The sequence below is a fragment of the Dromaius novaehollandiae genome, chromosome 14, assembly GCF_036370855.1.
Source record: "Dromaius novaehollandiae isolate bDroNov1 chromosome 14, bDroNov1.hap1, whole genome shotgun sequence".
NCBI lineage: Eukaryota > Metazoa > Chordata > Aves > Casuariiformes > Dromaiidae > Dromaius > Dromaius novaehollandiae.
In genome coordinates this window covers 23940046-24074938 of record NC_088111.1, presented here as the reverse complement: position 1 = coordinate 24074938, position 134893 = coordinate 23940046, and positions in this window count along the sequence as shown.

The window sequence follows — 134893 nt, the reverse complement described above, 5'->3', positions numbered from 1 at the left end:
CTCCAAGTGCCTTTTTTTGCAATGTAGGGGCTTCGGAGTGCCTTTTTTTGTGGTGCAGGGGCCTCCAAGTGCCTTTATTTCCAGTGTACAGGCCTGCAAGTGCCTCTTTTTCCAGTGCAGGAGCCTCCGAGTGCCTTTTTTGGTGGTGCAGGGCCCTCCGAGTGCCTTGTTTCACATTGTAGCAGCCCCCGAGTGCCTTTTATTTTGCTGTATAGGCCACTGAGTGCCTTTTCTTGTGGTTCAGGGGCCTCCGAGTGCTGTTATTTTGGGGTGTGTGGTCCTCCATGTACCTTTTTTTTGCGGTGTAGTGGCCCCGAGTGCCTTTTCTTGTGGTGCAGGGGCCTCCGAGTGCCTTCTTTAGTGGTGCAGGTCCCTCCGAGTTCCTTTCTTTCTGGTGCAGGGGCCTCCGAGTGCCTTTTTTTGCATTGTAGCAGCCCCCAAGTGCCTTTTTTTGTGCTGTAGGGGCCTCCGAGTGCCTTTTTTTGTGGTGTAGGGGCAGCCGAGTGCCTTTTTTTGTGGTGTGGTGCTCCAAGTGCCTTTCTTTTGTGCTGTAGGGGCCTCTGAGTGCATTTTTTTTTGCGGTGCACTGGCCTCCAAGTGCCCTGTTTTTCAGTGCACTGGCCTCCGAGTGCCTTTTTTTGCGGTGCAGGGGCTACTGAGTGCCTTTTTTTGCAGTGTAGTAGCCTCCAAGTGCCTTTTTTTGCGGTGAAGGGCCCTCCGAGTGCCTTTTTTTGCAGTGTAGGGGCCTCCGAGTGCCTTCTTTTGTGGTGCAGGGGCCTCCGAGTGCCTTTATATCCGGTGTACAGGCCTGCAAGTGCCTCTTTTTCCAGTGCAGGAGCCTCCGAGTGCTTTTTTTTGTGGTGCAGGGCCCTCTGAGTGCCTTTTGTCGCGTTGTAGCAGCCTCCGAGTGCCTTTTTTTGCATTTTAGCAGCCACCAAGTGCCTTTTTTTGTGCTGTAGGGGCCACTGAGTACCTTATCTTTTTCCAGTGTAGGGGCAGCCGAGTGCCTTTATTTGTGGTGTGGTCCTCCGAGTGCCTTTCTTTTGTGGTGTCGAGGCCTCTGGGTGCATTTTCTTTTTGCAGTGTGGAGGCCTCCGAGTGCCTTTTTTTGCGGTGTGGAGGCCTCCGAGTGCCTTTTTTTGCGGTGTGGAGGCCTCTGAGTGCCTTTTTTTGCAATGCAGGGGCTACTGAGTGCCTTTTTTTGCTGTGCATGGGCCTCAGGGTGCATTTCTTTGCAGTGTAGTAGCCTCCAAGTGCCTTTTTTTGCAATGTGGGGGCCACCGAGTGCCTTTCTTGGTGGTGTAGGGGCCTCTGAGTGCCTTCTTTTGTGGTGCAGGAGCCTCCGAGTGCTTTTTTTGGTGGTGCTGGGCCCTCTGAGTGCCTTGTTTCACGTTGTAGCAGCCCCCGAGTGCCTTTTATTGTGCTGTAGGGTCCACCGAGTGCCTTTTCTTGTGGTTCAGAGGCCACCGAGTGCCTTTTCTTGTGGTTCAGGGGCCTCTGAGTGCCTTTTTTCACATTGTAGCAGGCCCCGAGTGCGTTTTTTTGTGCTGTAGGAGCCACCGAGTGCCTTTTCTTGTGGTTCAGTGGCCTCTGAGTGCCTTTTTTCACATTGTAGCAGCCCCCGAGTGCCTTTTTTTGTGCTGTAGGAGCCACCGAGTGCCTTTTCTTGTGGTTCAGCGGCCTCCGAGTGCCATTTTTTGCATTGTAGCAGCCCCCAAGTGCCTTTTTTTGTGCTGTAGGGGCCTCCGAGTGCCTTTTTTTCCAGTGTAGGGGCAGCCGAGTGCCTTTCTCTGCGGTGTAGCGGCCTCCAAGTGCCTTTTTTTCTGGTGTACAGGCCTGCAATGCCTCTTTTTCCAGTGCAGGAGCCTCTGAGTGCTTCTTTTGGTGGTGCCGGGCCCTCCAAGTGCCTTGTTTCACATTGTAGTCCCCCCCGAGTGCCTTTTTTTGCAGTGTAGGGGCCACTGAGTGCCTTTTTCTGGGGTGTAGAGGCCTCCGAGTGCCTGTTTTTCCAGTGTAAGGGCAGCTGAGTGCCTTTTTTTGTGCTGCAGGGCCCTCTGAGTGCCTTTCTTTCTGGTGCAGGGGCATCGGAGTGCCTGTTTTCGCATTGTAGCAGCCCCCGAGTGCCTTTTTTTGTGGTGTTGGGGCCACCGAGTGCCTTTTTTTGCCGTGCATGGTCCTCCGAGTGCCTTTTTTGCAGTGTATTAGCCTCCAAGTGCCTTTTTTTGTGATGCAGTGGCCCCCGAGTGCCTTTTCTTGTGGTTCACTGTTCTCCGGGTGCCTGTTTTTGTGGTGCAGGGGCTTCCGAGTGCCTTTGTTTGAGGTGCACTGCTGTCTGAGTGCCTTTTTTTTGCAGTGAAGGGGCATCTAAGTGCCTTTTTTTCCGGCCTAGCGGCCTCCAAGTGCCTATTTTTGCGATGCAGGCTCCCAAAGTGCCTTTTTTTCCAGTATAGTGTCCTCCATGTGCATATTTTTGCAGTGCATCGCCTCCTAGTGCCCTTTTTTCCCAGTGCTCATGCCTCCAAGTGCCTTTTTTTCTGTTATGGTCCTTCAACGTTCTGTGATATCACTTTACCCTCTGCCTGAAATGATATTGTCAGGTCCACCACTGCTGGATGAGATAGTCATGTCACTTCTGCCTCACGGCCTGGTAGGCCAGTCAGGCCCATCAGTCCTTGCTCTGCTTGTGAGGTTGCTTCTGCCTCTGTGCTTGAGAGGCCAGTGGCAGGGCCATGCCTCCTGACTGGGCTTGTGAGGATACTTGTGTCTCCATGCCAAAAAGGGCAGTGGCAGGCCCATGGTTGCTGGTTGTGTCTTATGATGTCACTTTGACCTGCATGCCATTGCATGCATGGCATGCATGGGCATGCACTGCCACGCCCATGGCTGCTGGTCTGCTTGGGTGTTCCCTTCTTTCTCCGTGCTTGATGCGCCATGGCAGGCCCAGAGCTGCTGGCTGTGCTTGTGAGGTCACAGCAGCCTCCGTGCCTGATAGGCCAGTGGGAGGCCAATGGCTGCTTGGCTGTGCTTGTGAGGTCACAGCAGCGTCAGGACCTGATAGGCCAGTGGGAGGCCAATGGCTGCTGGCTGTGCTTGTGAGGTCACAGCAGCCTCAGTGCCTCATAGGCCAGTGGGAGGCCAATGGCTGTTGGCTGTGCTTCTGAGGTAACAGCAGCCTCCGTGCCTGATAGGCCAGTAGCAGGCCCCTGTCTGCTGGCTGTGCTTGTCAGGTCACAGCAGCCTCAGTGCCTCATAGGCCAGTGGGAGGCCAATGGCTGCTGGCTGTGCTTGTGAGGTCACAGCAGCCTCAGTGCCTCATAGACCAGTGGCAGGCCTCTGGGTGCTGGCTGTTTTTGTGAGGTGACAGCAGCCTCAGTGGCTCATCGGCTGGTTGGATGCCATGGCTGCTGGCTGCTGGCTGTGCTTGTGAGGTCACAGCAGTCCTGTTGCCTCATAGGCCAGTTCGAGGCCAATGACTGCTGGGTGGGCTTGTGTGGTCAGAGAAGCCTCAGTGCCCTATAGGGCAGTGGCAGGCCCGTAGCTGCTGGGTGGGCTTGTGAGATCACAGCAGCCTCCATGCCCTTTAGGGCAGTGGCAGGCCCCTGACTGTTTACTGTGCCTCTGAGTTGACAGCAGCATCAGCACCTGATCGGGAAGTTGGAGGCCAATGGCTGCTCTCTGTGCTTGTCAGGTCACAGCAGCCTCAGTGCCTCATAGGCCAGTGGCAGACCCACAGCTGCTGGCTGTGCTTGTGAGGTCACAGCAGCCTCAGTGTCTTATAGGGCAGTGGCAGGCCCCTGGCTGCTGGCCGCGTTTTGAGGTCACATTTGTCTCTGTACCTCATAGGCCAGTGGCAGGCCCATAGCTGCTGGGTGTGCTTGTGAGGTCACAGTAGCCTCCGTGCCTCATAGGCCAGTGGAGGCCCGTAGCGGCTGGCTGTGCTTGTCAGGTCACAGCAGCCTCAGTGCCACACAGGGCAGTGGCAGGCTCCTGGCTGCTGGCTGCATTTGTGAGGTCACAGCAGCCTCAGTGCCTCATAGGCCAGTGGCAGGCTCATGGCTGCTGGCTGTGCTTGTGAAGTAACAGCAGCCACCGTGCCTCCTAGGCCAGTGGCAGGCTCATGGCTGCTGGCTGTGCTTGTGAGGTCACAGCACCCTCAGTGCCTCAAAGGGCAGTGGCAGGCTTCTGGCTGCTGGCTGTGCTTGTGAGGTCATAGCACCCTCCGTGCCTCCTAGGCCAGTGGCAGACTAATGGCCGCTGGCTGTGCTTGTGCGGTCACAGCAGCCTCACTGCCTCATAGGGCGGTACCAGGCTCATGGCTGCTGGCTGTGCTTGTGAGGTCACAGCAGCCTCCGTGCCTCATAAGCCAGTGGCAGGCTCATGGCTGCTGGCTGTGCTTGTGAGGTCACAGCAGCCTCCGTGCTTCCTAGGCCAGTTGCAGGCTGATGGCTGCTTTCTGGGCTTCTGAAGTCAGAGCAACCTTAGTGTCTCATTGGTTACTGGCAAGCGCCCCCTGCTGCCTGTGCTTGTGAGGTCACATTAGCCTCAATGCGTCATAAGTGAGTGGCAAGCGCCCCCTGCTGCCTCTGCTTGTGAGGTCACAGCAGCCTCAGTGCCTCATAGGCCAGTGGCAGGCCCCTGGCTGCTGGCTGTGCTTGTGAGGACACAGCAGCCTCCGTTCCCTATAGGGCAGTGGCAGGCCCATAGCTGCTGGATGTGCTTGTAAGTTCACAGCAGTCCTATGTCCTGATAGGCCCGTGGAAGGCCTCTGTCTGCTGGCTGCCTTTTGAGGTCACATTTGTCCCTGTACCTTCTAGGGCAATGGCAGGCCTCTGGCTCCTCGCTGTGCTTGTGAGGTCACAGCAGCCTCCTTTTCCTGTAGGCCAGAGGGATGCCAATGGCTGCTTGGTGTGCTTTTGAGGTCACAGCAGCCTCTGTGCCTCATAGGCCAGTGGCAGGCCCCTGGCTGCTGGCTGTGCTTGTGAGGTCACAGCAGCCTCCTTTTCCTGTAGGCCAGTGGCAGACCCATAGCTGCTGTCTGTACTTAGGTCACAACACTCCTACAGCCTGATAGGCCAGAAGCAGGCCCCTGGCTGCTCACTGTGCTTGTGAGGTAACAGCAGCCTCCGTGCCTCATAGGCCAGTGGCAGACCCACAGCTGCTGGCTTTACTTGTTAGGTGAAATCAGCCTCAGTGTCTTATAGGGCAGTGGCAGGGCCCTGGCTGCTGGGTGCATTTTGAGGTCATATTTGTCTCTGTACCTCATAGGGCAGTGGCAGGCCCCTGGCTGCTGGCTGTCCTTTTGAGGTCACAGCAGTCTGAGTGACTGATAGGCCAGTGGCAGGCCTCTGGGTGCTGGCTGTTTTTGTGGGGTGACAGCAGCCTCAGTGCGTCGTAGGCCAGTGGGATGCCCTGGCTGCTGGCTGCTGGCTTTGCTTGTGAGGTCACAGCAGTCCTGTTGCCTGATAGGCCAGTGGGATGCCCATAGCTGCTGGCTGTGCTTGTCAGGTCATAACACTCCTACAGTCTGATAGGCCAGCAGCAGGCCCCTGGCTGCTGACTGTGCTTCTGAGGTCAGAGCAGCCTCAGTGCCTGATAGGCCCGTGGCAGGCCCCTGTCTGCTGGCTGCCTTTTGAGGTCACATTTGTCTCTGTACCTTATAGGGCAATGGTAGGCCTCTGGCTCCTCGCTGTGCTTGTGAGGTCACAGCAGCCTCCCTGCCCTCTAGGGCAGTGGCAGGCCCATAGCTGCTGGATGTGCTTGTCAGGTCACAACACTCCTACAGACTGGTAGGCCAGTGGCAGACCCATAGCTGCTGGCTTTGCTTGTGACGTCACAGCAGCCTCAGTGTCTTATAGGGCAGTAGCAGGCCCCTGGCTGCTGGCTGTGCTTGTGAGGTCACAGCAGCCTCCGTGCCCTTTATGGCAGTGGCAGGCCCCTGACTGTTTACTGTGCTTCTGAGTTGACAGCAGCGTCAGCTCCTCATCGGGCAGTGGGAGGCCAATGGCTGCTGGCTGTGCTTGTGAGGTCACATCAGCCTCCGTGCTGTATAGGCCAGTGGCAGGCCCTTGGCTGCTGTCTGTGCTTGTCAGGTCAAAGCAGTCCTACTGCCTGATAGGCTAGTGGCAGGCCCCTGGCTGCTGGCTGTGCTTGTGAGGTCACAGCAGCCTCCGTGCCTCATAGGCCAGTGGCAGGCCCATAGCTGCTGGCTGTGCTTTTCAGGTCACAGCAGTCCTGTTTCCTGATAGGCCCGTGGCATGCCTCTGTCTGCTGGCTGCCTTTTGAGGTCACATTTGTCTCTGTACCTTCTAGGGCAATGGCAGGCCTCTGGCTCCTCGCTGTGCTTGTGAGGTCACAGCAGCCTCCCTGCCCTATAGGGCAGTGGCAGGCCCATAGCTGCTGTCTGTGCTTGTGAGGTCACAGCAGCCTCAGTGCTTCACAGGCCAGTGGCAGGCCCCTGGCTGCTGGCTGTGCTTGTGAGGTTACAGAAGCCTCCCTGCCCTTGAGGGTGGTGGCAGGCCCATACCTGCTGGCTGTGCTTGTCAGGTCACAACACTCCTACAGCCTGATAGGCCAGTGGCAGACCCACAGCTGCTGGCTTTGCTTGTGACGTCACAGCAGCCTCAGTGTCTTATAGGGCAGTGGCAGGCCTCTGGCTCCTCGCTGTGCTTGTCAGGTCACAGCAGCCTCCGTGCCCTTTATGGCAGTGGCAGGCCCATGACAGTGTGCTGTGCTTGTGAGGTCAGAGCAGTGTCAGCGCCTCATTGGGCAGTGGAAGGCCAATGGCTGCTGGCTGTTTTCGTGAGGTAACATCAGCCTCCGTTCCCTATAGGCCAGTGGCAGGCCTCTGCGTGCTGGCTGCATTTTGAGGTCACCTTTGTCTCAGTGCCTCATCAGGCAGTGGGATGCCCATGGCTGCTGACTCTGCTTGTGAGCTCACAGAAGTACCAGTGCCTGACAGGCCACTGGCAGGCCCCTGGTGGCTTCCTGTCCTTGTGAGGTCACATGAGCCTCTGTGTCTGATAGGGCAGTGGAAGGTGTTGTAGAGGCCTCCAAGTGCCTTTTTTTGCGGTGCAGGGGCAGCCGAGTGCCCTTTTTTGCGGTGCAGGGGCCTCAGGGTGCATTTTTTTGCAGTGTAGCAGCCTCCAAGTGCCTTTTTTTGCAATGTAGGGGCTTCGGAGTGCCTTTTTTTGTGGTGCAGGGGCCTCCAAGTGCCTTTATTTCCAGTGTACAGGCCTGCAAGTGCCTCTTTTTCCAGCGCAGGAGCCTCCGAGTGCCTTTTTTGGTGGTGCAGGGCCCTCCGAGTGCCTTGTTTCACATTGTAGCAGCCCCCGAGTGCCTTTTATTTTGCTGTATAGGCCACTGAATGCCTTTTCTTGTGGTTCAGGGGCCTCCGAGTGCTGTTATTTTGGGGTGTGTGGTCCTCCATGTACCTTTTTTTTGCGGTGTAGTGGCCCCGAGTGCCTTTTCTTGTGGTGCAGGGGCCTCCGAGTGCCTTCTTTAGTGGTGCAGGGCCCTCCGAGTTCCTTTCTTTCTGGTGCAGGGGCCTCCGAGTGCCTTTTTTTGCATTGTAGCAGCCCCCAAGTGCCTTTTTTTGTGCTGTAGGGGCCTCCGAGTGCCTTTTTTTGTGGTGTAGGGGCAGCCGAGTGCCTTTTTTTGTGGTGTGGTGCTCCAAGTGCCTTTCTTTTGTGCTGTAGGGGCCTCTGAGTGCATTTTTTTTTGCGGTGCACTGGCCTCCAAGTGCCCTGTTTTTCAGTGCACTGGCCTCCGAGTGCCTTTTTTTGCGGTGCAGGGGCTACTGAGTGCCTTTTTTTGCAGTGTAGTAGCCTCCAAGTGCCTTTTTTTGCGGTGAAGGGCCCTCCGAGTGCCTTTTTTTGCAGTGTAGGGGCCTCCGAGTGCCTTCTTTTGTGGTGCAGGGGCCTCCGAGTGCCTTTATATCCGGTGTACAGGCCTGCAAGTGCCTCTTTTTCCAGTGCAGGAGCCTCCGAGTGCTTTTTTTTGTGGTGCAGGGCCCTCTGAGTGCCTTTTGTCGCGTTGTAGCAGCCTCCGAGTGCCTTTTTTTGCATTTTAGCAGCCACCAAGTGCCTTTTTTTGTGCTGTAGGGGCCACTGAGTACCTTATCTTTTTCCAGTGTAGGGGCAGCCGAGTGCCTTTTTTTGTGGTGTGGTCCTCCGAGTGCCTTTCTTTTGTGGTGTCGAGGCCTCTGGGTGCATTTTCTTTTTGCAGTGTGGAGGCCTCCGAGTGCCTTTTTTTGCGGTGTGGAGGCCTCTGAGTGCCTTTTTTTGCAATGCAGGGGCTACTGAGTGCCTTTTTTTGCTGTGCATGGGCCTCAGGGTGCATTTCTTTGCAGTGTAGTAGCCTCCAAGTGCCTTTTTTTGCAATGTGGGGGCCACCGAGTGCCTTTCTTGGTGGTGTAGGGGCCTCTGAGTGCCTTCTTTTGTGGTGCAGGAGCCTCCGAGTGCTTTTTTTGGTGGTGCTGGGCCCTCTGAGTGCCTTGTTTCACGTTGTAGCAGCCCCCGAGTGCCTTTTATTGTGCTGTAGGGTCCACCGAGTGCCTTTTCTTGTGGTTCAGAGGCCACCGAGTGCCTTTTCTTGTGGTTCAGGGGCCTCTGAGTGCCTTTTTTCACATTGTAGCAGGCCCCGAGTGCGTTTTTTTGTGCTGTAGGAGCCACCGAGTGCCTTTTCTTGTGGTTCAGTGGCCTCTGAGTGCCTTTTTTCACATTGTAGCAGCCCCCGAGTGCCTTTTTTTGTGCTGTAGGAGCCACCGAGTGCCTTTTCTTGTGGTTCAGCGGCCTCCGAGTGCCATTTTTTGCATTGTAGCAGCCCCCAAGTGCCTTTTTTTGTGCTGTAGGGGCCTCCGAGTGCCTTTTTTTCCAGCGTAGGGGCAGCCGAGTGCCTTTCTCTGCGGTGTAGCGGCCTCCAAGTGCCTTTTTTTCTGGTGTACAGGCTTGCAATGCCTCTTTTTCCAGTGCAGGAGCCTCTGAGTGCTTCTTTTGGTGGTGCCGGGCCCTCCAAGTGCCTTGTTTCACATTGTAGTCCCCCCCGAGTGCCTTTTTTTGCAGTGTAGGGGCCACTGAGTGCCTTTTTCTGGGGTGTAGAGGCCTCCGAGTGCCTGTTTTTCCAGTGTAAGGGCAGCTGAGTGCCTTTTTTTGTGCTGCAGGGCCCTCTGAGTGCCTTTCTTTCTGGTGCAGGGGCATCGGAGTGCCTGTTTTCGCATTGTAGCAGCCCCCGAGTGCCTTTTTTTGTGGTGTTGGGGCCACCGAGTGCCTTTTTTTGCCGTGCATGGTCCTCCGAGTGCCTTTTTTGCAGTGTATTAGCCTCCAAGTGCCTTTTTTTGTGATGCAGCGGCCTCCGAGTGCCTTTTCTTGTGGTTCACTGTTCTCCGGGTGCCTGTTTTTGTGGTGCAGGGGCTTCCGAGTGCCTTTGTTTGAGGTGCACTGCTGTCTGAGTGCCTTTTTTTTGCAGTGAAGGGGCATCTAAGTGCCTTTTTTTCCGGCCTAGCGGCCTCCAAGTGCCTATTTTTGCGATGCAGGCTCCCAAAGTGCCTTTTTTTCCAGTATAGTGTCCTCCATGTGCATATTTTTGCAGTGCATCGCCTCCTAGTGCCCTTTTTTCCCAGTGCTCATGCCTCCAAGTGCCTTTTTTTCTGTTATGGTCCTTCAACGTTCTGTGATATCACTTTACCCTCTGCCTGAAATGATATTGTCAGGTCCACCACTGCTGGATGAGATAGTCATGTCACTTCTGCCTCACGGCCTGGTAGGCCAGTCAGGCCCATCAGTCCTTGCTCTGCTTGTGAGGTTGCTTCTGCCTCTGTGCTTGATAGGCCAGTGGCAGGGCCATGCCTCCTGACTGGGCTTGTGAGGATACTTGTGTCTCCATGCCAAAAAGGGCAGTGGCAGGCCCATGGTTGCTGGTTGTGTCTTATGATGTCACTTTGACCTGCATGCCATTGCATGCATGGCATGCATGGGCATGCACTGCCACGCCCATGGCTGCTGGTCTGCTTGGGTGTTCCCTTCTTTCTCCGTGCTTGATGCGCCATGGCAGGCCCAGAGCTGCTGGCTGTGCTTGTGAGGTCACAGCAGCCTCAGTGCCTCATAGGCCAGTGGGAGGCCAATGGCTGTTGGCTGTGCTTCTGAGGTAACAGCAGCCTCCGTGCCTGATAGGCCAGTAGCAGGCCCCTGTCTGCTGGCTGTGCTTGTCAGGTCACAGCAGCCTCAGTGCCTCATAGGCCAGTGGGAGGCCAATGGCTGCTGGCTGTGCTTGTGAGGTCACAGCAGCCTCAGTGCCTCATAGACCAGTGGCAGGCCTCTGGGTGCTGGCTGTTTTTGTGAGGTGACAGCAGCCTCAGTGGCTCATCGGCTGGTTGGATGCCATGGCTGCTGGCTGCTGGCTGTGCTTGTGAGGTCACAGCAGTCCTGTTGCCTCATAGGCCAGTTCGAGGCCAATGACTGCTGGGTGGGCTTGTGTGGTCAGAGAAGCCTCAGTGCCCTATAGGGCAGTGGCAGGCCCGTAGCTGCTGGGTGGGCTTGTGAGATCACAGCAGCCTCCATGCCCTTTAGGGCAGTGGCAGGCCCCTGACTGTTTACTGTGCCTCTGAGTTGACAGCAGCATCAGCACCTGATCGGGAAGTTGGAGGCCAATGGCTGCTCTCTGTGCTTGTCAGGTCACAGCAGCCTCAGTGCCTCATAGGCCAGTGGCAGACCCACAGCTGCTGGCTGTGCTTGTGAGGTCACAGCAGCCTCAGTGTCTTATAGGGCAGTGGCAGGCCCCTGGCTGCTGGCCGCGTTTTGAGGTCACATTTGTCTCTGTACCTCATAGGCCAGTGGCAGGCCCATAGCTGCTGGGTGTGCTTGTGAGGTCACAGTAGCCTCCGTGCCTCATAGGCCAGTGGAGGCCCGTAGCGGCTGGCTGTGCTTGTCAGGTCACAGCAGCCTCAGTGCCACACAGGGCAGTGGCAGGCTCCTGGCTGCTGGCTGCATTTGTGAGGTCACAGCAGCCTCAGTGCCTCATAGGCCAGTGGCAGGCTCATGGCTGCTGGCTGTGCTTGTGAAGTAACAGCAGCCACCGTGCCTCCTAGGCCAGTGGCAGGCTCATGGCTGCTGGCTGTGCTTGTGAGGTCACAGCACCCTCAGTGCCTCAAAGGGCAGTGGCAGGCTTCTGGCTGCTGGCTGTGCTTGTGAGGTCACAGCACCCTCAGTGCCTCCTAGGCCAGTGGCAGACTAATGGCCGCTGGCTGTGCTTGTGCGGTCACAGCAGCCTCACTGCCTCATAGGGCGGTACCAGGCTCATGGCTGCTGGCTGTGCTTGTGAGGTCACAGCAGCCTCCGTGCCTCATAAGCCAGTGGCAGGCTCATGGCTGCTGGCTGTGCTTGTGAGGTCACAGCAGCCTCCGTGCTTCCTAGGCCAGTTGCAGGCTGATGGCTGCTTTCTGGGCTTCTGAAGTCAGAGCAACCTTAGTGTCTCATTGGTTACTGGCAAGCGCCCCCTGCTGCCTGTGCTTGTGAGGTCACATTAGCCTCAATGCGTCATAAGTGAGTGGCAAGCGCCCCCTGCTGCCTCTGCTTGTGAGGTCACAGCAGCCTCAGTGCCTCATAGGCCAGTGGCAGGCCCCTGGCTGCTGGCTGTGCTTGTGAGGACACAGCAGCCTCCGTTCCCTATAGGGCAGTGGCAGGCCCATAGCTGCTGGATGTGCTTGTAAGTTCACAGCAGTCCTATGTCCTGATAGGCCCGTGGAAGGCCTCTGTCTGCTGGCTGCCTTTTGAGGTCACATTTGTCCCTGTACCTTCTAGGGCAATGGCAGGCCTCTGGCTCCTCGCTGTGCTTGTGAGGTCACAGCAGCCTCCTTTTCCTGTAGGCCAGAGGGATGCCAATGGCTGCTTGGTGTGCTTTTGAGGTCACAGCAGCCTCTGTGCCTCATAGGCCAGTGGCAGGCCCCTGGCTGCTGGCTGTGCTTGTGAGGTCACAGCAGCCTTCTTTTCCTGTAGGCCAGTGGCAGACCCATAGCTGCTGTCTGTACTTAGGTCACAACACTCCTACAGCCTGATAGGCCAGAAGCAGGCCCCTGGCTGCTCACTGTGCTTGTGAGGTAACAGCAGCCTCCGTGCCTCATAGGCCAGTGGCAGACCCACAGCTGCTGGCTTTACTTGTTAGGTGAAATCAGCCTCAGTGTCTTATAGGGCAGTGGCAGGGCCCTGGCTGCTGGGTGCATTTTGAGGTCATATTTGTCTCTGTACCTCATAGGGCAGTGGCAGGCCCCTGGCTGCTGGCTGTCCTTTTGAGGTCACAGCAGTCTGAGTGACTGATAGGCCAGTGGCAGGCCTCTGGGTGCTGGCTGTTTTTGTGGGGTGACAGCAGCCTCAGTGCGTCGTAGGCCAGTGGGATGCCCTGGCTGCTGGCTGCTGGCTTTGCTTGTGAGGTCACAGCAGTCCTGTTGCCTGATAGGCCAGTGGGATGCCCATAGCTGCTGGATGTGCTTGTCAGGTCACAACACTCCTACAGACTGGTAGGCCAGTGGCAGACCCATAGCTGCTGGCTTTGCTTGTGACGTCACAGCAGCCTCAGTGTCTTATAGGGCAGTAGCAGGCCCCTGGCTGCTGGCTGTGCTTGTGAGGTCACAGCAGCCTCCGTGCCCTTTATGGCAGTGGCAGGCCCCTGACTGTTTACTGTGCTTCTGAGTTGACAGCAGCGTCAGCTCCTCATCGGGCAGTGGGAGGCCAATGGCTGCTGGCTGTGCTTGTGAGGTCACATCAGCCTCCGTGCTGTATAGGCCAGTGGCAGGCCCTTGGCTGCTGTCTGTGCTTGTCAGGTCAAAGCAGTCCTACTGCCTGATAGGCTAGTGGCAGGCCCCTGGCTGCTGGCTGTGCTTGTGGGGTCACAGCAGCCTCCGTGCCTCATAGGCCAGTGGCAGGCCCATAGCTGCTGGCTGTGCTTTTCAGGTCACAGCAGTCCTGTTTCCTGATAGGCCCGTGGCATGCCTCTGTCTGCTGGCTGCCTTTTGAGGTCACATTTGTCTCTGTACCTTCTAGGGCAATGGCAGGCCTCTGGCTCCTCGCTGTGCTTGTGAGGTCACAGCAGCCTCCCTGCCCTATAGGGCAGTGGCAGGCCCATAGCTGCTGTCTGTGCTTGTGAGGTCACAGCAGCCTCAGTGCTTCACAGGCCAGTGGCAGGCCCCTGGCTGCTGGCTGTGCTTGTGAGGTTACAGAAGCCTCCCTGCCCTTGAGGGTGGTGGCAGGCCCATACCTGCTGGCTGTGCTTGTCAGGTCACAACACTCCTACAGCCTGATAGGCCAGTGGCAGACCCACAGCTGCTGGCTTTGCTTGTGACGTCACAGCAGCCTCAGTGTCTTATAGGGCAGTGGCAGGCCTCTGGCTCCTCGCTGTGCTTGTCAGGTCACAGCAGCCTCCGTGCCCTTTATGGCAGTGGCAGGCCCATGACAGTGTGCTGTGCTTGTGAGGTCAGAGCAGTGTCAGCGCCTCATTGGGCAGTGGAAGGCCAATGGCTGCTGGCTGTTTTCGTGAGGTAACATCAGCCTCCGTTCCCTATAGGCCAGTGGCAGGCCTCTGCGTGCTGGCTGCATTTTGAGGTCACCTTTGTCTCAGTGCCTCATCAGGCAGTGGGATGCCCATGGCTGCTGACTCTGCTTGTGAGCTCACAGAAGTACCAGTGCCTGACAGGCCACTGGCAGGCCCCTGGTGGCTTCCTGTCCTTGTGAGGTCACATGAGCCTCTGTGTCTGATAGGGCAGTGGAAGGTGTTGTAGAGGCCTCCAAGTGCCTTTTTTTGCGGTGCAGGGGCAGCCGAGTGCCCTTTTTTGCGGTGCAGGGGCCTCAGGGTGCATTTTTTTGCAGTGTAGCAGCCTCCAAGTGCCTTTTTTTGCAATGTAGGGGCTTCGGAGTGCCTTTTTTTGTGGTGCAGGGGCCTCCAAGTGCCTTTATTTCCAGTGTACAGGCCTGCAAGTGCCTCTTTTTCCAGCGCAGGAGCCTCCGAGTGCCTTTTTTGGTGGTGCAGGGCCCTCCGAGTGCCTTGTTTCACATTGTAGCAGCCCCCGAGTGCCTTTTATTTTGCTGTATAGGCCACTGAATGCCTTTTCTTGTGGTTCAGGGGCCTCCGAGTGCTGTTATTTTGGGGGGTGTGGTCCTCCATGTACCTTTTTTTTGCGGTGTAGTGGCCCCGAGTGCCTTTTCTTGTGGTGCAGGGGCCTCCGAGTGCCTTCTTTAGTGGTTCAGGGCCATCCGAGTTCCTTTCTTTCTGGTGCAGGGGCCTCCGAGTGCCTTTTTTTGCATTGTAGCAGCCCCCAAGTGCCTTTTTTTGTGCTGTAGGGGCCTCCGAGTGCCTTTTTTTGTGGTGTAGGGGCAGCCGAGTGCCTTTTTTTGTGGTGTGGTGCTCCAAGTGCCTTTCTTTTGTGCTGTAGGGGCCTCTGAGTGCATTTTTTTTTGCGGTGCACTGGCCTCCAAGTGCCCTGTTTTTCAGTGCACTGGCCTCCGAGTGCCTTTTTTTGCGGTGCAGGGGCTACTGAGTGCCTTTTTTTGCAGTGTAGTAGCCTCCAAGTGCCTTTTTTTGCGGTGAAGGGCCCTCCGAGTGCCTTTTTTTGCAGTGTAGGGGCCTCCGAGTGCCTTCTTTTGTGGTGCAGGGGCCTCCGAGTGCCTTTATATCCGGTGTACAGGCCTGCAAGTGCCTCTTTTTCCAGTGCAGGAGCCTCCGAGTGCTTTTTTTTGTGGTGCAGGGCCCTCTGAGTGCCTTTTGTCGCGTTGTAGCAGCCTCCGAGTGCCTTTTTTTGCATTTTAGCAGCCACCAAGTGCCTTTTTTTGTGCTGTAGGGGCCACTGAGTACCTTATCTTTTTCCAGTGTAGGGGCAGCCGAGTGCCTTTTTTTGTGGTGTGGTCCTCCGAGTGCCTTTCTTTTGTGGTGTCGAGGCCTCTGGGTGCATTTTCTTTTTGCAGTGTGGAGGCCTCCGAGTGCCTTTTTTTGCGGTGTGGAGGCCTCTGAGTGCCTTTTTTTGCAATGCAGGGGCTACTGAGTGCCTTTTTTTGCTGTGCATGGGCCTCAGGGTGCATTTCTTTGCAGTGTAGTAGCCTCCAAGTGCCTTTTTTTGCAATGTGGGGGCCACCGAGTGCCTTTCTTGGTGGTGTAGGGGCCTCTGAGTGCCTTCTTTTGTGGTGCAGGAGCCTACGAGTGCTTTTTTTGGTGGTGCTGGGCCCTCTGAGTGCCTTGTTTCACGTTGTAGCAGCCCCCGAGTGCCTTTTATTGTGCTGTAGGGTCCACCGAGTGCCTTTTCTTGTGGTTCAGAGGCCACCGAGTGCCTTTTCTTGTGGTTCAGGGGCCTCTGAGTGCCTTTTTTCACATTGTAGCAGGCCCCGAGTGCGTTTTTTTGTGCTGTAGGAGCCACCGAGTGCCTTTTCTTGTGGTTCAGTGGCCTCTGAGTGCCTTTTTTCACATTGTAGCAGCCCCCGAGTGCCTTTTTTTGTGCTGTAGGAGCCACCGAGTGCCTTTTCTTGTGGTTCAGCGGCCTCCGAGTGCCTTTTTTTGCATTGTAGCAGCCCCCAAGTGCCTTTTTTTGTGCTGTAGGGGCCTCCGAGTGCCTTTTTTTCCAGCGTAGGGGCAGCCGAGTGCCTTTCTCTGCGGTGTAGCGGCCTCCAAGTGCCTTTTTTTCTGGTGTACAGGCCTGCAATGCCTCTTTTTCCAGTGCAGGAGCCTCTGAGTGCTTCTTTTGGTGGTGCCGGGCCCTCCAAGTGCCTTGTTTCACATTGTAGTCCCCCCCGAGTGCCTTTTTTTGCAGTGTAGGGGCCACTGAGTGCCTTTTTCTGGGGTGTAGAGGCCTCCGAGTGCCTGTTTTTCCAGTGTAAGGGCAGCTGAGTGCCTTTTTTTGTGCTGCAGGGCCCTCTGAGTGCCTTTCTTTCTGGTGCAGGGGCATCGGAGTGCCTGTTTTCGCATTGTAGCAGCCCCCGAGTGCCTTTTTTTGTGGTGTTGGGGCCACCGAGTGCCTTTTTTTGCCGTGCATGGTCCTCCGAGTGCCTTTTTTGCAGTGTATTAGCCTCCAAGTGCCTTTTTTTGTGATGCAGCGGCCTCCGAGTGCCTTTTCTTGTGGTTCACTGTTCTCCGGGTGCCTGTTTTTGTGGTGCAGGGGCTTCCGAGTGCCTTTGTTTGAGGTGCACTGCTGTCTGAGTGCCTTTTTTTTGCAGTGAAGGGGCATCTAAATGCCTTTTTTTCCGGCCTAGCGGCCTCCAAGTGCCTATTTTTGCGATGCAGGCTCCCAAAGTGCCTTTTTTTCCAGTATAGTGTCCTCCATGTGCATATTTTTGCAGTGCATCGCCTCCTAGTGCCCTTTTTTCCCAGTGCTCATGCCTCCAAGTGCCTTTTTTTCTGTTATGGTCCTTCAACGTTCTGTGATATCACTTTACCCTCTGCCTGAAATGATATTGTCAGGTCCACCACTGCTGGATGAGATAGTCATGTCACTTCTGCCTCACGGCCTGGTAGGCCAGTCAGGCCCATCAGTCCTTGCTCTGCTTGTGAGGTTGCTTCTGCCTCTGTGCTTGATAGGCCAGTGGCAGGGCCATGCCTCCTGACTGGGCTTGTGAGGATACTTGTGTCTCCATGCCAAAAAGGGCAGTGGCAGGCCCATGGTTGCTGGTTGTGTCTTATGATGTCACTTTGACCTGCATGCCATTGCATGCATGGCATGCATGGGCATGCACTGCCACGCCCATGGCTGCTGGTCTGCTTGGGTGTTCCCTTCTTTCTCCGTGCTTGATGCGCCATGGCAGGCCCAGAGCTGCTGGCTGTGCTTGTGAGGTCACAGCAGCCTCCGTGCCTGATAGGCCAGTGGGAGGCCAATGGCTGCTTGGCTGTGCTTGTGAGGTCACAGCAGCGTCAGGACCTGATAGGCCAGTGGGAGGCCAATGGCTGCTGGGTGGGCTTGTGAGGTCAGAGAAGCCTCAGTGCCTCATAGGCCAGTGGGAGGCCAATGGCTGTTGGCTGTGCTTCTGAGGTAACAGCAGCCTCCGTGCCTGATAGGCCAGTAGCAGGCCCCTGTCTGCTGGCTGTGCTTGTCAGGTCACAGCAGCCTCAGTGCCTCATAGGCCAGTGGCAGGCCAATGGCTGCTGGCTGTGCTTGTGAGGTCACAGCAGCCTCAGTGCCTCATAGACCAGTGGCAGGCCTCTGGGTGCTGGCTGTTTTTGTGAGGTGACAGCAGCCTCAGTGGCTCATCGGCTGGTTGGATGCCATGGCTGCTGGCTGCTGGCTGTGCTTGTGAGGTCACAGCAGTCCTGTTGCCTCATAGGCCAGTTCGAGGCCAATGACTGCTGGGTGGTCTTGTGTGGTCAGAGAAGCCTCAGTGCCCTATAGGGCAGTGGCAGGCCCGTAGCTGCTGGGTGGGCTTGTGAGATCACAGCAGCCTCCATGCCCTTTAGGGCAGTGGCAGGCCCCTGACTGTTTACTGTGCCTCTGAGTTGACAGCAGCATCAGCACCTGATCGGGAAGTTGGAGGCCAATGGCTGCTCTCTGTGCTTGTCAGGTCACAGCAGCCTCAGTGTCTTATAGGGCAGTGGCAGGCCCCTGGCTGCTGGCCGCGTTTTGAGGTCACATTTGTCTCTGTACCTCATAGGCCAGTGGCAGGCCCATAGCTGCTAGGTGTGCTTGTGAGGTCACAGTAGTCTCAATGCGTCATAAGTGAGTGGCAAGCGCCCCCTGCTGCCTCTGCTTGTGAGGTCACAGCAGCCTCAGTGCCTCATAGGCCAGTGGCAGGCCCCTGGCTGCTGGCTGTGCTTGTGAGGACACAGCAGCCTCCGTTCCCTATAGGGCAGTGGCAGGCCCATAGCTGCTGGATGTGCTTGTAAGTTCACAGCAGTCCTATGTCCTGATAGGCCCGTGGAAGGCCTCTGTCTGCTGGCTGCCTTTTGAGGTCACATTTGTCCCTGTACCTTCTAGGGCAATGGCAGGCCTCTGGCTCCTCGCTGTGCTTGTGAGGTCACAGCAGCCTCCTTTTCCTGTAGGCCAGAGGGATGCCAATGGCTGCTTGGTGTGCTTTTGAGGTCACAGCAGCCTCTGTGCCTCATAGGCCAGTGGCAGGCCCCTGGCTGCTGGCTGTGCTTGTGAGGTCACAGCAGCCTCCTTTTCCTGTAGGCCAGTGGCAGACCCATAGCTGCTGTCTGTACTTAGGTCACAACACTCCTACAGCCTGATAGGCCAGAAGCAGGCCCCTGGCTGCTCACTGTGCTTGTGAGGTAACAGCAGCCTCCGTGCCTCATAGGCCAGTGGCAGACCCACAGCTGCTGGCTTTACTTGTTAGGTGAAATCAGCCTCAGTGTCTTATAGGGCAGTGGCAGGGCCCTGGCTGCTGGGTGCATTTTGAGGTCATATTTGTCTCTGTACCTCATAGGGCAGTGGCAGGCCCCTGGCTGCTGGCTGTCCTTTTGAGGTCACAGCAGTCTGAGTGACTGATAGGCCAGTGGCAGGCCTCTGGGTGCTGGCTGTTTTTGTGGGGTGACAGCAGCCTCAGTGCGTCGTAGGCCAGTGGGATGCCCTGGCTGCTGGCTGCTGGCTTTGCTTGTGAGGTCACAGCAGTCCTGTTGCCTGATAGGCCAGTGGGATGCCCATAGCTGCTGGCTGTGCTTGTCAGGTCATAACACTCCTACAGTCTGATAGGCCAGCAGCAGGCCCCTGGCTGCTGACTGTGCTTCTGAGGTCAGAGCAGCCTCAGTGCCTGATAGGCCCGTGGCAGGCCCCTGTCTGCTGGCTGCCTTTTGAGGTCACATTTGTCTCTGTACCTTATAGGGCAATGGTAGGCCTCTGGCTCCTCGCTGTGCTTGTGAGGTCACAGCAGCCTCCCTGCCCTCTAGGGCAGTGGCAGGCCCATAGCTGCTGGATGTGCTTGTCAGGTCACAACACTCCTACAGCCTGATAGGCCAGTGGCAGACCCATAGCTGCTGGCTTTGCTTGTGACGTCACAGCAGCCTCAGTGTCTTATAGGGCAGTGGCAGGCCTCTGGCTCCTCGCTGTGCTTGTGAGGTCACAGCAGCCTCCGTGCCCTTTATAGCAGTGGCAGGCCCGTGACAGTGTGCTGTGCTTGTGAGGTCAGAGCAGTGTCAGCGCCTCATTGGGCAGTGGAAGGCCAATGGCTGCTGGCTGTTTTCGTGAGGTAACATTAGCCTCCGTTCCCTATAGGCCAGTGGCAGGCCTCTGCGTGCTGGCTGCATTTTGAGGTCACCTTTGTCTCAGTGCCTCATCAGGCAGTGGGATGCCCATGGCTGCTGACTCTGCTTGTGAGCTCACAGAAGTACCAGTGCCTGACAGGCCACTGGCAGGCCCCTGGCGGCTTCCTGTCCTTGTGGGGTCACATGAGCCTCTGTGTCTGATAGGGCAGTGGAAGGTGTTGTAGAGGCCTCCAAGTGCCCTTTTTTGCGGTGCAGGGGCAGCCGAGTGCCCTTTTTTGCGGTGCAGGGGCCTCAGGGTGCATTTTTTTGCAGTGTAGCAGCCTCCAAGTGCCTTTTTTTGCAATGTAGGGGCTTCGGAGTGCCTTTTTTTGTGGTGCAGGGGCCTCCAAGTGCCTTTATTTCCAGTGTACAGGCCTGCAAGTGCCTCTTTTTCCAGTGCAGGAGCCTCCGAGTGCCTTTTTTGGTGGTGCAGGGCCCTCCGAGTGCCTTGTTTCACATTGTAGCAGCCCCCGAGTGCCTTTTATTTTGCTGTATAGGCCACTGAGTGCCTTTTCTTGTGGTTCAGGGGCCTCCGAGTGCTGTTATTTTGGGGTGTGTGGTCCTCCATGTACCTTTTTTTTGCGGTGTAGTGGCCCCGAGTGCCTTTTCTTGTGGTGCAGGGGCCTCCGAGTGCCTTCTTTAGTGGTGCAGGTCCCTCCGAGTTCCTTTCTTTCTGGTGCAGGGGCCTCCGAGTGCCTTTTTTTGCATTGTAGCAGCCCCCAAGTGCCTTTTTTTGTGCTGTAGGGGCCTCCGAGTGCCTTTTTTTGTGGTGTAGGGGCAGCCGAGTGCCTTTTTTTGTGGTGTGGTGCTCCAAGTGCCTTTCTTTTGTGCTGTAGGGGCCTCTGAGTGCATTTTTTTTTGCGGTGCACTGGCCTCCAAGTGCCCTGTTTTTCAGTGCACTGGCCTCCGAGTGCCTTTTTTTGCGGTGCAGGGGCTACTGAGTGCCTTTTTTTGCAGTGTAGTAGCCTCCAAGTGCCTTTTTTTGCGGTGAAGGGCCCTCCGAGTGCCTTTTTTTGCAGTGTAGGGGCCTCCGAGTGCCTTCTTTTGTGGTGCAGGGGCCTCCGAGTGCCTTTATATCCGGTGTACAGGCCTGCAAGTGCCTCTTTTTCCAGTGCAGGAGCCTCCGAGTGCTTTTTTTTGTGGTGCAGGGCCCTCTGAGTGCCTTTTGTCGCGTTGTAGCAGCCTCCGAGTGCCTTTTTTTGCATTTTAGCAGCCACCAAGTGCCTTTTTTTGTGCTGTAGGGGCCACTGAGTACCTTATCTTTTTCCAGTGTAGGGGCAGCCGAGTGCCTTTATTTGTGGTGTGGTCCTCCGAGTGCCTTTCTTTTGTGGTGTCGAGGCCTCTGGGTGCATTTTCTTTTTGCAGTGTGGAGGCCTCCGAGTGCCTTTTTTTGCGGTGTGGAGGCCTCCGAGTGCCTTTTTTTGCGGTGTGGAGGCCTCTGAGTGCCTTTTTTTGCAATGCAGGGGCTACTGAGTGCCTTTTTTTGCTGTGCATGGGCCTCAGGGTGCATTTCTTTGCAGTGTAGTAGCCTCCAAGTGCCTTTTTTTGCAATGTGGGGGCCACCGAGTGCCTTTCTTGGTGGTGTAGGGGCCTCTGAGTGCCTTCTTTTGTGGTGCAGGAGCCTCCGAGTGCTTTTTTTGGTGGTGCTGGGCCCTCTGAGTGCCTTGTTTCACGTTGTAGCAGCCCCCGAGTGCCTTTTATTGTGCTGTAGGGTCCACCGAGTGCCTTTTCTTGTGGTTCAGAGGCCACCGAGTGCCTTTTCTTGTGGTTCAGGGGCCTCTGAGTGCCTTTTTTCACATTGTAGCAGGCCCCGAGTGCGTTTTTTTGTGCTGTAGGAGCCACCGAGTGCCTTTTCTTGTGGTTCAGTGGCCTCTGAGTGCCTTTTTTCACATTGTAGCAGCCCCCGAGTGCCTTTTTTTGTGCTGTAGGAGCCACCGAGTGCCTTTTCTTGTGGTTCAGCGGCCTCCGAGTGCCATTTTTTGCATTGTAGCAGCCCCCAAGTGCCTTTTTTTGTGCTGTAGGGGCCTCCGAGTGCCTTTTTTTCCAGTGTAGGGGCAGCCGAGTGCCTTTCTCTGCGGTGTAGCGGCCTCCAAGTGCCTTTTTTTCTGGTGTACAGGCCTGCAATGCCTCTTTTTCCAGTGCAGGAGCCTCTGAGTGCTTCTTTTGGTGGTGCCGGGCCCTCCAAGTGCCTTGTTTCACATTGTAGTCCCCCCCGAGTGCCTTTTTTTGCAGTGTAGGGGCCACTGAGTGCCTTTTTCTGGGGTGTAGAGGCCTCCGAGTGCCTGTTTTTCCAGTGTAAGGGCAGCTGAGTGCCTTTTTTTGTGCTGCAGGGCCCTCTGAGTGCCTTTCTTTCTGGTGCAGGGGCATCGGAGTGCCTGTTTTCGCATTGTAGCAGCCCCCGAGTGCCTTTTTTTGTGGTGTTGGGGCCACCGAGTGCCTTTTTTTGCCGTGCATGGTCCTCCGAGTGCCTTTTTTGCAGTGTATTAGCCTCCAAGTGCCTTTTTTTGTGATGCAGTGGCCCCCGAGTGCCTTTTCTTGTGGTTCACTGTTCTCCGGGTGCCTGTTTTTGTGGTGCAGGGGCTTCCGAGTGCCTTTGTTTGAGGTGCACTGCTGTCTGAGTGCCTTTTTTTTGCAGTGAAGGGGCATCTAAGTGCCTTTTTTTCCGGCCTAGCGGCCTCCAAGTGCCTATTTTTGCGATGCAGGCTCCCAAAGTGCCTTTTTTTCCAGTATAGTGTCCTCCATGTGCATATTTTTGCAGTGCATCGCCTCCTAGTGCCCTTTTTTCCCAGTGCTCATGCCTCCAAGTGCCTTTTTTTCTGTTATGGTCCTTCAACGTTCTGTGATATCACTTTACCCTCTGCCTGAAATGATATTGTCAGGTCCACCACTGCTGGATGAGATAGTCATGTCACTTCTGCCTCACGGCCTGGTAGGCCAGTCAGGCCCATCAGTCCTTGCTCTGCTTGTGAGGTTGCTTCTGCCTCTGTGCTTGAGAGGCCAGTGGCAGGGCCATGCCTCCTGACTGGGCTTGTGAGGATACTTGTGTCTCCATGCCAAAAAGGGCAGTGGCAGGCCCATGGTTGCTGGTTGTGTCTTATGATGTCACTTTGACCTGCATGCCATTGCATGCATGGCATGCATGGGCATGCACTGCCACGCCCATGGCTGCTGGTCTGCTTGGGTGTTCCCTTCTTTCTCCGTGCTTGATGCGCCATGGCAGGCCCAGAGCTGCTGGCTGTGCTTGTGAGGTCACAGCAGCCTCCGTGCCTGATAGGCCAGTGGGAGGCCAATGGCTGCTTGGCTGTGCTTGTGAGGTCACAGCAGCGTCAGGACCTGATAGGCCAGTGGGAGGCCAATGGCTGCTGGCTGTGCTTGTGAGGTCACAGCAGCCTCAGTGCCTCATAGGCCAGTGGGAGGCCAATGGCTGTTGGCTGTGCTTCTGAGGTAACAGCAGCCTCCGTGCCTGATAGGCCAGTAGCAGGCCCCTGTCTGCTGGCTGTGCTTGTCAGGTCACAGCAGCCTCAGTGCCTCATAGGCCAGTGGGAGGCCAATGGCTGCTGGCTGTGCTTGTGAGGTCACAGCAGCCTCAGTGCCTCATAGACCAGTGGCAGGCCTCTGGGTGCTGGCTGTTTTTGTGAGGTGACAGCAGCCTCAGTGGCTCATCGGCTGGTTGGATGCCATGGCTGCTGGCTGCTGGCTGTGCTTGTGAGGTCACAGCAGTCCTGTTGCCTCATAGGCCAGTTCGAGGCCAATGACTGCTGGGTGGGCTTGTGTGGTCAGAGAAGCCTCAGTGCCCTATAGGGCAGTGGCAGGCCCGTAGCTGCTGGGTGGGCTTGTGAGATCACAGCAGCCTCCATGCCCTTTAGGGCAGTGGCAGGCCCCTGACTGTTTACTGTGCCTCTGAGTTGACAGCAGCATCAGCACCTGATCGGGAAGTTGGAGGCCAATGGCTGCTCTCTGTGCTTGTCAGGTCACAGCAGCCTCAGTGCCTCATAGGCCAGTGGCAGACCCACAGCTGCTGGCTGTGCTTGTGAGGTCACAGCAGCCTCAGTGTCTTATAGGGCAGTGGCAGGCCCCTGGCTGCTGGCCGCGTTTTGAGGTCACATTTGTCTCTGTACCTCATAGGCCAGTGGCAGGCCCATAGCTGCTGGGTGTGCTTGTGAGGTCACAGTAGCCTCCGTGCCTCATAGGCCAGTGGAGGCCCGTAGCGGCTGGCTGTGCTTGTCAGGTCACAGCAGCCTCAGTGCCACACAGGGCAGTGGCAGGCTCCTGGCTGCTGGCTGCATTTGTGAGGTCACAGCAGCCTCAGTGCCTCATAGGCCAGTGGCAGGCTCATGGCTGCTGGCTGTGCTTGTGAAGTAACAGCAGCCACCGTGCCTCCTAGGCCAGTGGCAGGCTCATGGCTGCTGGCTGTGCTTGTGAGGTCACAGCACCCTCAGTGCCTCAAAGGGCAGTGGCAGGCTTCTGGCTGCTGGCTGTGCTTGTGAGGTCATAGCACCCTCCGTGCCTCCTAGGCCAGTGGCAGACTAATGGCCGCTGGCTGTGCTTGTGCGGTCACAGCAGCCTCACTGCCTCATAGGGCGGTACCAGGCTCATGGCTGCTGGCTGTGCTTGTGAGGTCACAGCAGCCTCCGTGCCTCATAAGCCAGTGGCAGGCTCATGGCTGCTGGCTGTGCTTGTGAGGTCACAGCAGCCTCCGTGCTTCCTAGGCCAGTTGCAGGCTGATGGCTGCTTTCTGGGCTTCTGAAGTCAGAGCAACCTTAGTGTCTCATTGGTTACTGGCAAGCGCCCCCTGCTGCCTGTGCTTGTGAGGTCACATTAGCCTCAATGCGTCATAAGTGAGTGGCAAGCGCCCCCTGCTGCCTCTGCTTGTGAGGTCACAGCAGCCTCAGTGCCTCATAGGCCAGTGGCAGGCCCCTGGCTGCTGGCTGTGCTTGTGAGGACACAGCAGCCTCCGTTCCCTATAGGGCAGTGGCAGGCCCATAGCTGCTGGATGTGCTTGTAAGTTCACAGCAGTCCTATGTCCTGATAGGCCCGTGGAAGGCCTCTGTCTGCTGGCTGCCTTTTGAGGTCACATTTGTCCCTGTACCTTCTAGGGCAATGGCAGGCCTCTGGCTCCTCGCTGTGCTTGTGAGGTCACAGCAGCCTCCTTTTCCTGTAGGCCAGAGGGATGCCAATGGCTGCTTGGTGTGCTTTTGAGGTCACAGCAGCCTCTGTGCCTCATAGGCCAGTGGCAGGCCCCTGGCTGCTGGCTGTGCTTGTGAGGTCACAGCAGCCTCCTTTTCCTGTAGGCCAGTGGCAGACCCATAGCTGCTGTCTGTACTTAGGTCACAACACTCCTACAGCCTGATAGGCCAGAAGCAGGCCCCTGGCTGCTCACTGTGCTTGTGAGGTAACAGCAGCCTCCGTGCCTCATAGGCCAGTGGCAGACCCACAGCTGCTGGCTTTACTTGTTAGGTGAAATCAGCCTCAGTGTCTTATAGGGCAGTGGCAGGGCCCTGGCTGCTGGGTGCATTTTGAGGTCATATTTGTCTCTGTACCTCATAGGGCAGTGGCAGGCCCCTGGCTGCTGGCTGTCCTTTTGAGGTCACAGCAGTCTGAGTGACTGATAGGCCAGTGGCAGGCCTCTGGGTGCTGGCTGTTTTTGTGGGGTGACAGCAGCCTCAGTGCGTCGTAGGCCAGTGGGATGCCCTGGCTGCTGGCTGCTGGCTTTGCTTGTGAGGTCACAGCAGTCCTGTTGCCTGATAGGCCAGTGGGATGCCCATAGCTGCTGGCTGTGCTTGTCAGGTCATAACACTCCTACAGTCTGATAGGCCAGCAGCAGGCCCCTGGCTGCTGACTGTGCTTCTGAGGTCAGAGCAGCCTCAGTGCCTGATAGGCCCGTGGCAGGCCCCTGTCTGCTGGCTGCCTTTTGAGGTCACATTTGTCTCTGTACCTTATAGGGCAATGGTAGGCCTCTGGCTCCTCGCTGTGCTTGTGAGGTCACAGCAGCCTCCCTGCCCTCTAGGGCAGTGGCAGGCCCATAGCTGCTGGATGTGCTTGTCAGGTCACAACACTCCTACAGACTGGTAGGCCAGTGGCAGACCCATAGCTGCTGGCTTTGCTTGTGACGTCACAGCAGCCTCAGTGTCTTATAGGGCAGTAGCAGGCCCCTGGCTGCTGGCTGTGCTTGTGAGGTCACAGCAGCCTCCGTGCCCTTTATGGCAGTGGCAGGCCCCTGACTGTTTACTGTGCTTCTGAGTTGACAGCAGCGTCAGCTCCTCATCGGGCAGTGGGAGGCCAATGGCTGCTGGCTGTGCTTGTGAGGTCACATCAGCCTCCGTGCTGTATAGGCCAGTGGCAGGCCCTTGGCTGCTGTCTGTGCTTGTCAGGTCAAAGCAGTCCTACTGCCTGATAGGCTAGTGGCAGGCCCCTGGCTGCTGGCTGTGCTTGTGAGGTCACAGCAGCCTCCGTGCCTCATAGGCCAGTGGCAGGCCCATAGCTGCTGGCTGTGCTTTTCAGGTCACAGCAGTCCTGTTTCCTGATAGGCCCGTGGCATGCCTCTGTCTGCTGGCTGCCTTTTGAGGTCACATTTGTCTCTGTACCTTCTAGGGCAATGGCAGGCCTCTGGCTCCTCGCTGTGCTTGTGAGGTCACAGCAGCCTCCCTGCCCTATAGGGCAGTGGCAGGCCCATAGCTGCTGTCTGTGCTTGTGAGGTCACAGCAGCCTCAGTGCTTCACAGGCCAGTGGCAGGCCCCTGGCTGCTGGCTGTGCTTGTGAGGTTACAGAAGCCTCCCTGCCCTTGAGGGTGGTGGCAGGCCCATACCTGCTGGCTGTGCTTGTCAGGTCACAACACTCCTACAGCCTGATAGGCCAGTGGCAGACCCACAGCTGCTGGCTTTGCTTGTGACGTCACAGCAGCCTCAGTGTCTTATAGGGCAGTGGCAGGCCTCTGGCTCCTCGCTGTGCTTGTCAGGTCACAGCAGCCTCCGTGCCCTTTATGGCAGTGGCAGGCCCATGACAGTGTGCTGTGCTTGTGAGGTCAGAGCAGTGTCAGCGCCTCATTGGGCAGTGGAAGGCCAATGGCTGCTGGCTGTTTTCGTGAGGTAACATCAGCCTCCGTTCCCTATAGGCCAGTGGCAGGCCTCTGCGTGCTGGCTGCATTTTGAGGTCACCTTTGTCTCAGTGCCTCATCAGGCAGTGGGATGCCCATGGCTGCTGACTCTGCTTGTGAGCTCACAGAAGTACCAGTGCCTGACAGGCCACTGGCAGGCCCCTGGTGGCTTCCTGTCCTTGTGAGGTCACATGAGCCTCTGTGTCTGATAGGGCAGTGGAAGGTGTTGTAGAGGCCTCCAAGTGCCTTTTTTTGCGGTGCAGGGGCAGCCGAGTGCCCTTTTTTGCGGTGCAGGGGCCTCAGGGTGCATTTTTTTGCAGTGTAGCAGCCTCCAAGTGCCTTTTTTTGCAATGTAGGGGCTTCGGAGTGCCTTTTTTTGTGGTGCAGGGGCCTCCAAGTGCCTTTATTTCCAGTGTACAGGCCTGCAAGTGCCTCTTTTTCCAGCGCAGGAGCCTCCGAGTGCCTTTTTTGGTGGTGCAGGGCCCTCCGAGTGCCTTGTTTCACATTGTAGCAGCCCCCGAGTGCCTTTTATTTTGCTGTATAGGCCACTGAATGCCTTTTCTTGTGGTTCAGGGGCCTCCGAGTGCTGTTATTTTGGGGTGTGTGGTCCTCCATGTACCTTTTTTTTGCGGTGTAGTGGCCCCGAGTGCCTTTTCTTGTGGTGCAGGGGCCTCCGAGTGCCTTCTTTAGTGGTGCAGGGCCCTCCGAGTTCCTTTCTTTCTGGTGCAGGGGCCTCCGAGTGCCTTTTTTTGCATTGTAGCAGCCCCCAAGTGCCTTTTTTTGTGCTGTAGGGGCCTCCGAGTGCCTTTTTTTGTGGTGTAGGGGCAGCCGAGTGCCTTTTTTTGTGGTGTGGTGCTCCAAGTGCCTTTCTTTTGTGCTGTAGGGGCCTCTGAGTGCATTTTTTTTTGCGGTGCACTGGCCTCCAAGTGCCCTGTTTTTCAGTGCACTGGCCTCCGAGTGCCTTTTTTTGCGGTGCAGGGGCTACTGAGTGCCTTTTTTTGCAGTGTAGTAGCCTCCAAGTGCCTTTTTTTGCGGTGAAGGGCCCTCCGAGTGCCTTTTTTTGCAGTGTAGGGGCCTCCGAGTGCCTTCTTTTGTGGTGCAGGGGCCTCCGAGTGCCTTTATATCCGGTGTACAGGCCTGCAAGTGCCTCTTTTTCCAGTGCAGGAGCCTCCGAGTGCTTTTTTTTGTGGTGCAGGGCCCTCTGAGTGCCTTTTGTCGCGTTGTAGCAGCCTCCGAGTGCCTTTTTTTGCATTTTAGCAGCCACCAAGTGCCTTTTTTTGTGCTGTAGGGGCCACTGAGTACCTTATCTTTTTCCAGTGTAGGGGCAGCCGAGTGCCTTTTTTTGTGGTGTGGTCCTCCGAGTGCCTTTCTTTTGTGGTGTCGAGGCCTCTGGGTGCATTTTCTTTTTGCAGTGTGGAGGCCTCCGAGTGCCTTTTTTTGCGGTGTGGAGGCCTCTGAGTGCCTTTTTTTGCAATGCAGGGGCTACTGAGTGCCTTTTTTTGCTGTGCATGGGCCTCAGGGTGCATTTCTTTGCAGTGTAGTAGCCTCCAAGTGCCTTTTTTTGCAATGTGGGGGCCACCGAGTGCCTTTCTTGGTGGTGTAGGGGCCTCTGAGTGCCTTCTTTTGTGGTGCAGGAGCCTCCGAGTGCTTTTTTTGGTGGTGCTGGGCCCTCTGAGTGCCTTGTTTCACGTTGTAGCAGCCCCCGAGTGCCTTTTATTGTGCTGTAGGGTCCACCGAGTGCCTTTTCTTGTGGTTCAGAGGCCACCGAGTGCCTTTTCTTGTGGTTCAGGGGCCTCTGAGTGCCTTTTTTCACATTGTAGCAGGCCCCGAGTGCGTTTTTTTGTGCTGTAGGAGCCACCGAGTGCCTTTTCTTGTGGTTCAGTGGCCTCTGAGTGCCTTTTTTCACATTGTAGCAGCCCCCGAGTGCCTTTTTTTGTGCTGTAGGAGCCACCGAGTGCCTTTTCTTGTGGTTCAGCGGCCTCCGAGTGCCATTTTTTGCATTGTAGCAGCCCCCAAGTGCCTTTTTTTGTGCTGTAGGGGCCTCCGAGTGCCTTTTTTTCCAGCGTAGGGGCAGCCGAGTGCCTTTCTCTGCGGTGTAGCGGCCTCCAAGTGCCTTTTTTTCTGGTGTACAGGCTTGCAATGCCTCTTTTTCCAGTGCAGGAGCCTCTGAGTGCTTCTTTTGGTGGTGCCGGGCCCTCCAAGTGCCTTGTTTCACATTGTAGTCCCCCCCGAGTGCCTTTTTTTGCAGTGTAGGGGCCACTGAGTGCCTTTTTCTGGGGTGTAGAGGCCTCCGAGTGCCTGTTTTTCCAGTGTAAGGGCAGCTGAGTGCCTTTTTTTGTGCTGCAGGGCCCTCTGAGTGCCTTTCTTTCTGGTGCAGGGGCATCGGAGTGCCTGTTTTCGCATTGTAGCAGCCCCCGAGTGCCTTTTTTTGTGGTGTTGGGGCCACCGAGTGCCTTTTTTTGCCGTGCATGGTCCTCCGAGTGCCTTTTTTGCAGTGTATTAGCCTCCAAGTGCCTTTTTTTGTGATGCAGCGGCCTCCGAGTGCCTTTTCTTGTGGTTCACTGTTCTCCGGGTGCCTGTTTTTGTGGTGCAGGGGCTTCCGAGTGCCTTTGTTTGAGGTGCACTGCTGTCTGAGTGCCTTTTTTTTGCAGTGAAGGGGCATCTAAGTGCCTTTTTTTCCGGCCTAGCGGCCTCCAAGTGCCTATTTTTGCGATGCAGGCTCCCAAAGTGCCTTTTTTTCCAGTATAGTGTCCTCCATGTGCATATTTTTGCAGTGCATCGCCTCCTAGTGCCCTTTTTTCCCAGTGCTCATGCCTCCAAGTGCCTTTTTTTCTGTTATGGTCCTTCAACGTTCTGTGATATCACTTTACCCTCTGCCTGAAATGATATTGTCAGGTCCACCACTGCTGGATGAGATAGTCATGTCACTTCTGCCTCACGGCCTGGTAGGCCAGTCAGGCCCATCAGTCCTTGCTCTGCTTGTGAGGTTGCTTCTGCCTCTGTGCTTGATAGGCCAGTGGCAGGGCCATGCCTCCTGACTGGGCTTGTGAGGATACTTGTGTCTCCATGCCAAAAAGGGCAGTGGCAGGCCCATGGTTGCTGGTTGTGTCTTATGATGTCACTTTGACCTGCATGCCATTGCATGCATGGCATGCATGGGCATGCACTGCCACGCCCATGGCTGCTGGTCTGCTTGGGTGTTCCCTTCTTTCTCCGTGCTTGATGCGCCATGGCAGGCCCAGAGCTGCTGGCTGTGCTTGTGAGGTCACAGCAGCCTCAGTGCCTCATAGGCCAGTGGGAGGCCAATGGCTGTTGGCTGTGCTTCTGAGGTAACAGCAGCCTCCGTGCCTGATAGGCCAGTAGCAGGCCCCTGTCTGCTGGCTGTGCTTGTCAGGTCACAGCAGCCTCAGTGCCTCATAGGCCAGTGGGAGGCCAATGGCTGCTGGCTGTGCTTGTGAGGTCACAGCAGCCTCAGTGCCTCATAGACCAGTGGCAGGCCTCTGGGTGCTGGCTGTTTTTGTGAGGTGACAGCAGCCTCAGTGGCTCATCGGCTGGTTGGATGCCATGGCTGCTGGCTGCTGGCTGTGCTTGTGAGGTCACAGCAGTCCTGTTGCCTCATAGGCCAGTTCGAGGCCAATGACTGCTGGGTGGGCTTGTGTGGTCAGAGAAGCCTCAGTGCCCTATAGGGCAGTGGCAGGCCCGTAGCTGCTGGGTGGGCTTGTGAGATCACAGCAGCCTCCATGCCCTTTAGGGCAGTGGCAGGCCCCTGACTGTTTACTGTGCCTCTGAGTTGACAGCAGCATCAGCACCTGATCGGGAAGTTGGAGGCCAATGGCTGCTCTCTGTGCTTGTCAGGTCACAGCAGCCTCAGTGCCTCATAGGCCAGTGGCAGACCCACAGCTGCTGGCTGTGCTTGTGAGGTCACAGCAGCCTCAGTGTCTTATAGGGCAGTGGCAGGCCCCTGGCTGCTGGCCGCGTTTTGAGGTCACATTTGTCTCTGTACCTCATAGGCCAGTGGCAGGCCCATAGCTGCTGGGTGTGCTTGTGAGGTCACAGTAGCCTCCGTGCCTCATAGGCCAGTGGAGGCCCGTAGCGGCTGGCTGTGCTTGTCAGGTCACAGCAGCCTCAGTGCCACACAGGGCAGTGGCAGGCTCCTGGCTGCTGGCTGCATTTGTGAGGTCACAGCAGCCTCAGTGCCTCATAGGCCAGTGGCAGGCTCATGGCTGCTGGCTGTGCTTGTGAAGTAACAGCAGCCACCGTGCCTCCTAGGCCAGTGGCAGGCTCATGGCTGCTGGCTGTGCTTGTGAGGTCACAGCACCCTCAGTGCCTCAAAGGGCAGTGGCAGGCTTCTGGCTGCTGGCTGTGCTTGTGAGGTCACAGCACCCTCAGTGCCTCCTAGGCCAGTGGCAGACTAATGGCCGCTGGCTGTGCTTGTGCGGTCACAGCAGCCTCACTGCCTCATAGGGCGGTACCAGGCTCATGGCTGCTGGCTGTGCTTGTGAGGTCACAGCAGCCTCCGTGCCTCATAAGCCAGTGGCAGGCTCATGGCTGCTGGCTGTGCTTGTGAGGTCACAGCAGCCTCCGTGCTTCCTAGGCCAGTTGCAGGCTGATGGCTGCTTTCTGGGCTTCTGAAGTCAGAGCAACCTTAGTGTCTCATTGGTTACTGGCAAGCGCCCCCTGCTGCCTGTGCTTGTGAGGTCACATTAGCCTCAATGCGTCATAAGTGAGTGGCAAGCGCCCCCTGCTGCCTCTGCTTGTGAGGTCACAGCAGCCTCAGTGCCTCATAGGCCAGTGGCAGGCCCCTGGCTGCTGGCTGTGCTTGTGAGGACACAGCAGCCTCCGTTCCCTATAGGGCAGTGGCAGGCCCATAGCTGCTGGATGTGCTTGTAAGTTCACAGCAGTCCTATGTCCTGATAGGCCCGTGGAAGGCCTCTGTCTGCTGGCTGCCTTTTGAGGTCACATTTGTCCCTGTACCTTCTAGGGCAATGGCAGGCCTCTGGCTCCTCGCTGTGCTTGTGAGGTCACAGCAGCCTCCTTTTCCTGTAGGCCAGAGGGATGCCAATGGCTGCTTGGTGTGCTTTTGAGGTCACAGCAGCCTCTGTGCCTCATAGGCCAGTGGCAGGCCCCTGGCTGCTGGCTGTGCTTGTGAGGTCACAGCAGCCTTCTTTTCCTGTAGGCCAGTGGCAGACCCATAGCTGCTGTCTGTACTTAGGTCACAACACTCCTACAGCCTGATAGGCCAGAAGCAGGCCCCTGGCTGCTCACTGTGCTTGTGAGGTAACAGCAGCCTCCGTGCCTCATAGGCCAGTGGCAGACCCACAGCTGCTGGCTTTACTTGTTAGGTGAAATCAGCCTCAGTGTCTTATAGGGCAGTGGCAGGGCCCTGGCTGCTGGGTGCATTTTGAGGTCATATTTGTCTCTGTACCTCATAGGGCAGTGGCAGGCCCCTGGCTGCTGGCTGTCCTTTTGAGGTCACAGCAGTCTGAGTGACTGATAGGCCAGTGGCAGGCCTCTGGGTGCTGGCTGTTTTTGTGGGGTGACAGCAGCCTCAGTGCGTCGTAGGCCAGTGGGATGCCCTGGCTGCTGGCTGCTGGCTTTGCTTGTGAGGTCACAGCAGTCCTGTTGCCTGATAGGCCAGTGGGATGCCCATAGCTGCTGGATGTGCTTGTCAGGTCACAACACTCCTACAGACTGGTAGGCCAGTGGCAGACCCATAGCTGCTGGCTTTGCTTGTGACGTCACAGCAGCCTCAGTGTCTTATAGGGCAGTAGCAGGCCCCTGGCTGCTGGCTGTGCTTGTGAGGTCACAGCAGCCTCCGTGCCCTTTATGGCAGTGGCAGGCCCCTGACTGTTTACTGTGCTTCTGAGTTGACAGCAGCGTCAGCTCCTCATCGGGCAGTGGGAGGCCAATGGCTGCTGGCTGTGCTTGTGAGGTCACATCAGCCTCCGTGCTGTATAGGCCAGTGGCAGGCCCTTGGCTGCTGTCTGTGCTTGTCAGGTCAAAGCAGTCCTACTGCCTGATAGGCTAGTGGCAGGCCCCTGGCTGCTGGCTGTGCTTGTGGGGTCACAGCAGCCTCCGTGCCTCATAGGCCAGTGGCAGGCCCATAGCTGCTGGCTGTGCTTTTCAGGTCACAGCAGTCCTGTTTCCTGATAGGCCCGTGGCATGCCTCTGTCTGCTGGCTGCCTTTTGAGGTCACATTTGTCTCTGTACCTTCTAGGGCAATGGCAGGCCTCTGGCTCCTCGCTGTGCTTGTGAGGTCACAGCAGCCTCCCTGCCCTATAGGGCAGTGGCAGGCCCATAGCTGCTGTCTGTGCTTGTGAGGTCACAGCAGCCTCAGTGCTTCACAGGCCAGTGGCAGGCCCCTGGCTGCTGGCTGTGCTTGTGAGGTTACAGAAGCCTCCCTGCCCTTGAGGGTGGTGGCAGGCCCATACCTGCTGGCTGTGCTTGTCAGGTCACAACACTCCTACAGCCTGATAGGCCAGTGGCAGACCCACAGCTGCTGGCTTTGCTTGTGACGTCACAGCAGCCTCAGTGTCTTATAGGGCAGTGGCAGGCCTCTGGCTCCTCGCTGTGCTTGTCAGGTCACAGCAGCCTCCGTGCCCTTTATGGCAGTGGCAGGCCCATGACAGTGTGCTGTGCTTGTGAGGTCAGAGCAGTGTCAGCGCCTCATTGGGCAGTGGAAGGCCAATGGCTGCTGGCTGTTTTCGTGAGGTAACATCAGCCTCCGTTCCCTATAGGCCAGTGGCAGGCCTCTGCGTGCTGGCTGCATTTTGAGGTCACCTTTGTCTCAGTGCCTCATCAGGCAGTGGGATGCCCATGGCTGCTGACTCTGCTTGTGAGCTCACAGAAGTACCAGTGCCTGACAGGCCACTGGCAGGCCCCTGGTGGCTTCCTGTCCTTGTGAGGTCACATGAGCCTCTGTGTCTGATAGGGCAGTGGAAGGTGTTGTAGAGGCCTCCAAGTGCCTTTTTTTGCGGTGCAGGGGCAGCCGAGTGCCCTTTTTTGCGGTGCAGGGGCCTCAGGGTGCATTTTTTTGCAGTGTAGCAGCCTCCAAGTGCCTTTTTTTGCAATGTAGGGGCTTCGGAGTGCCTTTTTTTGTGGTGCAGGGGCCTCCAAGTGCCTTTATTTCCAGTGTACAGGCCTGCAAGTGCCTCTTTTTCCAGCGCAGGAGCCTCCGAGTGCCTTTTTTGGTGGTGCAGGGCCCTCCGAGTGCCTTGTTTCACATTGTAGCAGCCCCCGAGTGCCTTTTATTTTGCTGTATAGGCCACTGAATGCCTTTTCTTGTGGTTCAGGGGCCTCCGAGTGCTGTTATTTTGGGGGGTGTGGTCCTCCATGTACCTTTTTTTTGCGGTGTAGTGGCCCCGAGTGCCTTTTCTTGTGGTGCAGGGGCCTCCGAGTGCCTTCTTTAGTGGTGCAGGGCCCTCCGAGTTCCTTTCTTTCTGGTGCAGGGGCCTCCGAGTGCCTTTTTTTGCATTGTAGCAGCCCCCAAGTGCCTTTTTTTGTGCTGTAGGGGCCTCCGAGTGCCTTTTTTTGTGGTGTAGGGGCAGCCGAGTGCCTTTTTTTGTGGTGTGGTGCTCCAAGTGCCTTTCTTTTGTGCTGTAGGGGCCTCTGAGTGCATTTTTTTTTGCGGTGCACTGGCCTCCAAGTGCCCTGTTTTTCAGTGCACTGGCCTCCGAGTGCCTTTTTTTGCGGTGCAGGGGCTACTGAGTGCCTTTTTTTGCAGTGTAGTAGCCTCCAAGTGCCTTTTTTTGCGGTGAAGGGCCCTCCGAGTGCCTTTTTTTGCAGTGTAGGGGCCTCCGAGTGCCTTCTTTTGTGGTGCAGGGGCCTCCGAGTGCCTTTATATCCGGTGTACAGGCCTGCAAGTGCCTCTTTTTCCAGTGCAGGAGCCTCCGAGTGCTTTTTTTTGTGGTGCAGGGCCCTCTGAGTGCCTTTTGTCGCGTTGTAGCAGCCTCCGAGTGCCTTTTTTTGCATTTTAGCAGCCACCAAGTGCCTTTTTTTGTGCTGTAGGGGCCACTGAGTACCTTATCTTTTTCCAGTGTAGGGGCAGCCGAGTGCCTTTTTTTGTGGTGTGGTCCTCCGAGTGCCTTTCTTTTGTGGTGTCGAGGCCTCTGGGTGCATTTTCTTTTTGCAGTGTGGAGGCCTCCGAGTGCCTTTTTTTGCGGTGTGGAGGCCTCTGAGTGCCTTTTTTTGCAATGCAGGGGCTACTGAGTGCCTTTTTTTGCTGTGCATGGGCCTCAGGGTGCATTTCTTTGCAGTGTAGTAGCCTCCAAGTGCCTTTTTTTGCAATGTGGGGGCCACCGAGTGCCTTTCTTGGTGGTGTAGGGGCCTCTGAGTGCCTTCTTTTGTGGTGCAGGAGCCTCCGAGTGCTTTTTTTGGTGGTGCTGGGCCCTCTGAGTGCCTTGTTTCACGTTGTAGCAGCCCCCGAGTGCCTTTTATTGTGCTGTAGGGTCCACCGAGTGCCTTTTCTTGTGGTTCAGAGGCCACCGAGTGCCTTTTCTTGTGGTTCAGGGGCCTCTGAGTGCCTTTTTTCACATTGTAGCAGGCCCCGAGTGCGTTTTTTTGTGCTGTAGGAGCCACCGAGTGCCTTTTCTTGTGGTTCAGTGGCCTCTGAGTGCCTTTTTTCACATTGTAGCAGCCCCCGAGTGCCTTTTTTTGTGCTGTAGGAGCCACCGAGTGCCTTTTCTTGTGGTTCAGCGGCCTCCGAGTGCCATTTTTTGCATTGTAGCAGCCCCCAAGTGCCTTTTTTTGTGCTGTAGGGGCCTCCGAGTGCCTTTTTTTCCAGCGTAGGGGCAGCCGAGTGCCTTTCTCTGCGGTGTAGCGGCCTCCAAGTGCCTTTTTTTCTGGTGTACAGGCCTGCAATGCCTCTTTTTCCAGTGCAGGAGCCTCTGAGTGCTTCTTTTGGTGGTGCCGGGCCCTCCAAGTGCCTTGTTTCACATTGTAGTCCCCCCCGAGTGCCTTTTTTTGCAGTGTAGGGGCCACTGAGTGCCTTTTTCTGGGGTGTAGAGGCCTCCGAGTGCCTGTTTTTCCAGTGTAAGGGCAGCTGAGTGCCTTTTTTTGTGCTGCAGGGCCCTCTGAGTGCCTTTCTTTCTGGTGCAGGGGCATCGGAGTGCCTGTTTTCGCATTGTAGCAGCCCCCGAGTGCCTTTTTTTGTGGTGTTGGGGCCACCGAGTGCCTTTTTTTGCCGTGCATGGTCCTCCGAGTGCCTTTTTTGCAGTGTATTAGCCTCCAAGTGCCTTTTTTTGTGATGCAGCGGCCTCCGAGTGCCTTTTCTTGTGGTTCACTGTTCTCCGGGTGCCTGTTTTTGTGGTGCAGGGGCTTCCGAGTGCCTTTGTTTGAGGTGCACTGCTGTCTGAGTGCCTTTTTTTTGCAGTGAAGGGGCATCTAAGTGCCTTTTTTTCCGGCCTAGCGGCCTCCAAGTGCCTATTTTTGCGATGCAGGCTCCCAAAGTGCCTTTTTTTCCAGTATAGTGTCCTCCATGTGCATATTTTTGCAGTGCATCGCCTCCTAGTGCCCTTTTTTCCCAGTGCTCATGCCTCCAAGTGCCTTTTTTTCTGTTATGGTCCTTCAACGTTCTGTGATATCACTTTACCCTCTGCCTGAAATGATATTGTCAGGTCCACCACTGCTGGATGAGATAGTCATGTCACTTCTGCCTCACGGCCTGGTAGGCCAGTCAGGCCCATCAGTCCTTGCTCTGCTTGTGAGGTTGCTTCTGCCTCTGTGCTTGATAGGCCAGTGGCAGGGCCATGCCTCCTGACTGGGCTTGTGAGGATACTTGTGTCTCCATGCCAAAAAGGGCAGTGGCAGGCCCATGGTTGCTGGTTGTGTCTTATGATGTCACTTTGACCTGCATGCCATTGCATGCATGGCATGCATGGGCATGCACTGCCACGCCCATGGCTGCTGGTCTGCTTGGGTGTTCCCTTCTTTCTCCGTGCTTGATGCGCCATGGCAGGCCCAGAGCTGCTGGCTGTGCTTGTGAGGTCACAGCAGCCTCCGTGCCTGATAGGCCAGTGGGAGGCCAATGGCTGCTTGGCTGTGCTTGTGAGGTCACAGCAGCGTCAGGACCTGATAGGCCAGTGGGAGGCCAATGGCTGCTGGCTGTGCTTGTGAGGTCACAGCAGCCTCAGTGCCTCATAGGCCAGTGGGAGGCCAATGGCTGTTGGCTGTGCTTCTGAGGTAACAGCAGCCTCCGTGCCTGATAGGCCAGTAGCAGGCCCCTGTCTGCTGGCTGTGCTTGTCAGGTCACAGCAGCCTCAGTGCCTCATAGGCCAGTGGGAGGCCAATGGCTGCTGGCTGTGCTTGTGAGGTCACAGCAGCCTCAGTGCCTCATAGACCAGTGGCAGGCCTCTGGGTGCTGGCTGTTTTTGTGAGGTGACAGCAGCCTCAGTGGCTCATCGGCTGGTTGGATGCCATGGCTGCTGGCTGCTGGCTGTGCTTGTGAGGTCACAGCAGTCCTGTTGCCTCATAGGCCAGTTCGAGGCCAATGACTGCTGGGTGGGCTTGTGTGGTCAGAGAAGCCTCAGTGCCCTATAGGGCAGTGGCAGGCCCGTAGCTGCTGGGTGGGCTTGTGAGATCACAGCAGCCTCCATGCCCTTTAGGGCAGTGGCAGGCCCCTGACTGTTTACTGTGCCTCTGAGTTGACAGCAGCATCAGCACCTGATCGGGAAGTTGGAGGCCAATGGCTGCTCTCTGTGCTTGTCAGGTCACAGCAGCCTCAGTGCCTCATAGGCCAGTGGCAGACCCACAGCTGCTGGCTGTGCTTGTGAGGTCACAGCAGCCTCAGTGTCTTATAGGGCAGTGGCAGGCCCCTGGCTGCTGGCCGCGTTTTGAGGTCACATTTGTCTCTGTACCTCATAGGCCAGTGGCAGGCCCATAGCTGCTGGGTGTGCTTGTGAGGTCACAGTAGCCTCCGTGCCTCATAGGCCAGTGGAGGCCCGTAGCGGCTGGCTGTGCTTGTCAGGTCACAGCAGCCTCAGTGCCACACAGGGCAGTGGCAGGCTCCTGGCTGCTGGCTGCATTTGTGAGGTCACAGCAGCCTCAGTGCCTCATAGGCCAGTGGCAGGCTCATGGCTGCTGGCTGTGCTTGTGAAGTAACAGCAGCCACCGTGCCTCCTAGGCCAGTGGCAGGCTCATGGCTGCTGGCTGTGCTTGTGAGGTCACAGCACCCTCAGTGCCTCAAAGGGCAGTGGCAGGCTTCTGGCTGCTGGCTGTGCTTGTGAGGTCATAGCACCCTCCGTGCCTCCTAGGCCAGTGGCAGACTAATGGCCGCTGGCTGTGCTTGTGCGGTCACAGCAGCCTCACTGCCTCATAGGGCGGTACCAGGCTCATGGCTGCTGGCTGTGCTTGTGAGGTCACAGCAGCCTCCGTGCCTCATAAGCCAGTGGCAGGCTCATGGCTGCTGGCTGTGCTTGTGAGGTCACAGCAGCCTCTGTGCTTCCTAGGCCAGTTGCAGGCTGATGGCTGCTTTCTGGGCTTCTGAAGTCAGAGCAACCTTAGTGTCTCATTGGTTACTGGCAAGCGCCCCCTGCTGCCTGTGCTTGTGAGGTCACATTAGCCTCAATGCGTCATAAGTGAGTGGCAAGCGCCCCCTGCTGCCTCTGCTTGTGAGGTCACAGCAGCCTCAGTGCCTCATAGGCCAGTGGCAGGCCCCTGGCTGCTGGCTGTGCTTGTGAGGACACAGCAGCCTCCGTTCCCTATAGGGCAGTGGCAGGCCCATAGCTGCTGGATGTGCTTGTAAGTTCACAGCAGTCCTATGTCCTGATAGGCCCGTGGAAGGCCTCTGTCTGCTGGCTGCCTTTTGAGGTCACATTTGTCCCTGTACCTTCTAGGGCAATGGCAGGCCTCTGGCTCCTCGCTGTGCTTGTGAGGTCACAGCAGCCTCCTTTTCCTGTAGGCCAGAGGGATGCCAATGGCTGCTTGGTGTGCTTTTGAGGTCACAGCAGCCTCTGTGCCTCATAGGCCAGTGGCAGGCCCCTGGCTGCTGGCTGTGCTTGTGAGGTCACAGCAGCCTCCTTTTCCTGTAGGCCAGTGGCAGACCCATAGCTGCTGTCTGTACTTAGGTCACAACACTCCTACAGCCTGATAGGCCAGAAGCAGGCCCCTGGCTGCTCACTGTGCTTGTGAGGTAACAGCAGCCTCCGTGCCTCATAGGCCAGTGGCAGACCCACAGCTGCTGGCTTTACTTGTTAGGTGAAATCAGCCTCAGTGTCTTATAGGGCAGTGGCAGGGCCCTGGCTGCTGGGTGCATTTTGAGGTCATATTTGTCTCTGTACCTCATAGGGCAGTGGCAGGCCCCTGGCTGCTGGCTGTCCTTTTGAGGTCACAGCAGTCTGAGTGACTGATAGGCCAGTGGCAGGCCTCTGGGTGCTGGCTGTTTTTGTGGGGTGACAGCAGCCTCAGTGCGTCGTAGGCCAGTGGGATGCCCTGGCTGCTGGCTGCTGGCTTTGCTTGTGAGGTCACAGCAGTCCTGTTGCCTGATAGGCCAGTGGGATGCCCATAGCTGCTGGCTGTGCTTGTCAGGTCATAACACTCCTACAGTCTGATAGGCCAGCAGCAGGCCCCTGGCTGCTGACTGTGCTTCTGAGGTCAGAGCAGCCTCAGTGCCTGATAGGCCCGTGGCAGGCCCCTGTCTGCTGGCTGCCTTTTGAGGTCACATTTGTCTCTGTACCTTATAGGGCAATGGTAGGCCTCTGGCTCCTCGCTGTGCTTGTGAGGTCACAGCAGCCTCCCTGCCCTCTAGGGCAGTGGCAGGCCCATAGCTGCTGGATGTGCTTGTCAGGTCACAACACTCCTACAGACTGGTAGGCCAGTGGCAGACCCATAGCTGCTGGCTTTGCTTGTGACGTCACAGCAGCCTCAGTGTCTTATAGGGCAGTAGCAGGCCCCTGGCTGCTGGCTGTGCTTGTGAGGTCACAGCAGCCTCCGTGCCCTTTATGGCAGTGGCAGGCCCCTGACTGTTTACTGTGCTTCTGAGTTGACAGCAGCGTCAGCTCCTCATCGGGCAGTGGGAGGCCAATGGCTGCTGGCTGTGCTTGTGAGGTCACATCAGCCTCCGTGCTGTATAGGCCAGTGGCAGGCCCTTGGCTGCTGTCTGTGCTTGTCAGGTCAAAGCAGTCCTACTGCCTGATAGGCTAGTGGCAGGCCCCTGGCTGCTGGCTGTGCTTGTGAGGTCACAGCAGCCTCCGTGCCTCATAGGCCAGTGGCAGGCCCATAGCTGCTGGCTGTGCTTTTCAGGTCACAGCAGTCCTGTTTCCTGATAGGCCCGTGGCATGCCTCTGTCTGCTGGCTGCCTTTTGAGGTCACATTTGTCTCTGTACCTTCTAGGGCAATGGCAGGCCTCTGGCTCCTCGCTGTGCTTGTGAGGTCACAGCAGCCTCCCTGCCCTATAGGGCAGTGGCAGGCCCATAGCTGCTGTCTGTGCTTGTGAGGTCACAGCAGCCTCAGTGCTTCACAGGCCAGTGGCAGGCCCCTGGCTGCTGGCTGTGCTTGTGAGGTTACAGAAGCCTCCCTGCCCTTGAGGGTGGTGGCAGGCCCATACCTGCTGGCTGTGCTTGTCAGGTCACAACACTCCTACAGCCTGATAGGCCAGTGGCAGACCCACAGCTGCTGGCTTTGCTTGTGACGTCACAGCAGCCTCAGTGTCTTATAGGGCAGTGGCAGGCCTCTGGCTCCTCGCTGTGCTTGTCAGGTCACAGCAGCCTCCGTGCCCTTTATGGCAGTGGCAGGCCCATGACAGTGTGCTGTGCTTGTGAGGTCAGAGCAGTGTCAGCGCCTCATTGGGCAGTGGAAGGCCAATGGCTGCTGGCTGTTTTCGTGAGGTAACATCAGCCTCCGTTCCCTATAGGCCAGTGGCAGGCCTCTGCGTGCTGGCTGCATTTTGAGGTCACCTTTGTCTCAGTGCCTCATCAGGCAGTGGGATGCCCATGGCTGCTGACTCTGCTTGTGAGCTCACAGAAGTACCAGTGCCTGACAGGCCACTGGCAGGCCCCTGGTGGCTTCCTGTCCTTGTGAGGTCACATGAGCCTCTGTGTCTGATAGGGCAGTGGAAGGTGTTGTAGAGGCCTCCAAGTGCCTTTTTTTGCGGTGCAGGGGCAGCCGAGTGCCCTTTTTTGCGGTGCAGGGGCCTCAGGGTGCATTTTTTTGCAGTGTAGCAGCCTCCAAGTGCCTTTTTTTGCAATGTAGGGGCTTCGGAGTGCCTTTTTTTGTGGTGCAGGGGCCTCCAAGTGCCTTTATTTCCAGTGTACAGGCCTGCAAGTGCCTCTTTTTCCAGCGCAGGAGCCTCCGAGTGCCTTTTTTGGTGGTGCAGGGCCCTCCGAGTGCCTTGTTTCACATTGTAGCAGCCCCCGAGTGCCTTTTATTTTGCTGTATAGGCCACTGAATGCCTTTTCTTGTGGTTCAGGGGCCTCCGAGTGCTGTTATTTTGGGGTGTGTGGTCCTCCATGTACCTTTTTTTTGCGGTGTAGTGGCCCCGAGTGCCTTTTCTTGTGGTGCAGGGGCCTCCGAGTGCCTTCTTTAGTGGTGCAGGGCCCTCCGAGTTCCTTTCTTTCTGGTGCAGGGGCCTCCGAGTGCCTTTTTTTGCATTGTAGCAGCCCCCAAGTGCCTTTTTTTGTGCTGTAGGGGCCTCCGAGTGCCTTTTTTTGTGGTGTAGGGGCAGCCGAGTGCCTTTTTTTGTGGTGTGGTGCTCCAAGTGCCTTTCTTTTGTGCTGTAGGGGCCTCTGAGTGCATTTTTTTTTGCGGTGCACTGGCCTCCAAGTGCCCTGTTTTTCAGTGCACTGGCCTCCGAGTGCCTTTTTTTGCGGTGCAGGGGCTACTGAGTGCCTTTTTTTGCAGTGTAGTAGCCTCCAAGTGCCTTTTTTTGCGGTGAAGGGCCCTCCGAGTGCCTTTTTTTGCAGTGTAGGGGCCTCCGAGTGCCTTCTTTTGTGGTGCAGGGGCCTCCGAGTGCCTTTATATCCGGTGTACAGGCCTGCAAGTGCCTCTTTTTCCAGTGCAGGAGCCTCCGAGTGCTTTTTTTTGTGGTGCAGGGCCCTCTGAGTGCCTTTTGTCGCGTTGTAGCAGCCTCCGAGTGCCTTTTTTTGCATTTTAGCAGCCACCAAGTGCCTTTTTTTGTGCTGTAGGGGCCACTGAGTACCTTATCTTTTTCCAGTGTAGGGGCAGCCGAGTGCCTTTTTTTGTGGTGTGGTCCTCCGAGTGCCTTTCTTTTGTGGTGTCGAGGCCTCTGGGTGCATTTTCTTTTTGCAGTGTGGAGGCCTCCGAGTGCCTTTTTTTGCGGTGTGGAGGCCTCTGAGTGCCTTTTTTTGCAATGCAGGGGCTACTGAGTGCCTTTTTTTGCTGTGCAGGGGCCTCAGGGTGCATTTCTTTGCAGTGTAGTAGCCTCCAAGTGCCTTTTTTTGCAATGTGGGGGCCACCGAGTGCCTTTCTTGGTGGTGTAGGGGCCTCTGAGTGCCTTCTTTTGTGGTGCAGGAGCCTCCGAGTGCTTTTTTTGGTGGTGCTGGGCCCTCTGAGTGCCTTGTTTCACGTTGTAGCAGCCCCCGAGTGCCTTTTATTGTGCTGTAGGGTCCACCGAGTGCCTTTTCTTGTGGTTCAGAGGCCACCGAGTGCCTTTTCTTGTGGTTCAGGGGCCTCTGAGTGCCTTTTTTCACATTGTAGCAGGCCCCGAGTGCGTTTTTTTGTGCTGTAGGAGCCACCGAGTGCCTTTTCTTGTGGTTCAGTGGCCTCTGAGTGCCTTTTTTCACATTGTAGCAGCCCCCGAGTGCCTTTTTTTGTGCTGTAGGAGCCACCGAGTGCCTTTTCTTGTGGTTCAGCGGCCTCCGAGTGCCATTTTTTGCATTGTAGCAGCCCCCAAGTGCCTTTTTTTGTGCTGTAGGGGCCTCCGAGTGCCTTTTTTTCCAGCGTAGGGGCAGCCGAGTGCCTTTCTCTGCGGTGTAGCGGCCTCCAAGTGCCTTTTTTTCTGGTGTACAGGCTTGCAATGCCTCTTTTTCCAGTGCAGGAGCCTCTGAGTGCTTCTTTTGGTGGTGCCGGGCCCTCCAAGTGCCTTGTTTCACATTGTAGTCCCCCCCGAGTGCCTTTTTTTGCAGTGTAGGGGCCACTGAGTGCCTTTTTCTGGGGTGTAGAGGCCTCCGAGTGCCTGTTTTTCCAGTGTAAGGGCAGCTGAGTGCCTTTTTTTGTGCTGCAGGGCCCTCTGAGTGCCTTTCTTTCTGGTGCAGGGGCATCGGAGTGCCTGTTTTCGCATTGTAGCAGCCCCCGAGTGCCTTTTTTTGTGGTGTTGGGGCCACCGAGTGCCTTTTTTTGCCGTGCATGGTCCTCCGAGTGCCTTTTTTGCAGTGTATTAGCCTCCAAGTGCCTTTTTTTGTGATGCAGCGGCCTCCGAGTGCCTTTTCTTGTGGTTCACTGTTCTCCGGGTGCCTGTTTTTGTGGTGCAGGGGCTTCCGAGTGCCTTTGTTTGAGGTGCACTGCTGTCTGAGTGCCTTTTTTTTGCAGTGAAGGGGCATCTAAGTGCCTTTTTTTCCGGCCTAGCGGCCTCCAAGTGCCTATTTTTGCGATGCAGGCTCCCAAAGTGCCTTTTTTTCCAGTATAGTGTCCTCCATGTGCATATTTTTGCAGTGCATCGCCTCCTAGTGCCCTTTTTTCCCAGTGCTCATGCCTCCAAGTGCCTTTTTTTCTGTTATGGTCCTTCAACGTTCTGTGATATCACTTTACCCTCTGCCTGAAATGATATTGTCAGGTCCACCACTGCTGGATGAGATAGTCATGTCACTTCTGCCTCACGGCCTGGTAGGCCAGTCAGGCCCATCAGTCCTTGCTCTGCTTGTGAGGTTGCTTCTGCCTCTGTGCTTGATAGGCCAGTGGCAGGGCCATGCCTCCTGACTGGGCTTGTGAGGATACTTGTGTCTCCATGCCAAAAAGGGCAGTGGCAGGCCCATGGTTGCTGGTTGTGTCTTATGATGTCACTTTGACCTGCATGCCATTGCATGCATGGCATGCATGGGCATGCACTGCCACGCCCATGGCTGCTGGTCTGCTTGGGTGTTCCCTTCTTTCTCCGTGCTTGATGCGCCATGGCAGGCCCAGAGCTGCTGGCTGTGCTTGTGAGGTCACAGCAGCCTCAGTGCCTCATAGGCCAGTGGGAGGCCAATGGCTGTTGGCTGTGCTTCTGAGGTAACAGCAGCCTCCGTGCCTGATAGGCCAGTAGCAGGCCCCTGTCTGCTGGCTGTGCTTGTCAGGTCACAGCAGCCTCAGTGCCTCATAGGCCAGTGGGAGGCCAATGGCTGCTGGCTGTGCTTGTGAGGTCACAGCAGCCTCAGTGCCTCATAGACCAGTGGCAGGCCTCTGGGTGCTGGCTGTTTTTGTGAGGTGACAGCAGCCTCAGTGGCTCATCGGCTGGTTGGATGCCATGGCTGCTGGCTGCTGGCTGTGCTTGTGAGGTCACAGCAGTCCTGTTGCCTCATAGGCCAGTTCGAGGCCAATGACTGCTGGGTGGGCTTGTGTGGTCAGAGAAGCCTCAGTGCCCTATAGGGCAGTGGCAGGCCCGTAGCTGCTGGGTGGGCTTGTGAGATCACAGCAGCCTCCATGCCCTTTAGGGCAGTGGCAGGCCCCTGACTGTTTACTGTGCCTCTGAGTTGACAGCAGCATCAGCACCTGATCGGGAAGTTGGAGGCCAATGGCTGCTCTCTGTGCTTGTCAGGTCACAGCAGCCTCAGTGCCTCATAGGCCAGTGGCAGACCCACAGCTGCTGGCTGTGCTTGTGAGGTCACAGCAGCCTCAGTGTCTTATAGGGCAGTGGCAGGCCCCTGGCTGCTGGCCGCGTTTTGAGGTCACATTTGTCTCTGTACCTCATAGGCCAGTGGCAGGCCCATAGCTGCTGGGTGTGCTTGTGAGGTCACAGTAGCCTCCGTGCCTCATAGGCCAGTGGAGGCCCGTAGCGGCTGGCTGTGCTTGTCAGGTCACAGCAGCCTCAGTGCCACACAGGGCAGTGGCAGGCTCCTGGCTGCTGGCTGCATTTGTGAGGTCACAGCAGCCTCAGTGCCTCATAGGCCAGTGGCAGGCTCATGGCTGCTGGCTGTGCTTGTGAAGTAACAGCAGCCACCGTGCCTCCTAGGCCAGTGGCAGGCTCATGGCTGCTGGCTGTGCTTGTGAGGTCACAGCACCCTCAGTGCCTCAAAGGGCAGTGGCAGGCTTCTGGCTGCTGGCTGTGCTTGTGAGGTCACAGCACCCTCAGTGCCTCCTAGGCCAGTGGCAGACTAATGGCCGCTGGCTGTGCTTGTGCGGTCACAGCAGCCTCACTGCCTCATAGGGCGGTACCAGGCTCATGGCTGCTGGCTGTGCTTGTGAGGTCACAGCAGCCTCCGTGCCTCATAAGCCAGTGGCAGGCTCATGGCTGCTGGCTGTGCTTGTGAGGTCACAGCAGCCTCCGTGCTTCCTAGGCCAGTTGCAGGCTGATGGCTGCTTTCTGGGCTTCTGAAGTCAGAGCAACCTTAGTGTCTCATTGGTTACTGGCAAGCGCCCCCTGCTGCCTGTGCTTGTGAGGTCACATTAGCCTCAATGCGTCATAAGTGAGTGGCAAGCGCCCCCTGCTGCCTCTGCTTGTGAGGTCACAGCAGCCTCAGTGCCTCATAGGCCAGTGGCAGGCCCCTGGCTGCTGGCTGTGCTTGTGAGGACACAGCAGCCTCCGTTCCCTATAGGGCAGTGGCAGGCCCATAGCTGCTGGATGTGCTTGTAAGTTCACAGCAGTCCTATGTCCTGATAGGCCCGTGGAAGGCCTCTGTCTGCTGGCTGCCTTTTGAGGTCACATTTGTCCCTGTACCTTCTAGGGCAATGGCAGGCCTCTGGCTCCTCGCTGTGCTTGTGAGGTCACAGCAGCCTCCTTTTCCTGTAGGCCAGAGGGATGCCAATGGCTGCTTGGTGTGCTTTTGAGGTCACAGCAGCCTCTGTGCCTCATAGGCCAGTGGCAGGCCCCTGGCTGCTGGCTGTGCTTGTGAGGTCACAGCAGCCTTCTTTTCCTGTAGGCCAGTGGCAGACCCATAGCTGCTGTCTGTACTTAGGTCACAACACTCCTACAGCCTGATAGGCCAGAAGCAGGCCCCTGGCTGCTCACTGTGCTTGTGAGGTAACAGCAGCCTCCGTGCCTCATAGGCCAGTGGCAGACCCACAGCTGCTGGCTTTACTTGTTAGGTGAAATCAGCCTCAGTGTCTTATAGGGCAGTGGCAGGGCCCTGGCTGCTGGGTGCATTTTGAGGTCATATTTGTCTCTGTACCTCATAGGGCAGTGGCAGGCCCCTGGCTGCTGGCTGTCCTTTTGAGGTCACAGCAGTCTGAGTGACTGATAGGCCAGTGGCAGGCCTCTGGGTGCTGGCTGTTTTTGTGGGGTGACAGCAGCCTCAGTGCGTCGTAGGCCAGTGGGATGCCCTGGCTGCTGGCTGCTGGCTTTGCTTGTGAGGTCACAGCAGTCCTGTTGCCTGATAGGCCAGTGGGATGCCCATAGCTGCTGGATGTGCTTGTCAGGTCACAACACTCCTACAGACTGGTAGGCCAGTGGCAGACCCATAGCTGCTGGCTTTGCTTGTGACGTCACAGCAGCCTCAGTGTCTTATAGGGCAGTAGCAGGCCCCTGGCTGCTGGCTGTGCTTGTGAGGTCACAGCAGCCTCCGTGCCCTTTATGGCAGTGGCAGGCCCCTGACTGTTTACTGTGCTTCTGAGTTGACAGCAGCGTCAGCTCCTCATCGGGCAGTGGGAGGCCAATGGCTGCTGGCTGTGCTTGTGAGGTCACATCAGCCTCCGTGCTGTATAGGCCAGTGGCAGGCCCTTGGCTGCTGTCTGTGCTTGTCAGGTCAAAGCAGTCCTACTGCCTGATAGGCTAGTGGCAGGCCCCTGGCTGCTGGCTGTGCTTGTGGGGTCACAGCAGCCTCCGTGCCTCATAGGCCAGTGGCAGGCCCATAGCTGCTGGCTGTGCTTTTCAGGTCACAGCAGTCCTGTTTCCTGATAGGCCCGTGGCATGCCTCTGTCTGCTGGCTGCCTTTTGAGGTCACATTTGTCTCTGTACCTTCTAGGGCAATGGCAGGCCTCTGGCTCCTCGCTGTGCTTGTGAGGTCACAGCAGCCTCCCTGCCCTATAGGGCAGTGGCAGGCCCATAGCTGCTGTCTGTGCTTGTGAGGTCACAGCAGCCTCAGTGCTTCACAGGCCAGTGGCAGGCCCCTGGCTGCTGGCTGTGCTTGTGAGGTTACAGAAGCCTCCCTGCCCTTGAGGGTGGTGGCAGGCCCATACCTGCTGGCTGTGCTTGTCAGGTCACAACACTCCTACAGCCTGATAGGCCAGTGGCAGACCCACAGCTGCTGGCTTTGCTTGTGACGTCACAGCAGCCTCAGTGTCTTATAGGGCAGTGGCAGGCCTCTGGCTCCTCGCTGTGCTTGTCAGGTCACAGCAGCCTCCGTGCCCTTTATGGCAGTGGCAGGCCCATGACAGTGTGCTGTGCTTGTGAGGTCAGAGCAGTGTCAGCGCCTCATTGGGCAGTGGAAGGCCAATGGCTGCTGGCTGTTTTCGTGAGGTAACATCAGCCTCCGTTCCCTATAGGCCAGTGGCAGGCCTCTGCGTGCTGGCTGCATTTTGAGGTCACCTTTGTCTCAGTGCCTCATCAGGCAGTGGGATGCCCATGGCTGCTGACTCTGCTTGTGAGCTCACAGAAGTACCAGTGCCTGACAGGCCACTGGCAGGCCCCTGGCGGCTTCCTGTCCTTGTGAGGTCACATGAGCCTCTGTGTCTGATAGGGCAGTGGAAGGTGTTGTAGAGGCCACCGAGTGCCTTTTTTTGCGGTGCAGGGGCCACCGAGTGCCTTTTTTTGCGGTGCAGGGGCCTCAGGGTGCCTTTTTTTGCAGTGTAGTAGCCTCCAAGTGCCTTTTTTTGCAACGTGGGGGCTTCCGAGTGCCTTTTTTTGTGGTGCTGGGGCCTCCAAGTGCCTTTATTTCCAGTGTACAGGCCTGCAAGTGCCTCTTTTTCCAGCGCAGGAGCCTCCGAGTGCCTTTTTTGGTGGTGCAGGGCCCTCCGAGTGCCTTGTTTCACATTGTAGCAGCCCCCGAGTGCCTTTTATTTTGCTGTATAGGCCACTGAATGCCTTTTCTTGTGGTTCAGGGGCCTCCGAGTGCTGTTATTTTGGGGGGTGTGGTCCTCCATGTACCTTTTTTTTGCGGTGTAGTGGCCCCGAGTGCCTTTTCTTGTGGTGCAGGGGCCTCCGAGTGCCTTCTTTAGTGGTGCAGGGCCCTCCGAGTTCCTTTCTTTCTGGTGCAGGGGCCTCCGAGTGCCTTTTTTTGCATTGTAGCAGCCCCCAAGTGCCTTTTTTTGTGCTGTAGGGGCCTCCGAGTGCCTTTTTTTGTGCTGTAGGGGCAGCCGAGTGCCTTTTTTTGTGGTGTGGTGCTCCAAGTGCCTTTCTTTTGTGCTGTAGGGGCCTCTGAGTGCATTTTTTTTTGCGGTGCACTGGCCTCCAAGTGCCCTGTTTTTCAGTGCACTGGCCTCCGAGTGCCTTTTTTTGCGGTGCAGGGGCTACTGAGTGCCTTTTTTTGCAGTGTAGTAGCCTCCAAGTGCCTTTTTTTGCGGTGAAGGGCCCTCCGAGTGCCTTTTTTTGCAGTGTAGGGGCCTCCGAGTGCCTTCTTTTGTGGTGCAGGGGCCTCCGAGTGCCTTTATATCCGGTGTACAGGCCTGCAAGTGCCTCTTTTTCCAGTGCAGGAGCCTCCGAGTGCTTTTTTTTGTGGTGCAGGGCCCTCTGAGTGCCTTTTGTCGCGTTGTAGCAGCCTCCGAGTGCCTTTTTTTGCATTTTAGCAGCCACCAAGTGCCTTTTTTTGTGCTGTAGGGGCCACTGAGTACCTTATCTTTTTCCAGTGTAGGGGCAGCCAAGTGCCTTTTTTTGTGGTGTGGTCCTCCGAGTGCCTTTCTTTTGTGGTGTCGAGGCCTCTGGGTGCATTTTCTTTTTGCAGTGTGGAGGCCTCCGAGTGCCTTTTTTTGCGGTGTGGAGGCCTCTGAGTGCCTTTTTTTGCAATGCAGGGGCTACTGAGTGCCTTTTTTTGCTGTGCATGGGCCTCAGGGTGCATTTCTTTGCAGTGTAGTAGCCTCCAAGTGCCTTTTTTTGCAATGTGGGGGCCACCGAGTGCCTTTCTTGGTGGTGTAGGGGCCTCTGAGTGCCTTCTTTTGTGGTGCAGGAGCCTCCGAGTGCTTTTTTTGGTGGTGCTGGGCCCTCTGAGTGCCTTGTTTCACGTTGTAGCAGCCCCCGAGTGCCTTTTATTGTGCTGTAGGGTCCACCGAGTGCCTTTTCTTGTGGTTCAGAGGCCACCGAGTGCCTTTTCTTGTGGTTCAGGGGCCTCTGAGTGCCTTTTTTCACATTGTAGCAGGCCCCGAGTGCGTTTTTTTGTGCTGTAGGAGCCACCGAGTGCCTTTTCTTGTGGTTCAGTGGCCTCTGAGTGCCTTTTTTCACATTGTAGCAGCCCCCGAGTGCCTTTTTTTGTGCTGTAGGAGCCACCGAGTGCCTTTTCTTGTGGTTCAGCGGCCTCCGAGTGCCATTTTTTGCATTGTAGCAGCCCCCAAGTGCCTTTTTTTGTGCTGTAGGGGCCTCCGAGTGCCTTTTTTTCCAGTGTAGGGGCAGCCGAGTGCCTTTCTCTGCGGTGTAGCGGCCTCCAAGTGCCTTTTTTTCTGGTGTACAGGCCTGCAATGCCTCTTTTTCCAGTGCAGGAGCCTCTGAGTGCTTCTTTTGGTGGTGCCGGGCCCTCCAAGTGCCTTGTTTCACATTGTAGTCCCCCCCGAGTGCCTTTTTTTGCAGTGTAGGGGCCACTGAGTGCCTTTTTCTGGGGTGTAGAGGCCTCCGAGTGCCTGTTTTTCCAGTGTAAGGGCAGCTGAGTGCCTTTTTTTGTGCTGCAGGGCCCTCTGAGTGCCTTTCTTTCTGGTGCAGGGGCATCGGAGTGCCTGTTTTCGCATTGTAGCAGCCCCCGAGTGCCTTTTTTTGTGGTGTTGGGGCCACCGAGTGCCTTTTTTTGCCGTGCATGGTCCTCCGAGTGCCTTTTTTGCAGTGTATTAGCCTCCAAGTGCCTTTTTTTGTGATGCAGCGGCCTCCGAGTGCCTTTTCTTGTGGTTCACTGTTCTCCGGGTGCCTGTTTTTGTGGTGCAGGGGCTTCCGAGTGCCTTTGTTTGAGGTGCACTGCTGTCTGAGTGCCTTTTTTTTGCAGTGAAGGGGCATCTAAGTGCCTTTTTTTCCGGCCTAGCGGCCTCCAAGTGCCTATTTTTGCGATGCAGGCTCCCAAAGTGCCTTTTTTTCCAGTATAGTGTCCTCCATGTGCATATTTTTGCAGTGCATCGCCTCCTAGTGCCCTTTTTTCCCAGTGCTCATGCCTCCAAGTGCCTTTTTTTCTGTTATGGTCCTTCAACGTTCTGTGATATCACTTTACCCTCTGCCTGAAATGATATTGTCAGGTCCACCACTGCTGGATGAGATAGTCATGTCACTTCTGCCTCACGGCCTGGTAGGCCAGTCAGGCCCATCAGTCCTTGCTCTGCTTGTGAGGTTGCTTCTGCCTCTGTGCTTGATAGGCCAGTGGCAGGGCCATGCCTCCTGACTGGGCTTGTGAGGATACTTGTGTCTCCATGCCAAAAAGGGCAGTGGCAGGCCCATGGTTGCTGGTTGTGTCTTATGATGTCACTTTGACCTGCATGCCATTGCATGCATGGCATGCATGGGCATGCACTGCCACGCCCATGGCTGCTGGTCTGCTTGGGTGTTCCCTTCTTTCTCCGTGCTTGATGCGCCATGGCAGGCCCAGAGCTGCTGGCTGTGCTTGTGAGGTCACAGCAGCCTCCGTGCCTGATAGGCCAGTGGGAGGCCAATGGCTGCTTGGCTGTGCTTGTGAGGTCACAGCAGCGTCAGGACCTGATAGGCCAGTGGGAGGCCAATGGCTGCTGGCTGTGCTTGTGAGGTCACAGCAGCCTCAGTGCCTCATAGGCCAGTGGGAGGCCAATGGCTGTTGGCTGTGCTTCTGAGGTAACAGCAGCCTCCGTGCCTGATAGGCCAGTAGCAGGCCCCTGTCTGCTGGCTGTGCTTGTCAGGTCACAGCAGCCTCAGTGCCTCATAGGCCAGTGGGAGGCCAATGGCTGCTGGCTGTGCTTGTGAGGTCACAGCAGCCTCAGTGCCTCATAGACCAGTGGCAGGCCTCTGGGTGCTGGCTGTTTTTGTGAGGTGACAGCAGCCTCAGTGGCTCATCGGCTGGTTGGATGCCATGGCTGCTGGCTGCTGGCTGTGCTTGTGAGGTCACAGCAGTCCTGTTGCCTCATAGGCCAGTTCGAGGCCAATGACTGCTGGGTGGGCTTGTGTGGTCAGAGAAGCCTCAGTGCCCTATAGGGCAGTGGCAGGCCCGTAGCTGCTGGGTGGGCTTGTGAGATCACAGCAGCCTCCATGCCCTTTAGGGCAGTGGCAGGCCCCTGACTGTTTACTGTGCCTCTGAGTTGACAGCAGCATCAGCACCTGATCGGGAAGTTGGAGGCCAATGGCTGCTCTCTGTGCTTGTCAGGTCACAGCAGCCTCAGTGCCTCATAGGCCAGTGGCAGACCCACAGCTGCTGGCTGTGCTTGTGAGGTCACAGCAGCCTCAGTGTCTTATAGGGCAGTGGCAGGCCCCTGGCTGCTGGCCGCGTTTTGAGGTCACATTTGTCTCTGTACCTCATAGGCCAGTGGCAGGCCCATAGCTGCTGGGTGTGCTTGTGAGGTCACAGTAGCCTCCGTGCCTCATAGGCCAGTGGAGGCCCGTAGTGGCTGGCTGTGCTTGTCAGGTCACAGCAGCCTCAGTGCCACACAGGGCAGTGGCAGGCTCCTGGCTGCTGGCTGCATTTGTGAGGTCACAGCAGCCTCAGTGCCTCATAGGCCAGTGGCAGGCTCATGGCTGCTGGCTGTGCTTGTGAAGTAACAGCAGCCACCGTGCCTCCTAGGCCAGTGGCAGGCTCATGGCTGCTGGCTGTGCTTGTGAGGTCACAGCACCCTCAGTGCCTCAAAGGGCAGTGGCAGGCTTCTGGCTGCTGGCTGTGCTTGTGAGGTCATAGCACCCTCCGTGCCTCCTAGGCCAGTGGCAGACTAATGGCCGCTGGCTGTGCTTGTGCGGTCACAGCAGCCTCACTGCCTCATAGGGCGGTACCAGGCTCATGGCTGCTGGCTGTGCTTGTGAGGTCACAGCAGCCTCTGTGCCTCATAAGCCAGTGGCAGGCTCATGGCTGCTGGCTGTGCTTGTGAGGTCACAGCAGCCTCCGTGCTTCCTAGGCCAGTTGCAGGCTGATGGCTGCTTTCTGGGCTTCTGAAGTCAGAGCAACCTTAGTGTCTCATTGGTTACTGGCAAGCGCCCCCTGCTGCCTGTGCTTGTGAGGTCACATTAGCCTCAATGCGTCATAAGTGAGTGGCAAGCGCCCCCTGCTGCCTCTGCTTGTGAGGTCACAGCAGCCTCAGTGCCTCATAGGCCAGTGGCAGGCCCCTGGCTGCTGGCTGTGCTTGTGAGGACACAGCAGCCTCCGTTCCCTATAGGGCAGTGGCAGGCCCATAGCTGCTGGATGTGCTTGTAAGTTCACAGCAGTCCTATGTCCTGATAGGCCCGTGGAAGGCCTCTGTCTGCTGGCTGCCTTTTGAGGTCACATTTGTCCCTGTACCTTCTAGGGCAATGGCAGGCCTCTGGCTCCTCGCTGTGCTTGTGAGGTCACAGCAGCCTCCTTTTCCTGTAGGCCAGAGGGATGCCAATGGCTGCTTGGTGTGCTTTTGAGGTAACAGCAGCCTCCGTGCCTCATAGGCCAGTGGCAGGCCCCTGGCTGCTGGCTTTACTTGTTAGGTGAAATCAGCCTCAGTGTCTTATAGGGCAGTGGCAGGGCCCTGGCTGCTGGGTGCGTTTTGAGGTCACATTTGTCTCTGTACCTCATAGGGCAGTGGCAGGCCCCTGGCTGCTGGCTGTGCTTGTGACGTCACAGCAGTCCTATTGCCTGATAGCTCAGTGGCAGGGCAATGGCTGCTGGCTGTCCTTTTGAGTTCACAGCAGTCTGAGTTACTGATAGGCAAGTGGCAGGCCTCTGGGTGCTGGCTGTTTTTGTGAGGTCACAGCAGCCTCAGTGCCTCATAGGCCAGTGCAATGCCCTGGCTGCTGGCGGTGCTTGTGAGGTCACAGGAGTCCTGTTGCCTGACAGGCCAGTGGGAGGCCCATGGCTGCTGGCTGCATTTTGAGGTCACCTTTGTCTTAGTGCCTCATTGGCCAGTGGGATGCCCATGGCTGCTGGTTGTACTTGTGAGGTGACAGCAGCCTCAGTGCCGCATAGGCCAGTGGGATGCCCTGGCTGCTGGCTGCTGGCGGTGCTTGTGAGGTCACAGCAGTCCTGTTGCCTGATAGGCCAGTGGCAGGCCCATGGCTGCTGACTGTGTTTGTGAGGTCAGAGAAGCCTCAGTGCCCTTTAGGGCAGTGGCAGGCCCATAGCTGCTGGCTATGCTTGTGAGGTCACAGCAGTCCTATGTCCTGATAGGCCCGTGGCAGGCCCCTGTCTGCTGGCTGCCTTTTGAGGTCACATTTGTCTCTGTACCTTATAGGGCAATGGTAGGCCTCTGGCTCCTCGCTGTGCTTGTGAGGTCACAGCAGCCTCCCTGCCCTCTAGGGCAGTGGCAGGCCCATAGCTGCTGGATGTGCTTGTCAGGTCACAACACTCCTACAGCCTGATAGGCCAGTGGCAGACCCATAGCTGCTGGCTGTGCTTGTGACGTCACAGCAGCCTCAGTGTCTTATAGGGCCGTGGCAGGCCCCTGGCTGCTAGCTGTGCTTGTTAGGTCACAGCAGCCTCAGTGCCTCATAGGCCAGTGGCAGGCCAATGGCTGCTGGCTGTGCTTGTGAGGTCACAGCAGCCTCAGTGCCTCATAGGCCAGTGGCAGGCCAATGGCTGCTGGCTGTGCTTGTGAGGTCACAGCAGCCTCAGTGCCTCATAGGCCAGTGGAAGTCCAATGGCTGCTAGCTGTGCTTGTTAGGTCACAGCAGCCTCAGTGCCTCATAGGCCAGTGGAAGGCCAATGGCTGCTGGCTGTGCTTGTGAGCTCACAGCAGCCTCCGTGCCTGATAGGCCAGTAGCAGGCCCCTGTCTGCTGGCTGTGCTTGTCAGGTCACAGCAGCCTCAGTGCCTGATAGGTCAGTGGCAGGCCAATGGCTGCTGGCTGTCCTTGTGAGGTCACAGCAGTCACATTGCCTCATAGGCCAGTGGCAGGCCTCTGGGTGCTGGCTGTTTTTGTGAGGTGACAGCAGCCTCAGTGGCTCATCGGCTGGTTGGATGCCATGGCTGCTGGCTGCTGGCTGTGCTTGTGAGGTCACAGCAGTCCTGTTGCCTGATGGGCCAGTGACAGCTGCATGCCTGCTGGCTGTGTTATGAGGTCACATTTGTCTGGGGGCCTCATAGGGCAGTTGAATGCCCATGCCTGCTGGCCGTGCTTGTGAGGTCACAGCAGTCCTGTTGCCTGATATGCCAGTTCGAGGCCAATGACTGCTGGGTGGGCTTGTGAGGTCAGAGAAGCCTCAGTGTCCTATAGGGCAGTGGCAGGCCCATAGCTGCTGGGTGGGCTTGTGAGATCACAGCAGCCTCCATGCCCTTTAGGGCAGTGGCAGGCCCCTGACTGTTTACTGTGATTCTGAGTTGACAGCAGCATCAGCACCTGATCGGGAAGTTGGAGGCCGATGGCTGCTCTCTGTGCTTGTCAGGTCACAGCAGCCTCAGTGCCTCATAGGCCAGTGGCAGACCCACAGCTGCTGGCTGTGCTTGTCAGGTCAGAGAAGCCTCAGTGTCTTATAGGGCAGTGGCAGGCACCTGGCTGCTGGCCGCGTTTTGAGGTCACATTTGTCTCTGTACCTCATAGGGCAGTGGCAGGCCCCTGGCTGCTGGCTGTGCTTGTGAGGTCACAGCAGTCCTATTGCCTGATAGGTCAGTGGCAGGCCCATGGCTGCTGGCTGTCCTTGTGAGGTCACAGCAGTCACATTGCCTCATAGGCCAGTGGCAGGCCTCTGGGTGCTGGCTGTTTTTGTGAGGTGACAGCAGCCTCAGTGGCTCATCGGCTGGTTGGATGCCATGGCTGCTGGCTGCTGGCTGTGCTTGTGAGGTCACAGCAGTCCTGTTGCCTGATAGGCCAGTGACAGCTCCATGCCTGCTGGCCGCGTTTTGAGGTCACATTTGTCTCTGTGCCTCATAGGGCAGTGGCAGGCCCCTGGCTGCTGGCTGTGCTTGTGAGGTCACAGCAGTCCTATTGGCTGATAGGTCAGTGGCAGGCCAATGGCTGCTGGCTTTGCTTGTCATGTCACGGAAGTACCAGTGCCTGATGGGCCAGTGACAGCTCCATGCCTGCTGGCTGCGTTATGAGGTCACGTTCGTCTCGGGGCCTCATAGGGCAGTTGGACGCCCATGCCTACTGGCCATGCTTGTGAGGTCACAGCAGCCTCAGTGCCTCATAGGCCAGTGGCAGGCCCGTAGCTGCTGGCTGTGCTTGTGAGGTCACAGCAGTCCTATTTCCTGATAGGCCCGTGGCAGGCCTCTGTCTGCTGGCTGCCTTTTGAGGTCACATTTGTCTCTGTACCTTATAGGGCAATGGGAGGCCCCTGGCTGTGCTTGTGAGGTCACAACACTCCTATAGCCTGATAGGCCAGCAGCAGGACCCTGGCTGCTGACTGTGCTTGTGAGGTCACAGCAGCCTCTGTGCCTCATAGGCCAGTGGCAGGCCCGTAGCTGCTGGCTGTGCTTGTGAGGTCACAGCAGTCCTGTTGCCTGATAGGCCAGTGGCAGGCCCATAGCTGCTGACTGTGCTTGTCAGGTCAAAGCAGTCTTATTGCCTGACAGGCCAGTGGCAGGCCCTTGGCTGCTGGCTTTGCTTGTGAGGTCAGAGCAGCCTCAGTGCCTCATAGGCCAGTGGCAGACCCACAGCTGCTGGCTTTGCTTGTGACGTCACAGCAGCCTCAGTGTCTTATAGGGCAGTGGGAGGCTCCTGGCTGCTGGCTGCGTTTTCAGGTCACATTTGTCTCTGTACCTCATAGGGCAGTGGCAGGCCACTGGCTGCTGGCTGTGCTTGTGAGCTCACAGCAGTCCTATTGCCTGATAGGTCAGTGGCAGGCCCATAGCTGCTGGCTGCGTTTTGAGGTCACCTTTGTCTCTGTGCCTCATTGGCCAGTGGGAGGCCAATGGCTGCTGGCTTTGCTTGTCATGTCACGGAAGTACCAGTGCCTGATGGGCCAGTGACAGCTCCATGCCTGCTGGCTGCGTTATGAGGTCACGTTCGTCTCGGGGCCTCATAGGGCAGTTGGACGCCCATGCCTACTGGCCATGCTTGTGAGGTCACAGCAGCCTCAGTGCCTCATAGGCCAGTGGCAGGCCCGTAGCTGCTGGCTGTGCTTGTGAGGTCACAGCAGTCCTATTTCCTGATAGGCCCGTGGCAGGCCTCTGTCTGCTGGCTGCCTTTTGAGGTCACATTTGTCTCTGTACCTTATAGGGCAATGGGAGGCCCCTGGCTGTGCTTGTGAGGTCACAACACTCCTATAGCCTGATAGGCCAGCAGCAGGACCCTGGCTGCTGACTGTGCTTGTGAGGTCACAGCAGCCTCTGTGCCTCATAGGCCAGTGGCAGGCCCGTAGCTGCTGGCTGTGCTTGTGAGGTCACAGCAGTCCTGTTGCCTGATAGGCCAGTGGGATGCCCATAGCTGCTGGCTGTGCTTGTCAGGTCATAACACTCCTACAGCCTGACAGGCCAGCAGCAGGCCCCTGGCTGCTGACTGTGCTTCTGAGGTCACAGCAGCCTCAGTGCCTCATAGGCCAGTGGCAGGCCCATAGCTGCTGGCTGTGCTTGTTAGGTCATAGCAGCCTCAGTGCCTCATAGGCCAATGGAAGGCTCCTGGCTGCTGGCTGTGCTTGTCAGGTCACAGCAGTCCTATTTCCTGATAGGCCCGTGGAAGGCCCCTGTCTGCTGGCTGCCTTTTGAGGTCACATTTGTCTCTGTACCTTCTAGGGCAATGGCAGGCCTCTGGCTCCTCGCTGTGCTTGTGAGGTCACAGCAGCCTCAGTGCCCTATAGGGCAGTGGCAGGCCCATAGCTGCTGCCTGGGCTGGTGAGGTCACAGCAGCCTCAGTGTCTTACAGGCCAGTGGCAGGCCCCTGGCTGCTGGCTGTGCTTGTCAGGTCACAGAAGCCTCCCTGCCCTTGAGGGCAGTGTCAGGCCCCTGGCTGCTGGCTGTGCTTGTCAGGTCACAGAAGCCTCCCTGCCCTTGAGGGCAGTGGCAGGCCCCTGGCTGCTGGCTGTGCTTGTCAGGTCACAGAAGCCTCCCTGCCCTTGAGGGCAGTGTCAGGCCCCTGGCTGCTGGCTGTGCTTGTCAGGTCAGAGAAGCCTCAGTGCCCTTTATGGCAGTGGCAGGCCCGTGACAGTGTGCTGTGCTTGTGAGGTCAGAGCAGTGTCAGCGCCTCATTGGGCAGTGGAAGGCCAATGGCTGCTGGCTGTGTTTGTGAGGTAACATCAGCCTCCGTTCCCTATAGGCCAGTGGCAGGCCCTTCACTGCTGGCTGTGCTTGTGAGGTCACAGCAGCCTCAGTGCCTGATAGGCCAGTGGCAGGCCCCTGTCTGCTTGGCTGTGCTTCTGAGGTCACAGCAGCCTCAGTGCTTCACAGGCCAGTGGCAGGCTCCTGGCTGCTGGCTGTGCTTGTCAGGTCACAGCAGCCTCTGTGCCCTATAGGGCAGTGGCAGGCCCCTGGCTGTTTGCTGTGCTTGTGAGGTCACAGCAGTCTGAGTGCCTGATAGCCAGTGGGAGGTCCATACCTGCTGGCTGTGCTCGTGAGGTCACAGCAGTCCTATTGCCTGATAGGCCAGTGCGAGGCCATTGGCTGCTGGCTGTCCTTTTGAGGTCACGGCAGTCCTATTGCCTGATAGGCCAGTGGCAGGCCTCTGCATGCTGGCTGCATTTTGAGGTCACCTTTGTCTCAGTGCCTCATCAGGCAGTGGGATGCCCATGGCTGCTGACTCTGCTTGTGAGCTCACAGAAGTACCAGTGCCTGACAGGCCACTGGCAGGCCCCTGGCGGCTTCCTGTCCTTGTGAGGTCACATGAGCCTCTGTGTCTGATAGGGCAGTGGAAGGTGTTGTAGAGGCCACCGAGTGCCTTTTTTTGCGGTGCAGGGGCCACCGAGTGCCTTTTTTTGCGGTGCAGGGGCCTCAGGGTGCCTTTTTTTGCAGTGTAGTAGCCTCCAAGTGCCTTTTTTTGCAACGTGGGGGCTTCCGAGTGCCTTTTTTTGTGGTGCTGGGGCCTCCAAGTGCCTTTATTTCCAGTGTACAGGCCTGCAAGTGCCACTTTTTCCAGTGCAGGGGCCGCCAAGTGCCTTTATTTCCAGTGTACAGGCCTGCAAGTAGCTCTTTTCCCAGTGCAGGGGCCTCCGAGTGCCTTTTTTGGTGGTGCTGGGCCCTCAGAGTGCCTTGTTTCACATTGTAGCAGCCCCCGAGTGCCTTTTCTTGTGCTGTAGGGGCCACCGAGTGCCTTTTCTTGTGGGTCAGGGGCCTCCGAGTGCCTTCTTTTGTGGTGCAGGGCCCTCCAAGTGCCTTTTTTTGCGGTGCAGGGGCCTCAGGGTGCATTTTTTTGCAGTGTAGCAGCCTCCAAGTGCCTTTTTTTGCAATGTAGGGGGCTTCCGAGTGCCTTTTTTTGTGGTGCAGGGGCCTCCAAGTGCCTTTATGTCCAGTGTACAGGCCTGCAAGTGCCTCTTTTTCCAGTGCAGGAGCCTCCGAGTGCCTTTTTTGGTGGTGCAGGGCCCTCCAAGTGCCTTGTTTCACATTGTAGCAGCCCCCGAGTGCCTTTTATTTTGCTGTATAGGCCACTGAGTGCCTTTTCTTGTGGGTCAGGGGCCTCCGAGTGCTGTTATTTTGGGGGGTGTGGTCCTCCATGTACCTTTTTTTTGCAGTGTAGTGGCCCCGAGTGCCTTTTCTTGTGGTGCAGGGGCCTCCGAGTGCCTTCTTTAGTGGTGCAGGGCCCTCCGAGTTCCCTTCTTTCTGGTGCAGGGGCTTCCGAGTGCCTTTTTTTGCATTGTAGCAGCCCCCAAGTGCCTTTTTTTGTGCTGTAGGGGCCTCCGAGTGCATTTTTTTGTGGTGTAGGGGCAGCCGAATGCCTTTTTTTGTGGTGTGGTGCTCCAAGTGCCTTTCTTTTGTGCTGTAGGGGCCTCTGAGTGCATTTTTTTTTGCGGTGCACTGGCCTCCAAGTGCCCTGTTTTTCAGTGCACTGGCCTCCGAGTGCCTTTTTTTGCGGTGCAGGGGCCACTGAGTGCCTTTTTTTGCAGTGTAGTAGCCTCCAAGTGCCTTTTTTTGCAATGTGGGGGCCACCGAGTGCCTTTTTTTGCAGTGTAGGGGCCTCCGAGTGCCTTCTTTTGTGGTGCAGGGGCCTGCAAGTGCCTTTATTTCCAGTGTACAGGCCTGCAAGTGCCTCTTTTTCCAGTGCAGGAGCCTCCGAGTGCTTTTTTTTGTAGTGCAGGGCCCTCTGAGTGCCTTTTGTCACGTTGTAGCAGCCTCCGAGTGCCTTTTTTTGCATTTTAGCAGCCACCAAGTGCCTTTTTTTGTGCTGTAGGGGCCACTGAGTACCTTATCTTGTGGTGTAGGGGCAGCCGAGTGCCTCTTTTTCCAGTGTAGGGGCAGCCGAGTGCCTTTTTTTGTGGTGTGGTCCTCCGAGTGCCTTTCTTTTGTGGTGTCGAGGCCTCTGGGTGCATTTTTTTTTTGCAGTGTGGAGGCCTCCGAGTGCCTTTTTTTGCGGTGTGGAGGCCTCCGAGTGCCTTTTTTTGCGGTGTGGAGGCCTCTGAGTGCCTTTTTTTGCTGTGCATGGGCCTCAGGGTGCATTTTTTTGCAGTGTAGTAACCTCCAAGTGCCTTTTTTTGCAATGTGGGGGCCACCGAGTGCCTTTCTTGGTGGTGTAGGGGCCTCTGAGTGCCTTCTTTTGTGGTGCAGGAGCCTCCGAGTGCTTTTTTTGGTGGTGCTGGGCCCTCTGAGTGCCTTGTTTCACGTTGTAGCAGCCTCCGAGTGCCTTTTTTTGCATTTTAGCAGCCACCAAGTGCCTTTTATTGTGCTGTAGGGGCCACCAAGTGCCTTTTCTTGTGGTTCAGAGGCCACCGAGTGCCTTTTCTTGTGGTTCAGGGGCCTCTGAGTGCCTTTTTTCACATTGTAGCAGCCCCCGAGTGCGTTTTTTTGTGCTGTAGGAGCCACCGAGTGCCTTTTCTTGTGGTTCAGCAGCCTCTGAGTGCCTTTTTTCACATTGTAGCAGCCCCCAAGGGCCTTTTTTTGTGCTGTAGGAGCCACCGAGTGCCTTTTCTTGTGGTTCAGCGGCCTCCGAGTGCCTTTTTTTGCATTGTAGCAGCCCCCAAGTGCCTTTTTTTGTGCTGTAGGGGCCTCCGAGTGCCTTTTTTTCCAGTGTAGGGGCAGCCGAGTGCCTTTCTCTGCGGTGTAGCGGCCTCCAAGTGCCTTTTTTTCTGGTGTACAGGCCTGCAATGTCTCTTTTTCCAGTGCAGGAGCCTCTGAGTGCTTCTTTTGGTGGTGCCGGGCCCTCCGAGTGCCTTGTTCACATTGTAGTCACCCCCGAGTGCCTTTTTTTGCAGTGTAGGGGCCACTGAGTGCCTTTTTCTGGGGTGTAGAGGCCTCCGAGTGCCTGTTTTTCCAGTGTAAGGGCAGCTGAGTGCCTTTTTTTGTGCTGCAGGGCCCTCTGAGTGCCTTTCTTTCTGGTGCAGGGGCATCGGAGTGCCTGTTTTCGCATTGTAGCAGCCCCCGAGTGCCTTTTTTTGTGGTGTTGGGGCCACCGAGTGCCTTTTTTTGCCGTGCATGGTCCTCCGAGTGCCTTTTTTGCAGTGTATTAGCCTCCAAGTGCCTTTTTTTGTGATGCAGCGGCTTCCGAGTGCCTTTTCTTGTGGTTCACTGTTCTCCGGGTGCCTGTTTTTGTGGTGCAGGGGCTTCCGAGTGCCTTTGTTTGAGGTGCACTGCTGTCTGAGTGCCTTTTGTTTGCAGTGAAGGGGCATCTAAGTGCCTTTTTTTCCGGCCTAGCGGCCTCCAAGTGCCTATTTTTGCGATGCAGGCTCCCAAAGTGCCTTTTTTTCCAGTATAGTGTCCTCCATGTGCATATTTTTGCAGTGCATCGCCTCCTAGTGCCCTTTTTTCCCAGTGCTCATGCCTCCAAGTGCCTTTTTTTCTGTTATGGTCCTTCAACGTTCTGTGATACCACTTTACCCTCTGCCTGAAATGATATTGTCAGGTCCACCACTGCTGGATGAGATAGTCATGTCACTTCTGCCTCACGGTCTGGTAGGCCAGTCAGGCCCATCAGTCCTTGCTCTGCTTGTGAGGTTGCTTCTGCCTCTGTGCTTGATAGGCCAGTGGCAGGGCCATGCCTCCTGACTGGGCTTGTGAGGATACTTGTGTCTCCATGCCAAAAAGGGCAGTGGCAGGCCCGTGGTTGCTGGTCTGCTTGGGTGTTCCCTTCTTTCTCCGTGCTTGATGCGCCATGGCAGGCCCAGAGCTGCTGGCTGTGCTTGTGAGGTCACAGCAGCCTCCGTGCCTGATAGGCCAGTGGCAGGCCCCTGTCTGCTTGGCTGTGCTTGTGAGGTCACAGCAGCGTCAGGACCTGATAGGCCAGTGGGAGGCCAATGGCTGCTGGCTGTGCTTGTGAGGTCACAGCAGCCTCCGTGCCTCATAGGCCAGTGGCAGACCCACAGCTGCTGGCTGTGCTTGTCAGGTCACAGAAGCCTCAGTGAATCTTATAGGGCAGTGGCAGGTCCCTGGCTGCTGGCTGTGCTTGTGAGGTCACAGCAGTCCTATTGGCTGATAGGTCAGTGGCAGGCCAATGGCTGCTGGCTGTCCTTTTGAGGTCACAGCAGTCCTGTTGCCTGATAGGCCAGTGGCAGGCCCATAGCTGCTGTCTGTGCTTGTCAGGTCAAAGCAGTCTTATTGCCTGACAGGCCAGTGGCAGGCCCTTGGCTGCTGGCTTTGCTTGTGAGGTCAGAGCAGCCTCAGTGCCTCATAGGCCAGTGGCAGACCCACAGCTGCTGGCTTTGCTTGTGACGTCACAGCAGCCTCAGTGTCTTATAGGGCAGTGGCAGGCCCCTGGCTGCTGGCCGCGTTTTCAGGTCACATTTGTCTCTGTACCTCATAGGGCAGTGGCAGGCCCATGGCTGCTGGCTGCGTTTTGAGGTCACCTTTGTCTCTGTGCCTCATTGGCCAGTGGGAGGCCAATGGCTGCTGGCTTTGCTTGTCATGTCACGGAAGTACCAGTGCCTGATGGGCCAGTGACAGCTCCATGCCTGCTGGCTGGGTTATGAGGTCACGTTCGTCTCGGGGCCTCATAGGGCAGTTGGACGCCCATGCCTACTGGCAATGCTTGTGAGGTCACAGCAGCCTCAGTGCCTCATAGGCCAGTGGCAGGCCCGTAGCTGCTGGCTGTGCTTGTGAGGTCACAGCAGTCCTGTTGCCTGATAGGCCAGTGGGATGCCCATAGCTGCTGGCTGTGCTTGTCAGGTCATAACAGTCCTACAGCCTGATAGGCCAGCAGCAGGCCCCTGGCTGCTGACTGTGCTTCTGAGGTCACAGCAGCCTCAGTGCCTCATAGGCCAGTGGCAGGCCCGTAGCTGCTGGCTGTGCTTGTCAGGTCACAGCAGTCCTATTGCCTGATAGGCCCGTGGAAGGCCCCTGTCTGCTGGCTGCCTTTTGAGGTCACATTTGTCTCTGTACCTTCTAGGGCAATGGCAGGCCTCTGGCTCCTCGCTGTGCTTGTGAGGTCACAGCAGCCTCAGTGCCCTATAGGGCAGTGGCAGGCCCATAGCTGCTGCCTGGGCTCGAGAGGTCATAGCAGCCTCAGTGCTTCACAGGCCAGTGGCAGGCCCATAGCTGCTGGCTGTGCTTGTTAGGTCATAGCAGCCTCAGTGCCTCATAGGCCAATGGAAGGCTCCTGGCTGCTGGCTGTGCTTGTCAGGTCACAGCAGTCCTCTTTCCTGATAGGCCCGTGGAAGGCCCCTGTCTGCTGGCTGCCTTTTGAGGTCACATTTGTCTCTGTACCTTCTAGGGCAATGGCAGGCCTCTGGCTCCTCGCTGTGCTTGTGAGGTCACAGCAGCCTCAGTGCCCTATAGGGCAGTGGCAGGCCCATAGCTGCTGCCTGGGCTCGTGAGGTCACAGCAGCCTCAGTGTCTTACAGGCCAGTGGCAGGCCCCTGGCTGCTGGCTGTGCTTGTCAGGTCACAGAAGCCTCCCTGCCCTTGAGGGCAGTGTCAGGCCCCTGGCTGCTGGCTGTGCTTGTCAGGTCACAGAAGCCTCCCTGCCCTTGAGGGCAGTGGCAGGCCCCTGGCTGCTGGCTGTGCTTGTCAGGTCACAGAAGCCTCCCTGCCCTTGAGGGCAGTGTCAGGCCCCTGGCTGCTGGCTGTGCTTGTCAGGTCAGAGAAGCCTCAGTGCCCTTTATGGCAGTGGCAGGCCCGTGACAGTGTGCTGTGCTTGTGAGGTCAGAGCAGTGTCAGCGCCTCATTGGGCAGTGGAAGGCCAATGGCTGCTGGCTGTGTTTGTGAGGTAACATCAGCCTCCGTTCCCTATAGGCCAGTGGCAGGCCCTTCACTGCTGGCTGTGCTTGTGAGGTCACAGCAGCCTCAGTGCCTGATAGGCCAGTGGCAGGCCCCTGTCTGCTTGGCTGTGCTTCTGAGGTCACAGCAGCCTCAGTGCTTCACAGGCCAGTGGCAGGCTCCTGGCTGCTGGCTGTGCTTGTCAGGTCACAGCAGCCTCTGTGCCCTATAGGGCAGTAGCAGGCCCCTGGCTGCTGGCTGTGCTTGTGAGGTCACAGCAGTCTGAGTGCCTGATAGCCAGTGGGAGGTCCATACCTGCTGGCTGTGCTCGTGAGGTCACAGCAGTCCTATTGCCTGATAGGCCAGTGCGAGGCCATTGGCTGCTGGCTGTCCTTTTGAGGTCACGGCAGTCCTATTGCCTGATAGGCCAGTGGCAGGCCTCTGCATGCTGGCTGCATTTTGAGGTCACCTTTGTCTCAGTGCCTCATCAGGCAGTGGGATGCCCATGGCTGCTGACTCTGCTTGTGAGCTCACAGAAGTACCAGTGCCTGACAGGCCACTGGCAGGCCCCTGGCGGCTTCCTGTCCTTGTGAGGTCACATGAGCCTCTGTGTCTGATAGGGCAGTGGAAGGTGTTGTAGAGGCCACCGAGTGCCTTTTTTTGCGGTGCAGGGGCCACCGAGTGCCTTTTTTTGCGGTGCAGGGGCCTCAGGGTGCCTTTTTTTGCAGTGTAGTAGCCTCCAAGTGCCTTTTTTTGCAACGTGGGGGCTTCCGAGTGCCTTTTTTTGTGGTGCTGGGGCCTCCAAGTGCCTTTATTTCCAGTGTACAGGCCTGCAAGTGCCACTTTTTCCAGTGCAGGGGCCGCCAAGTGCCTTTATTTCCAGTGTACAGGCCTGCAAGTAGCTCTTTTCCCAGTGCAGGGGCCTCCGAGTGCCTTTTTTGATGGTGCTGGGCCCTCAGAGTGCCTTGTTTCACATTGTAGCAGCCCCCGAGTGCCTTTTCTTGTGCTGTAGGGGCCACCGAGTGCCTTTTCTTGTGGGTCAGGGGCCTCCGAGTGCCTTCTTTTGTGGTGCAGGGCCCTCCAAGTGCCTTTTTTTGCGGTGCAGGGGCCTCAGGGTGCATTTTTTTGCAGTGTAGCAGCCTCCAAGTGCCTTTTTTTGCAATGTAGGGGGCTTCCGAGTGCCTTTTTTTGTGGTGCAGGGGCCTGCAAGTGCCTTTATGTCCAGTGTACAGGCCTGCAAGTGCCTCTTTTTCCAGTGCAGGAGCCTCCGAGTGCCTTTTTTGGTGGTGCAGGGCCCTCCAAGTGCCTTGTTTCACATTGTAGCAGCCCCCGAGTGCCTTTTATTTTGCTGTATAGGCCACTGAGTGCCTTTTCTTGTGGGTCAGGGGCCTCCGAGTGCTGTTATTTTGGGGGGTGTGGTCCTCCATGTACCTTTTTTTTGCAGTGTAGTGGCCCCGAGTGCCTTTTCTTGTGGTGCAGGGGCCTCCGAGTGCCTTCTTTAGTGGTGCAGGGCCCTCCGAGTTCCCTTCTTTCTGGTGCAGGGGCTTCCGAGTGCCTTTTTTTGCATTGTAGCAGCCCCCAAGTGCCTTTTTTTGTGCTGTAGGGGCCTCCGAGTGCATTTTTTTGTGGTGTAGGGGCAGCCGAGTGCCTTTTTTTGTGGTGTGGTGCTCCAAGTGCCTTTCTTTTGTGCTGTAGGGGCCTCTGAGTGCATTTTTTTTTGCGGTGCACTGGCCTCCAAGTGCCCTGTTTTTCAGTGCACTGGCCTCCGAGTGCCTTTTTTTGCGGTGCAGGAGCCACTGAGTGCCTTTTTTTGCAGTGTAGTAGCCTCCAAGTGCCTTTTTTTGCAATGTGGGGGCCACCGAGTGCCTTTTTTTGCAGTGTAGGGGCCTCCGAGTGCCTTCTTTTGTGGTGCAGGGGCCTGCAAGTGCCTTTATTTCCAGTGTACAGGCCTGCAAGTGCCTCTTTTTCCAGTGCAGGAGCCTCCGAGTGCTTTTTTTTGTAGTGCAGGGCCCTCTGAGTGCCTTTTTTCGCGTTGTAGCAGCCTCCGAGTGCCTTTTTTTGCATTTTAGCAGCCACCAAGTGCCTTTTTTTGTGCTGTAGGGGCCACTGAGTACCTTATCTTGTGGTGTAGGGGCAGCCGAGTGCCTCTTTTTCCAGTGTAGGGGCAGCCGAGTGCCTTTTTCTGTGGTGTGGTCCTCCGCGTGCCTTTCTTTTGTGGTGTCGAGGCCTCTGGGTGCATTTTTTTTTTGCAGTGTGGAGGCTTCCGAGTGCCTTTTTTTGCGGTGTGGAGGCCTCCGAGTGCCTTTTTTTGCGGTGTGGAGGCCTCTGAGTGCCTTTTTTTGCAATGCAGGGGCTACTGAGTGCCTTTTTTTGCTGTGCATGGGCCTCAGGGTGCATTTCTTTGCAGTGTAGTAGCCTCCAAGTGCCTTTTTTTGCAATGTGGGGGCCACCGAGTGCCTTTCTTGGTGGTGTAGGGGCCTCTGAGTGCCTTCTTTTGTGGTGCAGGAGCCTCCGAGTGCTTTTTTTGGTGGTGCTGGGCCCTCTGAGTGCCTTGTTTCACGTTGTAGCAGCCTCCGAGTGCCTTTTTTTGCATTTTAGCAGCCACCAAGTGCCTTTTATTGTGCTGTAGGGGCCACCAAGTGCCTTTTCTTGTGGTTCAGAGGCCACCGAGTGCCTTTTCTTGTGGTTCAGGGGCCTCTGAGTGCCTTTTTTCACATTGTAGCAGCCCCCGAGTGCGTTTTTTTGTGCTGTAGGAGCCACCGAGTGCCTTTTCTTGTGGTTCAGCAGCCTCTGAGTGCCTTTTTTCACATTGTAGCAGCCCCCAAGGGCCTTTTTTTGTGCTGTAGGAGCCACCGAGTGCCTTTTCTTGTGGTTCAGCGGCCTCCGAGTGCCTTTTTTTGCATTGTAGCAGCCCCCAAGTGCCTTTTTTTGTGCTGTAGGGGCCTCCGAGTGCCTTTTTTTCCAGTGTAGGGGCAGCCGAGTGCCTTTCTCTGCGGTGTAGCGGCCTCCAAGTGCCTTTTTTTCTGGTGTACAGGCCTGCAATGTCTCTTTTTCCAGTGCAGGAGCCTCTGAGTGCTTCTTTTGGTGGTGCCGGGCCCTCCGAGTGCCTTGTTTCACATTGTAGTCACCCCCGAGTGCCTTTTTTTGCAGTGTAGGGGCCACTGAGTGCCTTTTTCTGGGGTGTAGAGGCCTCCGAGTGCCTGTTTTTCCAGTGTAAGGGCAGCTGAGTGCCTTTTTTTGTGCTGCAGGGCCCTCTGAGTGCCTTTCTTTCTGGTGTAGGGGCATCGGAGTGCCTGTTTTCGCATTGTAGCAGCCCCCGAGTGCCTTTTTTTGTGGTGTTGGGGCCACCGAGTGCCTTTTTTTGCCGTGCATGGTCCTCCGAGTGCCTTTTTTGCAGTGTATTAGCCTCCAAGTGCCTTTTTTTGTGATGCAGCGGCTTCCGAGTGCCTTTTCTTGTGGTTCACTGTTCTCCGGGTGCCTGTTTTTGTGGTGCAGGGGCTTCCGAGTGCCTTTGTTTGAGGTGCACTGCTGTCTGAGTGCCTTTTTTTTGCAGTGAAGGGGCATCTAAGTGCCTTTTTTTCCGGCCTAGCGGCCTCCAAGTGCCTATTTTTGCGATGCAGGCTCCCAAAGTGCCTTTTTTTCCAGTATAGTGTCCTCCATGTGCATATTTTTGCAGTGCATCGCCTCCTAGTGCCCTTTTTTCCCAGTGCTCATGCCTCCAAGTGCCTTTTTTTCTGTTATGGTCCTTCAACGTTCTGTGATACCACTTTACCCTCTGCCTGAAATGATATTGTCAGGTCCACCACTGCTGGATGAGATAGTCATGTCACTTCTGCCTCACGGTCTGGTAGGCCAGTCAGGCCCATCAGTCCTTGCTCTGCTTGTGAGGTTGCTTCTGCCTCTGTGCTTGATAGGCCAGTGGCAGGGCCATGCCTCCTGACTGGGCTTGTGAGGATACTTGTGTCTCCATGCCAAAAAGGGCAGTGGCAGGCCCGTGGTTGCTGGTCTGCTTGGGTGTTCCCTTCTTTCTCCGTGCTTGATGCGCCATGGCAGGCCCAGAGCTGCTGGCTGTGCTTGTGAGGTCACAGCAGCCTCCGTGCCTGATAGGCCAGTGGCAGGCCCCTGTCTGCTTGGCTGTGCTTGTGAGGTCACAGCAGCGTCAGGACCTGATAGGCCAGTGGGAGGCCAATGGCTGCTGGCTGTGCTTGTGAGGTCACAGCAGCCTCCGTGCCTCATAGGCCAGTGGCAGACCCACAGCTGCTGGCTGTGCTTGTCAGGTCACAGCAGTCCTATTGGCTGATAGGTCAGTGGCAGGCCAATGGCTGCTGGCTGTCCTTTTGAGGTCACAGCAGTCCTGTTGCCTGATAGGCCAGTGGCAGGCCCATAGCTGCTGTCTGTGCTTGTGAGGTCAAAGCAGTCTTATTGCCTGACAGGCCAGTGGCAGGCCCTTGGCTGCTGGCTTTGCTTGTGAGGTCAGAGCAGCCTCAGTGCCTCATAGGCCAGTGGCAGACCCACAGCTGCTGGCTTTGCTTGTGACGTCACAGCAGCCTCAGTGTCTTATAGGGCAGTGGCAGGCCCCCGGCTGCTGGCCGCATTTTCAGGTCACATTTGTCTCTGTACCTCATAGGGCAGTGGCAGGCCCATGGCTGCTGGCTGCGTTTTGAGGTCACCTTTGTCTCTGTGCCTCATTGGCCAGTGGGAGGCCAATGGCTGCTGGCTTTGCTTGTCATGTCACGGAAGTACCAGTGCCTGATGGGCCAGTGACAGCTCCATGCCTGCTGGCTGCGTTATGAGGTCACGTTCGTCTCGGGGCCTCATAGGGCAGTTGGACGCCCATGCCTACTGGCAATGCTTGTGAGGTCACAGCAGCCTCAGTGCCTCATAGGCCAGTGGCAGGCCCGTAGCTGCTGGCTGTGCTTGTGAGGTCACAGCAGTCCTGTTGCCTGATAGGCCAGTGGGATGCCCATAGCTGCTGGCTGTGCTTGTCAGGTCATAACAGTCCTACAGCCTGATAGGCCAGCAGCAGGCCCCTGGCTGCTGACTGTGCTTCTGAGGTCACAGCAGCCTCAGTGCCTCATAGGCCAGTGGCAGGCCCGTAGCTGCTGGCTGTGCTTGTCAGGTCACAGCAGTCCTATTGCCTGATAGGCCCGTGGAAGGCCCCTGTCTGCTGGCTGCCTTTTGAGGTCACATTTGTCTCTGTACCTTCTAGGGCAATGGCAGGCCTCTGGCTCCTCGCTGTGCTTGTGAGGTCACAGCAGCCTCAGTGCCCTATAGGGCAGTGGCAGGCCCATAGCTGCTGCCTGGGCTCGAGAGGTCATAGCAGCCTCAGTGCTTCACAGGCCAGTGGCAGGCCCCTTGCTGCTGGCTGTGCTTGTCAGGTCACAAGACTCCTACAGCCTGAGAGGCCAGTGGCAGACCCACAGCTGCTGGCTTTGCTTGTGACGTCACAGCAGCCTCAGTGTCTTATAGGGCCGTGGCAGGCCCCTGGCTGCTAGCTGTGCTTGTCAGGTCACAGCAGCCTCAGTGCCTCATAGGCCAGTGGCAGGCCAATGGCTGCTGGCTGTGCTTGTGAGGTCACAGCAGCCTCAGTGCCTCATAGACCAGTGGAAGTCCAATGGCTGCTAGCTGTGCTTGTGAGGTCACAGCAGCCTCAGTGCCTCATAGGCCAGTGGAAGGCCAATGGCTGCTGGCTGTGCTTGTTAGGTCACAGCAGCCTCAGTGCCTCATAGGCCAGTGGGAGGCCAATGGCTGCTGGCTGTGCTTGTGAGCTCACAGCAGCCTCCGTGCCTGATAGGCCAGTAGCAGGCCACTGGCTGCTGGCTGTGCTTGTGAGCTCACAGCAGCCTCAGTGCCTGATAGGTCAGTGGCAGGCCAATGGCTGCTGGCTGTCCTTGTGAGGTCACAGCAGTCACATTTCCTCATAGGCCAGTGGCAGGCCTCTGGGTGCTGGCTGTTTTTGTGAGGTGACAGCAGCCTCAGTGGCTCATCGGCTGGTTGGATGCCATGGCTGCTGGCTGCTGGCTGTGCTTGTGAGGTCACAGCAGTCCTGTTGCCTGATAGGCCAGTGACAGCTGCATGCCTGCTGGCTGCGTTATGAGGTCACGTTTGTCTCGGGGCCTCATAGGGCAGTTGAATGCCCATGCCTGCTGGCCGTGCTTGTGAGGTCACAGCAGTCCTGTTGCCTGATATGCCAGTTCGAGGCCAATGACTGCTGGCTGTGCTTGTCAGGTCAGAGAAGCCTCAGTGTCTCATAGGGCAGTGGCAGGCCCCTGGCTGCTGGCTGTGCTTGTGAGGTCACAGCAGTCCTATTGGCTGATAGGCCAGTGGCAGGCCCATAGCTGCTGTCTGTGCTTGTCAGGTCAAAGCAGTCTTATTGCCTGACAGGCCAGTGGCAGGCCCTTGGCTGCTGGCTTTGCTTGTGAGGTCAGAGCAGCCTCAGTGCCTCATAGGCCAGTGGCAGACCCACAGCTGCTGGCTTTGCTTGTGACGTCACAGCAGCCTCAGTGTCTTATAGGGCAGTGGCAGGCCCCTGGCTGCTGGCCGCGTTTTCAGGTCACATTTGTCTCTGTACCTCATAGGGCAGTGGCAGGCCACTGGCTGCTGGCTGTGCTTGTGAGCTCACAGCAGTCCTATTGCCTGATAGGTCAGTGGCAGGCCCATGGCTGCTGGCTGTGCTTGTCAGGTCACAGAAGCCTCCCTGCCCTTGAGGGCAGTGTCAGGCCCCTGGCTGCTGGCTGTGCTTGTCAGGTCAGAGAAGCCTCAGTGCCCTTTATGGCAGTGGCAGGCCCGTGACAGTGTGCTGTGCTTGTGAGGTCAGAGCAGTGTCAGCGCCTCATTGGGCAGTGGAAGGCCAATGGCTGCTGGCTGTGTTTGTGAGGTAACATCAGCCTCCGTTCCCTATAGGCCAGTGGCAGGCCCTTCACTGCTGGCTGTGCTTGTGAGGTCACAGCAGCCTCAGTGCCTGATAGGCCAGTGGCAGGCCCCTGTCTGCTTGGCTGTGCTTCTGAGGTTACAGCAGCCTCAGTGCTTCACAGGCCAGTGGCAGGCTCCTGGCTGCTGGCTGTGCTTGTCAGGTCACAGCAGCCTCTGTGCCCTATAGGGCAGTGGCAGGCCCCTGGCTGTTTGCTGTGCTTGTGAGGTCACAGCAGTCTGAGTGCCTGATAGCCAGTGGGAGGTCCATACCTGCTGGCTGTGCTCGTGAGGTCACAGCAGTCCTATTGCCTGATAGGCCAGTGCGAGGCCATTGGCTGCTGGCTGTCCTTTTGAGGTCACGGCAGTCCTATTGCCTGATAGGCCAGTGGCAGGCCTCTGCGTGCTGGCTGCATTTTGAGGTCACCTTTGTCTCAGTGCCTCATCAGGCAGTGGGATGCCCATGGCTGCTGACTCTGCTTGTGAGCTCACAGAAGTACCAGTGCCTGACAGGCCACTGGCAGGCCCCTGGCGGCTTCCTGTCCTTGTGAGGTCACATGAGCCTCTGTGTCTGATAGGGCAGTGGAAGGTGTTGTAGAGGCCACCGAGTGCCTTTTTTTGCGGTGCAGGGGCCACCGAGTGCCTTTTTTTGCGGTGCAGGGGCCTCAGGGTGCCTTTTTTTGCAGTGTAGTAGCCTCCAAGTGCCTTTTTTTGCAATGTGGGGGCTTCCGAGTGCCTTTTTTTGTGGTGCAGGGGTCTCCAAGTGCCTTTATTTCCAGTGTACAGGCCTGCAAGTGCCACTTTTTCCAGTGCAGGGGCCGCCAAGTGCCTTTATTTCCAGTGTACAGGCCTGCAAGTGGCTCTTTTCCCAGTGCAGGGGCCTCCGAGTGCCTTTTTTGGTGGTGCTGGGCCCTCAGAGTGCCTTGTTTCACATTGTAGCAGCCCCCGAGTGCCTTTTCTTGTGCTGTAGGGGCCACCGAGTGCCTTTTCTTGTGGGTCAGGGCCCTCCGAGTGCCTTTTTTTGCGGTGCAGGGGCCTCAGGGTGCATTTTTTTGCAGTGTAGCAGCCTCCAAATGCCTTTTTTTGCAATGTAGGGGCTTCCGAGTGCCTTTTTTTGTGGTGCAGGGGCCTGCAAGTGCCTTTATTTCCAGTGTACAGGCCTGCAAGTGCCTCTTTTTCCAGTGCAGGAGCCTCCGAGTGCTTTTTTTTGTGGTGCAGGGCCCTCTGAGTGCCTTTTGTCGCGTTGTAGCAGCCTCCGAGTGCCTTTTTTTGCATTTTAGCAGCCACCAAGTGCCTTTTTTTGTGCTGTAGGGGCCACTGAGTACCTTATCTTGTGGTGTAGGGGCAGCCGAGTGCCTCTTTTTCCAGTGTAGGGGCAGCCGAGTGCCTTTTTCTGTGGTGTGGTCCTCCGCGTGCCTTTCTTTTGTGGTGTCGAGGCCTCTGGGTGCATTTTTTTTTTGCGGTGTGGAGGCCTCCGAGTGCCTTTTTTTGCGGTGTGGAGGCCTCTGAGTGCCTTTTTTTGCAATGCAGGGGCTACTGAGTGCCTTTTTTTGCTGTGCATGGGCCTCAGGGTGCATTTTTTTGCAGTGTAGTAACCTCCAAGTGCCTTTTTTTGCAATGTGGGGGCCACCAAGCGCCTTTCTTGGTGGTGTAGGGGCCTCTGAGTGCCTTCTTTTGTGGTGCAGGAGCCTCCGAGTGCTTTTTTTGGTGGTGCTGGGCCCTCTGAGTGCCTTGTTTCACGTTGTAGCAGCCTCCGAGTGCCTTTTATTGTGCTGTAGGGTCCACCAAGTGCCTTTTCTTGTGGTTCAGAGGCCACCGAGTGCCTTTTCTTGTGGTTCAGGGGCCTCTGAGTGCCTTTTTTCACATTGTAGCAGCCCCCGAGTGCCTTTTTTTGTGCTGTAGGAGCCACCGAGTGCCTTTTCTTGTGGTTCAGCGGCCTCTGAGTGCCTTTTTTCACATTGTAGCAGCCCCCAAGTGCCTTTTTTTGTGCTGTAGGAGCCACCGAGTGCCTTTTCTTGTGGTTCAGCGGCCTCCGAGTGCCTTTTTTTGCATTGTAGCAGCCCCCAAGTGCCTTTTTTTGTGCTGTAGGGGCCTCCGAGTGCCTTTTTTTCCAGCGTAGGGACAGCCCCCGAGTGCCTTTCTCTGCGGTGTAGCGGCCTCCAAGTGCCTTTTTTTCTGGTGTACAGGCCTGCAATGCCTCTTTTTCCAGTGCAGGAGCCTCTGAGTGCTTCTTTTGGTGGTGCCGGGCCCTCCGAGTGCCTTGTTTCACATTGTAGTCACCCCCGAGTGCCTTTTTTTGCAGTGTAGGGGCCACTGAGTGCCTTTTTCTGGGGTGTAGAGGCCTCCGAGTGCCTGTTTTTCCAGTGTAAGGGCAGCTGAGTGCCTTTTTTTGTGCTGCAGGGCCCTCTGAGTGCCTTTCTTTCTGGTGCAGGGGCATCGGAGTGCCTGTTTTCGCATTGTAGCAGCCCCCGAGTGCCTTTTTTTGTGGTGTTGGGGCCACCGAGTGCCTTTTTTTGCCGTGCATGGTCCTCCGAGTGCCTTTTTTGCAGTGTATTAGCCTCCAAGTGCCTTTTTTTGTGATGCAGCGGCTTCCGAGTGCCTTTTCTTGTGGTTCACTGTTCTCCGGGTGCCTGTTTTTGTGGTGCAGGGGCTTCCGAGTGCCTTTGTTTGAGGTGCACTGCTGTCTGAGTGCCTTTTGTTTGCAGTGAAGGGGCATCTAAGTGCCTTTTTTTCCGGCCTAGCGGCCTCCAAGTGCCTATTTTTGCGATGCAGGCTCCCAAAGTGCCTTTTTTTCCAGTATAGTGTCCTCCATGTGCATATTTTTGCAGTGCATCGCCTCCTAGTGCCCTTTTTTCCCAGTGCTCATGCCTCCAAGTGCCTTTTTTTCTGTTATGGTCCTTCAACGTTCTGTGATACCACTTTACCCTCTGCCTGAAATGATATTGTCAGGTCCACCACTGCTGGATGAGATAGTCATGTCACTTCTGCCTCACGGTCTGGTAGGCCAGTCAGGCCCATCAGTCCTTGCTCTGCTTGTGAGGTTGCTTCTGCCTCTGTGCTTGATAGGCCAGTGGCAGGGCCATGCCTCCTGACTGGGCTTGTGAGGATACTTGTGTCTCCATGCCAAAAAGGGCAGTGGCAGGCCCGTGGTTGCTGGTCTGCTTGGGTGTTCCCTTCTTTCTCCGTGCTTGATGCGCCATGGCAGGCCCAGAGCTGCTGGCTGTGCTTGTGAGGTCACAGCAGCCTCCGTGCCTGATAGGCCAGTGGCAGGCCCCTGTCTGCTTGGCTGTGCTTGTGAGGTCACAGCAGCCTCCGTGCCTCATAGGCCAGTGGCAGACCCACAGCTGCTGGCTGTGCTTGTCAGGTCAGAGAAGCCTCAGTGAATCTTATAGGGCAGTGGCAGGCCCCTGGCTGCTGGCTGTGCTTGTGAGGTCACAGCAGTCCTATTGGCTGATAGGTCAGTGGCAGGCCAATGGCTGCTGGCTGTCCTTTTGAGCTCACAGCAGTCCTGTTGCCTGATAGGCCAGTGGCAGGCCCCTGTCTGCTTGGCTGTGCTTGTGAGGTCACAGCAGCGTCAGGACCCGATAGGACAGTGGGAGGCCAATGGCTGCTGGCTGTGCTTGTGAGGTCACAGCAGCCTCCGTGCCTCATAGGCCAGTGGCAGACCCACAGCTGCTGGCTGTGCTTGTCAGGTCAGAGAAGCCTCAGTGAATCTTATAGGGCAGTGGCAGGTCCCTGGCTGCTGGCTGTGCTTGTGAGGTCACAGCAGTCCTATTGGCTGATAGGTCAGTGGCAGGCCAATGGCTGCTGGCTGTCCTTTTGAGGTCACAGCAGTCCTGTTGCCTGATAGGCCAGTGGCAGGCCCATAGCTGCTGTCTGTGCTTGTCAGGTCAAAGCAGTCTTATTGCCTGACAGGCCAGTGGCAGGCCCTTGGCTGCTGGCTTTGCTTGTGAGGTCAGAGCAGCCTCAGTGCCTCATAGGCCAGTGGCAGACCCACAGCTGCTGGCTTTGCTTGTGACGTCACAGCAGCCTCAGTGTCTTATAGGGCAGTGGCAGGCCCCCGGCTGCTGGCCGCATTTTCAGGTCACATTTGTCTCTGTACCTCATAGGGCAGTGGCAGGCCACTGGCTGCTGGCTGTGCTTGTGAGCTCACAGCAGTCCTATTGCCTGATAGGTCAGTGGCAGGCCCATGGCTGCTGGCTGCGTTTTGAGGTCACCTTTGTCTCTGTGCCTCATTGGCCAGTGGGAGGCCAATGGCTGCTGGCTTTGCTTGTCATGTCACGGAAGTACCAGTGCCTGATGGGCCTGTGACAGCTCCATGCCTGCTGGCTGCGTTATGAGGTCACGTTCGTCTCGGGGCCTCATAGGGCAGTTGGACGCCCATGCCTACTGGCAATGCTTGTGAGGTCACAGCAGCCTCAGTGCCTCATAGGCCAGTGGCAGGCCCGTAGCTGCTGGCTGTGCTTGTGAGGTCACAGCAGTCCTGTTGCCTGATAGGCCAGTGGGATGCCCATAGCTGCTGGCTGTGCTTGTCAGGTCATAACAGTCCTACAGCCTGATAGGCCAGCAGCAGGCCCCTGGCTGCTGACTGTGCTTCTGAGGTCACAGCAGCCTCAGTGCCTCATAGGCCAGTGGCAGGCCCGTAGCTGCTGGCTGTGCTTGTCAGGTCACAGCAGTCCTATTGCCTGATAGGCCCGTGGAAGGCCCCTGTCTGCTGGCTGCCTTTTGAGGTCACATTTGTCTCTGTACCTTATAGGGCAATGGCAGGCCTCTGGCTCCTCGCTGTGCTTGTGAGGTCACAGCAGCCTCAGTGCCCTATAGGGCAGTGGCAGGCCCATAGCTGCTGCCTGGGCTCGAGAGGTCATAGCAGCCTCAGTGCTTCACAGGCCAGTGGCAGGCCCCTTGCTGCTGGCTGTGCTTGTCAGGTCACAAGACTCCTACAGCCTGAGAGGCCAGTGGCAGACCCACAGCTGCTGGCTTTGCTTGTGACGTCACAGCAGCCTCAGTGTCTTATAGGGCCGTGGCAGGCCCCTGGCTGCTAGCTGTGCTTGTCAGGTCACAGCAGCCTCAGTGCCTCATAGGCCAGTGGCAGGCCAATGGCTGCTGGCTGTGCTTGTGAGGTCACAGCAGCCTCAGTGCCTCATAGACCAGTGGAAGTCCAATGGCTGCTAGCTGTGCTTGTGAGGTCACAGCAGCCTCAGTGCCTCATAGGCCAGTGGCAGGCCAATGGCTGCTGGCTGTGCTTGTGAGGTCACAGCAGCCTCAGTGCCTCATAGACCAGTGGAAGTCCAATGGCTGCTAGCTGTGCTTGTGAGGTCACAGCAGCCTCAGTGCCTCATAGGCCAGTGGAAGGCCAATGGCTGCTGGCTGTGCTTGTTAGGTCACAGCAGCCTCAGTGCCTGATAGGCCAGTGGGAGGCCAATGGCTGCTGGCTGTGCTTGTGAGCTCACAGCAGCCTCCGTGCCTGATAGGCCAGTAGCAGGCCCCTGTCTGCTGGCTGTGCTTGTCAGGTCACAGCAGCCTCAGTGCCTGATAGGTCAGTGGGAGGCCAATGGCTGCTGGCTGTCCTTGTGAGGTCACAGCAGTCACATTTCCTCATAGGCCAGTGGCAGGCCTCTGGGTGCTGGCTGTTTTTGTGAGGTGACAGCAGCCTCAGTGGCTCATCGGCTGGTTGGATGCCATGGCTGCTGGCTGCTGGCTGTGCTTGTGAGGTCACAGCAGTCCTGTTGCCTGATAGGCCAGTGACAGCTGCATGCCTGCTGGCTGCGTTATGAGGTCACGTTTGTCTCGGGGCCTCATAGGGCAGTTGAATGCCCATGCCTGCTGGCCGTGCTTGTGAGGTCACAGCAGTCCTGTTGCCTGATATGCCAGTTCGAGGCCAATGACTGCTGGCTGTGCTTGTCAGGTCAGAGAAGCCTCAGTGTCTTATAGGGCAGTGGCAGGCCCCTGGCTGCTGGCCGCGTTTTGAGGTCACATTTGTCTCTGTACCTCATAGGGCAGTGGCAGGCCCCTGGCTGCTGGCTGTGCTTGTGAGGTCACAGCAGTCCTATTGGCTGATAGGTCAGTGGCAGGCCAATGGCTGCTGGCTGTCCTTTTGAGGTCACAGCAGTCCTGTTGCCTGATAGGCCAGTGGCAGGCCCATAGCTGCTGTCTGTGCTTGTCAGGTCAAAGCAGTCTTATTGCCTGACAGGCCAGTGGCAGGCCCTTGGCTGCTGGCTTTGCTTGTGAGGTCAGAGCAGCCTCAGTGCCTCATAGGCCAGTGGCAGACCCACAGCTGCTGGCTTTGCTTGTGACGTCACAGCAGCCTCAGTGTCTTATAGGGCAGTGGCAGGCCCCTGGCTGCTGGCCGCGTTTTCAGGTCACATTTGTCTCTGTACCTCATAGGGCAGTGGCAGGCCACTGGCTGCTGGCTGTGCTTGTGAGCTCACAGCAGTCCTATTGCCTGATAGGTCAGTGGCAGGCCCATGGCTGCTGGCTGTGCTTGTCAGGTCACAGAAGCCTCCCTGCCCTTGAGGGCAGTGTCAGGCCCCTGGCTGCTGGCTGTGCTTGTCAGGTCAGAGAAGCCTCAGTGCCCTTTATGGCAGTGGCAGGCCCGTGACAGTGTGCTGTGCTTGTGAGGTCAGAGCAGTGTCAGCGCCTCATTGGGCAGTGGAAGGCCAATGGCTGCTGGCTGTGTTTGTGAGGTAACATCAGCCTCCGTTCCCTATAGGCCAGTGGCAGGCCCTTCACTGCTGGCTGTGCTTGTGAGGTCACAGCAGCCTCAGTGCCTGATAGGCCAGTGGCAGGCCCCTGTCTGCTTGGCTGTGCTTCTGAGGTCACAGCAGCCTCAGTGCTTCACAGGCCAGTGGCAGGCTCCTGGCTGCTGGCTGTGCTTGTCAGGTCACAGCAGCCTCTGTGCCCTATAGGGCAGTGGCAGGCCCCTGGCTGTTTGCTGTGCTTGTGAGGTCACAGCAGTCTGAGTGCCTGATAGCCAGTGGGAGGTCCATACCTGCTGGCTGTGCTCGTGAGGTCACAGCAGTCCTATTGCCTGATAGGCCAGTGCGAGGCCATTGGCTGCTGGCTGTCCTTTTGAGGTCACGGCAGTCCTATTGCCTGATAGGCCAGTGGCAGGCCTCTGCGTGCTGGCTGCATTTTGAGGTCACCTTTGTCTCAGTGCCTCATCAGGCAGTGGGATGCCCATGGCTGCTGACTCTGCTTGTGAGCTCACAGAAGTACCAGTGCCTGACAGGCCACTGGCAGGCCCCTGGCGGCTTCCTGTCCTTGTGAGGTCACATGAGCCTCTGTGTCTGATAGGGCAGTGGAAGGTGTTGTAGAGGCCACCGAGTGCCTTTTTTTGCGGTGCAGGGGCCACCGAGTGCCTTTTTTTGCGGTGCAGGGGCCTCAGGGTGCCTTTTTTTGCAGTGTAGTAGCCTCCAAGTGCCTTTTTTTGCAATGTGGGGGCTTCCGAGTGCCTTTTTTTGTGGTGCTGGGGCCTCCAAGTGCCTTTATTTCCAGTGTACAGGCCTGCAAGTGCCACTTTTTCCAGTGCAGGGGCCGCCAAGTGCCTTTATTTCCAGTGTACAGGCCTGCAAGTGGCTCTTTTCCCAGTGCAGGGGCCTCCGAGTGCCTTTTTTGGTGGTGCTGGGCCCTCAGAGTGCCTTGTTTCACATTGTAGCAGCCCCCGAGTGCCTTTTCTTGTGCTGTAGGGGCCACCGAGTGCCTTTTCTTGTGGGTCAGGGGCCTCCGAGTGCCTTTTTTTGCGGTGCAGGGCCCTCCAAGTGCCTTTTTTTGCGGTGCAGGGGCCTCAGGGTGCATTTTTTTGCAGTGTAGCAGCCTCCAAATGCCTTTTTTTGCAATGTAGGGGCTTCCGAGTGCCTTTTTTTGTGGTGCAGGGGCCTGCAAGTGCCTTTATTTCCAGTGTACAGGCCTGCAAGTGCCTCTTTTTCCAGTGCAGGAGCCTCCGAGTGCTTTTTTTTGTGGTGCAGGGCCCTCTGAGTGCCTTTTGTCGCGTTGTAGCAGCCTCCGAGTGCCTTTTTTTGCATTTTTGCAGCCACCAAGTGCCTTTTTTTGTGCTGTAGGGGCCACTGAGTACCTTATCTTGTGGTGTAGGGGCAGCCGAGTGCCTCTTTTTCCAGTGTAGGGGCAGCCGAGTGCCTTTTTCTGTGGTGTGGTCCTCCGCGTGCCTTTCTTTTGTGGTGTCGAGGCCTCTGGGTGCATTTTTTTTTTGCGGTGTGGAGGCCTCCGAGTGCCTTTTTTTGCGGTGTGGAGGCCTCTGAGTGCCTTTTTTTGCAATGCAGGGGCTACTGAGTGCCTTTTTTTGCTGTGCATGGGCCTCAGGGTGCATTTTTTTGCAGTGTAGTAACCTCCAAGTGCCTTTTTTTGCAATGTGGGGGCCACCGAGTGCCTTTCTTGGTGGTGTAGGGGCCTCTGAGTGCCTTCTTTTGTGGTGCAGGAGCCTCCGAGTGCTTTTTTTGGTGGTGCTGGGCCCTCTGAGTGCCTTGTTTCACGTTGTAGCAGCCTCCGAGTGCCTTTTATTGTGCTGTAGGGTCCACCAAGTGCCTTTTCTTGTGGTTCAGAGGCCACCGAGTGCCTTTTCTTGTGGTTCAGGGGCCTCTGAGTGCCTTTTTTCACATTGTAGCAGCCCCCAAGTGCCTTTTTTTGTGCTGTAGGAGCCACCAAGTGCCTTTTCTTGTGGTTCAGCGGCCTCTGAGTGCCTTTTTTCACATTGTAGCAGCCCCCAAGTGCCTTTTTTTGTGCTGTAGGAGCCACCGAGTGCCTTTTCTTGTGGTTCAGCGGCCTCCGAGTGCCTTTTTTTGCATTGTAGCAGCCCCCAAGTGCCTTTTTTTGTGCTGTAGGGGCCTCCGAGTGCCTTTTTTTCCAGTGTAGGGGCAGCCGAGTGCCTTTCTCTGCGGTGTAGCGGCCTCCAAGTGCCTTTTTTTCTGGTGTACAGGCCTGCAATGTCTCTTTTTCCAGTGCAGGAGCCTCTGAGTGCTTCTTTTGGTGGTGCCGGGCCCTCCGAGTGCCTTGTTTCACATTGTAGTCACCCCCGAGTGCCTTTTTTTGCAGTGTAGGGGCCACTGAGTGCCTTTTTCTGGGGTGTAGAGGCCTCCGAGTGCCTGTTTTTCCAGTGTAAGGGCAGCTGAGTGCCTTTTTTTGTGCTGCAGGGCCCTCTGAGTGCCTTTCTTTCTGGTGCAGGGGCATCGGAGTGCCTGTTTTCGCATTGTAGCAGCCCCCGAGTGCCTTTTTTTGTGGTGTTGGGGCCACCGAGTGCCTTTTTTTGCCGTGCATGGTCCTCCGAGTGCCTTTTTTGCAGTGTATTAGCCTCCAAGTGCCTTTTTTTGTGATGCAGCGGCTTCCGAGTGCCTTTTCTTGTGGTTCACTGTTCTCCGGGTGCCTGTTTTTGTGGTGCAGGGGCTTCCGAGTGCCTTTGTTTGAGGTGCACTGCTGTCTGAGTGCCTTTTGTTTGCAGTGAAGGGGCATCTAAGTGCCTTTTTTTCCGGCCTAGCGGCCTCCAAGTGCCTATTTTTGCGATGCAGGCTCCCAAAGTGCCTTTTTTTCCAGTATAGTGTCCTCCATGTGCATATTTTTGCAGTGCATCGCCTCCTAGTGCCCTTTTTTCCCAGTGCTCATGCCTCCAAGTGCCTTTTTTTCTGTTATGGTCCTTCAACGTTCTGTGATACCACTTTACCCTCTGCCTGAAATGATATTGTCAGGTCCACCACTGCTGGATGAGATAGTCATGTCACTTCTGCCTCACGGTCTGGTAGGCCAGTCAGGCCCATCAGTCCTTGCTCTGCTTGTGAGGTTGCTTCTGCCTCTGTGCTTGATAGGCCAGTGGCAGGGCCATGCCTCCTGACTGGGCTTGTGAGGATACTTGTGTCTCCATGCCAAAAAGGGCAGTGGCAGGCCCATGGTTGCTGGTTGTGTCTTATGATGTCACTTTGACCTGCATGCCATTGCATGCATGGCATGCATGGGCATGCACTGCCACGCCCATGGCTGCTGGTCTGCTTGGGTGTTCCCTTCTTTCTCCGTGCTTGATGCGCCATGGCAGGCCCAGAGCTGCTGGCTGTGCTTGTGAGGTCACAGCAGCCTCCGTGCCTGATAGGCCAGTGGCAGGCCCCTGTCTGCTTGGCTGTGCTTGTGAGGTCACAGCAGCCTCCGTGCCTCATAGGCCAGTGGCAGACCCACAGCTGCTGGCTGTGCTTGTCAGGTCAGAGAAGCCTCAGTGAATCTTATAGGGCAGTGGCAGGCCCCTGGCTGCTGGCTGTGCTTGTGAGGTCACAGCAGTCCTATTGGCTGATAGGTCAGTGGCAGGCCAATGGCTGCTGGCTGTCCTTTTGAGGTCACAGCAGTCCTGTTGCCTGACAGGCCAGTGGCAGGCCCTTGGCTGCTGGCTTTGCTTGTGAGGTCAGAGCAGCCTCAGTGCCTCATAGGCCAGTGGCAGACCCACAGCTGCTGGCTTTGCTTGTGACGTCACAGCAGCCTCAGTGTCTTATAGGGCAGTGGCAGGCCCCCGGCTGCTGGCCGCATTTTCAGGTCACATTTGTCTCTGTACCTCATAGGGCAGTGGCAGGCCACTGGCTGCTGGCTGTGCTTGTGAGCTCACAGCAGTCCTATTGCCTGATAGGTCAGTGGCAGGCCCATGGCTGCTGGCTGCGTTTTGAGGTCACCTTTGTCTCTGTGCCTCATTGGCCAGTGGGAGGCCAATGGCTGCTGGCTTTGCTTGTCATGTCACGGAAGTACCAGTGCCTGATGGGCCAGTGACAGCTCCATGCCTGCTGGCTGCGTTATGAGGTCACGTTCGTCTCGGGGCCTCATAGGGCAGTTGGACGCCCATGCCTACTGGCAATGCTTGTGAGGTCACAGCAGCCTCAGTGCCTCATAGGCCAGTGGCAGGCCCGTAGCTGCTGGCTGTGCTTGTGAGGTCACAGCAGTCCTGTTGCCTGATAGGCCAGTGGGATGCCCATAGCTGCTGGCTGTGCTTGTCAGGTCATAACAGTCCTACAGCCTGATAGGCCAGCAGCAGGCCCCTGGCTGCTGACTGTGCTTCTGAGGTCACAGCAGCCTCAGTGCCTCATAGGCCAGTGGCAGGCCCGTAGCTGCTGGCTGTGCTTGTCAGGTCACAGCAGTCCTATTGCCTGATAGGCCCGTGGAAGGCCCCTGTCTGCTGGCTGCCTTTTGAGGTCACATTTGTCTCTGTACCTTCTAGGGCAATGGCAGGCCTCTGGCTCCTCGCTGTGCTTGTGAGGTCACAGCAGCCTCAGTGCCCTATAGGGCAGTGGCAGGCCCATAGCTGCTGCCTGGGCTCGAGAGGTCATAGCAGCCTCAGTGCTTCACAGGCCAGTGGCAGGCCCCTTGCTGCTGGCTGTGCTTGTCAGGTCACAAGACTCCTACAGCCTGAGAGGCCAGTGGCAGACCCACAGCTGCTGGCTTTGCTTGTGACGTCACAGCAGCCTCAGTGTCTTATAGGGCCGTGGCAGGCCCCTGGCTGCTAGCTGTGCTTGTGAGGTCACAGCAGCCTCAGTGCCTCATAGGCCAGTGGAAGGCCAATGGCTGCTGGCTGTGCTTGTTAGGTCACAGCAGCCTCAGTGCCTCATAGGCCAGTGGGAGGCCAATGGCTGCTGGCTGTGCTTGTGAGCTCACAGCACCCTCCGTGCCTGATAGGCCAGTAGCAGGCCCCTGTCTGCTGGCTGTGCTTGTGAGCTCACAGCAGCCTCAGTGCCTGATAGGTCAGTGGCAGGCCAATGGCTGCTGGCTGTCCTTGTGAGGTCACAGCAGTCACATTTCCTCATAGGCCAGTGGCAGGCCTCTGGGTGCTGGCTGTTTTTGTGAGGTGACAGCAGCCTCAGTGGCTCATCGGCTGGTTGGATGCCATGGCTGCTGGCTGCTGGCTGTGCTTGTGAGGTCACAGCAGTCCTGTTGCCTGATAGGCCAGTGACAGCTGCATGCCTGCTGGCTGCGTTATGAGGTCACGTTTGTCTCGGGGCCTCATAGGGCAGTTGAATGCCCATGCCTGCTGGCCGTGCTTGTGAGGTCACAGCAGTCCTGTTGCCTGATATGCCAGTTCGAGGCCAATGACTGCTGGCTGTGCTTGTCAGGTCAGAGAAGCCTCAGTGTCTTATAGGGCAGTGGCAGGCCCCTGGCTGCTGGCCGCGTTTTGAGGTCACATTTGTCTCTGTACCTCATAGGGCAGTGGCAGGCCCCTGGCTGCTGGCTGTGCTTGTGAGGTCACAGCAGTCCTATTGGCTGATAGGTCAGTGGCAGGCCAATGGCTGCTGGCTGTCCTTTTGAGGTCACAGCAGTCCTGTTGCCTGATAGGCCAGTGGCAGGCCCATAGCTGCTGTCTGTGCTTGTCAGGTCAAAGCAGTCTTATTGCCTGACAGGCCAGTGGCAGGCCCTTGGCTGCTGGCTTTGCTTGTGAGGTCAGAGCAGCCTCAGTGCCTCATAGGCCAGTGGCAGACCCACAGCTGCTGGCTTTGCTTGTGACGTCACAGCAGCCTCAGTGTCTTATAGGGCAGTGGCAGGCCCCCGGCTGCTGGCCGCATTTTCAGGTCACATTTGTCTCTGTACCTCATAGGGCAGTGGCAGGCCACTGGCTGCTGGCTGTGCTTGTGAGCTCACAGCAGTCCTATTGCCTGATAGGCCCGTGGAAGGCCCCTGTCTGCTGGCTGCCTTTTGAGGTCACATTTGTCTCTGTACCTTATAGGGCAATGGCAGGCCTCTGGCTCCTCGCTGTGCTTGTGAGGTCACAGCAGCCTCAGTGCCCTATAGGGCAGTGGCAGGCCCATAGCTGCTGCCTGGGCTCGAGAGGTCATAGCAGCCTCAGTGCTTCACAGGCCAGTGGCAGGCCCCTTGCTGCTGGCTGTGCTTGTCAGGTCACAAGACTCCTACAGCCTGAGAGGCCAGTGGCAGACCCACAGCTGCTGGCTTTGCTTGTGACGTCACAGCAGCCTCAGTGTCTTATAGGGCCGTGGCAGGCCCCTGGCTGCTAGCTGTGCTTGTCAGGTCACAGCAGCCTCAGTGCCTCATAGGCCAGTGGCAGGCCAATGGCTGCTGGCTGTGCTTGTGAGGTCACAGCAGCCTCAGTGCCTCATAGACCAGTGGAAGTCCAATGGCTGCTAGCTGTGCTTGTGAGGTCACAGCAGCCTCAGTGCCTCATAGGCCAGTGGAAGGCCAATGGCTGCTGGCTGTGCTTGTGAGCTCACAGCAGCCTCCGTGCCTGATAGGCCAGTAGCAGGCCCCTGTCTGCTGGCTGTGCTTGTGAGCTCACAGCAGCCTCAGTGCCTGATAGGTCAGTGGCAGGCCAATGGCTGCTGGCTGTCCTTGTGAGGTCACAGCAGTCACATTTCCTCATAGGCCAGTGGCAGGCCTCTGGGTGCTGGCTGTTTTTGTGAGGTGACAGCAGCCTCAGTGGCTCATCGGCTGGTTGGATGCCATGGCTGCTGGCTGCTGGCTGTGCTTGTGAGGTCACAGCAGTCCTGTTGCCTGATAGGCCAGTGACAGCTGCATGCCTGCTGGCTGCGTTATGAGGTCACGTTTGTCTCGGGGCCTCATAGCAGTTGAATGCCCATGCCTGCTGGCCGTGCTTGTGAGGTCACAGCAGTCCTGTTGCCTGATATGCCAGTTCGAGGCCAATGACTGCTGGCTGTGCTTGTCAGGTCAGAGAAGCCTCAGTGTCTTATAGGGCAGTGGCAGGCCCCTGGCTGCTGGCCGCGTTTTGAGGTCACATTTGTCTCTGTACCTCATAGGGCAGTGGCAGGCCCCTGGCTGCTGGCTGTGCTTGTGAGGTCACAGCAGTCCTATTGGCTGATAGGTCAGTGGCAGGCCAATGGCTGCTGGCTGTCCTTTTGAGGTCACAGCAGTCCTGTTGCCTGATAGGCCAGTGGCAGGCCCATAGCTGCTGTCTGTGCTTGTCAGGTCAAAGCAGTCTTATTGCCTGACAGGCCAGTGGCAGGCCCTTGGCTGCTGGCTTTGCTTGTGAGGTCAGAGCAGCCTCAGTGCCTCATAGGCCAGTGGCAGACCCACAGCTGCTGGCTTTGCTTGTGACGTCACAGCAGCCTCAGTGTCTTATAGGGCAGTGGCAGGCCCCTGGCTGCTGGCCGCGTTTTCAGGTCACATTTGTCTCTGTACCTCATAGGGCAGTGGCAGGCCACTGGCTGCTGGCTGTGCTTGTGAGCTCACAGCAGTCCTATTGCCTGATATGTCAGTGGCAGGCCCATGGCTGCTGGCTGTGCTTGTCAGGTCACAGAAGCCTCCCTGCCCTTGAGGGCAGTGTCAGGCCCCTGGCTGCTGGCTGTGCTTGTCAGGTCAGAGAAGCCTCAGTGCCCTTTATGGCAGTGGCAGGCCCGTGACAGTGTGCTGTGCTTGTGAGGTCAGAGCAGTGTCAGCGCCTCATTGGGCAGTGGAAGGCCAATGGCTGCTGGCTGTGTTTGTGAGGTAACATCAGCCTCCGTTCCCTATAGGCCAGTGGCAGGCCCTTCACTGCTGGCTGTGCTTGTGAGGTCACAGCAGCCTCAGTGCCTGATAGGCCAGTGGCAGGCCCCTGTCTGCTTGGCTGTGCTTCTGAGGTCACAGCAGCCTCAGTGCTTCACAGGCCAGTGGCAGGCTCCTGGCTGCTGGCTGTGCTTGTCAGGTCACAGCAGCCTCTGTGCCCTATAGGGCAGTGGCAGGCCCCTGGCTGTTTGCTGTGCTTGTGAGGTCACAGCAGTCTGAGTGCCTGATAGCCAGTGGGAGGTCCATACCTGCTGGCTGTGCTCGTGAGGTCACAGCAGTCCTATTGCCTGATAGGCCAGTGCGAGGCCATTGGCTGCTGGCTGTCCTTTTGAGGTCACGGCAGTCCTATTGCCTGATAGGCCAGTGGCAGGCCTCTGCGTGCTGGCTGCATTTTGAGGTCACCTTTGTCTCAGTGCCTCATCAGGCAGTGGGATGCCCATGGCTGCTGACTCTGCTTGTGAGCTCACAGAAGTACCAGTGCCTGACAGGCCACTGGCAGGCCCCTGGCGGCTTCCTGTCCTTGTGAGGTCACATGAGCCTCTGTGTCTGATAGGGCAGTGGAAGGTGTTGTAGAGGCCACCGAGTGCCTTTTTTTGCGGTGCAGGGGCCACCGAGTGCCTTTTTTTGCGGTGCAGGGGCCTCAGGGTGCCTTTTTTTGCAGTGTAGTAGCCTCCAAGTGCCTTTTTTTGCAATGTGGGGGCTTCCGAGTGCCTTTTTTTGTGGTGCTGGGGCCTCCAAGTGCCTTTATTTCCAGTGTACAGGCCTGCAAGTGCCACTTTTTCCAGTGCAGGGGCCGCCAAGTGCCTTTATTTCCAGTGTACAGGCCTGCAAGTGGCTCTTTTCCCAGTGCAGGGGCCTCCGAGTGCCTTTTTTGGTGGTGCTGGGCCCTCAGAGTGCCTTGTTTCACATTGTAGCAGCCCCCGAGTGCCTTTTCTTGTGCTGTAGGGGCCACCGAGTGCCTTTTCTTGTGGGTCAGGGGCCTCCGAGTGCCTTCTTTTGTGGTGCAGGGCCCTCCAAGTGCCTTTTTTTGCGGTGCAGGGGCCTCAGGGTGCATTTTTTTGCAGTGTAGCAGCCTCCAAATGCCTTTTTTTGCAATGTAGGGGCTTCCGAGTGCCTTTTTTTGTGGTGCAGGGGCCTGCAAGTGCCTTTATTTCCAGTGTACAGGCCTGCAAGTGCCTCTTTTTCCAGTGCAGGAGCCTCCGAGTGCTTTTTTTTGTGGTGCAGGGCCCTCTGAGTGCCTTTTGTCGCGTTGTAGCAGCCTCCGAGTGCCTTTTTTTTGCATTTTAGCAGCCACCAAGTGCCTTTTTTTGTGCTGTAGGGGCCACTGAGTACCTTATCTTGTGGTGTAGGGGCAGCCGAGTGCCTCTTTTTCCAGTGTAGGGGCAGCCGAGTGCCTTTTTCTGTGGTGTGGTCCTCCGCGTGCCTTTGTTTTGTGGTGTCGAGGCCTCTGGGTGCATTTTTTTTTTGCGGTGTGGAGGCCTCCGAGTGCCTTTTTTTGCGGTGTGGAGGCCTCCGAGTGCCTTTTTTTGCGGTGTGGAGGCCTCTGAGTGCCTTTTTTTGCAATGCAGGGGCTACTGAGTGCCTTTTTTTGCTGTGCATGGGCCTCAGGGTGCATTTCTTTGCAGTGTAGTAGCCTCCAAGTGCCTTTTTTTGCAATGTGGGGGCCACCGAGTGCCTTTCTTGGTGGTGTAGGGGCCTCTGAGTGCCTTCTTTTGTGGTGCAGGAGCCTCCGAGTGCTTTTTTTGGTGGTGCTGGGCCCTCTGAGTGCCTTGTTTCACGTTGTAGCAGCCTCCGAGTGCCTTTTATTGTGCTGTAGGGTCCACCAAGTGCCTTTTCTTGTGGTTCAGAGGCCACCGAGTGCCTTTTCTTGTGGTTCAGGGGCCTCTGAGTGCCTTTTTTCACATTGTAGCAGCCCCCAAGTGCCTTTTTTTGTGCTGTAGGAGCCACCGAGTGCCTTTTCTTGTGGTTCAGCGGCCTCCGAGTGCCTTTTTTCACATTGTAGCAGCCCCCAAATGCCTTTTTTTGTGCTGTAGGAGCCACCGAGTGCCTTTTCTTGTGGTTCAGCGGCCTCCGAGTGCCTTTTTTTGCATTGTAGCAGCCCCCAAGTGCCTTTTTTTGTGCTGTAGGGGCCTCCGAGTGCCTTTTTTTCCAGTGTAGGGGCAGCCGAGTGCCTTTCTCTGCGGTGTAGCGGCCTCCAAGTGCCTTTTTTTCTGGTGTACAGGCCTGCAATGTCTCTTTTTCCAGTGCAGGAGCCTCTGAGTGCTTCTTTTGGTGGTGCCGGGCCCTCCGAGTGCCTTGTTTCACATTGTAGTCACCCCCGAGTGCCTTTTTTTGCAGTGTAGGGGCCACTGAGTGCCTTTTTCTGGGGTGTAGAGGCCTCCGAGTGCCTGTTTTTCCAGTGTAAGGGCAGCTGAGTGCCTTTTTTTGTGCTGCAGGGCCCTCTGAGTGCCTTTCTTTCTGGTGCAGGGGCATCGGAGTGCCTGTTTTCGCATTGTAGCAGCCCCCGAGTGCCTTTTTTTGTGGTGTTGGGGCCACCGAGTGCCTTTTTTTGCCGTGCATGGTCCTCCGAGTGCCTTTTTTGCAGTGTATTAGCCTCCAAGTGCCTTTTTTTGTGATGCAGCGGCTTCCGAGTGCCTTTTCTTGTGGTTCACTGTTCTCCGGGTGCCTGTTTTTGTGGTGCAGGGGCTTCCGAGTGCCTTTGTTTGAGGTGCACTGCTGTCTGAGTGCCTTTTGTTTGCAGTGAAGGGGCATCTAAGTGCCTTTTTTTCCGGCCTAGCGGCCTCCAAGTGCCTATTTTTGCGATGCAGGCTCCCAAAGTGCCTTTTTTTCCAGTATAGTGTCCTCCATGTGCATATTTTTGCAGTGCATCGCCTCCTAGTGCCCTTTTTTCCCAGTGCTCATGCCTCCAAGTGCCTTTTTTTCTGTTATGGTCCTTCAACGTTCTGTGATACCACTTTACCCTCTGCCTGAAATGATATTGTCAGGTCCACCACTGCTGGATGAGATAGTCATGTCACTTCTGCCTCACGGTCTGGTAGGCCAGTCAGGCCCATCAGTCCTTGCTCTGCTTGTGAGGTTGCTTCTGCCTCTGTGCTTGATAGGCCAGTGGCAGGGCCATGCCTCCTGACTGGGCTTGTGAGGATACTTGTGTCTCCATGCCAAAAAGGGCAGTGGCAGGCCCGTGGTTGCTGGTCTGCTTGGGTGTTCCCTTCTTTCTCCGTGCTTGATGCGCCATGGCAGGCCCAGAGCTGCTGGCTGTGCTTGTGAGGTCACAGCAGCCTCCGTGCCTGATAGGCCAGTGGCAGGCCCCTGTCTGCTTGGCTGTGCTTGTGAGGTCACAGCAGCCTCCGTGCCTCATAGGCCAGTGGCAGACCCACAGCTGCTGGCTGTGCTTGTCAGGTCAGAGAAGCCTCAGTGAATCTTATAGGGCAGTGGCAGGCCCCTGGCTGCTGGCTGTGCTTGTGAGGTCACAGCAGTCCTATTGGCTGATAGGTCAGTGGCAGGCCAATGGCTGCTGGCTGTCCTTTTGAGGTCACAGCAGTCCTGTTGCCTGATAGGCCAGTGGCAGGCCCATAGCTGCTGTCTGTGCTTGTCAGGTCAAAGCAGTCTTATTGCCTGACAGGCCAGTGGCAGGCCCTTGGCTGCTGGCTTTGCTTGTGAGGTCAGAGCAGCCTCAGTGCCTCATAGGCCAGTGGCAGACCCACAGCTGCTGGCTTTGCTTGTGACGTCACAGCAGCCTCAGTGTCTTATAGGGCAGTGGCAGGCCCCCGGCTGCTGGCCGCATTTTCAGGTCACATTTGTCTCTGTACCTCATAGGGCAGTGGCAGGCCACTGGCTGCTGGCTGTGCTTGTGAGCTCACAGCAGTCCTATTGCCTGATAGGTCAGTGGCAGGCCCATGGCTGCTGGCTGCGTTTTGAGGTCACCTTTGTCTCTGTGCCTCATTGGCCAGTGGGAGGCCAATGGCTGCTGGCTTTGCTTGTCATGTCACGGAAGTACCAGTGCCTGATGGGCCAGTGACAGCTCCATGCCTGCTGGCTGCGTTATGAGGTCACGTTCGTCTCGGGGCCTCATAGGGCAGTTGGACGCCCATGCCTACTGGCAATGCTTGTGAGGTCACAGCAGCCTCAGTGCCTCATAGGCCAGTGGCAGGCCCGTAGCTGCTGGCTGTGCTTGTGAGGTCACAGCAGTCCTGTTGCCTGATAGGCCAGTGGGATGCCCATAGCTGCTGGCTGTGCTTGTCAGGTCATAACAGTCCTACAGCCTGATAGGCCAGCAGCAGGCCCCTGGCTGCTGACTGTGCTTCTGAGGTCACAGCAGCCTCAGTGCCTCATAGGCCAGTGGCAGGCCCGTAGCTGCTGGCTGTGCTTGTCAGGTCACAGCAGTCCTATTGCCTGATAGGCCCGTGGAAGGCCCCTGTCTGCTGGCTGCCTTTTGAGGTCACATTTGTCTCTGTACCTTCTAGGGCAATGGCAGGCCTCTGGCTCCTCGCTGTGCTTGTGAGGTCACAGCAGCCTCAGTGCCCTATAGGGCAGTGGCAGGCCCATAGCTGCTGCCTGGGCTCGAGAGGTCATAGCAGCCTCAGTGCTTCACAGGCCAGTGGCAGGCCCCTTGCTGCTGGCTGTGCTTGTCAGGTCACAAGACTCCTACAGCCTGAGAGGCCAGTGGCAGACCCACAGCTGCTGGCTTTGCTTGTGAGGTCACAGCAGCCTCAGTGTCTTATAGGGCCGTGGCAGGCCCCTGGCTGCTGGCTGTGCTTGTCAGGTCACAGCAGCCTCAGTGCCTCATAGGCCAGTGGCAGGCCAATGGCTGCTGGCTGTGCTTGTGAGGTCACAGCAGCCTCAGTGCCTCATAGACCAGTGGAAGTCCAATGGCTGCTAGCTGTGCTTGTGAGGTCACAGCAGCCTCAGTGCCTCATAGGCCAGTGGAAGGCCAATGGCTGCTGGCTGTGCTTGTTAGGTCACAGCAGCCTCAGTGCCTCATAGGCCAGTGGGAGGCCAATGGCTGCTGGCTGTGCTTGTGAGCTCACAGCAGCCTCCGTGCCTGATAGGCCAGTAGCAGGCCCCTGTCTGCTGGCTGTGCTTGTGAGCTCACAGCAGCCTCAGTGCCTGATAGGTCAGTGGCAGGCCAATGGCTGCTGGCTGTCCTTGTGAGGTCACAGCAGTCACATTTCCTCATAGGCCAGTGGCAGGCCTCTGGGTGCTGGCTGTTTTTGTGAGGTGACAGCAGCCTCAGTGGCTCATCGGCTGGTTGGATGCCATGGCTGCTGGCTGCTGGCTGTGCTTGTGAGGTCACAGCAGTCCTGTTGCCTGATAGGCCAGTGACAGCTGCATGCCTGCTGGCTGCGTTATGAGGTCACGTTTGTCTCGGGGCCTCATAGGGCAGTTGAATGCCCATGCCTGCTGGCCGTGCTTGTGAGGTCACAGCAGTCCTGTTGCCTGATATGCCAGTTCGAGGCCAATGACTGCTGGCTGTGCTTGTCAGGTCAGAGAAGCCTCAGTGTCTTATAGGGCAGTGGCAGGCCCCTGGCTGCTGGCCGCGTTTTGAGGTCACATTTGTCTCTGTACCTCATAGGGCAGTGGCAGGCCCCTGGCTGCTGGCTGTGCTTGTGAGGTCACAGCAGTCCTATTGGCTGATAGGTCAGTGGCAGGCCAATGGCTGCTGGCTGTCCTTTTGAGGTCACAGCAGTCCTGTTGCCTGTTAGGCCAGTGGCAGACCCATAGCTGCTGTCTGTGCTTGTCAGGTCAAAGCAGTCTTATTGCCTGACAGGCCAGTGGCAGGCCCTTGGCTGCTGGCTTTGCTTGTGAGGTCAGAGCAGCCTCAGTGCCTCATAGGCCAGTGGCAGACCCACAGCTGCTGGCTTTGCTTGTGATGTCACAGCAGCCTCAGTGTCTTATAGGGCAGTGGCAGGCCCCTGGCTGCTGGCCGCGTTTTCAGGTCACATTTGTCTCTGTACCTCATAGGCCAGTGGCAGACCCATAGCTGCTGTCTGTGCTTGTCAGGTCAAAGCAGTCCTATTGCCTGATAGGTCAGTGGCAGGCCCATGGCTGCTGGCTGTGCTTGTCAGGTCACAGAAGCCTCCCTGCCCTTGAGGGCAGTGTCAGGCCCCTGGCTGCTGGCTGTGCTTGTCAGGTCAGAGAAGCCTCAGTGCCCTTTATGGCAGTGGCAGGCCCGTGACAGTGTGCTGTGCTTGTGAGGTCAGAGCAGTGTCAGCGCCTCATTGGGCAGTGGAAGGCCAATGGCTGCTGGCTGTGTTTGTGAGGTAACATCAGCCTCCGTTCCCTATAGGCCAGTGGCAGGCCCTTCACTGCTGGCTGTGCTTGTGAGGTCACAGCAGCCTCAGTGCCTGATAGGCCAGTGGCAGGCCCCTGTCTGCTTGGCTGTGCTTCTGAGGTCACAGCAGCCTCAGTGCTTCACAGGCCAGTGGCAGGCTCCTGGCTGCTGGCTGTGCTTGTCAGGTCACAGCAGCCTCTGTGCCCTATAGGGCAGTGGCAGGCCCCTGGCTGTTTGCTGTGCTTGTGAGGTCACAGCAGTCTGAGTGCCTGATAGCCAGTGGGAGGTCCATACCTGCTGGCTGTGCTCGTGAGGTCACAGCAGTCCTATTGCCTGATAGGCCAGTGCGAGGCCATTGGCTGCTGGCTGTCCTTTTGAGGTCACGGCAGTCCTATTGCCTGATAGGCCAGTGGCAGGCCTCTGCGTGCTGGCTGCATTTTGAGGTCACCTTTGTCTCAGTGCCTCATCAGGCAGTGGGATGCCCATGGCTGCTGACTCTGCTTGTGAGCTCACAGAAGTACCAGTGCCTGACAGGCCACTGGCAGGCCCCTGGCGGCTTCCTGTCCTTGTGAGGTCACATGAGCCTCTGTGTCTGATAGGGCAGTGGAAGGTGTTGTAGAGGCCACCGAGTGCCTTTTTTTGCGGTGCAGGGGCCACCGAGTGCCTTTTTTTGCGGTGCAGGGGCCTCAGGGTGCCTTTTTTTGCAGTGTAGTAGCCTCCAAGTGCCTTTTTTTGCAATGTGGGGGCTTCCGAGTGCCTTTTTTTGTGGTGCTGGGGCCTCCAAGTGCCTTTATTTCCAGTGTACAGGCCTGCAAGTGCCTCTTTTTCCAGTGCAGGAGCCTCCGAGTGCTTTTTTTTGTGGTGCAGGGCCCTCTGAGTGCCTTTTGTCGCGTTGTAGCAGCCCCCAAGTGCCTTTTTTTGTGCTGTAGGAGCCACCGAGTGCCTTTTCTTGTGGTTCAGCGGCCTCTGAGTGCCTTTTTTCACATTGTAGCAGCCCCCAAGTGCCTTTTTTTGTGCTGTAGGAGCCACCGAGTGCCTTTTCTTGTGGTTCAGCGGCCTCCGAGTGCCTTTTTTTGCATTGTAGCAGCCCCCAAGTGCCTTTTTTTGTGCTGTAGGGGCCTCCGAGTGCCTTTTTTTCCAGTGTAGGGGCAGCCGAGTGCCTTTCTCTGCGGTGTAGCGGCCTCCAAGTGCCTTTTTTTCTGGTGTACAGGCCTGCAATGTCTCTTTTTCCAGTGCAGGAGCCTCTGAGTGCTTCTTTTGGTGGTGCCGGGCCCTCCGAGTGCCTTGTTTCACATTGTAGTCACCCCCGAGTGCCTTTTTTTGCAGTGTAGGGGCCACTGAGTGCCTTTTTCTGGGGTGTAGAGGCCTCCGAGTGCCTGTTTTTCCAGTGTAAGGGCAGCTGAGTGCCTTTTTTTGTGCTGCAGGGCCCTCTGAGTGCCTTTCTTTCTGGTGCAGGGGCATCGGAGTGCCTGTTTTCGCATTGTAGCAGCCCCCGAGTGCCTTTTTTTGTGGTGTTGGGGCCACCGAGTGCCTTTTTTTGCCGTGCATGGTCCTCCGAGTGCCTTTTTTGCAGTGTATTAGCCTCCAAGTGCCTTTTTTTGTGATGCAGCGGCTTCCGAGTGCCTTTTCTTGTGGTTCACTGTTCTCCGGGTGCCTGTTTTTGTGGTGCAGGGGCTTCCGAGTGCCTTTGTTTGAGGTGCACTGCTGTCTGAGTGCCTTTTGTTTGCAGTGAAGGGGCATCTAAGTGCCTTTTTTTCCGGCCTAGCGGCCTCCAAGTGCCTATTTTTGCGATGCAGGCTCCCAAAGTGCCTTTTTTTCCAGTATAGTGTCCTCCATGTGCATATTTTTGCAGTGCATCGCCTCCTAGTGCCCTTTTTTCCCAGTGCTCATGCCTCCAAGTGCCTTTTTTTCTGTTATGGTCCTTCAACGTTCTGTGATACCACTTTACCCTCTGCCTGAAATGATATTGTCAGGTCCACCACTGCTGGATGAGATAGTCATGTCACTTCTGCCTCACGGTCTGGTAGGCCAGTCAGGCCCATCAGTCCTTGCTCTGCTTGTGAGGTTGCTTCTGCCTCTGTGCTTGATAGGCCAGTGGCAGGGCCATGCCTCCTGACTGGGCTTGTGAGGATACTTGTGTCTCCATGCCAAAAAGGGCAGTGGCAGGCCCGTGGTTGCTGGTCTGCTTGGGTGTTCCCTTCTTTCTCCGTGCTTGATGCACCATGGCAGGCCCAGAGCTGCTGGCTGTGCTTGTGAGGTCACAGCAGCCTCCGTGCCTGATAGGCCAGTGGCAGGCCCCTGTCTGCTTGGCTGTGCTTGTGAGGTCACAGCAGCCTCCGTGCCTCATAGGCCAGTGGCAGACCCACAGCTGCTGGCTGTGCTTGTCAGGTCAGAGAAGCCTCAGTGAATCTTATAGGGCAGTGGCAGGCCCCTGGCTGCTGGCTGTGCTTGTGAGGTCACAGCAGTCCTATTGGCTGATAGGTCAGTGGCAGGCCAATGGCTGCTGGCTGTCCTTTTGAGGTCACAGCAGTCCTGTTGCCTGATAGGCCAGTGGCAGGCCCATAGCTGCTGTCTGTGCTTGTCAGGTCAAAGCAGTCTTATTGCCTGACAGGCCAGTGGCAGGCCCTTGGCTGCTGGCTTTGCTTGTGAGGTCAGAGCAGCCTCAGTGCCTCATAGGCCAGTGGCAGACCCACAGCTGCTGGCTTTGCTTGTGACGTCACAGCAGCCTCAGTGTCTTATAGGGCAGTGGCAGGCCCCCGGCTGCTGGCCGCATTTTCAGGTCACATTTGTCTCTGTACCTCATAGGGCAGTGGCAGGTCCCTGGCTGCTGGCTGTGCTTGTGAGCTCACAGCAGTCCTATTGGCTGATAGGTCAGTGGCAGGCCCATGGCTGCTGGCTGCGTTTTGAGGTCACCTTTGTCTCTGTGCCTCATTGGCCAGTGGGAGGCCAATGGCTGCTGGCTTTGCTTGTCATGTCATGGAAGTACCAGTGCCTGATGGGCCAGTGACAGCTCCATGCCTGCTGGCTGCGTTATGAGGTCACGTTCGTCTCGGGGCCTCATAGGGCAGTTGGATGCCCATGCCTACTGGCAATGCTTGTGAGGTCACAGCAGCCTCAGTGCCTCATAGGCCAGTGGCAGGCCCATAGCTGCTGGCTGTGCTTGTGAGGTCACAGCAGTCCTATTTCCTGATAGGCCCGTGGGATGCCCCTGTCTGCTGGCTGCCTTTTGAGGTCACATTTGTCTCTGTGCCTCATAGGGCAGTGGCAGGCCCCTGGCTGCTGGCTGTGCTTGTGAGGTCACAGCAGTCCTATTGGCTGATAGGTCAGTGGCAGGCCAATGGCTGCTGGCTTTGCTTGTCATGTCACGGAAGTACCAGTGCCTGATGGGCCAGTGACAGCTCCATGCCTGCTGGCTGCGTTATGAGGTCAATGGCAGGCCTCTGGTTCCTCGCTGTGCTTGTGAGGTCACAGCAGCCTCAGTGCCCTATAGGGCAGTGGCAGGCCCCTAGCTGCTGCCTGGGCTCGTGAGGTCACAGCAGCCTCAGTGTCTTACAGGCCAGTGGCAGGCCCCTGGCTGCTGGCTGTGCTTGTCAGGTCACAAGACTCCTACAGCCTGAGAGGCCAGTGGCAGACCCACAGCTGCTGGCTGTGCTTGTCAGGTCACAGCAGCCTCAGTGCCTGATAGGCCAGTGGCAGGCCAATGGCTGTTGGCTGTGCTTGTGAGGTCAGAGCAGCCTCAGTGCCTCATAGGCCAGTGGCAGACCCACAGCTGCTGGCTTTGCTTGTGACGTCACAGCAGCCTCAGTGTCTTATAGGGCAGTGGCAGGCCCCTGGCTGCTGGCCGCGTTTTCAGGTCACATTTGTCTCTGTACCTCATAGGGCAGTGGCAGGCCACTGGCTGCTGGCTGTGCTTGTGAGCTCACAGCAGTCCTATTGCCTGATAGGTCAGTGGCAGGCCCATGGCTGCTGGCTGTGCTTGTCAGGTCACAGAAGCCTCCCTGCCCTTGAGGGCAGTGTCAGGCCCCTGGCTGCTGGCTGTGCTTGTCAGGTCAGAGAAGCCTCAGTGCCCTTTATGGCAGTGGCAGGCCCGTGACAGTGTGCTGTGCTTGTGAGGTCAGAGCAGTGTCAGCGCCTCATTGGGCAGTGGAAGGCCAATGGCTGCTGGCTGTGTTTGTGAGGTAACATCAGCCTCCGTTCCCTATAGGCCAGTGGCAGGCCCTTCACTGCTGGCTGTGCTTGTGAGGTCACAGCAGCCTCAGTGCCTGATAGGCCAGTGGCAGGCCCCTGTCTGCTTGGCTGTGCTTCTGAGGTCACAGCAGCCTCAGTGCTTCACAGGCCAGTGGCAGGCTCCTGGCTGCTGGCTGTGCTTGTCAGGTCACAGCAGCCTCTGTGCCCTATAGGGCAGTGGCAGGCCCCTGGCTGTTTGCTGTGCTTGTGAGGTCACAGCAGTCTGAGTGCCTGATAGCCAGTGGGAGGTCCATACCTGCTGGCTGTGCTCGTGAGGTCACAGCAGTCCTATTGCCTGATAGGCCAGTGCGAGGCCATTGGCTGCTGGCTGTCCTTTTGAGGTCACGGCAGTCCTATTGCCTGATAGGCCAGTGGCAGGCCTCTGCGTGCTGGCTGCATTTTGAGGTCACCTTTGTCTCAGTGCCTCATCAGGCAGTGGGATGCCCATGGCTGCTGACTCTGCTTGTGAGCTCACAGAAGTACCAGTGCCTGACAGGCCACTGGCAGGCCCCTGGCGGCTTCCTGTCCTTGTGAGGTCACATGAGCCTCTGTGTCTGATAGGGCAGTGGAAGGTGTTGTAGAGGCCACCGAGTGCCTTTTTTTGCGGTGCAGGGGCCACCGAGTGCCTTTTTTTGCGGTGCAGGGGCCTCAGGGTGCCTTTTTTTGCAGTGTAGTAGCCTCCAAGTGCCTTTTTTTGCAATGTGGGGGCTTCCGAGTGCCTTTTTTTGTGGTGCTGGGGCCTCCAAGTGCCTTTATTTCCAGTGTACAGGCCTGCAAGTGCCACTTTTTCCAGTGCAGGGGCCGCCAAGTGCCTTTATTTCCAGTGTACAGGCCTGCAAGTGGCTCTTTTCCCAGTGCAGGGGCCTCCGAGTGCCTTTTTTGGTGGTGCTGGGCCCTCAGAGTGCCTTGTTTCACATTGTAGCAGCCCCCGAGTGCCTTTTCTTGTGCTGTAGGGGCCACCGAGTGCCTTTTCTTGTGGGTCAGGGGCCTCCGAGTGCCTTCTTTTGTGGTGCAGGGCCCTCCAAGTGCCTTTTTTTGCGGTGCAGGGGCCTCAGGGTGCATTTTTTTGCAGTGTAGCAGCCTCCAAATGCCTTTTTTTGCAATGTAGGGGCTTCCGAGTGCCTTTTTTTGTGGTGCAGGGGCCTGCAAGTGCCTTTATTTCCAGTGTACAGGCCTGCAAGTGCCTCTTTTTCCAGTGCAGGAGCCTCCGAGTGCTTTTTTTTGTGGTGCAGGGCCCTCTGAGTGCCTTTTGTCGCGTTGTAGCAGCCTCCGAGTGCCTTTTTTTTGCATTTTAGCAGCCACCAAGTGCCTTTTTTTGTGCTGTAGGGGCCACTGAGTACCTTATCTTGTGGTGTAGGGGCAGCCGAGTGCCTCTTTTTCCAGTGTAGGGGCAGCCGAGTGCCTTTTTCTGTGGTGTGGTCCTCCGCGTGCCTTTGTTTTGTGGTGTCGAGGCCTCTGGGTGCATTTTTTTTTTGCGGTGTGGAGGCCTCCGAGTGCCTTTTTTTGCGGTGTGGAGGCCTCCGAGTGCCTTTTTTTGCGGTGTGGAGGCCTCTGAGTGCCTTTTTTTGCAATGCAGGGGCTACTGAGTGCCTTTTTTTGCTGTGCATGGGCCTCAGGGTGCATTTTTTTGCAGTGTAGTAACCTCCAAGTGCCTTTTTTTGCAATGTGGGGGCCACCGAGTGCCTTTCTTGGTGGTGTAGGGGCCTCTGAGTGCCTTCTTTTGTGGTGCAGGAGCCTCCGAGTGCTTTTTTTGGTGGTGCTGGGCCCTCTGAGTGCCTTGTTTCACGTTGTAGCAGCCTCCGAGTGCCTTTTATTGTGCTGTAGGGTCCACCAAGTGCCTTTTCTTGTGGTTCAGAGGCCACCGAGTGCCTTTTCTTGTGGTTCAGGGGCCTCTGAGTGCCTTTTTTCACATTGTAGCAGCCCCCAAGTGCCTTTTTTTGTGCTGTAGGAGCCACCGAGTGCCTTTTCTTGTGGTTCAGCGGCCTCCGAGTGCCTTTTTTCACATTGTAGCAGCCCCCAAGTGCCTTTTTTTGTGCTGTAGGAGCCACCGAGTGCCTTTTCTTGTGGTTCAGCGGCCTCCGAGTGCCTTTTTTTGCATTGTAGCAGCCCCCAAGTGCCTTTTTTTGTGCTGTAGGGGCCTCCGAGTGCCTTTTTTTCCAGTGTAGGGGCAGCCGAGTGCCTTTCTCTGCGGTGTAGCGGCCTCCAAGTGCCTTTTTTTCTGGTGTACAGGCCTGCAATGTCTCTTTTTCCAGTGCAGGAGCCTCTGAGTGCTTCTTTTGGTGGTGCCGGGCCCTCCGAGTGCCTTGTTTCACATTGTAGTCACCCCCGAGTGCCTTTTTTTGCAGTGTAGGGGCCACTGAGTGCCTTTTTCTGGGGTGTAGAGGCCTCCGAGTGCCTGTTTTTCCAGTGTAAGGGCAGCTGAGTGCCTTTTTTTGTGCTGCAGGGCCCTCTGAGTGCCTTTCTTTCTGGTGCAGGGGCATCGGAGTGCCTGTTTTCGCATTGTAGCAGCCCCCGAGTGCCTTTTTTTGTGGTGTTGGGGCCACCGAGTGCCTTTTTTTGCCGTGCATGGTCCTCCGAGTGCCTTTTTTGCAGTGTATTAGCCTCCAAGTGCCTTTTTTTGTGATGCAGCGGCTTCCGAGTGCCTTTTCTTGTGGTTCACTGTTCTCCGGGTGCCTGTTTTTGTGGTGCAGGGGCTTCCGAGTGCCTTTGTTTGAGGTGCACTGCTGTCTGAGTGCCTTTTGTTTGCAGTGAAGGGGCATCTAAGTGCCTTTTTTTCCGGCCTAGCGGCCTCCAAGTGCCTATTTTTGCGATGCAGGCTCCCAAAGTGCCTTTTTTTCCAGTATAGTGTCCTCCATGTGCATATTTTTGCAGTGCATCGCCTCCTAGTGCCCTTTTTTCCCAGTGCTCATGCCTCCAAGTGCCTTTTTTTCTGTTATGGTCCTTCAACGTTCTGTGATACCACTTTACCCTCTGCCTGAAATGATATTGTCAGGTCCACCACTGCTGGATGAGATAGTCATGTCACTTCTGCCTCACGGTCTGGTAGGCCAGTCAGGCCCATCAGTCCTTGCTCTGCTTGTGAGGTTGCTTCTGCCTCTGTGCTTGATAGGCCAGTGGCAGGGCCATGCCTCCTGACTGGGCTTGTGAGGATACTTGTGTCTCCATGCCAAAAAGGGCAGTGGCAGGCCCGTGGTTGCTGGTCTGCTTGGGTGTTCCCTTCTTTCTCCGTGCTTGATGCGCCATGGCAGGCCCAGAGCTGCTGGCTGTGCTTGTGAGGTCACAGCAGCCTCCGTGCCTGATAGGCCAGTGGCAGGCCCCTGTCTGCTTGGCTGTGCTTGTGAGGTCACAGCAGCCTCCGTGCCTCATAGGCCAGTGGCAGACCCACAGCTGCTGGCTGTGCTTGTCAGGTCAGAGAAGCCTCAGTGAATCTTATAGGGCAGTGGCAGGCCCCTGGCTGCTGGCTGTGCTTGTGAGGTCACAGCAGTCCTATTGGCTGATAGGTCAGTGGCAGGCCAATGGCTGCTGGCTGTCCTTTTGAGGTCACAGCAGTCCTGTTGCCTGATAGGCCAGTGGCAGGCCCATAGCTGCTGTCTGTGCTTGTCAGGTCAAAGCAGTCTTATTGCCTGACAGGCCAGTGGCAGGCCCTTGGCTGCTGGCTTTGCTTGTGAGGTCAGAGCAGCCTCAGTGCCTCATAGGCCAGTGGCAGACCCACAGCTGCTGGCTTTGCTTGTGACGTCACAGCAGCCTCAGTGTCTTATAGGGCAGTGGCAGGCCCCCGGCTGCTGGCCGCATTTTCAGGTCACATTTGTCTCTGTACCTCATAGGGCAGTGGCAGGCCACTGGCTGCTGGCTGTGCTTGTGAGCTCACAGCAGTCCTATTGCCTGATAGGTCAGTGGCAGGCCCATGGCTGCTGGCTGCGTTTTGAGGTCACCTTTGTCTCTGTGCCTCATTGGCCAGTGGGAGGCCAATGGCTGCTGGCTTTGCTTGTCATGTCACGGAAGTACCAGTGCCTGATGGGCCAGTGACAGCTCCATGCCTGCTGGCTGGGTTATGAGGTCACGTTCGTCTCGGGGCCTCATAGGGCAGTTGGACGCCCATGCCTACTGGCAATGCTTGTGAGGTCACAGCAGCCTCAGTGCCTCATAGGCCAGTGGCAGGCCCGTAGCTGCTGGCTGTGCTTGTGAGGTCACAGCAGTCCTGTTGCCTGATAGGCCAGTGGGATGCCCATAGCTGCTGGCTGTGCTTGTCAGGTCATAACAGTCCTACAGCCTGATAGGCCAGCAGCAGGCCCCTGGCTGCTGACTGTGCTTCTGAGGTCACAGCAGCCTCAGTGCCTCATAGGCCAGTGGCAGGCCCGTAGCTGCTGGCTGTGCTTGTCAGGTCACAGCAGTCCTATTGCCTGATAGGCCCGTGGAAGGCCCCTGTCTGCTGGCTGCCTTTTGAGGTCACATTTGTCTCTGTACCTTCTAGGGCAATGGCAGGCCTCTGGCTCCTCGCTGTGCTTGTGAGGTCACAGCAGCCTCAGTGCCCTATAGGGCAGTGGCAGGCCCATAGCTGCTGCCTGGGCTCGAGAGGTCATAGCAGCCTCAGTGCTTCACAGGCCAGTGGCAGGCCCCTTGCTGCTGGCTGTGCTTGTCAGGTCACAAGACTCCTACAGCCTGAGAGGCCAGTGGCAGACCCACAGCTGCTGGCTTTGCTTGTGAGGTCACAGCAGCCTCAGTGTCTTATAGGGCCGTGGCAGGCCCCTGGCTGCTGGCTGTGCTTGTCAGGTCACAGCAGCCTCAGTGCCTCATAGGCCAGTGGCAGGCCAATGGCTGCTGGCTGTGCTTGTGAGGTCACAGCAGCCTCAGTGCCTCATAGACCAGTGGAAGTCCAATGGCTGCTAGCTGTGCTTGTGAGGTCACAGCAGCCTCAGTGCCTCATAGGCCAGTGGAAGGCCAATGGCTGCTGGCTGTGCTTGTTAGGTCACAGCAGCCTCAGTGCCTCATAGGCCAGTGGGAGGCCAATGGCTGCTGGCTGTGCTTGTGAGCTCACAGCAGCCTCCGTGCCTGATAGGCCAGTAGCAGGCCCCTGTCTGCTGGCTGTGCTTGTGAGCTCACAGCAGCCTCAGTGCCTGATAGGTCAGTGGCAGGCCAATGGCTGCTGGCTGTCCTTGTGAGGTCACAGCAGTCACATTTCCTCATAGGCCAGTGGCAGGCCTCTGGGTGCTGGCTGTTTTTGTGAGGTGACAGCAGCCTCAGTGGCTCATCGGCTGGTTGGATGCCATGGCTGCTGGCTGCTGGCTGTGCTTGTGAGGTCACAGCAGTCCTGTTGCCTGATAGGCCAGTGACAGCTGCATGCCTGCTGGCTGCGTTATGAGGTCACGTTTGTCTCGGGGCCTCATAGGGCAGTTGAATGCCCATGCCTGCTGGCCGTGCTTGTGAGGTCACAGCAGTCCTGTTGCCTGATATGCCAGTTCGAGGCCAATGACTGCTGGCTGTGCTTGTCAGGTCAGAGAAGCCTCAGTGTCTTATAGGGCAGTGGCAGGCCCCTGGCTGCTGGCCGCGTTTTGAGGTCACATTTGTCTCTGTACCTCATAGGGCAGTGGCAGGCCCCTGGCTGCTGGCTGTGCTTGTGAGGTCACAGCAGTCCTATTGCCTGATAGGTCAGTGGCAGGCCAATGGCTGCTGGCTGTCCTTTTGAGGTCACAGCAGTCCTGTTGCCTGTTAGGCCAGTGGCAGACCCATAGCTGCTGTCTGTGCTTGTCAGGTCAAAGCAGTCTTATTGCCTGACAGGCCAGTGGCAGGCCCTTGGCTGCTGGCTTTGCTTGTGAGGTCAGAGCAGCCTCAGTGCCTCATAGGCCAGTGGCAGACCCACAGCTGCTGGCTTTGCTTGTGATGTCACAGCAGCCTCAGTGTCTTATAGGGCAGTGGCAGGCCCCTGGCTGCTGGCCGCGTTTTCAGGTCACATTTGTCTCTGTACCTCATAGGGCAGTGGCAGGCCACTGGCTGCTGGCTGTGCTTGTGAGCTCACAGCAGTCCTATTGCCTGATAGGTCAGTGGCAGGCCCATGGCTGCTGGCTGTGCTTGTCAGGTCACAGAAGCCTCCCTGCCCTTGAGGGCAGTGTCAGGCCCCTGGCTGCTGGCTGTGCTTGTCAGGTCAGAGAAGCCTCAGTGCCCTTTATGGCAGTGGCAGGCCCGTGACAGTGTGCTGTGCTTGTGAGGTCAGAGCAGTGTCAGCGCCTCATTGGGCAGTGGAAGGCCAATGGCTGCTGGCTGTGTTTGTGAGGTAACATCAGCCTCCGTTCCCTATAGGCCAGTGGCAGGCCCTTCACTGCTGGCTGTGCTTGTGAGGTCACAGCAGCCTCAGTGCCTGATAGGCCAGTGGCAGGCCCCTGTCTGCTTGGCTGTGCTTCTGAGGTCACAGCAGCCTCAGTGCTTCACAGGCCAGTGGCAGGCTCCTGGCTGCTGGCTGTGCTTGTCAGGTCACAGCAGCCTCTGTGCCCTATAGGGCAGTGGCAGGCCCCTGGCTGTTTGCTGTGCTTGTGAGGTCACAGCAGTCTGAGTGCCTGATAGCCAGTGGGAGGTCCATACCTGCTGGCTGTGCTCGTGAGGTCACAGCAGTCCTATTGCCTGATAGGCCAGTGCGAGGCCATTGGCTGCTGGCTGTCCTTTTGAGGTCACGGCAGTCCTATTGCCTGATAGGCCAGTGGCAGGCCTCTGCGTGCTGGCTGCATTTTGAGGTCACCTTTGTCTCAGTGCCTCATCAGGCAGTGGGATGCCCATGGCTGCTGACTCTGCTTGTGAGCTCACAGAAGTACCAGTGCCTGACAGGCCACTGGCAGGCCCCTGGCGGCTTCCTGTCCTTGTGAGGTCACATGAGCCTCTGTGTCTGATAGGGCAGTGGAAGGTGTTGTAGAGGCCACCGAGTGCCTTTTTTTGCGGTGCAGGGGCCACCGAGTGCCTTTTTTTGCGGTGCAGGGGCCTCAGGGTGCCTTTTTTTGCAGTGTAGTAGCCTCCAAGTGCCTTTTTTTGCAATGTGGGGGCTTCCGAGTGCCTTTTTTTGTGGTGCTGGGGCCTCCAAGTGCCTTTATTTCCAGTGTACAGGCCTGCAAGTGCCTCTTTTTCCAGTGCAGGAGCCTCCGAGTGCTTTTTTTTGTGGTGCAGGGCCCTCTGAGTGCCTTTTGTCGCGTTGTAGCAGCCCCCAAGTGCCTTTTTTTGTGCTGTAGGAGCCACCGAGTGCCTTTTCTTGTGGTTCAGCGGCCTCTGAGTGCCTTTTTTCACATTGTAGCAGCCCCCAAGTGCCTTTTTTTGTGCTGTAGGAGCCACCGAGTGCCTTTTCTTGTGGTTCAGCGGCCTCCGAGTGCCTTTTTTTGCATTGTAGCAGCCCCCAAGTGCCTTTTTTTGTGCTGTAGGGGCCTCCGAGTGCCTTTTTTTCCAGTGTAGGGGCAGCCGAGTGCCTTTCTCTGCGGTGTAGCGGCCTCCAAGTGCCTTTTTTTCTGGTGTACAGGCCTGCAATGTCTCTTTTTCCAGTGCAGGAGCCTCTGAGTGCTTCTTTTGGTGGTGCCGGGCCCTCCGAGTGCCTTGTTTCACATTGTAGTCACCCCCGAGTGCCTTTTTTTGCAGTGTAGGGGCCACTGAGTGCCTTTTTCTGGGGTGTAGAGGCCTCCGAGTGCCTGTTTTTCCAGTGTAAGGGCAGCTGAGTGCCTTTTTTTGTGCTGCAGGGCCCTCTGAGTGCCTTTCTTTCTGGTGCAGGGGCATCGGAGTGCCTGTTTTCGCATTGTAGCAGCCCCCGAGTGCCTTTTTTTGTGGTGTTGGGGCCACCGAGTGCCTTTTTTTGCCGTGCATGGTCCTCCGAGTGCCTTTTTTGCAGTGTATTAGCCTCCAAGTGCCTTTTTTTGTGATGCAGTGGCTTCCGAGTGCCTTTTCTTGTGGTTCACTGTTCTCCGGGTGCCTGTTTTTGTGGTGCAGGGGCTTCCGAGTGCCTTTGTTTGAGGTGCACTGCTGTCTGAGTGCCTTTTGTTTGCAGTGAAGGGGCATCTAAGTGCCTTTTTTTCCGGCCTAGCGGCCTCCAAGTGCCTATTTTTGCGATGCAGGCTCCCAAAGTGCCTTTTTTTCCAGTATAGTGTCCTCCATGTGCATATTTTTGCAGTGCATCGCCTCCTAGTGCCCTTTTTTCCCAGTGCTCATGCCTCCAAGTGCCTTTTTTTCTGTTATGGTCCTTCAACGTTCTGTGATACCACTTTACCCTCTGCCTGAAATGATATTGTCAGGTCCACCACTGCTGGATGAGATAGTCATGTCACTTCTGCCTCACGGTCTGGTAGGCCAGTCAGGCCCATCAGTCCTTGCTCTGCTTGTGAGGTTGCTTCTGCCTCTGTGCTTGATAGGCCAGTGGCAGGGCCATGCCTCCTGACTGGGCTTGTGAGGATACTTGTGTCTCCATGCCAAAAAGGGCAGTGGCAGGCCCGTGGTTGCTGGTCTGCTTGGGTGTTCCCTTCTTTCTCCGTGCTTGATGCACCATGGCAGGCCCAGAGCTGCTGGCTGTGCTTGTGAGGTCACAGCAGCCTCCGTGCCTGATAGGCCAGTGGCAGGCCCCTGTCTGCTTGGCTGTGCTTGTGAGGTCACAGCAGCCTCCGTGCCTCATAGGCCAGTGGCAGACCCACAGCTGCTGGCTGTGCTTGTCAGGTCAGAGAAGCCTCAGTGAATCTTATAGGGCAGTGGCAGGCCCCTGGCTGCTGGCTGTGCTTGTGAGGTCACAGCAGTCCTATTGGCTGATAGGTCAGTGGCAGGCCAATGGCTGCTGGCTGTCCTTTTGAGGTCACAGCAGTCCTGTTGCCTGATAGGCCAGTGGCAGGCCCATAGCTGCTGTCTGTGCTTGTCAGGTCAAAGCAGTCTTATTGCCTGACAGGCCAGTGGCAGGCCCTTGGCTGCTGGCTTTGCTTGTGAGGTCAGAGCAGCCTCAGTGCCTCATAGGCCAGTGGCAGACCCACAGCTGCTGGCTTTGCTTGTGACGTCACAGCAGCCTCAGTGTCTTATAGGGCAGTGGCAGGCCCCCGGCTGCTGGCCGCATTTTCAGGTCACATTTGTCTCTGTACCTCATAGGGCAGTGGCAGGTCCCTGGCTGCTGGCTGTGCTTGTGAGCTCACAGCAGTCCTATTGGCTGATAGGTCAGTGGCAGGCCCATGGCTGCTGGCTGCGTTTTGAGGTCACCTTTGTCTCTGTGCCTCATAGGCCAGTGGGAGGCCAATGGCTGCTGGCTTTGCTTGTCATGTCATGGAAGTACCAGTGCCTGATGGGCCAGTGACAGCTCCATGCCTGCTGGCTGCGTTATGAGGTCACGTTCGTCTCGGGGCCTCATAGGGCAGTTGGATGCCCATGCCTACTGGCAATGCTTGTGAGGTCACAGCAGCCTCAGTGCCTCATAGGCCAGTGGCAGGCCCATAGCTGCTGGCTGTGCTTGTGAGGTCAAAGCAGTCCTATTTCCTGATAGGCCCGTGGGATGCCCCTGTCTGCTGGCTGCCTTTTGAGGTCACATTTGTCTCTGTACCTTCTAGGGCAATGGCAGGCCTCTGGCTCCTCGCTGTGCTTGTGAGGTCACAGCAGCCTCAGTGCCCTATAGGGCAGTGGCAGGCCCCTAGCTGCTGCCTGGGCTCGTGAGGTCACAGCAGCCTCAGTGTCTTACAGGCCAGTGGCAGGCCCCTGGCTGCTGGCTGTGCTTGTCAGGTCACAAGACTCCTACAGCCTGAGAGGCCAGTGGCAGACCCACAGCTGCTGGCTGTGCTTGTCAGGTCACAGCAGCCTCAGTGCCTGATAGGCCAGTGGCAGGCCAATGGCTGTTGGCTGTGCTTGTGAGGTCAGAGCAGCCTCAGTGCCTCATAGGCCAGTGGCAGACCCACAGCTGCTGGCTTTGCTTGTGACGTCACAGCAGCCTCAGTGTCTTATAGGGCAGTGGCAGGCCCCTGGCTGCTGGCCGCGTTTTCAGGTCACATTTGTCTCTGTACCTCATAGGGCAGTGGCAGGCCACTGGCTGCTGGCTGTGCTTGTGAGCTCACAGCAGTCCTATTGCCTGATAGGTCAGTGGCAGGCCCATGGCTGCTGGCTGTGCTTGTCAGGTCACAGAAGCCTCCCTGCCCTTGAGGGCAGTGTCAGGCCCCTGGCTGCTGGCTGTGCTTGTCAGGTCAGAGAAGCCTCAGTGCCCTTTATGGCAGTGGCAGGCCCGTGACAGTGTGCTGTGCTTGTGAGGTCAGAGCAGTGTCAGCGCCTCATTGGGCAGTGGAAGGCCAATGGCTGCTGGCTGTGTTTGTGAGGTAACATCAGCCTCCGTTCCCTATAGGCCAGTGGCAGGCCCTTCACTGCTGGCTGTGCTTGTGAGGTCACAGCAGCCTCAGTGCCTGATAGGCCAGTGGCAGGCCCCTGTCTGCTTGGCTGTGCTTCTGAGGTCACAGCAGCCTCAGTGCTTCACAGGCCAGTGGCAGGCTCCTGGCTGCTGGCTGTGCTTGTCAGGTCACAGCAGCCTCTGTGCCCTATAGGGCAGTGGCAGGCCCCTGGCTGTTTGCTGTGCTTGTGAGGTCACAGCAGTCTGAGTGCCTGATAGCCAGTGGGAGGTCCATACCTGCTGGCTGTGCTCGTGAGGTCACAGCAGTCCTATTGCCTGATAGGCCAGTGCGAGGCCATTGGCTGCTGGCTGTCCTTTTGAGGTCACGGCAGTCCTATTGCCTGATAGGCCAGTGGCAGGCCTCTGCGTGCTGGCTGCATTTTGAGGTCACCTTTGTCTCAGTGCCTCATCAGGCAGTGGGATGCCCATGGCTGCTGACTCTGCTTGTGAGCTCACAGAAGTACCAGTGCCTGACAGGCCACTGGCAGGCCCCTGGCGGCTTCCTGTCCTTGTGAGGTCACATGAGCCTCTGTGTCTGATAGGGCAGTGGAAGGTGTTGTAGAGGCCACCGAGTGCCTTTTTTTGCGGTGCAGGGGCCACCGAGTGCCTTTTTTTGCGGTGCAGGGGCCTCAGGGTGCCTTTTTTTGCAGTGTAGTAGCCTCCAAGTGCCTTTTTTTGCAATGTGGGGGCTTCCGAGTGCCTTTTTTTGTGGTGCTGGGGCCTCCAAGTGCCTTTATTTCCAGTGTACAGGCCTGCAAGTGCCACTTTTTCCAGTGCAGGGGCCGCCAAGTGCCTTTATTTCCAGTGTACAGGCCTGCAAGTGGCTCTTTTCCCAGTGCAGGGGCCTCCGAGTGCCTTTTTTGGTGGTGCTGGGCCCTCAGAGTGCCTTGTTTCACATTGTAGCAGCCCCCGAGTGCCTTTTCTTGTGCTGTAGGGGCCACCGAGTGCCTTTTCTTGTGGGTCAGGGGCCTCCGAGTGCCTTCTTTTGTGGTGCAGGGCCCTCCAAGTGCCTTTTTTTGCGGTGCAGGGGCCTCAGGGTGCATTTTTTTGCAGTGTAGCAGCCTCCAAATGCCTTTTTTTGCAATGTAGGGGCTTCCGAGTGCCTTTTTTTGTGGTGCAGGGGCCTGCAAGTGCCTTTATTTCCAGTGTACAGGCCTGCAAGTGCCTCTTTTTCCAGTGCAGGAGCCTCCGAGTGCTTTTTTTTGTGGTGCAGGGCCCTCTGAGTGCCTTTTGTCGCGTTGTAGCAGCCTCCGAGTGCCTTTTTTTTGCATTTTAGCAGCCACCAAGTGCCTTTTTTTGTGCTGTAGGGGCCACTGAGTACCTTATCTTGTGGTGTAGGGGCAGCCGAGTGCCTCTTTTTCCAGTGTAGGGGCAGCCGAGTGCCTTTTTCTGTGGTGTGGTCCTCCGCGTGCCTTTGTTTTGTGGTGTCGAGGCCTCTGGGTGCATTTTTTTTTTGCGGTGTGGAGGCCTCCGAGTGCCTTTTTTTGCGGTGTGGAGGCCTCCGAGTGCCTTTTTTTGCGGTGTGGAGGCCTCTGAGTGCCTTTTTTTGCAATGCAGGGGCTACTGAGTGCCTTTTTTTGCTGTGCATGGGCCTCAGGGTGCATTTTTTTGCAGTGTAGTAACCTCCAAGTGCCTTTTTTTGCAATGTGGGGGCCACCGAGTGCCTTTCTTGGTGGTGTAGGGGCCTCTGAGTGCCTTCTTTTGTGGTGCAGGAGCCTCCGAGTGCTTTTTTTGGTGGTGCTGGGCCCTCTGAGTGCCTTGTTTCACGTTGTAGCAGCCTCCGAGTGCCTTTTATTGTGCTGTAGGGTCCACCAAGTGCCTTTTCTTGTGGTTCAGAGGCCACCGAGTGCCTTTTCTTGTGGTTCAGGGGCCTCTGAGTGCCTTTTTTCACATTGTAGCAGCCCCCAAGTGCCTTTTTTTGTGCTGTAGGAGCCACCGAGTGCCTTTTCTTGTGGTTCAGCGGCCTCCGAGTGCCTTTTTTCACATTGTAGCAGCCCCCAAGTGCCTTTTTTTGTGCTGTAGGAGCCACCGAGTGCCTTTTCTTGTGGTTCAGCGGCCTCCGAGTGCCTTTTTTTGCATTGTAGCAGCCCCCAAGTGCCTTTTTTTGTGCTGTAGGGGCCTCCGAGTGCCTTTTTTTCCAGTGTAGGGGCAGCCGAGTGCCTTTCTCTGCGGTGTAGCGGCCTCCAAGTGCCTTTTTTTCTGGTGTACAGGCCTGCAATGTCTCTTTTTCCAGTGCAGGAGCCTCTGAGTGCTTCTTTTGGTGGTGCCGGGCCCTCCGAGTGCCTTGTTTCACATTGTAGTCACCCCCGAGTGCCTTTTTTTGCAGTGTAGGGGCCACTGAGTGCCTTTTTCTGGGGTGTAGAGGCCTCCGAGTGCCTGTTTTTCCAGTGTAAGGGCAGCTGAGTGCCTTTTTTTGTGCTGCAGGGCCCTCTGAGTGCCTTTCTTTCTGGTGCAGGGGCATCGGAGTGCCTGTTTTCGCATTGTAGCAGCCCCCGAGTGCCTTTTTTTGTGGTGTTGGGGCCACCGAGTGCCTTTTTTTGCCGTGCATGGTCCTCCGAGTGCCTTTTTTGCAGTGTATTAGCCTCCAAGTGCCTTTTTTTGTGATGCAGCGGCTTCCGAGTGCCTTTTCTTGTGGTTCACTGTTCTCCGGGTGCCTGTTTTTGTGGTGCAGGGGCTTCCGAGTGCCTTTGTTTGAGGTGCACTGCTGTCTGAGTGCCTTTTGTTTGCAGTGAAGGGGCATCTAAGTGCCTTTTTTTCCGGCCTAGCGGCCTCCAAGTGCCTATTTTTGCGATGCAGGCTCCCAAAGTGCCTTTTTTTCCAGTATAGTGTCCTCCATGTGCATATTTTTGCAGTGCATCGCCTCCTAGTGCCCTTTTTTCCCAGTGCTCATGCCTCCAAGTGCCTTTTTTTCTGTTATGGTCCTTCAACGTTCTGTGATACCACTTTACCCTCTGCCTGAAATGATATTGTCAGGTCCACCACTGCTGGATGAGATAGTCATGTCACTTCTGCCTCACGGTCTGGTAGGCCAGTCAGGCCCATCAGTCCTTGCTCTGCTTGTGAGGTTGCTTCTGCCTCTGTGCTTGATAGGCCAGTGGCAGGGCCATGCCTCCTGACTGGGCTTGTGAGGATACTTGTGTCTCCATGCCAAAAAGGGCAGTGGCAGGCCCGTGGTTGCTGGTCTGCTTGGGTGTTCCCTTCTTTCTCCGTGCTTGATGCGCCATGGCAGGCCCAGAGCTGCTGGCTGTGCTTGTGAGGTCACAGCAGCCTCCGTGCCTGATAGGCCAGTGGCAGGCCCCTGTCTGCTTGGCTGTGCTTGTGAGGTCACAGCAGCCTCCGTGCCTCATAGGCCAGTGGCAGACCCACAGCTGCTGGCTGTGCTTGTCAGGTCAGAGAAGCCTCAGTGAATCTTATAGGGCAGTGGCAGGCCCCTGGCTGCTGGCTGTGCTTGTGAGGTCACAGCAGTCCTATTGGCTGATAGGTCAGTGGCAGGCCAATGGCTGCTGGCTGTCCTTTTGAGGTCACAGCAGTCCTGTTGCCTGATAGGCCAGTGGCAGGCCCATAGCTGCTGTCTGTGCTTGTCAGGTCAAAGCAGTCTTATTGCCTGACAGGCCAGTGGCAGGCCCTTGGCTGCTGGCTTTGCTTGTGAGGTCAGAGCAGCCTCAGTGCCTCATAGGCCAGTGGCAGACCCACAGCTGCTGGCTTTGCTTGTGACGTCACAGCAGCCTCAGTGTCTTATAGGGCAGTGGCAGGCCCCCGGCTGCTGGCCGCATTTTCAGGTCACATTTGTCTCTGTACCTCATAGGGCAGTGGCAGGCCACTGGCTGCTGGCTGTGCTTGTGAGCTCACAGCAGTCCTATTGCCTGATAGGTCAGTGGCAGGCCCATGGCTGCTGGCTGCGTTTTGAGGTCACCTTTGTCTCTGTGCCTCATTGGCCAGTGGGAGGCCAATGGCTGCTGGCTTTGCTTGTCATGTCACGGAAGTACCAGTGCCTGATGGGCCAGTGACAGCTCCATGCCTGCTGGCTGGGTTATGAGGTCACGTTCGTCTCGGGGCCTCATAGGGCAGTTGGACGCCCATGCCTACTGGCAATGCTTGTGAGGTCACAGCAGCCTCAGTGCCTCATAGGCCAGTGGCAGGCCCGTAGCTGCTGGCTGTGCTTGTGAGGTCACAGCAGTCCTGTTGCCTGATAGGCCAGTGGGATGCCCATAGCTGCTGGCTGTGCTTGTCAGGTCATAACAGTCCTACAGCCTGATAGGCCAGCAGCAGGCCCCTGGCTGCTGACTGTGCTTCTGAGGTCACAGCAGCCTCAGTGCCTCATAGGCCAGTGGCAGGCCCGTAGCTGCTGGCTGTGCTTGTCAGGTCACAGCAGTCCTATTGCCTGATAGGCCCGTGGAAGGCCCCTGTCTGCTGGCTGCCTTTTGAGGTCACATTTGTCTCTGTACCTTCTAGGGCAATGGCAGGCCTCTGGCTCCTCGCTGTGCTTGTGAGGTCACAGCAGCCTCAGTGCCCTATAGGGCAGTGGCAGGCCCATAGCTGCTGCCTGGGCTCGAGAGGTCATAGCAGCCTCAGTGCTTCACAGGCCAGTGGCAGGCCCCTTGCTGCTGGCTGTGCTTGTCAGGTCACAAGACTCCTACAGCCTGAGAGGCCAGTGGCAGACCCACAGCTGCTGGCTTTGCTTGTGAGGTCACAGCAGCCTCAGTGTCTTATAGGGCCGTGGCAGGCCCCTGGCTGCTGGCTGTGCTTGTCAGGTCACAGCAGCCTCAGTGCCTCATAGGCCAGTGGCAGGCCAATGGCTGCTGGCTGTGCTTGTGAGGTCACAGCAGCCTCAGTGCCTCATAGACCAGTGGAAGTCCAATGGCTGCTAGCTGTGCTTGTGAGGTCACAGCAGCCTCAGTGCCTCATAGGCCAGTGGAAGGCCAATGGCTGCTGGCTGTGCTTGTTAGGTCACAGCAGCCTCAGTGCCTCATAGGCCAGTGGGAGGCCAATGGCTGCTGGCTGTGCTTGTGAGCTCACAGCAGCCTCCGTGCCTGATAGGCCAGTAGCAGGCCACTGGCTGCTGGCTGTGCTTGTGAGCTCACAGCAGCCTCAGTGCCTGATAGGTCAGTGGCAGGCCAATGGCTGCTGGCTGTCCTTGTGAGGTCACAGCAGTCACATTTCCTCATAGGCCAGTGGCAGGCCTCTGGGTGCTGGCTGTTTTTGTGAGGTGACAGCAGCCTCAGTGGCTCATCGGCTGGTTGGATGCCATGGCTGCTGGCTGCTGGCTGTGCTTGTGAGGTCACAGCAGTCCTGTTGCCTGATAGGCCAGTGACAGCTGCATGCCTGCTGGCTGCGTTATGAGGTCACGTTTGTCTCGGGGCCTCATAGGGCAGTTGAATGCCCATGCCTGCTGGCCGTGCTTGTGAGGTCACAGCAGTCCTGTTGCCTGATATGCCAGTTCGAGGCCAATGACTGCTGGCTGTGCTTGTCAGGTCAGAGAAGCCTCAGTGTCTTATAGGGCAGTGGCAGGCCCCTGGCTGCTGGCCGCGTTTTGAGGTCACATTTGTCTCTGTACCTCATAGGGCAGTGGCAGGCCCCTGGCTGCTGGCTGTGCTTGTGAGGTCACAGCAGTCCTATTGGCTGATAGGTCAGTGGCAGGCCAATGGCTGCTGGCTGTCCTTTTGAGGTCACAGCAGTCCTGTTGCCTGTTAGGCCAGTGGCAGACCCATAGCTGCTGTCTGTGCTTGTCAGGTCAAAGCAGTCTTATTGCCTGACAGGCCAGTGGCAGGCCCTTGGCTGCTGGCTTTGCTTGTGAGGTCAGAGCAGCCTCAGTGCCTCATAGGCCAGTGGCAGACCCACAGCTGCTGGCTTTGCTTGTGATGTCACAGCAGCCTCAGTGTCTTATAGGGCAGTGGCAGGCCCCTGGCTGCTGGCCGCGTTTTCAGGTCACATTTGTCTCTGTACCTCATAGGGCAGTGGCAGGCCACTGGCTGCTGGCTGTGCTTGTGAGCTCACAGCAGTCCTATTGCCTGATAGGTCAGTGGCAGGCCCATGGCTGCTGGCTGTGCTTGTCAGGTCACAGAAGCCTCCCTGCCCTTGAGGGCAGTGTCAGGCCCCTGGCTGCTGGCTGTGCTTGTCAGGTCAGAGAAGCCTCAGTGCCCTTTATGGCAGTGGCAGGCCCGTGACAGTGTGCTGTGCTTGTGAGGTCAGAGCAGTGTCAGCGCCTCATTGGGCAGTGGAAGGCCAATGGCTGCTGGCTGTGTTTGTGAGGTAACATCAGCCTCCGTTCCCTATAGGCCAGTGGCAGGCCCTTCACTGCTGGCTGTGCTTGTGAGGTCACAGCAGCCTCAGTGCCTGATAGGCCAGTGGCAGGCCCCTGTCTGCTTGGCTGTGCTTCTGAGGTCACAGCAGCCTCAGTGCTTCACAGGCCAGTGGCAGGCTCCTGGCTGCTGGCTGTGCTTGTCAGGTCACAGCAGCCTCTGTGCCCTATAGGGCAGTGGCAGGCCCCTGGCTGTTTGCTGTGCTTGTGAGGTCACAGCAGTCTGAGTGCCTGATAGCCAGTGGGAGGTCCATACCTGCTGGCTGTGCTCGTGAGGTCACAGCAGTCCTATTGCCTGATAGGCCAGTGCGAGGCCATTGGCTGCTGGCTGTCCTTTTGAGGTCACGGCAGTCCTATTGCCTGATAGGCCAGTGGCAGGCCTCTGCGTGCTGGCTGCATTTTGAGGTCACCTTTGTCTCAGTGCCTCATCAGGCAGTGGGATGCCCATGGCTGCTGACTCTGCTTGTGAGCTCACAGAAGTACCAGTGCCTGACAGGCCACTGGCAGGCCCCTGGCGGCTTCCTGTCCTTGTGAGGTCACATGAGCCTCTGTGTCTGATAGGGCAGTGGAAGGTGTTGTAGAGGCCACCGAGTGCCTTTTTTTGCGGTGCAGGGGCCACCGAGTGCCTTTTTTTGCGGTGCAGGGGCCTCAGGGTGCCTTTTTTTGCAGTGTAGTAGCCTCCAAGTGCCTTTTTTTGCAATGTGGGGGCTTCCGAGTGCCTTTTTTTGTGGTGCTGGGGCCTCCAAGTGCCTTTATTTCCAGTGTACAGGCCTGCAAGTGCCTCTTTTTCCAGTGCAGGAGCCTCCGAGTGCTTTTTTTTGTGGTGCAGGGCCCTCTGAGTGCCTTTTGTCGCGTTGTAGCAGCCCCCAAGTGCCTTTTTTTGTGCTGTAGGAGCCACCGAGTGCCTTTTCTTGTGGTTCAGCGGCCTCTGAGTGCCTTTTTTCACATTGTAGCAGCCCCCAAGTGCCTTTTTTTGTGCTGTAGGAGCCACCGAGTGCCTTTTCTTGTGGTTCAGCGGCCTCCGAGTGCCTTTTTTTGCATTGTAGCAGCCCCCAAGTGCCTTTTTTTGTGCTGTAGGGGCCTCCGAGTGCCTTTTTTTCCAGTGTAGGGGCAGCCGAGTGCCTTTCTCTGCGGTGTAGCGGCCTCCAAGTGCCTTTTTTTCTGGTGTACAGGCCTGCAATGTCTCTTTTTCCAGTGCAGGAGCCTCTGAGTGCTTCTTTTGGTGGTGCCGGGCCCTCCGAGTGCCTTGTTTCACATTGTAGTCACCCCCGAGTGCCTTTTTTTGCAGTGTAGGGGCCACTGAGTGCCTTTTTCTGGGGTGTAGAGGCCTCCGAGTGCCTGTTTTTCCAGTGTAAGGGCAGCTGAGTGCCTTTTTTTGTGCTGCAGGGCCCTCTGAGTGCCTTTCTTTCTGGTGCAGGGGCATCGGAGTGCCTGTTTTCGCATTGTAGCAGCCCCCGAGTGCCTTTTTTTGTGGTGTTGGGGCCACCGAGTGCCTTTTTTTGCCGTGCATGGTCCTCCGAGTGCCTTTTTTGCAGTGTATTAGCCTCCAAGTGCCTTTTTTTGTGATGCAGCGGCTTCCGAGTGCCTTTTCTTGTGGTTCACTGTTCTCCGGGTGCCTGTTTTTGTGGTGCAGGGGCTTCCGAGTGCCTTTGTTTGAGGTGCACTGCTGTCTGAGTGCCTTTTGTTTGCAGTGAAGGGGCATCTAAGTGCCTTTTTTTCCGGCCTAGCGGCCTCCAAGTGCCTATTTTTGCGATGCAGGCTCCCAAAGTGCCTTTTTTTCCAGTATAGTGTCCTCCATGTGCATATTTTTGCAGTGCATCGCCTCCTAGTGCCCTTTTTTCCCAGTGCTCATGCCTCCAAGTGCCTTTTTTTCTGTTATGGTCCTTCAACGTTCTGTGATACCACTTTACTCTCTGCCTGAAATGATATTGTCAGGTCCACCACTGCTGGATGAGATAGTCATGTCACTTCTGCCTCACGGTCTGGTAGGCCAGTCAGGCCCATCAGTCCTTGCTCTGCTTGTGAGGTTGCTTCTGCCTCTGTGCTTGATAGGCCAGTGGCAGGGCCATGCCTCCTGACTGGGCTTGTGAGGATACTTGTGTCTCCATGCCAAAAAGGGCAGTGGCAGGCCCGTGGTTGCTGGTCTGCTTGGGTGTTCCCTTCTTTCTCCGTGCTTGATGCACCATGGCAGGCCCAGAGCTGCTGGCTGTGCTTGTGAGGTCACAGCAGCCTCCGTGCCTGATAGGCCAGTGGCAGGCCCCTGTCTGCTTGGCTGTGCTTGTGAGGTCACAGCAGCCTCCGTGCCTCATAGGCCAGTGGCAGACCCACAGCTGCTGGCTGTGCTTGTCAGGTCAGAGAAGCCTCAGTGAATCTTATAGGGCAGTGGCAGGCCCCTGGCTGCTGGCTGTGCTTGTGAGGTCACAGCAGTCCTATTGGCTGATAGGTCAGTGGCAGGCCAATGGCTGCTGGCTGTCCTTTTGAGGTCACAGCAGTCCTGTTGCCTGATAGGCCAGTGGCAGGCCCATAGCTGCTGTCTGTGCTTGTCAGGTCAAAGCAGTCTTATTGCCTGACAGGCCAGTGGCAGGCCCTTGGCTGCTGGCTTTGCTTGTGAGGTCAGAGCAGCCTCAGTGCCTCATAGGCCAGTGGCAGACCCACAGCTGCTGGCTTTGCTTGTGACGTCACAGCAGCCTCAGTGTCTTATAGGGCAGTGGCAGGCCCCCGGCTGCTGGCCGCATTTTCAGGTCACATTTGTCTCTGTACCTCATAGGGCAGTGGCAGGTCCCTGGCTGCTGGCTGTGCTTGTGAGCTCACAGCAGTCCTATTGGCTGATAGGTCAGTGGCAGGCCCATGGCTGCTGGCTGCGTTTTGAGGTCACCTTTGTCTCTGTGCCTCATTGGCCAGTGGGAGGCCAATGGCTGCTGGCTTTGCTTGTCATGTCATGGAAGTACCAGTGCCTGATGGGCCAGTGACAGCTCCATGCCTGCTGGCTGCGTTATGAGGTCACGTTCGTCTCGGGGCCTCATAGGGCAGTTGGATGCCCATGCCTACTGGCAATGCTTGTGAGGTCACAGCAGCCTCAGTGCCTCATAGGCCAGTGGCAGGCCCATAGCTGCTGGCTGTGCTTGTGAGGTCACAGCAGTCCTATTTCCTGATAGGCCCGTGGGATGCCCCTGTCTGCTGGCTGCCTTTTGAGGTCACATTTGTCTCTGTACCTTCTAGGGCAATGGCAGGCCTCTGGCTCCTCGCTGTGCTTGTGAGGTCACAGCAGCCTCAGTGCCCTATAGGGCAGTGGCAGGCCCCTAGCTGCTGCCTGGGCTCGTGAGGTCACAGCAGCCTCAGTGTCTTACAGGCCAGTGGCAGGCCCCTGGCTGCTGGCTGTGCTTGTCAGGTCACAAGACTCCTACAGCCTGAGAGGCCAGTGGCAGACCCACAGCTGCTGGCTGTGCTTGTCAGGTCACAGCAGCCTCAGTGCCTGATAGGCCAGTGGCAGGCCAATGGCTGTTGGCTGTGCTTGTGAGGTCAGAGCAGCCTCAGTGCCTCATAGGCCAGTGGCAGACCCACAGCTGCTGGCTTTGCTTGTGACGTCACAGCAGCCTCAGTGTCTTATAGGGCAGTGGCAGGCCCCTGGCTGCTGGCCGCGTTTTCAGGTCACATTTGTCTCTGTACCTCATAGGGCAGTGGCAGGCCACTGGCTGCTGGCTGTGCTTGTGAGCTCACAGCAGTCCTATTGCCTGATAGGTCAGTGGCAGGCCCATGGCTGCTGGCTGTGCTTGTCAGGTCACAGAAGCCTCCCTGCCCTTGAGGGCAGTGTCAGGCCCCTGGCTGCTGGCTGTGCTTGTCAGGTCAGAGAAGCCTCAGTGCCCTTTATGGCAGTGGCAGGCCCGTGACAGTGTGCTGTGCTTGTGAGGTCAGAGCAGTGTCAGCGCCTCATTGGGCAGTGGAAGGCCAATGGCTGCTGGCTGTGTTTGTGAGGTAACATCAGCCTCCGTTCCCTATAGGCCAGTGGCAGGCCCTTCACTGCTGGCTGTGCTTGTGAGGTCACAGCAGCCTCAGTGCCTGATAGGCCAGTGGCAGGCCCCTGTCTGCTTGGCTGTGCTTCTGAGGTCACAGCAGCCTCAGTGCTTCACAGGCCAGTGGCAGGCTCCTGGCTGCTGGCTGTGCTTGTCAGGTCACAGCAGCCTCTGTGCCCTATAGGGCAGTGGCAGGCCCCTGGCTGTTTGCTGTGCTTGTGAGGTCACAGCAGTCTGAGTGCCTGATAGCCAGTGGGAGGTCCATACCTGCTGGCTGTGCTCGTGAGGTCACAGCAGTCCTATTGCCTGATAGGCCAGTGCGAGGCCATTGGCTGCTGGCTGTCCTTTTGAGGTCACGGCAGTCCTATTGCCTGATAGGCCAGTGGCAGGCCTCTGCGTGCTGGCTGCATTTTGAGGTCACCTTTGTCTCAGTGCCTCATCAGGCAGTGGGATGCCCATGGCTGCTGACTCTGCTTGTGAGCTCACAGAAGTACCAGTGCCTGACAGGCCACTGGCAGGCCCCTGGCGGCTTCCTGTCCTTGTGAGGTCACATGAGCCTCTGTGTCTGATAGGGCAGTGGAAGGTGTTGTAGAGGCCACCGAGTGCCTTTTTTTGCGGTGCAGGGGCCACCGAGTGCCTTTTTTTGCGGTGCAGGGGCCTCAGGGTGCCTTTTTTTGCAGTGTAGTAGCCTCCAAGTGCCTTTTTTTGCAATGTGGGGGCTTCCGAGTGCCTTTTTTTGTGGTGCTGGGGCCTCCAAGTGCCTTTATTTCCAGTGTACAGGCCTGCAAGTGCCACTTTTTCCAGTGCAGGGGCCGCCAAGTGCCTTTATTTCCAGTGTACAGGCCTGCAAGTGGCTCTTTTCCCAGTGCAGGGGCCTCCGAGTGCCTTTTTTGGTGGTGCTGGGCCCTCAGAGTGCCTTGTTTCACATTGTAGCAGCCCCCGAGTGCCTTTTCTTGTGCTGTAGGGGCCACCGAGTGCCTTTTCTTGTGGGTCAGGGGCCTCCGAGTGCCTTCTTTTGTGGTGCAGGGCCCTCCAAGTGCCTTTTTTTGCGGTGCAGGGGCCTCAGGGTGCATTTTTTTGCAGTGTAGCAGCCTCCAAATGCCTTTTTTTGCAATGTAGGGGCTTCCGAGTGCCTTTTTTTGTGGTGCAGGGGCCTGCAAGTGCCTTTATTTCCAGTGTACAGGCCTGCAAGTGCCTCTTTTTCCAGTGCAGGAGCCTCCGAGTGCTTTTTTTTGTGGTGCAGGGCCCTCTGAGTGCCTTTTGTCGCGTTGTAGCAGCCTCCGAGTGCCTTTTTTTTGCATTTTAGCAGCCACCAAGTGCCTTTTTTTGTGCTGTAGGGGCCACTGAGTACCTTATCTTGTGGTGTAGGGGCAGCCGAGTGCCTCTTTTTCCAGTGTAGGGGCAGCCGAGTGCCTTTTTCTGTGGTGTGGTCCTCCGCGTGCCTTTGTTTTGTGGTGTCGAGGCCTCTGGGTGCATTTTTTTTTTGCGGTGTGGAGGCCTCCGAGTGCCTTTTTTTGCGGTGTGGAGGCCTCCGAGTGCCTTTTTTTGCGGTGTGGAGGCCTCTGAGTGCCTTTTTTTGCAATGCAGGGGCTACTGAGTGCCTTTTTTTGCTGTGCATGGGCCTCAGGGTGCATTTTTTTGCAGTGTAGTAACCTCCAAGTGCCTTTTTTTGCAATGTGGGGGCCACCGAGTGCCTTTCTTGGTGGTGTAGGGGCCTCTGAGTGCCTTCTTTTGTGGTGCAGGAGCCTCCGAGTGCTTTTTTTGGTGGTGCTGGGCCCTCTGAGTGCCTTGTTTCACGTTGTAGCAGCCTCCGAGTGCCTTTTATTGTGCTGTAGGGTCCACCAAGTGCCTTTTCTTGTGGTTCAGAGGCCACCGAGTGCCTTTTCTTGTGGTTCAGGGGCCTCTGAGTGCCTTTTTTCACATTGTAGCAGCCCCCAAGTGCCTTTTTTTGTGCTGTAGGAGCCACCGAGTGCCTTTTCTTGTGGTTCAGCGGCCTCCGAGTGCCTTTTTTCACATTGTAGCAGCCCCCAAGTGCCTTTTTTTGTGCTGTAGGAGCCACCGAGTGCCTTTTCTTGTGGTTCAGCGGCCTCCGAGTGCCTTTTTTTGCATTGTAGCAGCCCCCAAGTGCCTTTTTTTGTGCTGTAGGGGCCTCCGAGTGCCTTTTTTTCCAGTGTAGGGGCAGCCGAGTGCCTTTCTCTGCGGTGTAGCGGCCTCCAAGTGCCTTTTTTTCTGGTGTACAGGCCTGCAATGTCTCTTTTTCCAGTGCAGGAGCCTCTGAGTGCTTCTTTTGGTGGTGCCGGGCCCTCCGAGTGCCTTGTTTCACATTGTAGTCACCCCCGAGTGCCTTTTTTTGCAGTGTAGGGGCCACTGAGTGCCTTTTTCTGGGGTGTAGAGGCCTCCGAGTGCCTGTTTTTCCAGTGTAAGGGCAGCTGAGTGCCTTTTTTTGTGCTGCAGGGCCCTCTGAGTGCCTTTCTTTCTGGTGCAGGGGCATCGGAGTGCCTGTTTTCGCATTGTAGCAGCCCCCGAGTGCCTTTTTTTGTGGTGTTGGGGCCACCGAGTGCCTTTTTTTGCCGTGCATGGTCCTCCGAGTGCCTTTTTTGCAGTGTATTAGCCTCCAAGTGCCTTTTTTTGTGATGCAGCGGCTTCCGAGTGCCTTTTCTTGTGGTTCACTGTTCTCCGGGTGCCTGTTTTTGTGGTGCAGGGGCTTCCGAGTGCCTTTGTTTGAGGTGCACTGCTGTCTGAGTGCCTTTTGTTTGCAGTGAAGGGGCATCTAAGTGCCTTTTTTTCCGGCCTAGCGGCCTCCAAGTGCCTATTTTTGCGATGCAGGCTCCCAAAGTGCCTTTTTTTCCAGTATAGTGTCCTCCATGTGCATATTTTTGCAGTGCATCGCCTCCTAGTGCCCTTTTTTCCCAGTGCTCATGCCTCCAAGTGCCTTTTTTTCTGTTATGGTCCTTCAACGTTCTGTGATACCACTTTACCCTCTGCCTGAAATGATATTGTCAGGTCCACCACTGCTGGATGAGATAGTCATGTCACTTCTGCCTCACGGTCTGGTAGGCCAGTCAGGCCCATCAGTCCTTGCTCTGCTTGTGAGGTTGCTTCTGCCTCTGTGCTTGATAGGCCAGTGGCAGGGCCATGCCTCCTGACTGGGCTTGTGAGGATACTTGTGTCTCCATGCCAAAAAGGGCAGTGGCAGGCCCGTGGTTGCTGGTCTGCTTGGGTGTTCCCTTCTTTCTCCGTGCTTGATGCGCCATGGCAGGCCCAGAGCTGCTGGCTGTGCTTGTGAGGTCACAGCAGCCTCCGTGCCTGATAGGCCAGTGGCAGGCCCCTGTCTGCTTGGCTGTGCTTGTGAGGTCACAGCAGCCTCCGTGCCTCATAGGCCAGTGGCAGACCCACAGCTGCTGGCTGTGCTTGTCAGGTCAGAGAAGCCTCAGTGAATCTTATAGGGCAGTGGCAGGCCCCTGGCTGCTGGCTGTGCTTGTGAGGTCACAGCAGTCCTATTGGCTGATAGGTCAGTGGCAGGCCAATGGCTGCTGGCTGTCCTTTTGAGGTCACAGCAGTCCTGTTGCCTGATAGGCCAGTGGCAGGCCCATAGCTGCTGTCTGTGCTTGTCAGGTCAAAGCAGTCTTATTGCCTGACAGGCCAGTGGCAGGCCCTTGGCTGCTGGCTTTGCTTGTGAGGTCAGAGCAGCCTCAGTGCCTCATAGGCCAGTGGCAGACCCACAGCTGCTGGCTTTGCTTGTGACGTCACAGCAGCCTCAGTGTCTTATAGGGCAGTGGCAGGCCCCCGGCTGCTGGCCGCATTTTCAGGTCACATTTGTCTCTGTACCTCATAGGGCAGTGGCAGGCCACTGGCTGCTGGCTGTGCTTGTGAGCTCACAGCAGTCCTATTGCCTGATAGGTCAGTGGCAGGCCCATGGCTGCTGGCTGCGTTTTGAGGTCACCTTTGTCTCTGTGCCTCATTGGCCAGTGGGAGGCCAATGGCTGCTGGCTTTGCTTGTCATGTCACGGAAGTACCAGTGCCTGATGGGCCAGTGACAGCTCCATGCCTGCTGGCTGGGTTATGAGGTCACGTTCGTCTCGGGGCCTCATAGGGCAGTTGGACGCCCATGCCTACTGGCAATGCTTGTGAGGTCACAGCAGCCTCAGTGCCTCATAGGCCAGTGGCAGGCCCGTAGCTGCTGGCTGTGCTTGTGAGGTCACAGCAGTCCTGTTGCCTGATAGGCCAGTGGGATGCCCATAGCTGCTGGCTGTGCTTGTCAGGTCATAACAGTCCTACAGCCTGATAGGCCAGCAGCAGGCCCCTGGCTGCTGACTGTGCTTCTGAGGTCACAGCAGCCTCAGTGCCTCATAGGCCAGTGGCAGGCCCGTAGCTGCTGGCTGTGCTTGTCAGGTCACAGCAGTCCTATTGCCTGATAGGCCCGTGGAAGGCCCCTGTCTGCTGGCTGCCTTTTGAGGTCACATTTGTCTCTGTACCTTCTAGGGCAATGGCAGGCCTCTGGCTCCTCGCTGTGCTTGTGAGGTCACAGCAGCCTCAGTGCCCTATAGGGCAGTGGCAGGCCCATAGCTGCTGCCTGGGCTCGAGAGGTCATAGCAGCCTCAGTGCTTCACAGGCCAGTGGCAGGCCCCTTGCTGCTGGCTGTGCTTGTCAGGTCACAAGACTCCTACAGCCTGAGAGGCCAGTGGCAGACCCACAGCTGCTGGCTTTGCTTGTGAGGTCACAGCAGCCTCAGTGTCTTATAGGGCCGTGGCAGGCCCCTGGCTGCTGGCTGTGCTTGTCAGGTCACAGCAGCCTCAGTGCCTCATAGGCCAGTGGCAGGCCAATGGCTGCTGGCTGTGCTTGTGAGGTCACAGCAGCCTCAGTGCCTCATAGACCAGTGGAAGTCCAATGGCTGCTAGCTGTGCTTGTGAGGTCACAGCAGCCTCAGTGCCTCATAGGCCAGTGGAAGGCCAATGGCTGCTGGCTGTGCTTGTTAGGTCACAGCAGCCTCAGTGCCTCATAGGCCAGTGGGAGGCCAATGGCTGCTGGCTGTGCTTGTGAGCTCACAGCAGCCTCCGTGCCTGATAGGCCAGTAGCAGGCCACTGGCTGCTGGCTGTGCTTGTGAGCTCACAGCAGCCTCAGTGCCTGATAGGTCAGTGGCAGGCCAATGGCTGCTGGCTGTCCTTGTGAGGTCACAGCAGTCACATTTCCTCATAGGCCAGTGGCAGGCCTCTGGGTGCTGGCTGTTTTTGTGAGGTGACAGCAGCCTCAGTGGCTCATCGGCTGGTTGGATGCCATGGCTGCTGGCTGCTGGCTGTGCTTGTGAGGTCACAGCAGTCCTGTTGCCTGATAGGCCAGTGACAGCTGCATGCCTGCTGGCTGCGTTATGAGGTCACGTTTGTCTCGGGGCCTCATAGGGCAGTTGAATGCCCATGCCTGCTGGCCGTGCTTGTGAGGTCACAGCAGTCCTGTTGCCTGATATGCCAGTTCGAGGCCAATGACTGCTGGCTGTGCTTGTCAGGTCAGAGAAGCCTCAGTGTCTTATAGGGCAGTGGCAGGCCCCTGGCTGCTGGCCGCGTTTTGAGGTCACATTTGTCTCTGTACCTCATAGGGCAGTGGCAGGCCCCTGGCTGCTGGCTGTGCTTGTGAGGTCACAGCAGTCCTATTGGCTGATAGGTCAGTGGCAGGCCCATGGCTGCTGGCTGTGCTTGTCAGGTCACAGAAGCCTCCCTGCCCTTGAGGGCAGTGTCAGGCCCCTGGCTGCTGGCTGTGCTTGTCAGGTCAGAGAAGCCTCAGTGCCCTTTATGGCAGTGGCAGGCCCGTGACAGTGTGCTGTGCTTGTGAGGTCAGAGCAGTGTCAGCGCCTCATTGGGCAGTGGAAGGCCAATGGCTGCTGGCTGTGTTTGTGAGGTAACATCAGCCTCCGTTCCCTATAGGCCAGTGGCAGGCCCTTCACTGCTGGCTGTGCTTGTGAGGTCACAGCAGCCTCAGTGCCTGATAGGCCAGTGGCAGGCCCCTGTCTGCTTGGCTGTGCTTCTGAGGTCACAGCAGCCTCAGTGCTTCACAGGCCAGTGGCAGGCTCCTGGCTGCTGGCTGTGCTTGTCAGGTCACAGCAGCCTCTGTGCCCTATAGGGCAGTGGCAGGCCCCTGGCTGTTTGCTGTGCTTGTGAGGTCACAGCAGTCTGAGTGCCTGATAGCCAGTGGGAGGTCCATACCTGCTGGCTGTGCTCGTGAGGTCACAGCAGTCCTATTGCCTGATAGGCCAGTGCGAGGCCATTGGCTGCTGGCTGTCCTTTTGAGGTCACGGCAGTCCTATTGCCTGATAGGCCAGTGGCAGGCCTCTGCGTGCTGGCTGCATTTTGAGGTCACCTTTGTCTCAGTGCCTCATCAGGCAGTGGGATGCCCATGGCTGCTGACTCTGCTTGTGAGCTCACAGAAGTACCAGTGCCTGACAGGCCACTGGCAGGCCCCTGGCGGCTTCCTGTCCTTGTGAGGTCACATGAGCCTCTGTGTCTGATAGGGCAGTGGAAGGTGTTGTAGAGGCCACCGAGTGCCTTTTTTTGCGGTGCAGGGGCCACCGAGTGCCTTTTTTTGCGGTGCAGGGGCCTCAGGGTGCCTTTTTTTGCAGTGTAGTAGCCTCCAAGTGCCTTTTTTTGCAATGTGGGGGCTTCCGAGTGCCTTTTTTTGTGGTGCTGGGGCCTCCAAGTGCCTTTATTTCCAGTGTACAGGCCTGCAAGTGCCTCTTTTTCCAGTGCAGGAGCCTCCGAGTGCTTTTTTTTGTGGTGCAGGGCCCTCTGAGTGCCTTTTGTCGCGTTGTAGCAGCCCCCAAGTGCCTTTTTTTGTGCTGTAGGAGCCACCGAGTGCCTTTTCTTGTGGTTCAGCGGCCTCTGAGTGCCTTTTTTCACATTGTAGCAGCCCCCAAGTGCCTTTTTTTGTGCTGTAGGAGCCACCGAGTGCCTTTTCTTGTGGTTCAGCGGCCTCCGAGTGCCTTTTTTTGCATTGTAGCAGCCCCCAAGTGCCTTTTTTTGTGCTGTAGGGGCCTCCGAGTGCCTTTTTTTCCAGTGTAGGGGCAGCCGAGTGCCTTTCTCTGCGGTGTAGCGGCCTCCAAGTGCCTTTTTTTCTGGTGTACAGGCCTGCAATGTCTCTTTTTCCAGTGCAGGAGCCTCTGAGTGCTTCTTTTGGTGGTGCCGGGCCCTCCGAGTGCCTTGTTTCACATTGTAGTCACCCCCGAGTGCCTTTTTTTGCAGTGTAGGGGCCACTGAGTGCCTTTTTCTGGGGTGTAGAGGCCTCCGAGTGCCTGTTTTTCCAGTGTAAGGGCAGCTGAGTGCCTTTTTTTGTGCTGCAGGGCCCTCTGAGTGCCTTTCTTTCTGGTGCAGGGGCATCGGAGTGCCTGTTTTCGCATTGTAGCAGCCCCCGAGTGCCTTTTTTTGTGGTGTTGGGGCCACCGAGTGCCTTTTTTTGCCGTGCATGGTCCTCCGAGTGCCTTTTTTGCAGTGTATTAGCCTCCAAGTGCCTTTTTTTGTGATGCAGCGGCTTCCGAGTGCCTTTTCTTGTGGTTCACTGTTCTCCGGGTGCCTGTTTTTGTGGTGCAGGGGCTTCCGAGTGCCTTTGTTTGAGGTGCACTGCTGTCTGAGTGCCTTTTGTTTGCAGTGAAGGGGCATCTAAGTGCCTTTTTTTCCGGCCTAGCGGCCTCCAAGTGCCTATTTTTGCGATGCAGGCTCCCAAAGTGCCTTTTTTTCCAGTATAGTGTCCTCCATGTGCATATTTTTGCAGTGCATCGCCTCCTAGTGCCCTTTTTTCCCAGTGCTCATGCCTCCAAGTGCCTTTTTTTCTGTTATGGTCCTTCAACGTTCTGTGATACCACTTTACCCTCTGCCTGAAATGATATTGTCAGGTCCACCACTGCTGGATGAGATAGTCATGTCACTTCTGCCTCACGGTCTGGTAGGCCAGTCAGGCCCATCAGTCCTTGCTCTGCTTGTGAGGTTGCTTCTGCCTCTGTGCTTGATAGGCCAGTGGCAGGGCCATGCCTCCTGACTGGGCTTGTGAGGATACTTGTGTCTCCATGCCAAAAAGGGCAGTGGCAGGCCCGTGGTTGCTGGTCTGCTTGGGTGTTCCCTTCTTTCTCCGTGCTTGATGCACCATGGCAGGCCCAGAGCTGCTGGCTGTGCTTGTGAGGTCACAGCAGCCTCCGTGCCTGATAGGCCAGTGGCAGGCCCCTGTCTGCTTGGCTGTGCTTGTGAGGTCACAGCAGCCTCCGTGCCTCATAGGCCAGTGGCAGACCCACAGCTGCTGGCTGTGCTTGTCAGGTCAGAGAAGCCTCAGTGAATCTTATAGGGCAGTGGCAGGCCCCTGGCTGCTGGCTGTGCTTGTGAGGTCACAGCAGTCCTATTGGCTGATAGGTCAGTGGCAGGCCAATGGCTGCTGGCTGTCCTTTTGAGGTCACAGCAGTCCTGTTGCCTGATAGGCCAGTGGCAGGCCCATAGCTGCTGTCTGTGCTTGTCAGGTCAAAGCAGTCTTATTGCCTGACAGGCCAGTGGCAGGCCCTTGGCTGCTGGCTTTGCTTGTGAGGTCAGAGCAGCCTCAGTGCCTCATAGGCCAGTGGCAGACCCACAGCTGCTGGCTTTGCTTGTGACGTCACAGCAGCCTCAGTGTCTTATAGGGCAGTGGCAGGCCCCCGGCTGCTGGCCGCATTTTCAGGTCACATTTGTCTCTGTACCTCATAGGGCAGTGGCAGGTCCCTGGCTGCTGGCTGTGCTTGTGAGCTCACAGCAGTCCTATTGGCTGATAGGTCAGTGGCAGGCCCATGGCTGCTGGCTGCGTTTTGAGGTCACCTTTGTCTCTGTGCCTCATTGGCCAGTGGGAGGCCAATGGCTGCTGGCTTTGCTTGTCATGTCATGGAAGTACCAGTGCCTGATGGGCCAGTGACAGCTCCATGCCTGCTGGCTGCGTTATGAGGTCACGTTCGTCTCGGGGCCTCATAGGGCAGTTGGATGCCCATGCCTACTGGCAATGCTTGTGAGGTCACAGCAGCCTCAGTGCCTCATAGGCCAGTGGCAGGCCCATAGCTGCTGGCTGTGCTTGTGAGGTCACAGCAGTCCTATTTCCTGATAGGCCCGTGGGATGCCCCTGTCTGCTGGCTGCCTTTTGAGGTCACATTTGTCTCTGTACCTTCTAGGGCAATGGCAGGCCTCTGGCTCCTCGCTGTGCTTGTGAGGTCACAGCAGCCTCAGTGCCCTATAGGGCAGTGGCAGGCCCCTAGCTGCTGCCTGGGCTCGTGAGGTCACAGCAGCCTCAGTGTCTTACAGGCCAGTGGCAGGCCCCTGGCTGCTGGCTGTGCTTGTCAGGTCACAAGACTCCTACAGCCTGAGAGGCCAGTGGCAGACCCACAGCTGCTGGCTGTGCTTGTCAGGTCACAGCAGCCTCAGTGCCTGATAGGCCAGTGGCAGGCCAATGGCTGTTGGCTGTGCTTGTGAGGTCAGAGCAGCCTCAGTGCCTCATAGGCCAGTGGCAGACCCACAGCTGCTGGCTTTGCTTGTGACGTCACAGCAGCCTCAGTGTCTTATAGGGCAGTGGCAGGCCCCTGGCTGCTGGCCGCGTTTTCAGGTCACATTTGTCTCTGTACCTCATAGGGCAGTGGCAGGCCACTGGCTGCTGGCTGTGCTTGTGAGCTCACAGCAGTCCTATTGCCTGATAGGTCAGTGGCAGGCCCATGGCTGCTGGCTGTGCTTGTCAGGTCACAGAAGCCTCCCTGCCCTTGAGGGCAGTGTCAGGCCCCTGGCTGCTGGCTGTGCTTGTCAGGTCAGAGAAGCCTCAGTGCCCTTTATGGCAGTGGCAGGCCCGTGACAGTGTGCTGTGCTTGTGAGGTCAGAGCAGTGTCAGCGCCTCATTGGGCAGTGGAAGGCCAATGGCTGCTGGCTGTGTTTGTGAGGTAACATCAGCCTCCGTTCCCTATAGGCCAGTGGCAGGCCCTTCACTGCTGGCTGTGCTTGTGAGGTCACAGCAGCCTCAGTGCCTGATAGGCCAGTGGCAGGCCCCTGTCTGCTTGGCTGTGCTTCTGAGGTCACAGCAGCCTCAGTGCTTCACAGGCCAGTGGCAGGCTCCTGGCTGCTGGCTGTGCTTGTCAGGTCACAGCAGCCTCTGTGCCCTATAGGGCAGTGGCAGGCCCCTGGCTGTTTGCTGTGCTTGTGAGGTCACAGCAGTCTGAGTGCCTGATAGCCAGTGGGAGGTCCATACCTGCTGGCTGTGCTCGTGAGGTCACAGCAGTCCTATTGCCTGATAGGCCAGTGCGAGGCCATTGGCTGCTGGCTGTCCTTTTGAGGTCACGGCAGTCCTATTGCCTGATAGGCCAGTGGCAGGCCTCTGCGTGCTGGCTGCATTTTGAGGTCACCTTTGTCTCAGTGCCTCATCAGGCAGTGGGATGCCCATGGCTGCTGACTCTGCTTGTGAGCTCACAGAAGTACCAGTGCCTGACAGGCCACTGGCAGGCCCCTGGCGGCTTCCTGTCCTTGTGAGGTCACATGAGCCTCTGTGTCTGATAGGGCAGTGGAAGGTGTTGTAGAGGCCACCGAGTGCCTTTTTTTGCGGTGCAGGGGCCACCGAGTGCCTTTTTTTGCGGTGCAGGGGCCTCAGGGTGCCTTTTTTTGCAGTGTAGTAGCCTCCAAGTGCCTTTTTTTGCAATGTGGGGGCTTCCGAGTGCCTTTTTTTGTGGTGCTGGGGCCTCCAAGTGCCTTTATTTCCAGTGTACAGGCCTGCAAGTGCCACTTTTTCCAGTGCAGGGGCCGCCAAGTGCCTTTATTTCCAGTGTACAGGCCTGCAAGTGGCTCTTTTCCCAGTGCAGGGGCCTCCGAGTGCCTTTTTTGGTGGTGCTGGGCCCTCAGAGTGCCTTGTTTCACATTGTAGCAGCCCCCGAGTGCCTTTTCTTGTGCTGTAGGGGCCACCGAGTGCCTTTTCTTGTGGGTCAGGGGCCTCCGAGTGCCTTTTTTTGCGGTGCAGGGCCCTCCAAGTGCCTTTTTTTGCGGTGCAGGGGCCTCAGGGTGCATTTTTTTGCAGTGTAGCAGCCTCCAAATGCCTTTTTTTGCAATGTAGGGGCTTCCGAGTGCCTTTTTTTGTGGTGCAGGGGCCTGCAAGTGCCTTTATTTCCAGTGTACAGGCCTGCAAGTGCCTCTTTTTCCAGTGCAGGAGCCTCCGAGTGCTTTTTTTTGTGGTGCAGGGCCCTCTGAGTGCCTTTTGTCGCGTTGTAGCAGCCTCCGAGTGCCTTTTTTTGCATTTTAGCAGCCACCAAGTGCCTTTTTTTGTGCTGTAGGGGCCACTGAGTACCTTATCTTGTGGTGTAGGGGCAGCCGAGTGCCTCTTTTTCCAGTGTAGGGGCAGCCGAGTGCCTTTTTCTGTGGTGTGGTCCTCCGCGTGCCTTTCTTTTGTGGTGTCGAGGCCTCTGGGTGCATTTTTTTTTTGCGGTGTGGAGGCCTCCGAGTGCCTTTTTTTGCGGTGTGGAGGCCTCTGAGTGCCTTTTTTTGCAATGCAGGGGCTACTGAGTGCCTTTTTTTGCTGTGCATGGGCCTCAGGGTGCATTTTTTTGCAGTGTAGTAACCTCCAAGTGCCTTTTTTTGCAATGTGGGGGCCACCGAGTGCCTTTCTTGGTGGTGTAGGGGCCTCTGAGTGCCTTCTTTTGTGGTGCAGGAGCCTCCGAGTGCTTTTTTTGGTGGTGCTGGGCCCTCTGAGTGCCTTGTTTCACGTTGTAGCAGCCTCCGAGTGCCTTTTATTGTGCTGTAGGGTCCACCAAGTGCCTTTTCTTGTGGTTCAGAGGCCACCGAGTGCCTTTTCTTGTGGTTCAGGGGCCTCTGAGTGCCTTTTTTCACATTGTAGCAGCCCCCAAGTGCCTTTTTTTGTGCTGTAGGAGCCACCGAGTGCCTTTTCTTGTGGTTCAGCGGCCTCCGAGTGCCTTTTTTTGCATTGTAGCAGCCCCCAAGTGCCTTTTTTTGTGCTGTAGGGGCCTCCGAGTGCCTTTTTTTCCAGTGTAGGGGCAGCCGAGTGCCTTTCTCTGCGGTGTAGCGGCCTCCAAGTGCCTTTTTTTCTGGTGTACAGGCCTGCAATGTCTCTTTTTCCAGTGCAGGAGCCTCTGAGTGCTTCTTTTGGTGGTGCCGGGCCCTCCGAGTGCCTTGTTTCACATTGTAGTCACCCCCGAGTGCCTTTTTTTGCAGTGTAGGGGCCACTGAGTGCCTTTTTCTGGGGTGTAGAGGCCTCCGAGTGCCTGTTTTTCCAGTGTAAGGGCAGCTGAGTGCCTTTTTTTGTGCTGCAGGGCCCTCTGAGTGCCTTTCTTTCTGGTGCAGGGGCATCGGAGTGCCTGTTTTCGCATTGTAGCAGCCCCCGAGTGCCTTTTTTTGTGGTGTTGGGGCCACCGAGTGCCTTTTTTTGCCGTGCATGGTCCTCCGAGTGCCTTTTTTGCAGTGTATTAGCCTCCAAGTGCCTTTTTTTGTGATGCAGCGGCTTCCGAGTGCCTTTTCTTGTGGTTCACTGTTCTCCGGGTGCCTGTTTTTGTGGTGCAGGGGCTTCCGAGTGCCTTTGTTTGAGGTGCACTGCTGTCTGAGTGCCTTTTGTTTGCAGTGAAGGGGCATCTAAGTGCCTTTTTTTCCGGCCTAGCGGCCTCCAAGTGCCTATTTTTGCGATGCAGGCTCCCAAAGTGCCTTTTTTTCCAGTATAGTGTCCTCCATGTGCATATTTTTGCAGTGCATCGCCTCCTAGTGCCCTTTTTTCCCAGTGCTCATGCCTCCAAGTGCCTTTTTTTCTGTTATGGTCCTTCAACGTTCTGTGATACCACTTTACCCTCTGCCTGAAATGATATTGTCAGGTCCACCACTGCTGGATGAGATAGTCATGTCACTTCTGCCTCACGGTCTGGTAGGCCAGTCAGGCCCATCAGTCCTTGCTCTGCTTGTGAGGTTGCTTCTGCCTCTGTGCTTGATAGGCCAGTGGCAGGGCCATGCCTCCTGACTGGGCTTGTGAGGATACTTGTGTCTCCATGCCAAAAAGGGCAGTGGCAGGCCCGTGGTTGCTGGTCTGCTTGGGTGTTCCCTTCTTTCTCCGTGCTTGATGCGCCATGGCAGGCCCAGAGCTGCTGGCTGTGCTTGTGAGGTCACAGCAGCCTCCGTGCCTGATAGGCCAGTGGCAGGCCCCTGTCTGCTTGGCTGTGCTTGTGAGGTCACAGCAGCCTCCGTGCCTCATAGGCCAGTGGCAGACCCACAGCTGCTGGCTGTGCTTGTCAGGTCAGAGAAGCCTCAGTGAATCTTATAGGGCAGTGGCAGGCCCCTGGCTGCTGGCTGTGCTTGTGAGGTCACAGCAGTCCTATTGGCTGATAGGTCAGTGGCAGGCCAATGGCTGCTGGCTGTCCTTTTGAGGTCACAGCAGTCCTGTTGCCTGACAGGCCAGTGGCAGGCCCTTGGCTGCTGGCTTTGCTTGTGAGGTCAGAGCAGCCTCAGTGCCTCATAGGCCAGTGGCAGACCCACAGCTGCTGGCTTTGCTTGTGACGTCACAGCAGCCTCAGTGTCTTATAGGGCAGTGGCAGGCCCCCGGCTGCTGGCCGCATTTTCAGGTCACATTTGTCTCTGTACCTCATAGGGCAGTGGCAGGCCACTGGCTGCTGGCTGTGCTTGTGAGCTCACAGCAGTCCTATTGCCTGATAGGTCAGTGGCAGGCCCATGGCTGCTGGCTGCGTTTTGAGGTCACCTTTGTCTCTGTGCCTCATTGGCCAGTGGGAGGCCAATGGCTGCTGGCTTTGCTTGTCATGTCACGGAAGTACCAGTGCCTGATGGGCCAGTGACAGCTCCATGCCTGCTGGCTGCGTTATGAGGTCACGTTCGTCTCGGGGCCTCATAGGGCAGTTGGACGCCCATGCCTACTGGCAATGCTTGTGAGGTCACAGCAGCCTCAGTGCCTCATAGGCCAGTGGCAGGCCCGTAGCTGCTGGCTGTGCTTGTGAGGTCACAGCAGTCCTGTTGCCTGATAGGCCAGTGGGATGCCCATAGCTGCTGGCTGTGCTTGTCAGGTCATAACAGTCCTACAGCCTGATAGGCCAGCAGCAGGCCCCTGGCTGCTGACTGTGCTTCTGAGGTCACAGCAGCCTCAGTGCCTCATAGGCCAGTGGCAGGCCCGTAGCTGCTGGCTGTGCTTGTCAGGTCACAGCAGTCCTATTGCCTGATAGGCCCGTGGAAGGCCCCTGTCTGCTGGCTGCCTTTTGAGGTCACATTTGTCTCTGTACCTTCTAGGGCAATGGCAGGCCTCTGGCTCCTCGCTGTGCTTGTGAGGTCACAGCAGCCTCAGTGCCCTATAGGGCAGTGGCAGGCCCATAGCTGCTGCCTGGGCTCGAGAGGTCATAGCAGCCTCAGTGCTTCACAGGCCAGTGGCAGGCCCCTTGCTGCTGGCTGTGCTTGTCAGGTCACAAGACTCCTACAGCCTGAGAGGCCAGTGGCAGACCCACAGCTGCTGGCTTTGCTTGTGACGTCACAGCAGCCTCAGTGTCTTATAGGGCCGTGGCAGGCCCCTGGCTGCTAGCTGTGCTTGTGAGGTCACAGCAGCCTCAGTGCCTCATAGGCCAGTGGAAGGCCAATGGCTGCTGGCTGTGCTTGTTAGGTCACAGCAGCCTCAGTGCCTCATAGGCCAGTGGGAGGCCAATGGCTGCTGGCTGTGCTTGTGAGCTCACAGCACCCTCCGTGCCTGATAGGCCAGTAGCAGGCCCCTGTCTGCTGGCTGTGCTTGTGAGCTCACAGCAGCCTCAGTGCCTGATAGGTCAGTGGCAGGCCAATGGCTGCTGGCTGTCCTTGTGAGGTCACAGCAGTCACATTTCCTCATAGGCCAGTGGCAGGCCTCTGGGTGCTGGCTGTTTTTGTGAGGTGACAGCAGCCTCAGTGGCTCATCGGCTGGTTGGATGCCATGGCTGCTGGCTGCTGGCTGTGCTTGTGAGGTCACAGCAGTCCTGTTGCCTGATAGGCCAGTGACAGCTGCATGCCTGCTGGCTGCGTTATGAGGTCACGTTTGTCTCGGGGCCTCATAGGGCAGTTGAATGCCCATGCCTGCTGGCCGTGCTTGTGAGGTCACAGCAGTCCTGTTGCCTGATATGCCAGTTCGAGGCCAATGACTGCTGGCTGTGCTTGTCAGGTCAGAGAAGCCTCAGTGTCTTATAGGGCAGTGGCAGGCCCCTGGCTGCTGGCCGCGTTTTGAGGTCACATTTGTCTCTGTACCTCATAGGGCAGTGGCAGGCCCCTGGCTGCTGGCTGTGCTTGTGAGGTCACAGCAGTCCTATTGGCTGATAGGTCAGTGGCAGGCCAATGGCTGCTGGCTGTCCTTTTGAGGTCACAGCAGTCCTGTTGCCTGATAGGCCAGTGGCAGGCCCATAGCTGCTGTCTGTGCTTGTCAGGTCAAAGCAGTCTTATTGCCTGACAGGCCAGTGGCAGGCCCTTGGCTGCTGGCTTTGCTTGTGAGGTCAGAGCAGCCTCAGTGCCTCATAGGCCAGTGGCAGACCCACAGCTGCTGGCCTTGCTTGTGACGTCACAGCAGCCTCAGTGTCTTATAGGGCAGTGGCAGGCCCCCGGCTGCTGGCCGCATTTTCAGGTCACATTTGTCTCTGTACCTCATAGGGCAGTGGCAGGCCACTGGCTGCTGGCTGTGCTTGTGAGCTCACAGCAGTCCTATTGCCTGATAGGCCCGTGGAAGGCCCCTGTCTGCTGGCTGCCTTTTGAGGTCACATTTGTCTCTGTACCTTATAGGGCAATGGCAGGCCTCTGGCTCCTCGCTGTGCTTGTGAGGTCACAGCAGCCTCAGTGCCCTATAGGCCAGTGGAAGGCCAATGGCTGCTGGCTGTGCTTGTGAGGTCACAGCAGCCTCAGTGCCTCATAGACCAGTGGAAGTCCAATGGCTGCTAGCTGTGCTTGTGAGGTCACAGCAGCCTCAGTGCCTCATAGGCCAGTGGAAGGCCAATGGCTGCTGGCTGTGCTTGTGAGCTCACAGCAGCCTCCGTGCCTGATAGGCCAGTAGCAGGCCCCTGTCTGCTGGCTGTGCTTGTGAGCTCACAGCAGCCTCAGTGCCTGATAGGTCAGTGGCAGGCCAATGGCTGCTGGCTGTCCTTGTGAGGTCACAGCAGTCACATTTCCTCATAGGCCAGTGGCAGGCCTCTGGGTGCTGGCTGTTTTTGTGAGGTGACAGCAGCCTCAGTGGCTCATCGGCTGGTTGGATGCCATGGCTGCTGGCTGCTGGCTGTGCTTGTGAGGTCACAGCAGTCCTGTTGCCTGATAGGCCAGTGACAGCTGCATGCCTGCTGGCTGCGTTATGAGGTCACGTTTGTCTCGGGGCCTCATAGGGCAGTTGAATGCCCATGCCTGCTGGCCGTGCTTGTGAGGTCACAGCAGTCCTGTTGCCTGATATGCCAGTTCGAGGCCAATGACTGCTGGCTGTGCTTGTCAGGTCAGAGAAGCCTCAGTGTCTTATAGGGCAGTGGCAGGCCCCTGGCTGCTGGCCGCGTTTTGAGGTCACATTTGTCTCTGTACCTCATAGGGCAGTGGCAGGCCCCTGGCTGCTGGCTGTGCTTGTGAGGTCACAGCAGTCCTATTGGCTGATAGGTCAGTGGCAGGCCAATGGCTGCTGGCTGTCCTTTTGAGGTCACAGCAGTCCTGTTGCCTGATAGGCCAGTGGCAGGCCCATAGCTGCTGTCTGTGCTTGTCAGGTCAAAGCAGTCTTATTGCCTGACAGGCCAGTGGCAGGCCCTTGGCTGCTGGCTTTGCTTGTGAGGTCAGAGCAGCCTCAGTGCCTCATAGGCCAGTGGCAGACCCACAGCTGCTGGCTTTGCTTGTGACGTCACAGCAGCCTCAGTGTCTTATAGGGCAGTGGCAGGCCCCTGGCTGCTGGCCGCGTTTTCAGGTCACATTTGTCTCTGTACCTCATAGGGCAGTGGCAGGCCACTGGCTGCTGGCTGTGCTTGTGAGCTCACAGCAGTCCTATTGCCTGATAGGTCAGTGGCAGGCCCATGGCTGCTGGCTGTGCTTGTCAGGTCACAGAAGCCTCCCTGCCCTTGAGGGCAGTGTCAGGCCCCTGGCTGCTGGCTGTGCTTGTCAGGTCAGAGAAGCCTCAGTGCCCTTTATGGCAGTGGCAGGCCCGTGACAGTGTGCTGTGCTTGTGAGGTCAGAGCAGTGTCAGCGCCTCATTGGGCAGTGGAAGGCCAATGGCTGCTGGCTGTGTTTGTGAGGTAACATCAGCCTCCGTTCCCTATAGGCCAGTGGCAGGCCCTTCACTGCTGGCTGTGCTTGTGAGGTCACAGCAGCCTCAGTGCCTGATAGGCCAGTGGCAGGCCCCTGTCTGCTTGGCTGTGCTTCTGAGGTCACAGCAGCCTCAGTGCTTCACAGGCCAGTGGCAGGCTCCTGGCTGCTGGCTGTGCTTGTCAGGTCACAGCAGCCTCTGTGCCCTATAGGGCAGTGGCAGGCCCCTGGCTGTTTGCTGTGCTTGTGAGGTCACAGCAGTCTGAGTGCCTGATAGCCAGTGGGAGGTCCATACCTGCTGGCTGTGCTCGTGAGGTCACAGCAGTCCTATTGCCTGATAGGCCAGTGCGAGGCCATTGGCTGCTGGCTGTCCTTTTGAGGTCACGGCAGTCCTATTGCCTGATAGGCCAGTGGCAGGCCTCTGCGTGCTGGCTGCATTTTGAGGTCACCTTTGTCTCAGTGCCTCATCAGGCAGTGGGATGCCCATGGCTGCTGACTCTGCTTGTGAGCTCACAGAAGTACCAGTGCCTGACAGGCCACTGGCAGGCCCCTGGCGGCTTCCTGTCCTTGTGAGGTCACATGAGCCTCTGTGTCTGATAGGGCAGTGGAAGGTGTTGTAGAGGCCACCGAGTGCCTTTTTTTGCGGTGCAGGGGCCACCGAGTGCCTTTTTTTGCGGTGCAGGGGCCACCGAGTGCCTTTTTTTGCAGTGTAGTAGCCTCCAAGTGCCTTTTTTTGCAATGTGGGGGCTTCCGAGTGCCTTTTTTTGTGGTGCTGGGGCCTCCAAGTGCCTTTATTTCCAGTGTACAGGCCTGCAAGTGCCACTTTTTCCAGTGCAGGGGCCGCCAAGTGCCTTTATTTCCAGTGTACAGGCCTGCAAGTGGCTCTTTTCCCAGTGCAGGGGCCTCCGAGTGCCTTTTTTGGTGGTGCTGGGCCCTCAGAGTGCCTTGTTTCACATTGTAGCAGCCCCCGAGTGCCTTTTCTTGTGCTGTAGGGGCCACCGAGTGCCTTTTCTTGTGGGTCAGGGGCCTCCGAGTGCCTTCTTTTGTGGTGCAGGGCCCTCCAAGTGCCTTTTTTTGCGGTGCAGGGGCCTCAGGGTGCATTTTTTTGCAGTGTAGCAGCCTCCAAATGCCTTTTTTTGCAATGTAGGGGCTTCCGAGTGCCTTTTTTTGTGGTGCAGGGGCCTGCAAGTGCCTTTATTTCCAGTGTACAGGCCTGCAAGTGCCTCTTTTTCCAGTGCAGGAGCCTCCGAGTGCTTTTTTTTGTGGTGCAGGGCCCTCTGAGTGCCTTTTGTCGCGTTGTAGCAGCCTCCGAGTGCCTTTTTTTTGCATTTTAGCAGCCACCAAGTGCCTTTTTTTGTGCTGTAGGGGCCACTGAGTACCTTATCTTGTGGTGTAGGGGCAGCCGAGTGCCTCTTTTTCCAGTGTAGGGGCAGCCGAGTGCCTTTTTCTGTGGTGTGGTCCTCCGCGTGCCTTTGTTTTGTGGTGTCGAGGCCTCTGGGTGCATTTTTTTTTTGCGGTGTGGAGGCCTCCGAGTGCCTTTTTTTGCGGTGTGGAGGCCTCCGAGTGCCTTTTTTTGCGGTGTGGAGGCCTCTGAGTGCCTTTTTTTGCAATGCAGGGGCTACTGAGTGCCTTTTTTTGCTGTGCATGGGCCTCAGGGTGCATTTTTTTGCAGTGTAGTAACCTCCAAGTGCCTTTTTTTGCAATGTGGGGGCCACCGAGTGCCTTTCTTGGTGGTGTAGGGGCCTCTGAGTGCCTTCTTTTGTGGTGCAGGAGCCTCCGAGTGCTTTTTTTGGTGGTGCTGGGCCCTCTGAGTGCCTTGTTTCACGTTGTAGCAGCCTCCGAGTGCCTTTTATTGTGCTGTAGGGTCCACCAAGTGCCTTTTCTTGTGGTTCAGAGGCCACCGAGTGCCTTTTCTTGTGGTTCAGGGGCCTCTGAGTGCCTTTTTTCACATTGTAGCAGCCCCCAAGTGCCTTTTTTTGTGCTGTAGGAGCCACCGAGTGCCTTTTCTTGTGGTTCAGCGGCCTCCGAGTGCCTTTTTTCACATTGTAGCAGCCCCCAAGTGCCTTTTTTTGTGCTGTAGGAGCCACCGAGTGCCTTTTCTTGTGGTTCAGCGGCCTCCGAGTGCCTTTTTTTGCATTGTAGCAGCCCCCAAGTGCCTTTTTTTGTGCTGTAGGGGCCTCCGAGTGCCTTTTTTTCCAGTGTAGGGGCAGCCGAGTGCCTTTCTCTGCGGTGTAGCGGCCTCCAAGTGCCTTTTTTTCTGGTGTACAGGCCTGCAATGTCTCTTTTTCCAGTGCAGGAG